The sequence below is a fragment of the Microcaecilia unicolor genome, chromosome 11 (assembly GCF_901765095.1).
Source record: "Microcaecilia unicolor chromosome 11, aMicUni1.1, whole genome shotgun sequence".
NCBI lineage: Eukaryota > Metazoa > Chordata > Amphibia > Gymnophiona > Siphonopidae > Microcaecilia > Microcaecilia unicolor.
Genome location: NC_044041.1, coordinates 31202026 through 31346204, shown reverse-complemented (window position 1 = coordinate 31346204; position 144179 = coordinate 31202026). Strand labels below are relative to the sequence as shown.

At 41.8% G+C, this 144179-nt stretch overlaps 2 protein-coding genes, 1 long non-coding RNA gene and 2 pseudogenes across 3 annotated transcripts in view; 2 read left to right on the top strand and 3 right to left on the bottom strand.

Moving 5' to 3' along the window:
• Positions 1–2428, top strand: part of LOC115479555 (60S ribosomal protein L6-like) — a 15723-nt gene extending 13295 nt beyond the window's left edge. The window contains exon 6 of the mRNA XM_030217525.1: positions 2226–2428. Within this exon, the coding sequence (XP_030073385.1) occupies positions 2226–2378 (153 nt within the window). The 3' untranslated portion in view covers positions 2379–2428. The remainder of the gene's footprint in view (positions 1–2225) is intronic.
• Positions 2429–23970: 21542 nt separating this feature from the next.
• On the top strand, positions 23971–106276 carry PTPN11 (protein tyrosine phosphatase non-receptor type 11). Its single transcript, XM_030217524.1, is given in 18 exon segments — positions 23971–24065; positions 24504–24605; positions 29852–29974; positions 33850–34044; positions 39120–39312; positions 44732–44797; positions 44799–44849; positions 45310–45423; positions 60208–60304; positions 61506–61585; positions 61811–61969; positions 70212–70343; positions 86578–86732; positions 88147–88214; positions 97967–98118; positions 98516–98628; positions 102227–102327; positions 104351–106276. Coding segments are annotated over 16 exon segments (1782 nt in total). The 5' UTR covers positions 23971–24065; positions 24504–24591; the 3' UTR covers positions 102297–102327; positions 104351–106276.
• LOC115479557 lies at positions 106033–121044 on the bottom strand. Its single transcript, XR_003943714.1, has 2 exons — positions 120986–121044; positions 106033–107743 (listed from the first exon to the last, which is right to left on the bottom strand). It is a non-coding gene; the product is annotated as an uncharacterized LOC115479557 (long non-coding RNA).
• A 1846-nt stretch (positions 121045–122890) lies between these two features.
• LOC115481259 lies at positions 122891–123006 on the bottom strand (annotated as a pseudogene).
• Positions 123007–124098: 1092 nt separating this feature from the next.
• Positions 124099–124198, bottom strand: LOC115481256 (annotated as a pseudogene).
• Positions 124199–144179: the final 19981 nt, after the last annotated feature.

Genomic DNA, 144179 nt, shown 5'->3' with positions numbered 1-144179 from the left:
CATTTTCTTTCCATTAGTCCCAACAGATCAATCCAGAGGCCCCCCCCCCCCCCCGGGTTTACTGTCTGCGGTTTTGTTGCAGTTGGTTAATTTTTTTTTGGGGGGGGGGGGTTCAGTTCTGAATGTTCCTTCGTTTGATAAAATAAATATAGAAGTGGTGGAATTATGTTGGGCAATTGGTCTGATAGTCTGCAGGGGGGCAATTGGTCTGATAGTCTGCAGGGGGGCGCCAGAGACCCCAGGCACAGCCCTGGCCAGCATACTAAATATTGTGTGCTAACTGCATTGCTCGCTAGGGGATGGGTAATAGGCAGAAAAGTTAGTACACAGTACTTGCTGTGTTCTGTCATTTGTGCAGTTTGCATTGATACACGTGTTTCTCCTTACGCTAACTGTGAATAAATTTAATGCACACTGAAGAACATTTCTGTGTGGTAGCTCCAGTGGGCATAATGGAAATGCCCCTAACAGTTAAGAGTATAGCATTTGCACTTTCTACACAGTGGTTTGTGTTAAGGTGTTAACCACACTTTAATAAGACCCCTTGGTTGACCATCCAGCTTATAATCGAAAGTAATCGCCGGCTATTTCCCGACACAAATCGGGATATGGCCGGCAATTTCGCAAAAGCGGCAAAAAGTGTATAATCGAAAGCTACATTTGTGATAGCTTCGCTGCTTTCCCTTTGCCTCGCCGGCGAAAGTTCAAAGGGGCGTGTTGGCGGCGAAGCGAAGGCGGGACATGGGCAGGCTTGGGCGTGGCTACCAGATGGCCGGCTTTCGCGGATAATGGAAAAATAAAACCCGGCGATAAGCAGTATTTTGCCAGGTTTACTTGGTCCTTTTATTTTCACGACCAAGCCTCAAAAAGGTGCCCCAACTGACCAGATGACAACCGGAGGGAATGGGGGATGACCTCCCCTTACTGCCCCAGTGGTCGCCAACCCCCTCCCACACTAAAATTATTAAAATACAAACCTTTTTTGCCAGCCTGTATGCCAGCCTCAAATGTCATGCCCAGCACCCTGACAGCAGTATGCAGGTCCCTGGAACAGTTTTTGTTGGTTGCAGTGGACTGCAGAAAGGCAGAGCCAGGCCCATCCCCCCCCTACTTGTTCCACTTGTGGTGGGTAATGTTGAGCCCTCCCAAAACCCACTGTACCCACATGTAGGTGCCCCCCTTCAGCCCTTAGGGCTAGGGTAATGGTGCACACTTGTGGGCAGTGGGTTTTGGGGGGAATTTGGGGGACTCAGCACACAAGGGAAGGGTGCTATGCACTTGGAAGCTAATTTGGTTGTTTATAAAAGATGTTTGAAGTGCCCCCTAGGGTGCCCGGTTGGTGTCCTGGCATGTGAGGGGGACCATTGCACTACAAATGCTGGCTCCTTCCACAGCCAAATGCCTTGGATTTCGCCGGGTTTGAGATCGCTGGCAGTTTTTTCCATTATCGCGGAGAAACAAAAGTGGCGATCTGAAACCCGGCGAAATCCAAGGCATTTCGCCGGCCCACACCGTATTATCGAAAAAAAATGGCCGGCCATCTTTTTTGAAAATACGGTTCCGGCCAGCTGTTGTGCCGCCGCCAAAATAGATCACCGGCGACGTTCGATTATTCCCCTCTATGTTGAATTTTGAGTTGGATGCTACAAATCAGTGGTACTTAACCCAGTCCTTGGATCCTGCTCAGGCACTCTGTATTAAATTTGGCATTTTTAGTCCACTTTTTACCTGGTCCGAACTACAGAAATAAGTGTAATCCAAAGTAGAAAAAAAAAAAAAAAGATGTATATACAACATATCCAACCAAAACACGTACCCCCCTCCCCCCACCACAATATTATACCACTCCATAAAACATCATCCGTTCCCAAAGTCCAGATAAGAGGGTCTTTGGGAGCATAAGAAATTACATCATCGCAGACTTCCTTAAATGGTACATAGACTTGCCATTTGAACCAAGTTGCCTGGTTTGCAGACATAAATTTTAAATATGGCTATCAGATTTTATAAGTTACATTTAGCTTAATGGATAAAGCTGTTCCATTATGAAACACTTTACCTTCAGGTGAAGGACACAAGTCTTATGGACAGGTTTTCTATTAACAAGTGAGCTATGCCTTGGGCTTTTGATCCATAGTATTATCAATAACTACTGATCAAAGTATGTTACTGATGTTGGGTACACTTTGTTAATATTGGACTGCTCCCATTTTTCTTTTCCTCAGAAATATGAGGTAACTGCGCAGCGCAAGGCAGACCAGAAGGCCGTGGACTCTCAACTCCTGCCTCTCATCAAGAAAGTGGGCCAGCTTCGTGGTTACCTCCGTTCTTCATTCTCCCTTTCCAATGGAGTTTATCCTCATAAACTAGTGTTCTAAAAGTTTAAAACAAACTTATTAAAAATGTGTGGAAATGGTATTTCCTTATATCTAGTGACACTTATTTAATCTGCTACTGTGGAGGGTTAATTAATTTTTCTCACATGCCTTGAGTGATGCTGATAGTGCAGTATGGCATAGCACATGTACAAAAATTGAGGCCATAATCTGCCCTTTAGTTCAGGGAAAAAAAAAAAAGAGGAGACTGGTGTATTTTGATTGAATTAACATAGGAATTATCTGCTTTAGGCACCACCTTTTTCAGTTTACTAGCCACTATCAAAAAAATTATTTGAAATAAAATGACCCAGGTTTCTAGCTCTTGGCTGCTGTGCCCTGTTGTCAGGAGGACCTGCATTTTAATTAGTTTATTTGGATTTTAGATTTAAATATTTGCCATTTCTAGGTTGAGCATGAAGCTTTTGTGTGAATCAGTGTGTGAATGTTGAGGACTGAAGCATATCTTAAGGGACCAGTGGTAGGAAACAAATCAACTCTTTCCCCCATCCCCCTTGCTTACTGTAATGGATACCTGGTGGTAAGGTGGGCAGGAGCGAGCCCCATACCACTCCGGATTCAAAATGGTGGCCACAACCTCTAGTGGTGGTTTCACCAGGGTTCTTGAGGGGGAGGACCCACTCCATTGGACTAGTGCCATGGTGGAACAGATCAATGATTTATCAGTGCATCATAGTAGAAAGGCAGTGGAGGAGGTCTGAGGGATGGAAGAGCACCTGAGGAAGTAAACTGATGGTTGAATCATTTGGACTTAAGAAAGGAGTGATGGGTAAGGGAGGTAGAAAAGAGAGGGAACGATCGAATAGATTCTGTTAATCAGATAAGAGGAGGGGAGGGGGTTATAGTTTGTGGGGGTCTGCCATTGTTTCTGGGGGTTTCCTTTTGAACTTTCATTATGTATATACTTTAGAAATTTTAAGCACCAGTTGAGAAAAGCTCAGAGTGTCTGGCTTGGAAAATTTGAACCCTCCCCCCTCAAAATTGTTGGACATCACTCAGATGTAAGAAGAAATTGGGGGGGGGGGGGGGGAGATGGAGTCTGGGAACGGAGGGGAAATGAGCACTAACTGCAGGGCAGGCTGGGGATGGGAGGGGAAGCATCTGGTGCACAGGTTAGCCACAGTGGTCCTCAAAGGCCACAACCCAGTAGCGTTTTCAAGATTTCCACAATTAATATGTGTGTGAGATCTATTTGCATACGTTGCAAATCAGTCTCTTAAATATTCATTGTAGAAATATTGGAAGTACAACTAGGTTCTGGCCCTTGAGGACCATGGTGGGTCATGGAATATTAATGGCCTACATTAAGGATTCTCATCTCAGTCCTTGGGACACACAATATCAGTCAGGTTTTCAAGACATCCACATATAAAAAAGCATAAAACTAAATAACTGAGTACTTCAATTCCAATATAGTTGCATGAATTGTATCTTTAGCAACTATGACCATATACAAAAACTTTTACATATCATGAATCTAATATATTTTTTAAAACACGTTCATCTGGTACTATTGCTCATCCATATTGCACATTCCTTTTAAATTTTCAAACATCTCTTGCCTCTTAATTTTTGCTCTTTTTTTTTTTTAACATAGCCTGCACCCAGTCTAATACCAAAAGTTCAAAAGACTCTGTACTTATTTTGGCAGGCCTTGAACAAATAAATCCAAGGTCAGCTATATGGTTCCCCACTTTCCTCTGGCGAACAGCCTGTAGATAAAATCCACAGCCAACTGCACAGTTCATCTAATCCTCAAGGTGAATCGCTGTCCCTTGTGATCAGCTGAAACAATCCCATAGAACTGTCCACAGAATCATCACACACTCATGGTCTCTCAAAATTGTATCCAACCAGGTGCAATAGCATTTTATATCTAAGTAATCCATAGAGCTCTGATGCTGTCATCAAGCCGTGACCCTACACAATCCGTGTTTCACTACAAAAGCGTCATCGGGTCAGTACTCTGCAAAACTGGCAGTGGGAAACTATCAGGCTCCACGTGATGCAACGGGTAAGCCAAAAAGACGCAATTTGAGAGGAAAGTGCAATATGGATGAGCAGTAGTACCAGATGAATGTTATGTGTTAAAAAAAAATGTATTAGATGATTCATGATATGTAATAAAGTTTTTGTATATGGTCATAGTTGCTGATGAATGGTGTTTGATACAATAAAGCATGAGATAATTTGCATGTACTGCCTCCCTTGTATACAAATCTATGTCATTCACATTCTTTGTGGGTATCCTGAAAACCTGACTGGCTTGATGTGTCCCGAGGACTTGGCTGAGAGCCCTTGTCCTACATGCAAAAAGATGAGCCTAGTGTTTAAGGTAGTGGTTCCTAAACCTGTCCTGGGACAATCCCAGTAAGTCAGGTTTTCTGGATATCTGTACCAAGTATTCATGAGATGATTTGCATGCAGATTTCTCTCATGCATATATTCAGCATGGATGTCCAGAAAACCTGACTTTCTCCAGGATGGGTTTAGGAGCCACTGCTTTAAATGATGAAATGGCATGTAATTAACTTCAGGCGAGGAGACTTCCGGTGGAGCCGAGCAGCGGGATGGACGTTGCACTGTGAGCTCCGTCCCGCCCGAATGAAGCCCCGATTTTAGAGGCGCTGAACCCGCTCCCGAAAGGAAAAATGAACATCGGGGAGTAGCAGGGACCGAGAAAAGCTTCAGTGAGACCACAGTATCGCCGCTCCCGCCAATTAAAAGAACAAAAAAACAGCACTTAAAAGAAATGCGTGCTTATACAAGATGGCGGCGGTGACCGGAGCGTGAGGCCCATAACGGACATCATTGGAGTGAACGAGAGGCGAATGACCAGACAGGAGGGGAAAAATCTACGCTAGCTGTGGAAAACAGCGATAGAGAGCATCCTCACTGAGGTAGGGCTGGGGAGCCGGCAGGCCCAATATCAATATCGGGCTGGACAGAGAGCTTAAGGGACCCGGGGGGGCAGAAGCGCCATAAATCACAGGAGAGATTGAGGAATTACAGTTAATCTCCCAGTTAGTCTCCCAGGCCTAAGGGCAGAAGGGGGGGGAAAAAGGACAATACAGTGGAGTGGCATTCAAATAACTTACCTGCCTACCCCTGGCCCGGCGGTGAATCAGAAATTGTACATCTGATACGAAGGACTATAAATTGAGGCGAGTGTGCCTTCATAGAGGAGTTTGTGGACCCAGCGCTAAGTAATAGCCGAGTGGGGCATTGAGGCGCGTGGAGGCCGCATGCGAATTATTTATTTCGTGTATGGAGCAATACTTGAAGCCCATGCCATCAGGGACCACTCGCAGAGGAACAAAATTTGATAAAGATAAAGCTTCACCCCCTAAATCTGGCCAAAGAATGGCGGATTCGAAAAGTGTAATTGCGGGAGAATTTACTGATAAACAACTGGCGCAAATAACGGCGGCGGTGAGTGCTGCCTTAAACCCGCGTTTTGACTTACTGGCCGGGCAGTTAAAAAACTTGGAATCTTCTGGGGCAGAAACAGAGAAGAGAGTGGGAGAAGCCGAGAATCGGATTGTAGCAATGGAGGACTCCTGTTCTCAGAACGTACAGGAGATTGCCAGACTTAGGGCACAGCTTAAATTGCAACAAGAAAAAATAGAAGATATGGAAAACCGTGCCAGGAGATGTAATTTGAGAATTGTGGGTTTGCCAGAAAAGATCCCAGAAAAATCACTTGGACAACTGCTAGAACAGTGGCTGAAAAGAGAACTGGCTCTTTCTGATAGCCGAGGAGAATTGTGCATTGAGCGAGCCCACAGGTTAGGGCGCTGGCAACACAACATGCAAAGACCAAGAATAGTTATCATTAAAGTGCTCAACTATTTGCATAAGGAAGAGATCCTAAGGGGTTTTCGTTTGAAGCGAGATTCTCTCACATATGAGGGGTCCCCGATCAAGATTTTTCAGGATTACTCGGCAGGGGTACAGGAACAAAGACGCCGGTTCCATCCAATATGCTCAGCACTAGTCACCAAGAACACCAGATTTATGTTGCTTTATCCAGCCATCCTAAAGATTCAACATGGAAACCAATGGCGCTCCTTCCAAGATGCTCAGGAGGCGCAAAAGTTCTTGGAAGTGGAAATGAAAGAACCAGACACGTGACTTTTGAGAAGGATGTGAGTGGAGTAGGACATTTAGAGATATCCCCCTAGGTTTTCTAAACTTGGGGAGAGGGGGTACTGGACCTAAATATGTTGGATGTGATAAGAGATATATTGAAAGTTCTAATGGTGGATTTAAACCACTGATGTTTAACAATTACAAGCGACATGGTATAAATTTAAGGTGGCTCTGGCATTCGCCCGAACCTGGGCCTGTCTGGGATCCTGGCTTCTAAGACAAAAGGTTCCCTTGAGGGGCGAGGGGCTAAGGAATAAGATGTCTGTAAAATTTAGGGGCTTCACAGGGCGAGAGAAGTCTAGGGTATGAAGGGGACCGGGAAGAGTGATAAGTGGGGGAAACGGGGAAGGGGAGAGAAGGGAGGGGTGGGAAGGATATAAGATGTTTGTGTGTATGCAGTGAGGCTGAGCGGGATGTCTGGAGCGGTAATAGAGTGTGGATGACCTGGAAGAAAGTGCTGGGGAGGTGGTGGCTGGGACACCTCACTGGCGTGATTTTTGGAAGATTGTATGGAAGCACTGACAAACAGGTAGGGATTACATGACTTCATTACAAGTTATAACCTGGAACGTAGGGGGCATTCATTCGCCCATTAAAAGACAAAAAATTCTAAAAATACTCAATGATCAAAAGGCATCAATTGCATTCCTGCAAGAGACGCATTTAACAGGAGCAGAGCATGCCAAACTGAAGCGCTGGTGGGTTGGAGAAATTTTTGAATCCCCGGCAGTGGGGGGAAAAGGAGGAGTGATCACGTTGGTGCGTAAAGGCACGCATGTGAAGGTTCTCAAGGTTGTAAGTGATAACCGAGGCAGATATGTGCTGGCATCCATAATATTGGACAGAAAGCCGGTCTTACTATGTAACATTTATGCCCCCAATACATATGAAAAGCAATTTTATATACAACTTATTCGAGCAATGCAGGGGCTCGGAGCGGTCCCGATCATAATGGGGGGAGATTTTAATGAGGCAGCGGACCCGGCAATGGACAGGTCTAACCCATCGAGGAGGGAGCTGGCCAGGCCTGGGAGGGGTATAGCAGGGTTGGAAGAGGTGTTTGCTGTGGTAGATGTGTGGAGAACTTTGAACCCTCTAGAGAGGGACTACACCCATTTATCAAGGGCTCATGCTTCTTTATCTCGCATTGATTATATATTTGTCACTGGAGACCTGTTTACACAGGTGGAAACAGCAAAAATTGGACCAATAGTGATATCCGACCATGCCTGGGTAATGGTGAGGCTGCAGCTAGAGGGGAGGGAGAGAGAGGATTATGTATGGAGATTCCCAACATGGCTATACCGGGACAGTCAATTCTTCTCCCACTTGATAAAATGTTGGAAGGGTTTTAGTAACGATAATGAGAATCATAGGGCAGACCCAGTGCTCTTTTGGGAGACCGCTAAAGCGGTACTAAGGGGGGAGATCATAGCTTACACAAGTTTCAAACGGAAAGCGAGAAAGCGGGAAATCCTTAGGTTGGAGAAGAGGGTGACTAAATTACGGAGGCAATATAGTGAGGACCATTCACAGAGACTTAGGGTACAATTATTAGAGGTGCAGCAGAGTCTTAATGAGTTGTTGCATCGTACAGTTCGAAAGTCTATGGCCTATTATAAATACCAACTTTATAAGTTCGCCAATAAAGGAGGGGGTTTCTTGGCGCGGGTTATGGGTAGGAAAGCGGGCTATCACAAGATACTCACATTACAAGATCAACACGGGTCACTGGCACATAAAGATAGTGAAATCTCCGGAATCTTTAAAGAGTTTTTCGCTCAGCTTTATAAACCACAAGAGGATTTGGTCACACCTAGCGAGGCATATTTAACTAGTGTTGAGCTACCCCAATTAGATGCTGAGGAATTGAGGGTGCTGAATGCAGACATTACGGTAGATGAAGTGATGTGGGTTATTAAACAGAGTTCATTAGGGCAGGCACCGGGTCCTGATGGATTGAGGAATGAGTTCTACAAGTTACTGCAAACCGAAATTAGTCCAATATTGACTGAGGTCTTTAACATAACGGTCCAAAAGGGATCAATGCCTCTGCATATGAATCAGGCCCATATAACAGTACTACTAAAACCAGGCAAATTAGCTCAACACCCTGAGTCCTATCGGCCTATTTCACTCATAAATTCAGAGGCCAAATTTTTGGCCAAAGTGCTAGCAAATAGGCTAGCCAGATACCTTCCATCGTTGGTAGAAGACCCGCAGGTGGGATTTGTAAGGGGCAGGAAAATAGCAAAGAATATAAGGAGAATAATCCTAGCGTTAGAAAAAACGCGGAGGGAAGGGCTGCCAATAATGTTAATTAGCTTTGATGCCGAAAAGGCTTTTGATAGGGTGAATTGGGTATTCCTTTTTGAAACACTTAAAGCATATGGTATGGGTGGATTCTTCTTACAAGCGGTTAGAACTTTGTATACTGATCCCAGAGCGAGAATCCTTGTTAATGGTATTGTCTCGGATTGGTTCCCTATTAGTCGAGGAACGCGCCAGGGATGCCCTCTTTCACCGCTTCTTTTTATTTTAACACTTGACCCACTGATACGGGAAATAAGCAATAACACTGATATAACGGGAGTCCATATACGAGATAGGGAATTTAAAGTAGCAGCATTTGCAGATGATTTGCTAGTCTTACTGACGAATCCTAAGATTTCTTTGGGGCACCTAATGGAAAGCATAAAAGAATATGGGGATTTTTCCGGATTTCGCTTAAATTTAACGAAATCGGAGGCATTGGCGAGTCAAGAGGTTAGGAGGGAAGAATGGGTATAGTTCCCATTACGGTGGGCGACAGGGTCATTCAGATATTTGGGCATTCAATTAACATTAGATCCCATACAGATTTATGCTTTCAATATCCCTCAATTACTACGAGAGACGAAGGCACAACTGGCTAAATGGAGCTCCCTACCACTGTCATTTCTCGGTAGGATTCATTTGTATCGGATGTTGGTATTTCCAAAATGGTTATACACATTGCAGGTATTGCCAATAAGACTATGGAAAAAGGATTTGAAGGCGCATCAGAGACAGGTAGCCCGATTTTGTTGGGCGGGAAGGAAGGCGAAGCTCAAATGGGAATACATTAGGGGAACCCAGGCGAACGGAGGATTGGGGATGCCTGACATGCGAATATATAATCAAGCATGTCTCCTAAGGCATTTGAGAGACTGGATTATGGGAACGAATACATATACAGATTTACAGTTAGAAAATAAATATTTTAGTCCTTGGCACCTAAATTACTTAATACATGCAAAAACTGGAAATCTACCACAGCAAATTAGACATAGTGTGCTTTTACAGCCCTTAAGATATTTGTGGAAAGAGATGGCAAAGCTTTGGGGGCATAGCTCAGAGAGTAGTGTAATGTTACCCATCGTAGGTAATGTGGAGTTTCCACCTGGGAGAGACAATAAAATTTTCAGGGATCTAGGGAAGCAGGGAGTGACACTCTTGGGAAATTTTGTAACAAAGGATGGAAAGATTGTGCCTTATTTAGAGTTTGAGAGGCATTGTGCGGGGGGACTGTTAGCAAAATTAGCTTATCATCAACTTTCTCATTACATATATGGTCTCCCCACTGCAAGCCTACTACCAGGATTTGAGAAGGAAATTCAGGACTTTTTGACTGGGGATGCAGCAGGACAGATTTCAGTGTCTTGGTTTCACAAGGCATTGGAGGGGAAACAACCCAAAAGAGATGTTAAGCTGGTTGCTGAAAAATGGAGCCAGGAAATGGGAAGGCAAATAGTAGAAGGGAAGATCTTAGCAGCGCTCCAGGGAGGTGTGAGGGTGGTACATAGTGCCGAATTGCAGGAATGTCACTTTCGAACTGTGCACAGGGCATATTTCTCAGTGAAGCAGGCCTGGTATGCAGGTGTGGTGGAAACAAGTGCGTGCCCTAAATGTGCAGAAGTAAATGCATCATTTTGCCATGGTATGTGGCAATGTAGAGAGATACAAGGGTTTTGGTCAGCTCTCTCCCGATTTCTAGGCTGGGTCATGGGATATCAAGTGGTCCTGTCCTTTGAGGGGATGATACTGAGTTCTATGAGGACATGGAATAAGGGAACGCTCGAAGAAAAGATGTTCCTTAGTAAACTCTGTATTTTAGGGAAAAAATGCATTCTTAATTGTTGGACAGTGGATAAAGGCCCATCGTTTTGGTATTGGAGAAATAAGTTGCACGAGCTCATGTTATGGGAAATGCAGGATGCCCGTAGCTCACCGAAAAGACGGCAGCGATTTATAAAAATTTGGGGGGCATATATACAAAAAATATCCCCAAGAGCGCGGAGTCAAGTTTTGAATATCTTAGGTTAGTTGGTGCGCATGGAATATGTGTGGAAAAAGAACATGACGTAGAATAGTCAATGTCAGGCCTCATTGCTAGGTGGTTGAGTGCATGAGAGGGGGGGAGGGGGAAGGTAATTAAAATGTTTAGAGACCTTTGTTAATACAGTTTTGTTGGTGACGGACTTGATATCAGGCGAAGACTGATAGGAATGTTATAGCTATATAGTAGGTGTGATTTTCAATAACTATACTGGGAGGGAAGGGGGGAGGGGGGAACGGGTGGAGATCTAAGGGAAGGGGAGGGGGATAAAATGATCAAAATGATATAATAGACAATGCACAGTTACAAATTGGAAAAGTTATGATCCGGTGTGTTGTCTTGGAAGTTGGATGTGTCAGTTTACAATGCAGCTAAATGTGTTTACTTAATAAGAAAATGTATAAAGTTAAGAAGGTTGGGGTAGGGGATGTACAGGCTATAAAAATGGTGACTGTCTACATGGGTATACTCCCCTCTAATGTATAATGGGATGTGGAAACAGTTTGTTTACTGGTTAACAATTTGTGTGCACTGACTTGTTATCAATAAAAACTGTTAAATATAAAAAAAAAACTTCAGGCGAGACATTTGAGGGCTTGGGACAAGAAACTTTTGACATATAGTGAAGATGGGTGAATATATTGTGATTGGAGTAGGAGGGGGGGGGGGGGTACCTAAGCAGGGATGTAGCTAGCTCTTTTTTTGTGTGGTGGGGGTGATGTTCTTCCTCTCTTCCCCCTCCCCAAACATACCTTTGCTGGTGGAGATGCTGAAGCCTTGCCAGCCGAGGACTCCCCAAGTATGCTCATTTCTTGCATGAAGTCCCTACATCAGTGGCAGGAGGAACACTGTGGACTTCTGCATTACAGAACCAGCGCAGGGAGGAGGGGAGTAGGTCTGGCACCACATTTCTTTGGCGCGTTTTCAGCATCGCTGCCAGCCATTTTAAGGGGGTGCTGCAAGCTTAGCGGCCTGAGTCCAAAGTGGGGGTGGGGTGGAGGTTTCAGGCCCTCAAGTGGCTATGTCCATGGGGCTAAGGATGCCAGGGTGCCTATGTTGTTTAGAATGGATTTTATGTTTCAGTTGGAGGGGGGCAGAGAAGGATGGAAAAGGGAGTGTTTAATGATTAAATGGAACTGCCAGGGGGAGTGGGTGACTTTTATTAATGTATATGTTCTCAACATTGGCCAAGAGGAATTCATTTGTTTGATTTTTCTTTTATTTAATATTTATGACTCAAGGAAAAAAAGAAAACCCTGAAATTTCATTATCATCCTGTCATTCTTTGTTTTAAAAACTACAGGAAATGATATGAAAAATGTCCTTGATGTTTCCTATCTCATTTCAAACGAGTACACATCTATAGTGGGAGAGTGAGGGAGATCACAACAAAACAGCAGGCAGGTGCAAAGAGGCAGACTGTGGGCCAAACAAGCGGTTGACATTTTCTATGTTTTTATCACTTCTAGCATTAAAACTTGGAAATATTAAAAACAATTGCAGGGCTGGTGGTTGGGAGGTGGGTATAGTGCTGGGCAGACTTATACAGTCTGTGCCCTGAAAACGACAGGTACAAATCAAGGTAAGGTATACACAAAAAATGGCACATGTGAGTTTATCTTGTTGGGCAGACTGGGTGGACCGTGCAGGTCTTTTTCTGCCGTCATCTACTAGGTTAATTGCCAGCTTCATATTGAATGCCAGTACCCTGACACAACTCACTGCAAATTATTACTTAGCTTCTAAGAAAAGTGAGGGGGCAAGAAGTAGGTGCCAAGACACAGCCCTACTGCACATCGGTTCTCATGGTAAAGAGCTCAGAAGCACTATGTTATTACATAGATCAGCGGTGATTTGAACATTATTAAATGTATCCATCTAGCATTTGTTCTCAATTCCTCCTTTGAACCTTGGCTTTTAAATCAGCAACATGCACTAACTTTTTGATCCCGAAGTGCAATAACTTCAGTGCTGTTATTGCTAAACCAGTTAACAAGAGGTGAAGCCAATACCCTCCTCACTATCCACATGGATGGAACATTTTAGGGCTTCCCAGTCTTCTTCCCTTCTCGATATATAATTTCGTGCTGAAATGTGTTATTTTCCAATTGAAACGGAAGGCTTTGAAGGTTATCTTGACGCACCTCAAAGTACTGTACAAAGCTGGAGCTAAAATACCAGTTATCTAAATTCCTAGTTTTTGACTCATTCATAAGACAGATAACACAATGTCCTAATATACAAAATGCTGGATTTCTGGCCTACTATACAAATGACTATTAAACACCAAATTCAGCTTCCTTCTTAAATGTTTGGCTTTCAAATTGAATCTGGTCATTTTAGATTGTTTCTAGCAAGGCTAAAAAGCATTTCTTACTGCTGGATGCTGTTTATTCCTATTATATGTTTATTATGGTTTTTTTTTTTTTCATATTTTTATTAAGGTTTTACAAGTATAACACAAAACAACCAAAAAGAAACAGTAACAATAATCCATGGCAAAGTTAATAACCAAAAATAAAAAATATGTTTATTATGTTTTGATATATGTTGAAGAAAACATGTTTGTTGTATAAAAAGGATTAATTAGCCAATGTGCTGCTCTAGGCTTTTCCAATTTTCATTAGTTTAACATTCTGTTTTGGGTTTAGTTCATGAGCATGTTTGCAAGTGAAGTGGTGTAATGGGTCCCCATAACCTGATTGCACAGATGGGAAACTCTATTTTGAAATCTCCCATAACCTTTGTTTAAAATCCTGTCAAGTTCATCCAATGATACTCTCAGATAAGTACACTCAAAGTCACAATTTGAGTCTTGTGTTTCCACTTCTAACGGAATAGGTTCCTTCCTTATTGCAGTGGAATTTCCCAGTATTCTGATGGAGGATGGTGTAAAAGGAAAGCAAGCATTGTTTCTTCAATCTGGTGTTCTCCACTGACACTTTGTCTAGCTAGTTGTAGGAAACAACTCACTCGGGGAACCTTCCCTCTTGACAAACCTGTTCTGAACATTAAAAAGAGTAAGAAATGCAAAGTATTAAAATGAAGCAGAATGCTGTTTTTTTTTAATGAGCAAGGATGAAAAACTGGCACCTAGAAAGACAACTACGATGCACAAAAAGCTCTTTAAGAATTGCCTAAGAATGTTACTGACACTGGTCCAACATCAAATTTAAAAATACAACAAGGCAAACCAGCCAAGAAAAGGTTTAAGGCCTGACCATCCTCACAAAATAAGAAATAAAGAACTTTGGTAAACCAAACCCTTAAAACAAGAATACAATGATTGGGGGCTATATGCACCTAAGAAAAAAAAACTTTTACAAAACAAAAATTTTAGGTTTATTAAAAAGTAGCAATAGATATAGATCATGTGGCTTATCCAGTCTGGCCATCCATACCAGCTACAGTCCCTTCCTCTTCCTTAGAAATTCTATGTGCTTGTCCCAAGCTTTCTTGAATTCAGTCTTCAACTCCACCAGGAAACCATTCCATGCATCTACCACCCTTTCTGTAAAGAAGTATGTTCTTATATTATTCCTGAGTCTATCCCCTTTCACCTTCATTCTATGCCCTCTCATTCCAGAGCTTCCTTTCAATATATTTATTGGGATTTATTAAGCACCTTTATGAACCGATATACCCAACATATCTTTCAGCTAATCACCATCATCAGTAAGTCAAATAAACTCCATACCCAAGGAGGTTGGATAAAACAGGAGATGAAGTGATGTCAACATGTTGAAACCAATTAGGGTAATTTCTGTTTCCAATGCCTGTGCAGCTATCGTCCCCATACACTCAAAACAAAGCAAACAAACCTATGAGCTGCTGCATTCATGTTTTTGTTTTTTTATTGTTGATAGCATTTTAATTTAATCTCATATTTTCAAACATTTCAGCTTGTGCAGCATACGGATGTACACAGAGGAAGTAAGATGGAATTACTTTGTTTTATCTATATGTTCCATTTTTGCTTACTCCTTATGCTACTACTACTATTTAGCATTTCTATAGCGCTACAAAGCTTACGCAGCGTTGCACAAATATAGAAGAAATACAGTCCCTGCTCAAAGAGCTTACAATCTAGTAGACAAAAATAAAGCAAACAAATCAATGTGTAGAGGAAAGAGGAGAGGAGGGTAGGTGGAGGCGAGTGGTTACAAGTGGTTACGAGTCAAAAGCAATGTTAAAGAGGTGGGCTTTCAATCTAGATTTAAAGATGGTCAAGGATGGGGCAAGACGTAGGGGCTCAGGAAGTCTATTCCAGGCGTAGGGCGCAGCAAGACAGAAGGAGCGAAGTCTAGAGTTGGCAGTAGCGGAGAAGGGAACAGATAAGTATTTTTCCAGGGAACGGAGTGCACGGGAAGGGGTGTAGGGAAGGATGAGTGTGGAGAGATACTGGGGAGTAGCAGAGTGAGTACATTTATAGGTTAGTAGAAGAAGTTTGAACAGGATGCGAAAATGGATAGGGAGCCAGTGAAGCGACTTGAGGAGAGGGGTAGTATGAGTAAAGCGACCCTGGCGGAAGACGAGACGGGCAGCAGAGTTTTGAACCGACTGGAGAGGGGAGAGGTGACTAAGTGGGAGGCCAGCAAGACGCAGATTGCAGTAGTCCAAATGAGAGGTGACGGGTGTGGATGAGGGTTTTGGTAGAGTGCTCAGAAAGAAAGGGGCGGATTTTACGGATGTTGTAAAGAAAGAAACGGCAGGTCTTGGCGATCTGCTGGATATGAGCAGAGAAGGAGAGAGAAGAGTCAAAGATAACCCAAGGTTTCGAGCTGAGGAGACAGGGAGAATGAGAGAGCCATCAACAGAAATAGAAAACGGGGGGAGCAGGGAGGTGGGCTTGGGGGGGGGGGGGGGAATGAGAAGCTCAGTTTTGGTCATATTTAATTTCAGGTGCCGTTGAGACATCCAGACAGCAATGTCAGACAAGCACGCTGAAACTTTGGTTTGGATGCAAGGTGAGATATCAGGGGTAGAAAGGTAGATTTGGGAGTCATCAGCATAGAGATGATAGGAAAAGCCATGGGATGAGATTAATGAACCAAGGGAAGAAGTGTAGATAGAAAAGAGGAGGGGACCAAGAACAGAACCCTGAGGTATGCTGTCTATTAAAATGTTTTATTGTGTATTGTGTTGGCATTATAATGTAGCATACTATGCCATACTTTGTATTTGAATTTGAATATTTTTACTGCTGTAATTATTGCTTCTGTTTGATTTATTCTTGCTTTATACCGCATTGAGTGAATTCCTTCAAAAAGGCGGTAAATAAATCCAAATAAATAAATATAGGTAGAGTAGTAAGTTATAAATTGTAATCAGTGTGTCATTTGGAGGGGCTGATTATAGGGACATCCTAGCATGTGAAGGGCCACTAAACCAGACATGTTATGAGAATCAGTAGTTCCTTAGCATCCCTCCGGACCGGCCCAGGATTGGACTGATGGGTTGTGCTGCCTTCCAGCTTGTTGGAGACTGGGCCGGTCCGGACGGATTAAAGGAAAGCAAATTAGCAGGTAAGGTCTAATTTCTCCTTTCTATCCATTAATTTACTTATTTATGGCAGTTATGTCCCACATTAGACATGAATTAGGTTGAAACTTGGGAGCATTGAAATTCTTTTTCCTGTGCCTACATCAAAAGAAAAAGATGGCATGTGGGAACTTGCTCCTTTTGTTTTGTGGATTGCAGTGGTATATTATAAAAATGCACTTTATATTTTTATTATTATTATTATTTAAAATACATATCTATATAAATAATTCTCACCTCCAACATTCTGAAGCTCACTCTGTGGCAGGGAAACACTGAAGCTCTGCAGTCTAGGCTGTCAACACCACTCACTGTCACTCATGCACCACTCATTGTCACTCATAGACCAGCCCTCAGCCATGCCCCTTCCTCACATAATTCGCAACCCCAACATTCTAAATGAAGCCTCAACCGGAAGTGTGAGGCGTCGAGATATCCTTTTTGCCCATGACTGTGTGCCCCACCCTCACGTCACTACGTGATGACGAGGGCGGAGCACTGACACTCCACGACGCACGATCTCCCCCTGCCGCCCATTTCATATATGGAACCCGCATCCCACACTCCCTCACAGTTCACAGAACCCCGGCAACTGCAACCCCTCCTGCCCACCCAAACACAGGGTCAATGCACAGTCGCTCCCACACCCCCCCCCCCCAGGGTCGTCGCTCACTTGCCCCCCCTCCCCCCCAGAGGCCGGCACTCACCCCCCGAGGTCAACGGAGGCACCGCTTTAAAGTAATGTCAGCTGAGAGGAAGTGAAGCAGGCTCGCGTTCAGCTTTCCCCTTCTCTCTGTGCGAAACAGGAAATGAGGGCGGGATGCAGAGAGAGAAGGGGAAAGGTGAACGCGAGCCTGCTGTACTCTGCTTCTCTTCCTCTCAGCTGCCATTACTTTAAAGCGGTGCGTCCGTCGACCTTGGGGGGTGAGTGGCAGCCTCCGGGGGGGGGAGGGGGGCAAGTGAGCGACGGCCCTGGTGGGGGGTGTGGGAGCTACTGCGCATTGACCCTGTGTGTGTTTGGGTGGGTGTGAGGGGTTGCAGTTGGCGCCAGGCTGCTGTACTGTGCTTCTCTTCCTCTCAGCTGGTATTACTTTAAAGCGCTGCCTCCGTCAACCTCCGGGGGGTGGGGCACTGAGCAACGGCCCTGGGGGGGGGGGGGGACAAAATTACCATTACAGAACCTTGCTAGCGCCCGTTTCATTGCGCTCAGAAACGGGCCTTTTTTCCTAGTATTGAATAATGAGAGCAGAGCTACCTTCATGCAAAGTCCAGAGTCAGTCTAAATACTACTACTACTTAACATTTCTAAAGCGCTACCAGGGTTACGCAGCGCTGTACAATTTCACAAAGAGACAGGCCCTGCTCAAAGAGCTTACAATCTAATAGACACGTGAACGGTCGGACCGATAGGGGCAGTCAAATAGGGGCAGTCTGCATTCACTGAATGGTAAGGGTTAGGTGCCGAATGCAGCATTGAAGAGGTGGGTTTTAAGCAAAGACTTGAAGATGGGCAGGGAGGGGGCTTGGCGTAGGGGCTCATGAAGGTTGTTCCAAGCATAGGGTGAGGCGAGGCAGAATGAGCGGAGCCTGGAGTTGGCGGTGGTGGAGAAGGGTACTGAGAGGAGGGATTTGTCCTGTGAACGGAGGTTACGGGCGGGAACGTAAGGGGAGATGAGGGTAGAAAGCTAGTGAGGGGCAGCAGACTGAGTGCATTTGTAGGTAAGAAGGAGAAGCTTGAATTGAATGTGGTATCTGATTGGAAGCCAGTGAGGTGACCTGAGCAGAGGGGTGATATGAGTATATCGGTTCTGGCGAAATATGAGACGTGCAGCAGCAGTGAATAAGGGTTAGGAGTTAAACGTTTTAGTGATCAGACTGTTATGACTGTTGGAAGGGGTTGGAGGAACGGGCAGGGGATAGGGAAGCCTTGTGGGGCCCTTATCCAGGTATGGGCAAGCTCCTTGAAGTCACCTAGGTGCGCCAAAATTCAGTGGCAGTATCCAAATACCTAAGCAGACATAGTTAAAACCACATTTTATGTGGTCCTTCTTGGCCAGCTGGTTATCTGGGTACCAGCATTAAAATGTGCCAACATTGTCCAGTTCAGCACACTATTAGCAGCCAAGTTCATACAAAGTTAATTATGTCAATGGAGAATAAAACTGTTGGCTCAGACTGCTTGCTATGTGAGTATTCCATCACAGTTTTGCTTTTTAAACTCAAAGGTGAATCCTAAGGGTGGTGGAACAATTTGGTATAAACTGTGTTGTTTCTGACTTTACTTGTCTTGGACTGCTTTGGGTCTTATTGATCTGTACATCTGCTCTCTGGAATTTTTGGAATATGGAAATGAGAAAATAAAAAATTAAGGGTCCTGTTTACTAAGATGCGCTAGCATTTTTAGCACGTGCCTAAAATTAGCGCATGTTAAACGCTAGAGACACCCATATATTCCTATGGGTGTCTGGTGTTTAGCATGCGCTAAAACTACAAGTGTACCCTCAGTACTGCTTAGTAAACAGGACCCTAAGTTTTGGATGTACTCTGTAGAAGTTGTTTACATTTTGTAATATGTGTATGGATGCCTGTTCTGGTGTATGCATGTGATCATATTTGAATAAGTCTATACATATGGGTATGATTTCTGAACATGTGGCATCATTAAAGGACAGACTTTTAAATGCCCAGTTGGGTATATATGCTAATCTGCACTTTGTTAAATGTTTCAGACAACCATCTATTTGCTTCTATGATATAACTGAATTCTATTTTTCTGTCACACTATATTTTCAAATGTAAGCCACATTGAATCTGACTTTGCTTGGGATAATGTGTGACAAAAAACTTCTCCACCATAAACACACCATACTGTGCTCTTCCTGTTTCACAAAACTTTAAAATTCTTGGAGTTACCATTGACCGAAACCTTACTCTCGATGCTCATGTGAAGAACATGACGAAAAAGATGTTCCACTCTATGTGGAAACTCAAAAGAGTAAAACTTTTTTTCCCCGAGACACGTCTTCCGAACCCTGGTACAGTCAATAGTAATAAGCCACCTGGACTACTGCAATGCACTGTATTCTGGCTGCAAAGAACAGACTATCAAAAAACGCCAAACAGCCCAGAACACTGCTGCCAGACTCATATGGAAAAACTAAATATGAAAGTGCAAAACCCCTAAGAGAGAAACTTCACTGGCTCCCACTTAAGGAATGCATTGCGTTCAAGATCTGCACGATTGTACACAAAATCATTCACGCAGACTCCCCAATCTACATGCTAAACCCTGTGGATCTACCTCCCAGAAACGACAAAATCGTCCTGCAAATTTCTCAATCTACACTTCCCCAGCTGTAAATGACTAAAATACAAGCTGGTGTATGCCACTACCTTCTCTTACAGGAGTATGCAGTTATGGAATGCATTACCCACAGACCTGAAAACAATTGAAGAAATAACTAACTTTCGCAAATCTCTGAAGACATATTTCTTCAACAAGGCTTACAAAGAGAATCCATAACCCTAACAAACCACCTCACCGATCCTTCCAGCTATGACAATCTACCTTCTAAACTTACCCACCCTATCACTTCCTTCTTCCTCCCTTACTTATTCTTTACACATCAATAATTGTATCTGATATCCTGGAACGACAGCATCAAAACCAAACTATGTAAGCCACACTGAGCCTGCAAATAGGTGGGAAAATTGTGGGATACAAATGCAATACTTCTTCTACTACTACTTATCATTTCTATAGCGCTACAAGGAATACGCAGCGCTATACATCATACACAAAAGACAATCCCTGCTCAAAGAGCTTACAATCTAGATAAGACAGGTAAACAGACAGAACAATTAAGGGTAAGGGAATGAAGAGGTGAGGATAAAGGACAGGGTAAACAATAAATAATAATATACATGTTAAAACAAATAAATCCTTTATCCTCCACCTTTTAAGGCACTGCCTATGGTAATGGCACAAGGAAAGCAAGTTGATCCAGTGAACAGTAACTCAAAGTAACCTGTTCCTTACCTGGACCCTACTATTACCATATTGAAAATGTGACCTCTGTGGTTATGTTCCACTAATAAATTAAACTATTAACTGGCTTTTTTGAAAGATGTGAAGATGAAGCTCCCACCTCAGGATCCCAGGTCCCTCTTTCACTCAGGGTGAGCTGGTTCACAGTATGCAGATTTTATGCAAATTATTCTACTACCCCTTTCTGCTCAGGGTGACCTGCTTCTCAAAAGGGAAACACAGTCAGGTCTCACCAACAGGATATTTCTCATACAAATCTTTTATTCCCCCTTCCTGGGGCACACTTCTTCCAGTTTAAAACACTTTTACAAGCTTAAACAGTCCTTCCAGCTTAAACCTTTTCTTCTTACTCAGTTCAATCTTCCAGCTTAAGCACCTGGACACTCAGTCCTTCCTTGTAACATGGACACCCCAGTCCTTCCTTGTAACCCGGACACCCAGTCCGTCCTTGTAACACACAGTTCTTATACCTGGCACTCTAGGGCCTTCTTACCCCAGCCAACTTCCTTGTTTTGCACCCAGTTCACCACCAGTCCAAAGGGCACAGCCAGTACTTCACATGGGGACCTCCTGCTTCAGCTACCAGCTCTCTTCTGCCGCTGCTAGCTCTCCTCTCCCCGTCACCACTCAGGTGGGGTATTAAGTGTTTAATGGTCAAACAGGACCCAGCCCATAACCTGCTGCACCTGTTTCCACCTCCAGGACTCTCCCCGGTCCTAGCGACCTCCCGCTATACATCCCCTTACTGACTCACCCAGCCCTTCTCCCTGGACATTTTAGGGGACCAGCGCCCTCTAGGGGCCTAACCAGGGTAGGACAGCCTCTCCCTTCTCACAAAGGATTATATAAACTTTGGATGCATGACTAGGGACAGAAGCATACATTTATTTATTCAATATCACAGTTCCTCATGTACAGATACAAAACAACCTTTTAGGGTGGATAGTGTTCACAATGAGCTCCTGTTATTATAGACCAGATAGAGATAAAAGTTTGTAGTTTTAGCACAGTATAAGTAGTCTCAATAACAAAATACAAGAAAACCAATGGACTGCATTAGGGGCTTCTAGCCCATTTAGTTATGTTTAAACAAAAGAGATCTGCATGAAACAAAATATTTATTATTATTTTGACTTAACTTGCCTCTGAAACATGTTAAAAACATAATAATCCATTTGTGCATCTAGAATGTCAAATTCTACAAAACAGATTAAGATGTGATTCCATGTGCCCCAATGAAAGGTAGGTTTAATTTTACTTCCATTTAATTTCAATATATTCCATCTTTACCAGGCTTCCCAAGGCAGATTACTACCTGTTCCTCTGATCCCATTCCTACCCACCTTCTTAACACCATCTCTCCTACTCTCACCCCTTTTATCTGTCATATCCTCAATCTCTCTCTTTCCACTGCAACCGTTCCTGATGCCTTCAAATATGCTGTGGTCACACCACTCCTGAAGAAGCCTTCACTTGACCCTACCTGTCCTTCCAACTATCGACCCATCTCCCTCCTCCCCTTCCTTTCCAAGTTACTTGAACGTGCCGTTCACCGCTGCTGTCTTGACTTTCTCTCATCTCAAGCTGTTCTTGACCCACTCCAATCTGGCTTTCACCCTCTTCATTCAACTGAAATCGCACTTACAAAAGTTTCCAACGACCTGTTATTGGCCAAATCCAAAGGTCTCTATTCTATCCTCATCCTTCTCGATCTATTTGCCGCTTTTAACATTGTTGATCACAGTTTACTCCTTGATATGCTGTCTTCATTTGGATTCCAGGGCTCTGTTCTTTCATGGTTCTCCTCCTACCTCTCGCTTCGCACCTTTAGTGTACACTCTGGTGGATCCTCTTCCACTTCTATCCCTCTACCAATCGGTGTACCTCAGGGTTCTGTTCTCGGTCCTCTCCTGTTCTCCATCTACACTTCTTCCCTTGGCTCTCTGATATCACCCCATGGCTTTCAATACCATCTCTATGCTGATGACTCTCAAATCTACCTCTCCACCTCCGAAATCTCATCCAGCATCCAGACAAGTGTTTCAGCCTGCCTATCTGAAATCGCTACCTGGATGTCTCAACGTCATCTGAAACTTAACATGGCTAAAACCGAGCTTCTCATCTTTCCCCTAAACCTACCTCTCCTCTCCCCTCTTTCTCTATTTCTGTGGATGGCACTCTCATTCTCCCTGTCTCATCAGCTCGTAACCTTGGGGTCATCTTTGACTCCTCTCTCTCCTTCTCTACTCACATTCAGCAGATTGCCAAAACCTGTCGTTTCTTTCTATATAACATCAGCAAAATCCGTCCCTTCATCTCTGAGCACTCTACCAGAACCTTTATCCACACTCTTATCACCTCTCGTCTTGATTATTGTAACCTGCCTCCCTCTTAGCAATCTCTCTCCTCTTCAATCAGTCCAAAACTCTGCTGCGTGACTAATTTTCCGCCAAAGTTGCTATGCTCATATTAGCCATCTTCTTAAGTCACTTCACTGGCTTCCTATCCGTTTACGCATTCAATTCAAACTTCTCTTATTAACCTATAAGTGCATTCACTCTGCCGCTCCCCAGTGCCTCTCCACTCTTGTCTCTCCCTACGCCCCCCCTCGAGTATTCCGTTCTGTAGATAAACCTCTCTTATCTGTCCCCTTCTCTACTGCTAATTCCAGACTTCGTTCCTTTTATCTTGCTGCACCTCACGCCTGGAATAGACTTCCCGAGCATGTACATCTAGCCCCGTCTTTGGCCGTTTTCAAGCCCAAACTTAAAGCCCACCTCTTTACCATTGCTTTTGACTCCTAACCACTACTCGCTTGCCCTGTCCTTTTATCCTCACCTCTTTATTCCCTTACCCTTAATTGTTCTGTTTGTTTACCTGTCTTATGTAGATTGTAAGCTCTTTTTTGTGTATGACGTACAGCGCTGCGTATGCCTTGTAGCGCTATAGAAATGATAAGTAGTAGTAGAAAAATGAGCACAAAATACAGAATTTATAACTGCTTTTGCTACCAGCTACAATATTTTTTAAGCTGATATTAAATTTGCATTTAATGATATTTATATCTAGATATGGGAAGCTTTCAAATAAATTGAAACGCTGTCCAGTAAGTAAAAACAAACAAACAAAAAATTCTCCTCCACCTTTTAAGGCACTGCCTATCCAGCTGAAAGAGCTTTAGACTTGAGAGACCACGCATATGCATATGCATATGCAGTCCCTTATTTCTAATCAATAGCGTTTGCTTTTGTTTTGGGTGTACTAAACCCGCGGCAAGCTCCGCCTACTGGGTACTGGCTTCAGCTCTTACAGTGGCCTACATAGGTTCACTTCGTCTCCTGTTTTATCCAACCTCTTTGCGCACGCCCGTAGACTAGACTTCCCTATGGCGCATCCCGCCTCCTCTGACGCAATTTCTTGCCCAGCCGCGTCCCGCCCCCATTTGACACAACTTCCTGTTTCCGGCAGGGCCGGAGCGGGCGGGACGCGGCAATAGGGATGCTTGGTGGTTGCTGCAGGTAGTTTGTATGAATTGCTGCCGCTGTCTGCAACTTCGAAGGCAAGTTTGAAGGTAGGGTAAGACGGAGGAGAGGTTAAGAATGAGAAAGAGAACCCAGGCCGGCGGGAAGAGAATAGAAGTAGAGATGTTGGGCCGGGAAAGGAGAGTGGAGGGAGAGATGCCGTACCGCGGGCAGAGGTGGGAGGGAAGAAGCGGGCCCGCAGATGAGGGAGAACAGAACAAGAGATGCTGGACCGGGGAGATTGGAAGAGAGAGAAGTAGAGGACTCCCTGCTCCCTCCATGTGTATGAAGAGGGGTGCTCGTCATGTGAGGGCAGTTAAATGGGTATGACTTGGAGGCATATTTTCAAAGCACTTAGCCTTTCAAAGGTTTCATAGGTTTCTATGGAACTTTGGAAGGCTAAGTGCTTTGAAAATATGCCTCTTGGTTACTATCTTTGCATACTTGGTGGAGTGAAACCATTCTGTGTGTCTGTCCGATCGGTTTAGGGTTCGATGTGGTTCCAGTCAAGAGGAAAAGGATCTGGAAAATATAAAGTGTAAGCGGATTGAGCGACTGGACAGATAGAGGAAAAAAATGACGTCGAGGAGGTGAGGCTGATGAATTGGACTTAAAAGTTGCTTTTGATCTGAAAGGATGGTGCTCTTACTAAAATGGGACTTGGAAATGATAACCATCATTTCATGAGGATGTAGGAGGTCACCCTATCCTTATTTGTACATATATAGGGATTCCCACTTCAGGCACAGGCAGCTCCTTGTGACTCTGGGCAAGTCACTTAACCCTCCAGTGCCCCATGTAAGCCACATTGAGCCTGCCATGAGTGGGAAAGTGCGGGGTACAAATGTAATAAAAATTACAGAATAGACACCCCCATCAGTGCCCAATTTAGTTGCAGTCATTTACACCTGCGTTTAGCAGACATAATTGCTAGTGCCTTAAGTTAGTCACCATTTATGCGCTTAGTGCTATTCAATAAAGGGTGCAGATCCTTTATACAATAGCACTCAGCGTTTACATTTTTCAGTTCAGTTTATAGCATCCAGTCCATAGGCTATAATGAGCACTTATCAGTGCTTGTATGTAATCAAAATACAAAATTGAGGGTTATTGTTTAAATGATGAGCTAGGGACTCAAAAACTTTGATTTTAATAGGTTTTAATGAGACTGGTAGTGTAGATAGTGTTCTAATTGCAGCTAATTATTTGGAGTGTTGCTAGTTTTCTTTCAATCCCTGGCCTGTGCTTTTCATGATGCTATTTTAAACAGATATTTAGCCTTACTGCATAATCAGATAAAAGTTTAAGACCAGCTAGGCTTTTCTCTGTATTCTGTATTGTGGCTGGAAATACCAGCAGTGATTAGCCAGTGAAACTAATGGTTATGTTGCCACTGTTAAAATTGACTTTCCTGGCTGGTTTGACCATAGTATATTTTGTAAATAAAGTAATTGGCAGCTCAATTTGTTCTGTAACTTCTTGACTAGCCTAGTTAATCCTGTTATTTGTCCAGACAATAACATTGCACAAAACATTAACATAGGAGGCTATTTGTTAAGTATATTGCTGTAGTTCTCACAAGTTTTAAGTGCAAGTTGAAAATTTAGTAATTTCACAAATTATAATTTTCATGAACAACTTTTAAGACATGAGTAGAATTGTATTGCTCCTTTCATAAAACATTTATATTTTAATAATTTGTTAGCCAATATTAATGGAATAATTATGGATGAAGGGTTTACTGCTGCATTAATGATGTGGCAGAGATAAAATGCCAAGGTGAAGCTGACAGAATTTTTATTATCTTTCTGAGCTTGAATTGATGACTTTTATGTGATGAAACACCCTTGTATGCCCAAAGTATGCAGGCTATTAACTGATTACTTGCATTCACATTGAATATTGAGTTGTTTAATTGGTCACAATTTTTGATGCATGGGTTCCTCTCTTAATCCTTTAAGATTCTTGTAAGAATCACTTTTTAGTGAATCAATTGGCTCTTTAGGAAATATGAAAAACCTGAAATAAGGAACAGTACAGCCAAAGCAATAGTTTGATAGGTAGACTTGATTTAAAATGTATGAAATGAAGTGAGTTGGAAGATCCCCTGACAGATGAGCTAGTCCAAAAGGAAAATTAGATTTCCTTAGCTAGTTTGCCACCAGCACTGTTCACTGCAAGACAATTTGGTATTATGGATATTTTAGTAGTGAGTGCCATAAAAATAATCAGAACTGGAAACATTTCAGGTATCAGGTTGTCAGGATGCCTAGAATTTGAGGCCTGGCACCTGATGCTATCTCAAGTCTGACAGGAGCTGTTGCTACTGGGTTATGGAGTGAGACATTGATGTTCCCACCACTTCGGGTTTATTTTTTTTTAGATTGTTAAAATATTCCACCTCTCCCCCCACAATTAAGTGATATGATTTTGTAGTACATTTAGGATTATGATGTAAAGTCACTTTTATATTGAAGCAAAATATTGTGTTTTTACCTGGATAAGAGTATCTTTGTGGTGCTAGACGTGTGCAAAAACAAAGCACTGAATTTGCAACTACTTTTAGCATACTGGAATAGCGGTGCAGTCTGAATTTTTTTTGTATTTTGATGTTAATTTGGGAACAGGCATAACTGATGAAGGTTATTAGCTGGAGCTGTATGATCTGCCTATTAACATGTTTCAGTGTATTGTACTGACATGATGAGCATTATATCTGTTGTTCTAATGCGTTTTCATTTGTATTGTGCTGACATTATATCATATCTATGTTATATGAATGTTCTTTCCATGCTGCCTGTTATGATCTATCATTTTTTTCTCTTCTGACATTTATTATATTTCTATTATATAAATGTTCTAATGTATTATACCATGATTCATCCATATCAAGGATTCAATTTGTCATCTCCAACTTTACCTCATTGATTGTATTTTTGCTTATGTTTGATCATTTCACTGTTATGCTGTTTAATCAAAATTGTAAGTTTTATGTCAAACTGTACACTGTCTTGGGTGAATCTCTTCATAAACGTGATTAATGAATCCCAATAAATCAATAAACTAACTTGTGCTTCCATATTAGCATGAGCTTTATTAGTAATTAGAGCCTCTTTAATAAAAGCACAGATGCTCATGTGTCTTAATAAAACACTGCAAATCCTGCAGGAATCGCATCTAGATTAGAAGCATGGACATTATCCCCTGGATTCGATATATGGCATCTAGAATCCACACAGAAATCAAAGCGTATTCTATAACAATGTGTATAACTTAATTGGTTAAGTGGCCTAGTGGTTAGGGTGGTGGACTTCGGTCCTGGGGAACTGAGGAACTGAGTTCAATTCCCACTTCAGGCATAGGCAGCTCCTTGTGACTCTGGGCAAGTCACTTAACCCTCCATTGCCCCATGTAAGCTGCATTGAGCCTGCCATGAGTGGGAAAGCGCGGGGTACAAATGTAACAAAAAAAAAAAAAATTCAGTGCTGTTAATTGGATGCTAACAAGCAATTAGCACTAATTGGTATTGAGATTTACGTGTACAACTCACGTGTATTCTATAAAGTGGTGCACAGTTGAAAAGGGGCCTGAGCATTTCTAAAATCCATGTGCATTATTATAGAATACACACAATCTGCATCTAATTTAGGCATCAGGATTTACACCAAGTAAAACATGGTGTAAATGGCCGTGACTAAATTTAGTTGCATGGAGAGACGCTCGGTTTATTCTATATACTACATGGAAATGTAAGTCTATTCTATAAAATATAGGCTTGCTTTAGGGAATATGCCTAGGTGGAGTTTTTTTCGCGTAGATTTTTCAGGCACTATGTATAGAATCTAGCCCTATAGCTGCTCAAAAGCAGATGGAAATGGGTGTACCTACAATACGATATGCATGTAGATTGCTCTGCCCCTGAGCACACCTGTATCAAGTATGTGCCACCGTATGGACAAGAGTTCATTTATGAGCATAAATCACCAAAATTACGTTTAATGCATACCTTTATTTTTTTTACACGTTAGAGGCATTAAAGTTCCCTCTTCATGTTCTCCCTATAATGAATAGATACTCTTTTCCTGACAAATTTTCTATAATTAAATTTTTTTTTTCGTATTATAAATCATCATTGTGAAAAAATCCTTAAATGGACTAACTCCTTAGCTGTTTTTATGGGATAATTATTTATTTAAAGTCAGTAAGTCATATTTGAATGGGCAAGCTGCAGGCATCTTCAACTCTTCTATAATGAGGGAACTTGACACCATTGATGATTTGCATTCTACATACAGCTTAAACCTCTCACATCAATCATCTTTAAATTTGAAATTGTGTTATACAGTCACTTAAAGACATCATCTATCTACCAAGCCAGACATAGCTCAATTAAGTAAAAAATGACTAGAGAATCTAAAACTGTATCTAAGATTTACAAGTTACTATAGCTCTCTGGCAAAATTACTACTTTATTAATGGATAAAAACCTGGGAAAGTGATCTTGGCATTGAGGCTGAATGGATTAACTGAAATCTGCTTTGGACCAAATCTATCCATCCATCACTCTCGGTATCATTGGTTCAATCCTCTTTATACCCAGAGCCTAATTGCTGAATTACCTGGCAGCATTTCTAACAAATGTTGGTCTCGCTCTTCGGTTATTAGTTCACTCTCGCACATGATTTTCTGCTGCCCTAATTTGCAGACTTAATGGTCATTGGTATGGAATAAAACACATGATATTCTACAGCTGCAAATACATCTTTCTTATAAAATCATAATGGAAGACAGAAAAGCAGATCAATAATGGATATATATGAACTTTTTTATTGATGTTTCATACACAAGTATTGCCCGACACAGGCCGTGTTTTGCCCAGCAGGGCTGCGTCAGGGGCTATTTAGTTGTGGAATGCTTGTGTAAGGATTGTAGTTTATTCCAACAATTTGATGTTGAATAACTTCACCAAAATCATAAAAAACCAGCATTGATTGTAATCCTACTAATAAGGAGCGACCTTAATTTCAGCAAACGGCACAAGACAGTCCACAGTTCAATAGCCCCTGACGCATCCCTGCTGGGCGAAACTACTACTACTTAACATTTCAAGAGCGCTACAAGGATTACGCCGCGCTGTACAGCTTAACAAAGAAGGACAGTCCCTGCTCAAAGGAGCTTACAATCTAAAGGACAAAATGTCAAGTTGGGGCAGTCCAGATTTCCTGAATAGAGGTATGGTGGTTAGGTGCTGAAGGCAACATTGAGGAGGTGGGCTTTGAGCAAGGATTTGAAGATGGGCAGGGAGGGGGCCTGGCGAATGGGCTCAGGGAGTTTATTCCAAGCATGGGGTGAGGCCTGTGTCGGGCAATACTTGTGTATGAAACATCAATAATAAAGTTCATATATATCTACTATTGATCTGCTTTTCTGTCTTCCATCTTGGAGTTTGCGGATCGCTTGCCTTGCTGTTATAAAATCATCATACTACTTTCAGCAACTCCAGGCTTATAGATCTCAATAGGCTCACCTAAACTTTAATTGATGCTGCCCTTAAACTAAATTTCTAGAGTTTTTGCACTAAAAGCATTCATAAATCTATGTTTTTAAATTTTGCATTCTTTTGGCATTTTTATTCAGTGCACTTTAGTAAATGGGCACAAGAATGTTTTATTGCACAAAAAAAGTATTTTTAATACCAGGCTTTGCTTGGCAGTTACTTGAGGTCCAGTTCCTAGTTCTCAGCTTTGTTATATGAAGCGCAGCAGAAGCTGAAGTTACCCTTGCAGAGGTTCATAATGCTTCTGTTGTGTTTTTTTTTTTTTCTAAATGTGTGTAGGTGGTTTCATCCGAATATCACTGGAGTGGAGGCAGAAAACCTGCTCCTGACCAGAGGTGTTGATGGAAGTTTTTTGGCTCGACCAAGTAAAAGTAATCCAGGGGATTTCACACTTTCTGTTCGGTAAGTTTGTTATTAGAAGAAACGATGTGTATTTTTAAATATTTTCCCAACTCATGTTCAGTACAGTAACTAAATTCTTGAGCTATGCCATATTTATTGTTTAACAATGCTCTTCTTTTACTGGGCTGTTGGATATAAAGCTCTCTTTGTTTCAAGGCTATTGCATTGTTGATGTTTAATGAAAATACAAAGAATACTCCTTTCACTCTGTTTTCATCTCAAGATTGTCATACAATGTCTGTATACATATAGCTTCAAAAGCTAATGCTGTAGTATTTAACTTCGTTGACCTGTTTGCCAGAAAAGGTGGTTTAAGTTCTCCAAATAATCATAAAATGTATGTTGTTTTAATATTTTTATTGTTAACTATGCTGTAAATTGCATTGTAGCTTTTGTAGGCATAAACGGTCTATCAAGTTTGATAAATAAAATTGTTAATCTTGGCTAATAAACCAGTTTTTATTACTAATGATTTCTGTAGTGGTACAAGACACACAGACACATAAGAGACGATCTAGGCTTGACATAACTTTAGAGTCTATTCAAGTTTCCTAAAGTTGAGATGGTCTGAAATGTTTATTTATATGCAAAGCACAAAGAAATACAATGTCTGAGCACTTACACAGATTTCAGAAAGAGTTTCTCCAAAATTTTGCCTTAAAAACTTTTTTGTAAAAAAGGTTCATGTCAAAACGTATTTAGCATTCCTGAAAGGTGCTAGATTGGTGACTGCCTTGGCAACTGAAGAGTTTATCCACAATACAAAACAAATGGAGAAAGCATACAGATCATGGCTCATGGAATTCTTTCCAATGCCCTCTGCCTATAATTGCATATATATGTATGTGTGTGTGTATGTTGGTAGTGGGGAGAAGGATTGGTGGGTGCGTGTGTCTGTAGGTTGGTATGCGTCTCTGATCAGGAGAGGAGATGAAAGGGAAAAGCAATTTGAAGGGTCAGTTCTTGAATTGCTGTGTTAAAGTGAATCAGTGTAGTATAAATCCTTCTTCTCTGTTTCCCTTCTCCACTACTGCCAACTCCAGACTTTGCGCCTTCTGTCTCGCTGCACCCTACGCCTGGAATAAACTTCCTGAGCCCCTACGTCTTTCCCCTTCCTTGGCCACCTTTAAATCTAGACTGAAAGCCCACCTCTTTAACGTTGCTTTTGACTCGTAACCACTTGTAACCACCTGCCTCCACCTACCCTCCTCCTTCCTGTACACAATAATTGATTTGATTTGCCTACTTTATTTTTTGTCTATTAGATTGTAAGCTCTTTGAGCAGGGACTGTCTTTCTTCTATGTTTGTGCAGCGCTGCGTATGCCTTGTAGCGCTATAGAAATGCTAAATAGTAGTAGTAGTAGTAGTAGTATGCTGCAACTGTTGGAACTGCTTTTCCTATATAAATATGTTGGGAGACATAAGACATTAACCCCCTCCAAAAAAAAAAAAAAACCTTGCCACATACAGAAATTCCTCCAGATCACATCCTCGCTTCTGTGACTATAGCTGCATTCCCATTACCTGGATTCTAGCTACGCCTCAGCTGCTATTTGTAGTAGAATAAGGCGGAGAAGGTTCACTCACTGGGGGTGGGGTGGGAGGGCGAGGACTAGAGAACTGCAGATAGAGGTTTTAACCTCAGCAACATTTTCAGACATATTACTCATCCTTCTACTTTCTGGAAGTTCAAGTAAAATTTGGTTATTTTATTTTATGTTTTTTTTCAAAGCTGACCGTTGGCAAACCATCTCTCAGAGCTCTCCCTACACATGTGGATACAGAAAGTATGTGCAAAGTTTGCCAATGGCTTCATCTGCTCAGGGCAGTGGATGTTTGGTAATACATATAGCAACCAATAAAACTAATAGTCAAGAGTTTCCAAGGGTATGTCTTGATATTCTGCACCACCTTCTGGGCGGTTTACAACAAATTTAAACAAAAAAGAAAAGAAAGTAACGACAAATAGGACAGACAAGGATTAGCAAAGAAATAGCAGCAAACACAATATTCAACAAAAAACCCATACTCTATACTAAAAAAAGTCATACGCCCCCTCCCCACATGCACAGTCATACCCTGTGCAGCGAGCAGACAGTCAATGCTGAAAAACTGAAGTAAATAAGTTTTGAATCCTTCCTTACATTTTGTTAAAGAGGATTCTTTTTTGTTTTTAATCAGTTTTTATTGATGACACATGCACACAATACATCAAACAATATCTCACATCACATTGTGACATGCCAGTAGGTGAACATCACATAATAAATGTCATCAGTTTTACATCGTTTTCACCCTCTTTCCCCTACCCTCCCCCCCGCCCATTCCGTTTAACAGTTCAAAATCCTGCTTCTCGCTACGGGTGTCAAGGTGTCCCAAAAAGGCAACCAAGTTTTGCAAAACTGGAGTCCTCTCCTTGAGGCCAGGTCTCCCACTTTCTTCTTTTCCAGCATACAACATTGCGTCATGGCTCCTCGCCATTGTGACACTCCAGGTTGTTCTGGTTGTAGCCACAACTGTAGTATGATCTTTTTACCCATCAATACTGCTGTTTTCAAAAAAGCTTTTAGTCCTTCCGGCGATTTGCCACAGACATTGTAAACATCAAAGAACTGCCCCAGTGTTGGGTGCCATTGCACTTTCCACATTTGTGAGACTTGTTGTCCTAATCTTGTCCAAAAAGAGGTTACTACCGCACAAAACCAGAACATGTGTCCTAAAGAAGCTCCCACTTGTCCGCATTTTGGGCAATCATCTTGTTAAAGAGGATTCTAAGCAAAGAGCCAGTTGAAGTTCATTCCAAAGTTGAGGCCCAACAACTCGGGGGGGGGGGGGGGGGGGGAGTTTATGTAAATGCATTGCACAGATAGTTAGAATCATGAGTAGGTGCTACCAATAAACAAGATTGCCATGATCTAAGAGAATGACTAGGTTCATAAGGAATCAAATATTGGGCCAAATTGGAATATTATGGACTTGAATTTTAAAAATCAGAAGCAGTACTTTGTAAACGAGTCTAGAAGGAAGTGGAAGCCAGTGTTCTGCTCTGTAACTAGGAGTCATATGTTCATATTTAGAGTTGCCCGTAAGCAAACTGAAGTCTTCAAAGTTCCACTATCCGAGTGCCAACTAGAAGAGAATTGCAGTAATCTAGCCGAGATATAACTAAAGAATGAATGACTACCCAGAGAGCAGACAGGGTCAAAATTTGGCGAACAGGATAAATCAGTTGCAATTTATAAAAACAAAATCTAACAACTACAGTAATATGATCATGAAATGAAAGTGTTGAATCAAAGATCACCCCCAGAGGAGTAGTCCAGTGGTTAGTGCAGTGGACTTTGATCTTGGGGAACTGGGTTTGATTCCCACTGTAGCTCCTTGTGACTCTGGGCAAGTCACTTAACCCTCCATTGCCCCAGTACAAATAAGTACATGTATATACTATGTAAACTGCCTTGAATATAGTTGCAAAAACCACAGAAAGGTGGTATGTGAAGTTCCCTTTCCCCTTTAGATTGTACCAGAGGAAAGGCAGTACCAGAAATAGAAAGGCATGGTTAGCGGGCAGTGCCCTGTACAATGAAATAAGAGCACCTTGCACTTAGGGTTCAATTTAAGCTGACGAGAAGCAAGCCAGTGCACCATATGTGATAATTTAGTGTTAAGTGATTGTAATTCTATGATGGAAGTATCCAAGAGAGTAAGTAATATTTGAACATCATCCACATAAGCATATGGAATTAACTGCATTAAGAAAATATTAAAGATAGGCGCTAACACAACCCCCAAGAGATGTGTAGTATTTTCAGAGGGTAAAAGTTATAATATTTGACCTATATAATTTTTTTTTAAATTTCTATATTAAATTTAGGCGAAATGGAGCTGTCACACACATAAAGATACAGAACACTGGGGATTATTATGACTTGTATGGAGGTGAAAAGTTTGCTACATTGGCTGAGTTAGTCCAGTATTACATGGAACACCATGGACAACTGAAAGAGAAGAATGGAGACGTCATTGAGCTAAAGTATCCGCTGAACTGTGCAGACCCGACCTCGGAGAGGTTAGTGAAATATTTCTAAATGCCACTAAATAGCTCAACGTTGTAATGACATCTGCAAATGATAGGAGGAAATAATTTGGCTGTAGGGCTTCCTCAGTTTTTCTTTTTATAGTGAGTAGGGTAGATTGGATTTAAATCATGCTTTTCTACAAAACTTTTGTTTTAATGTAATATCTATAACTAAGATAAAAGGTTTGATTTTTTTTTTTTTTTAGTATGTACACAGCATATATTTCAAAGCACTGATGTAGTTCGACTTTTTTCCATAGGTTTTTGCAGCCCTATCAAGAAAACATAATAGATTTGGTTTACTGCAAAACAGATGGCTCGCACATCCTGAGCGATATATCTGTTCACTTCAGAGAATTAAGTGTCAGAGCCTAGATTAAGCATAGATAATCAGGAATATATATTCTCCATAGTTGGAACTTAGAAGGAGATAAAGGTTTTACTGCGGCTCCCTGCAAATGTGAGTAAACAATGGGGCTTATGATTAGGTCATCAAGCTTATTATTTCTAAGTGCCACATCCTACCTTAATAGCAGTCCATAGCTGGAGAAGTGAGAGTAAGACTCCCTGAGAGCTGTGGAATGAACTCTTTTACATTGTGTACTGAAAGCAAAATAATCGTTTGTTCTGATATTGGAGTTTTTTCCTCCCCTTTCGAAGTGCTTGAAGGATTGCCACTTTATGTGGATAATTCAATATTTTCAGTATGACTACCCGGGGTCTAACAGAGTCTGGTTTGCGTGGGTCCAGTCTGTGGGCGCGTTCCACCTACAGTGGTCCCAGGTGTTCTGGAAGGCCCAACTCTTTAGTAAACAGCGCCCCAAAAACGCCCATGAGCTCAGCACTCGTTACAGATTCAGGGATACACAGCAGCTGGAGGTTGCTTCTTTGGGAATTTTGTCTTGACAAGTAGTGAGCTCTTGTCGTAGCTGGGCATTAATAGTTTCACCAGCTTCCATGTGCTCCTCGAATTCACCAACCCACTGCTAGTATTGGCCGTGGCTTTACCAAGCTCTGTTATTACCGCATGAATTTGGCTAATTTTCCCCTCCAGTGAGGCCAGACGTTTATCTAAAAGCGTTTCCATTAATGTTGCCACTTGGCCGCCACTTCCAAGACCCAAAGCGAATTTTGTGCAGAGTCTGCCAGGCTTGCTGCCATTTTGTCTTCTGCAGACGGGTCCTCTCAAGCCCTTTCCTTGCCGGTTTCGCTGACATAGTAACTGCTCGCTGCTGAAATCTGCTCCGCCCGGATTACAGAAGTATGATTATGGTGAGGTTGAACGTGAGGACTAATAGGTTAGGGAAATATTAGGGTTTTTGGGGTGGGAGAGTAGGAGAGCTGCAAATCAGCGTCTTCTCATAGCGTCATGTGACTCTCCCCGGGTTGGAATCGTGGAAGTTACTAGAAATCTTTCTCTGTTAGATTTTCCTACTGTTCGTAAAGTAAAGGCTTTGAGTCCTCTACAGTCCTCATTGAAACACTTTGAGCTCCTGTGCTCTTCTAAGTTTGCCTTTAGGAGCCCTTTTAGTACAAAGAATTGATGACCACTTTACTATCTAATACTCTTTGCTGGATTTTATACAAAAGCCATGAGACCCTGGTAAGGCAAGTAGATTTGTCAGCTGTATTTTATCTTATTGGTCATTAGCTCATGTTTTAAAAATTGAACTAGTTGGGGATCTTGGGGAGGGTACTTAATTTTTTCTGGTTTTTGTTTTTTTTTCAGTATAAAATTCTGGTTAAGTTAAAATTTGCTCAAGATCAATCCTGGGAAAGCCAAGTTGTTCTGGGTTGGGGTGGGGGTAGGTAAAGCTTTGCCAACCCAGTCCATTGTTTGGAAGGTTATCCCAGTCTCACTTTGCATGACTTCTCTTTTTCAGAGTCTCTTAGTGGACTTTTCCCTTATGTTAGAGAGCCATGAGTATGTATCAGATAAGATCTAGGTTGCAAAGCATCAGATCAGGTGCATTTGCATTTGTAAATCCGTTGTTTTGGAATAAAATATCTTTTGAACTGAGCAAGGAGATGGATTGCATTGGAAAATTAAGGGATGTTTATTTATCTAGGCCTTTTCTATGGGTTATTTAGCAGCAATGAGTCATAGATGGGTGGTTGGGTGGAAGGTTTGTAGAGAAGTCATATATTCTGCATGGCAATTTATTATAGTTCTATTATGAGGTCAGTTTTCAAAAGCTGCTTACCTGAGTAGAAGGGCTGTTTGAACATTTTTATCTATCTGGATTGTAATATAAGATGCTCTTTTCTTGCTCTCTTGCTTGTTGGATTTTGGTAGGAAAGGGGACCATCTCAGCAATGGATATCTTCATTCAGCCAGTATCTAATAGGCACATTGATGGCAGCCTCTGACTGGCTGAGGCCTCAATTATGATGTTTAATTACCTTTATACTTCAGTTGCTGTAGTTAGCTAAGATGCATTTCAGTGTAAGGCAATATGTTCAGCTTGAAGCTAAGGAAACATCAGAATCTGTAATAAATCCCAAGGAGATGAATAGAGAGAACTCTGGAGTCTGGTGAGGCCTAGTAGGGCAAAGGAGCAGGAACAACATCTGGGAGGAGAGAATGTAGAGGGGGTGGTTAGAATTGGGGTAAAGAGAATGACTTGCTGGGGTAATTTTATAACAATTTCTATAAAAATCCTTATGTGTACCTGTTTTATACCCGTTTTACAAAAGCAACATAGGTGCCTGTGTGCTTTTATAAGACAATAATCTCAAATAGTGCACAATTCTCTTCCAAGAATTTACATCTACATGTATTCTATTTACATGATTAAAGCATGCATTTGCATCACTCAATGCAGACTACGCTCAGGAACGCGTCAGTACATTCCATATAAAAGCAGGCATGCTCTTGTTGGTATATGTACTTCTATGCATACATATTGGAAAAACCAAAAGCACTTTCAAAAGATCAGCTCAGGATAAACCCTTGGTGGAACACTCCCTCTTCATGGGGCATTGTTTTGAGGATTTTTTTGTTGTTGTTCTGGCTATGTGGACATGCTTTATAAAATGATCCTTAAAGTGTTCAGCTCCTGAGACTGTATACCAGAGGAAATAGTATAACCAGACGATGTGTATGTACCCATGGGGACTGAGCAAACTTCTGTAAGTGGCTCTAAAAGATAATGAAAGTTAAGTTCAGTCAGTGTCTGGTTGGCAGTTCGGTTTCTAAATACATGTCTTGAAATCCTTTGTACGTGTGACAGAGATCCAAAGTCAAGGAAAGGATTTGAGAATAAGTTCCCACTCCCATACCCAAACCACAGACTGGACTATGTTATGAGAGAAGGAAGAACAGGGTGGATCATGTCCATAAATTTATTTTTGTGCGTATTGCTGTTCCAGTATAACAAAGGTCATCTCAGTAAAAATGAGAGTGCGCCAAGGTAAACAAAAATCAAATTGATATAACTCCCCTTTCAGGTGTACGACCTCCATGCTAATAGATGTCAGTTTAACCTTAGAGTGAAGAAATAATGAATTTGGCCAGATATGGAATGTTTTTGAATTTTCAGATGTAAGCTTGAGTCAACCAAAGGCATAAGAAATAGCAAACAGCAAAAAAAAGGTGTTTGGAGCTATTTATTGAATGGAAGATACTCCAGTAACTTGTGCCCCCACTGTGCCTGAAATATTAAGTAGTTACTATTTTATTCACAATGATTAATAAAACCCAAAAGAAATCAGATAAAAATAGTCTTTACTACAATCATACTACCAAAAATAATTTTTAATTTACTAATATATTTCATGCCCAAACCCTAGTACCATCAACTGGAAACCATCTACCATACTGTAATGACATAATTAGTATAAACCAGCCTGTAACGTGTTTTGCAGTTAGTTTGCTCTTAGGATGTGGACAATATTTATTGATGCTACAAACTGATTTACACAAATGATGCAATTACAGTATAGTAGATGGTTTCCAGTTGATGGTACTAGAGTTTGGGCATGAAATATATTAGTAAATTAAAAATTAATTTTGGTAGTATGATTGTAGTAGACTTTTTATCTGATTTCTTTTGGGTTTTATTAATCAGCTTACCTGTAGAAATTTGTTCCCACTTTGTTTGCAACAATTCTTGCCGGGTAATTTGCCCTCCATTGGGGATGGGCAGTAATGAATATACCCCTTTTTTCACTGTGTCACAAGGGCAATTTCTCCATGTGGATTATTTTGCGCATACCATGACATCTGTGTAATTCCTTTGATTATCATCCTGCCTGTGACTTAAAAATGCAGATGATCATAAAAATAGCTTTGTTCTGTTTATAAAATAACAGGTTGCTTATAACTAGCGCTATTTATGGCTACGGTTACATGAGCTTTTGAGGCATTACAAGCTGCTTCTTTTGGTGTGCTGTGCTGAGACATAGAACTTAAAGTGGTAATTATTATTTTCTCCTCAAAATTTCAAATTACAGGATGCAGAGTGCTACTAAACAGCTTTGCGTCCACATTAGAGTACAGTGGTTTGGCCAGGTACTTTTTCCTTTTCTCTTTTACTCACTCAACACTAATGATAGAGTTCTACAGCCATGAGCTTTCATTCAGAACTGTTTGTGGATTTCTTCCTATTTTAATAGATGCATTCCCCCTCTGTTCTTAGTCTGATCATTGTGGCAATAGTCCTGAGGCTGCAAGCCATGCACCAGGGCTCCTCACTCAGCCCAATATCAGGCATTCTGAACCTGGCTACCAGGTGTTGCCAACAGCATTCTCAGTTAACCCAGTATATGAAAGACTTGATCTGGGAATCAAACTCAAGTCCCTCCATGTGGTAGGCCAGCCCTGGAGCACAGTGGTAATATTCATAGCGGTAATATTCACAGCAGAGTTTTTCTTGAAGCTTTCTATGCTTAACAATGAGAGGTACTAATTTAGGGTATTATTCTTTGACTTCTTGTCTCTAGTTTGTGCTAATTCTCCTTTGGTTATCTCTCAGGATTACAGACGTGGCAAATGGGCAAACAGTAAGATACTATGAATGAGAAGGGACATTGATAGAAAACTGTATTTGTCTTTCACGTTGAAGGTGGTTCCATGGGCACCTCTCAGGAAAAGAGGCTGAAAAACTGTTGACAGAAAAGGGAAAACATGGAAGCTTCCTTGTACGGGAGAGTCAGAGCCAACCAGGGGACTTTGTTCTTTCAGTTCGCACAGGGGATGATAAGGGAGAAATCAACGAAGGGAAATCAAAAGTGACACACGTGATGATACGGTGCCAGGTAAAGCCAACAAACCAAGTTCTTTGTTGTGTTAGATGGCAAGTAAGTGTTCTTAAAGAACCACAAAGCACAGAATGCAATGTTTTCTGACCCAGTAGTTCCTTCCTCCTACTTTAAAAAAAAATAAAATAAATATATATATATATATATATATATAAATATTTTTTACAGATCAGAGCAAGGTCTGGTAACTCTCACACCATAAAGCTTCATTTTCAGCTATATGAAAATTTTCCTTATTTTTATATCCTTTTCTTCTCCCCCCCCCCCCCCCACAAAAAAAAAAAACCAAAAAAACATACCTAACCTGGTCATGACAGTGGGTGTTAGAGTCCTGAATCCAGCCACCAGTTATTACCTTGTTCTTCCATGAATGACAACATCCACAGCTGTTTGAGGGAGTGGAAACCCCAACTTTGGGGACCTTCCATGTGGCAGTGCCCAGCACTTGCCACCTGAGTCACTGAGTTGAATCAGGTTCCTTCCAATTCACATATAAGAGCATTTTTTCCCTTAACTGGCAGACATCAGTTTTATATACTTTTATGCAAAGTGTATGAAGCTGTGATAATTGCACAACATTTAACAGGAATCAATTAATTTGAGAGGACATGTCCAATTTATAGTGATTCAGAATGACTAGAGGGAAATTTAGTTAAAATAGGCTGTTCATTCCATATAATCATTATGTGCTAAATAAGTTACTTCCTTGTTGTTTAGACGTATGGGTATATGCTCTCCTTCCAGCAGTTGGAGACTGACACCACCCTATAAGTATCTTGTGCAGCCCTCTGCCAGCCAGTATTTTTTCAGTCTCTAGCAGGTGGTAGGTGAGCTCTCCTGTGCAGCCTGGATGTGGGGTGAGAAGGACAAATGAAGGGATGTTTGAGTAAGAAGAATTCTGTGGAACCCATGAGCAAAAGAGACTAGAAACTGCAGTGTTGTTTCAGTAGTTCTGGGGGTGCAACCCCTGGGTGGCCTCCCCCCCCCCCCCCCACACTCTCCTAGCATCTGCAGGAGGCTGGGTGCCTGTACCTTGGTCTCTCTCCCCCAATGCTTGAGCACCCATCTATCAGACAAGCATTTTTTTTAAAAATTGCAAATCCAGTTCCTTAAGTTGCGTACAGCTACACTAAGGATACTTGACCGGTGAAGGCCTAGTCAGCAGCAGGAGAGGTCCTCAGAAGAGGATCAAGTGCGGAGGGGTAAGGGGCTACAGTTGTCTGAGGTGCACAGTTCACATCTAGTAGGAAGTCAGTTCCCTGATTATGACAGCCCCAGCAGAGTGAAGTTGACTATATGTTCAGTGTGGCAGCCATCCATCCAGCATAGCTGTGGGTAGGCGTTGCTGCAGCTGCGAGGAAGGCTGTGCCAGGTTGGTTCCAGCAGGGCCGGTGTTAGGTGTGACAGTATGCATGTGGCACATGTGAACCATGGTCCTAGAGATTATTTAGATGTGGTAGAAGTAGAGGATTTGCGACAGTTTTCACCAAAATCCATTTTGCTTCCAGCAGCAGTACCAGCAGCTGGTAGAAGGGCCTCACTGAGTTGTATCTCATGGAGGTGCAGTTTTCTGCAGGGGTGGATGACTGAGAAGCTCTGGCGGCAGGATTCTTGAAAGACTTTTCCCCCAAATTTGTGTTTTTATTGCTTTAATAATTTTTTATGAAGAGAGGCTTGGTAGCAGGTGGCCGGAATGCAGGGGATCCAGGGGTTTCCTCTAAGGCCAGTCAGATGCCAGAAAAGAAGCCTAGGACCGCAAAGGAGGAGCATAATGTCTGTGGTGTCCGAAGGGTCTCTGGATCAAGCCAGAGGCTCTTCAGAGGACCAGGTGGTCTGGCAAGAGGGAGCTCCTTGCTGAGGAAGAGGTTTCTTTGGGGGATGTCTTAGTGGTGAAGATTTTTCACTGGGATCAACTACCCAATTTGATATGTTGCTCATGGCCCCCAAGATTTTGGAAGAGTGTGTGAAAGGATAGCAAAGAATCAAAGGATCCTTTTTTAAAGGGAATTAAGAAGTCTTCTAGGGAATTCCATATACATAGGGCTGTCAAGGAGATGATTGTGGCCAAATGGGACATCACAGATGCAAGGTTTAAGATGGGACTTTCCATGACTAGGTTTTATCCTATCTACTTGGAAGAAAAGAAGAGCTGCACTTGCCAAAGGTGGATGCACTTATGTTGGCCATTACTAAGAAACCAGACTCCTGGAGTGTCCTAGTGTATTTAGTTGGGCACTGGCCACTAGGAGACCCATGAAGGAGTCTATCAGGTACTTTATAGGCTGGGGAAAGTGAGTGACATGCAAAAGTTCTGTTTCTTAGCTAGGGGGTCACAGAGGAGGCCAGAAGTTGGGTCCAGTGTTTGCCTGGCTCCTCGAAGTGCACAGTGACTTACAATGCAGTTGATTATATTTAGCTTTAAAGAAATAGCTTCATTCTCTTATAAGGCAACTATTCTTAAGTTGATTATGGCTAGGTTTATTTATGGTTAGGGATCACTTGTGTCCCTGTAGGTTGTGAGACTAGAATAAAGATGATGTTACATGAGCTTTGAAACATCATAGGTGCTGCATCTTTGGTTATTCTGTGTTGAGATGCAGACGAACCTTTTATAAAGTGTTTATATTATATTATTGGTGAGATTTTGGAGGACCACGCTCTCAAGTGTTTTTGGGTAACGTCATAGCAATGGCATATGTAAATTGACAGGGAGGCACTCTTAGTTGGCAAGTATTGGAGGAAGTGAGCAGACTGCCTGGGTGGAGCATCATTTTCTGGATCTGTCTGAAGTGCATGTGGCAGGAGTGGAGAACATCTTGGTGGACTTCCTAAGCAGAAATACCTAGACCCTGAGGAATGGAGTTTGTCAGAGGTGGTCTTCACGTGCATTGTGAGGTGGTGTGGAAGTCCATCTATGAATCTCATGGCCACGGCCAAGAGCTCAGTTCTTCAGTCACAGGCGAGAGTGGCAGTTGGTGGGTATAGATGCACTGAATCAGCGATGGTTGCAGGACAGTCTTCTATACATGTTTCCACCTTGGCCGTTGCTGGACAGCTCTTCTAAGGATTAAGAGCAACCCCGGGAGGGAGGGTCAAGTAGCTCTGGATTGGTATTGGAAACCTTTGTACAAGTATCTGATGAGGTTGAACGTCAGGGACTTCCTAGACCTATGCAGCGAGGAGGCTGTGTTGGCTGGTTCAGATGCAAGACCTGTCTCTGTTTTGTCTTAATGGCCTTGCTATTGAGAGGAAGAGGTTTCGCAAATGAGGATATTCCTTTTGGATCATTGCCACCCTTTTGCATTCCAGAAAGACTTCAACTTACTTAGTGTAGATCTGTGTATGGTGGATTTTACAGGCATAGTGTTAATTCTGGCAGATGGTCCCTTTGCAGTTGTCCATTCTAGAGAATCTGTTTTTTCTTTCTTTTTTTTTTGTTGTTGCAGGATGGCATGGATAAGGGGTTGGTCCTAGCCTCCCAGAAGATGCAGGTGTTGGGGCTTGGTGCAGAGGAGATCCTTGGGGTCGTATCCAGATGTGGTACAATTTTTTTATGAGGGGCTTGAAGCTGTCGTGGCTCTTGAGGCATCCGGTTGTACCCCCATGGAACTTGAACTTGGTTATTTTGGCTCTAGCGTGAGCACCCTTTGAGTGCGTTAAGGAGAATGTGAAGAATGTCACATTGAAGGCGGTATTTCTGGTGGCTATATGTTCAGCTAGGAGAATTTCAGTGTTGCAGGTGTTGTCAGGAACCATTTTTTGGTCCTCTCACAGGAAAAATGTAGTTCCATTCCCTTCCTGCCCAACACTGATTGATGGGAGATGAAGATAGAATTGATCTTCTTGACAGTTTTTTGAAAATCAGGAGGTGAGATTATGCAAGAAAGCATAATGGGATGGTGAAGACCCATGGAAAGCTATACTGCATTGGAGGAACACACAAACAAAAGGGCAAGGATAGAAGCCCAGCACAGTGTCTGAGGTCAAGGAGACCGAAGACATCTCTGTCAATAACCAGTAAGTTACTTGCCTGTTGTGTTGGTTTTCTTATTACACCTTGTATCACACAGGGTTCAAGAGATTTGCATGATTTGAATATTAGGGACTTCCTGTAGTCCGCATGAACCATTGGCATTTGGATACCTGCGTGCAAAAGGTCACACCATTCTTATGTCTAGTAGACATTAAAAGAACTCCATCATCATAATCATGTGGACCTGCGAGTGGCTAAGCAACCAATTTCACAAGGGCCGCACACACATCAGTTAATAGATTGGTTAAGCATGCCCCCATGCTTCAGTACGTTCCCAAGTACAGAGAGCACAGGACCTGCAGGAAGGGCAGTGATGAGAATCCTGAGCCAGTGGGCACACCTGTCAGAAGTACCAAGTTTGCCTGCCATGCTTATCAGCAGCACAGTGATACCAGGCAGGAACCAGCATTTGCATGTGCAGAAGAGCCCTGCACTCAAAGCCACCTCAACTTGATCTGTAAGACATATATCATAGAAAGTTGTGTATAGCTCAAAGATTAAAAAAAAAAAAAAAGGGAGATGTTACAGATTTGAATTTTATGCTGATGCCACCTAGTGGCTCATTGTTTTCCTGTTTCCTGTTTGTTGTCGCCTTTAACCTTTAGCTGTAATACAGCATGGTTTTATTTATTTATTTAATACATTTATACCTCCACATTTTCCCACTAGTTGTAGGCTCAGTGTGGCTTACACATAACCGTAGGGTAGGCTACAGTTCAGAAAGTATAAATGAACAATGTAATAGTAGGTTATTAAGCGTATAGGTATCATATAAAACAACAGAGATAACAAAAGGTATTTCAGGGTAATACAAGATAATAAGGTCCATGGATTTTACTGAAAACAGAAAAAATTAAGATTAGGTTGAGTCTGGATGGTATGCTTTTTTGAGCATGGTGGTCTTCAATAATTAAGATTAGGTTGAGTCTGGAAGGTATGCCTTTTTGAGCATGGTGGTCTTCAATAATTAAGATTAGGTTGAGTCTGGAAGGTATGCCTTTTTGAGCATGGTGGTCTTCAATACAGCCAGGAAACAACCTCACGAAACTCCATATATATATATATATACTTTTTTTTTTAACTCTGAAACAAAGGGCTGTGCACCAGGGTTCCTTCTGGGACCTAAATCCAACCTCTATGATGTCACCCTTGAATAATGACTAAATCCTGTACCAAGGGGGGTTGTGATTACAGAAGGTAGTGCTTCATTGATCAGTACAAATATGAATACATTGTACTTGTTGGAATGTAGAAGTGAACAAATTTATAGTATTGATTATTAACATATCCGTTTTGGATGTTGAATATTCTACAGAATTGCTCTCTGAGACTCATGTGTCACTTGGGGTTCTCACTTTTTTTCCCTCTCTTTTTCTTTGCAAGGATCTGAAATATGATGTTGGTGGAGGGGAGAAATTTGATTCTCTAACAGATCTTGTGGAACATTATAAAAAAAAACCCAATGGTGGAAACATTGGGCACAGTACTTCAGTTGAAACAGGTAAGGGGAAGCAGTGTCTCAGCATAAGAATTGACTTGTTAAACATATTATTGTTGAGAATTAGTACTACTTTATGTCTTCCATGTGCTTCAAAGGTGGTGTCCTTTGCATTTTAGAGATGATTTCCTCTCCAGCTACAACGGAATTGTGATTTTTGAGGAAAGTCTGTTCTAAAAAGTCTAGCATACTTTTTTCCTTGTACGTAGTTCTGATGTTCAGAAAAGCACTTTAGCAGCATTGATTTCTGATGCATAATCATTGAATTGAAATTTATACAAGTAAAGGGATCTGTAGTTTTCAAGCATTTTTAATAAGTGATAATATATAATTTTTGGCAAAATAATAGGTTAGGATTTTGAATAACAGAAAACTTGTTTATCTGTTGGATATACATTAACTCCCTTTTTTACACTTTCTGCTGACTTGATATTTAAAATGGTTTGCTGTTTGCCCTGTCTAGCCTCTGAATACAACCCGTATTAATGCAGCAGAGATTGAGAGCCGGGTGAGAGAACTCAGCAAATTGGCTGAGACCACAGACAAAGTAAAACAAGGCTTTTGGGAAGAATTTGAGGTAAGTTGGTCTAGTTAATATTTGTTGACATTTGAAAGGCAGCTGAAGCATCTCATGTTCTGTGTGAAAATATATGAATGAGGCTTTGTGAGACCCTTTTACTATTAAAAGAGTGGCCTTTTAGAAGAGGGTGGATTGGGGGTTGTAGAGTAGGATGCAGAATTGATGTACAACTTCACTTGTGTTGGTATCACTGTTTGGGTAGAGATGTGTACAAGTGAGGAATAAGAGTTGGGGTAGTAGGGGGGGGGAGGGTTGGGGAAGGGGGGGGGGGGTTATAAAATTGTTTATGGCAAAAACTGTTTTTTTTGATTCAGCTGATCGTTCAGAGCCACTGTTATAGCAGCGTTGTTTACATTATGTATGTTTCTGGTTCTTGTCGCTGTGACTGCTCAATAAAAAAGATTTAAACATAAAAGAGTGGCCTTGTGTTTTTATGATTATCCAATTGTCACTCTTACTATGTGGTACAACTTTTGTCATAATTTCTAATCCCCTACTCTTTTTTTGCATGTACCAGATTCTCTCAGTAGAACGTTTTGGTAATCCCTACCTTTCTTCACATTAGGTTGGATGTAATTGGAATAAAGATGGGATGGAAAATTTGATAGACATTTAAATACCTCTATGGTATAAATGCATAGAGTCATCTGAAAGGAAGCTCTGGAATAAGGGGGCATAGGTTGAAGATGAAGGGGGATGGATTCAGTAGTAATCTAAGGAAATACTTCTTTACGTAAAGAACAGTCTTCCAGTAGAGATGAAGAATGTATCTGCGTTTAAGAAGACTGGGGACAAGCGCAAAGGATCTCTAAGGGAGAAGAAAAGATAGTATGGATAAGCCATATAAGCTGTCAGTTCCTATGTCGCTCCATCTTTAGTGTTACTGGTCCCACTCTCTCCTATTACATTTAAGATTAGAAACTTATTTCCAGAAGTTTAAAAAATTGTCTCAAAGCATACTTTTTTTTTTTTTACTTTATTTTGTAGGCTTTCCATTTTGAGTCACTTCTTAGGATTTGAGTTAGTGGCGACCCTGGGCTTTAAAATCTACAGTAGGAAAGCATTATTGCTGATCTTCCTAAGTTGTATTTCTCCTTTATCTTTTTTTTTTCTGTCTGTACTAGTATCTGTTGTACCAATAATTAGACACCTTTGTAAACTGCCTAGATGGGTTTACCTTTGGACGGTATATCAAATAAATGTTAAACTTGAAACTAGAAGTTAACATAGTAGACGATGGCTGCAAAAGGCCAGTTGGCCTACCTAGTCAACCCAAATAGGATTCACTCTTGAATATTTCCCATGCGTCAGTTTATGCCAGCTTCTCTTCTTCTATAGGCTTTTGTCATATTCTTTGATTCCCATAAGTCCAACATTTAGCCCCCTGCCCCCCCCCCCCACATTCTCCAATAATCCAAACATCCATCAAGACCTTTGAGGCTGCTGTCCTAACACCTGGCGCCCCCACTCGTTGGTGATTGTCTGCTAACCACAGTTGCTCTACGCAGCCTTCTTAGTCATCTTGAAAGCCTGATGTGGCCATACCACTGCAGCTAGGGTTGTAACAGAAGCGGTACAGCTTCTTTCTCATGTCTAGACCAAAATAGGAGAGTCAAATGAGTCAAAATTGTTAAATGAAAAATAACTGGCAAGAACAACTTTAATCCCATGTAATAATTTTCTTATTTTGTAAAGAAAAATATGCCCTGATTGGTGTGTGTGTTTTGAGCTCCTGAAAGGTGCATTGGGGAGCCAGCACATAAAGCATTTTTTTTTTTAAATTTTGCAACGTGGTCTCTCCTCTTTCCTTTCCTTGCTCTTCCCATTTGCTGTGAATATAGAGCCTCTTCCTCTTCTGCCCTCAGCCTTCACCCCCTCCCTCCAATGAGTCCAGTGCCTCTATTTCACCAGCCCCCTCCCCTGGTCATCAAACCTTATATCTTCACTAGCAGCGGCAGCCATAATGAACTGCCTGGGCCGACCTCGATCCTTTCCTCTGCCGTGTCCTGCCCTCTGCTGCAACTTCATGTTTATGTGCAGGTGGGATGCTGTAGAGGAAAAGTTACATATTGGCCCAGGAAATTCATTATGGCTGTTGCAGCTGGCGAAGACAGCTTGATGACAGGATGATGGGGCTGGTGAAGAAGAGGCAGTGGAGTTGCGGGGGAGTGGGGGAGCCTGAGGGCAGAAGAGGGTGAGGTGCTGGAGTCGTTATGGGGTGGGGGGGTGCTAAGGGAAGGAGAGGGAGAGGTGCAGCAGTTGCAGGGGGTCTAAGACCAGAAGAGGGCAGAGATGCTGGAATTGCGAGTGTGGGATGGTGGCGGCTCAGGGCAGAAGAGGTGGTGGTGGGGCTGAGGGAAGATAAGGGAGAGAGAAGCTGCCTCGTGTGGGAGCTGAGGGGAGAGATGCTGGCACTGGACCCCCCTAACGGAAGTAGGGAGGGAGAGGTTCTGGACATGTAGGGAAGAGGTACAGGAGAGATGCTGGACTTGGGGGGGGGGGAGGATTAAGGGGACAAGGTAACTTCCATGTAAAAAATGTGCTAGTTATGATTTGTGCCTGTTGCTGGGGGGGGGGGGGGGGGGGGGGAAGATAGGGTATTTGTGAATGCAGAGCCTCTCCTCTCTTTACCAGCATGTGATGAGAGGAGAAAGAGTGCCGGTAGAGGAAGACAGGTGAAGAAAAGGATATGAAAGGAGGTGGAGACGTGATGAGAGAAGGAGTGCCGATAAAGGAAGGGAAGCGTTCAGTGTGCTCTTGGAACCCAATGTGAGCAACCTATGAAAATTTCAGGTGTTTTCAACACAGATTTTCTTAGAGTCCCTCCGGACCAGCCCAGAATGTGACTGGCACGCCTTCCAGCAGGTGCAGACTGAGAACTTAGACTCTAGAGAGAGCCAATAAGAGCCCTGCCAGCTAGAGACAGATTCAGTATTCTCAGTCTCCAGCAGATGGAAGATGGTGAGCCCGTCAGTCTCCTTATTTAATGCTTTCTCTTTCTTTTTTTCTTGATTGATTTAGCTGATATCAAAAAAATATATATAGTTGTGTTTTATGGTTCTTCTTCTGTGCATCTGGTGTTTTCCTGGTTGTGGAGGCTGAGGCCCGTGGGTCTCTTTCAGCCTTGGGGGGTGTCATACTTGGGTGGCCGGCTCCCTCTCCCCAAGTCCTCCCTAGTGTCAGCGAGATGCGCTGGTTATTCTTTTAATTATAATTGCCTCAGTTTCTTCTGGGGAAGAGCTGTTCAAGGCAGGGAGAGGCAGCCACGTAAAAAAAAAAAAAAATCGAACAGCTGTTTATGTGAGGTGCAAGCGAGCAAGGCAGCTTCCTTTCCTCTGTTTGTGGCAGCTAGCCTCGGTTGTTACATTGACAGATTCAGCGTTTCAGGAGTTACCGTTTTTAAAAGAAACATAACTGACTTAAAAGAGGAACAAAACAAAAGAGGTCGTGCTGGTGCCTCTTAATGTCATGTCGGAAAAACTCTGCCACTGCGGATTGTCAGCAGTGAGATTTAGGAGTGAGTGAGTGCTGTAAATATTGCACTGCTTCAGAAATTTTACTGGAGACAGGTCCCGCTGTTTCAGTCTCGGCGGTGGTCGTGGGAGGTATGGATTTGGGCTTTTATAAAGATAAGCCGACGGCTCCGGTTTTGGCGGGAAATGCCGCCATTTTCTCTGCTCCGTCAGGGTTAGCAGAGCAGTCTGTTTCTCTGCCCATTCTTTTGGCACAGCAGCCTGTTCTACCTGCAGGGTCAAAAGGGGGTTTCCCTCCTGAATTCGTCCTGCAAATGTTCAAGGCTTTTCTCCTATAAAAATTAGACCCTCCTTCAACTTCTTTGAGAAGGTCTATAGCAGGTCCGATGGTCTCTGCTAAGCATCCTGGGATATGGATGAGGATGTGGGTTCTGAGCCAGACCAGAACATGCTCTCTCTCGAGGGACAAGATTTTTTTAAGTGAAGAACATGTAGCTGATGACTCTAGTCAGGTAGACTTAGGTCCTGACTTTCTCCTCCTGGGGGAGTATCTTTTGGTGGTTAGAATTTTCCACAAAGAGGATTTACAGGAGCTAATCTCTTTCGTTTCCACTACTTTACGTTTTGAGGAAGAGGAGTCTCCTGTTGTAGAAGGACGGAAGGTGGATCTTCTAGTGAAGAGCATTTAAAGGCCAGGTAAGACCTTTCCTATGCACCAGGATATCAGAGACATCATTCAGGATCAGTGGAATGTGCCATATTCCTCTTTTAGATCCACTAAGTCTATGATTCGTCTCTATCCGGTGCCGGATTCATTCAAATCCCTTCTGAAACCTCCGGTGTTGGAAGACTGGAGGAGAAAAACTGAGGGAAGGACTCTGTTTAAAATATGACAGGTACACTTGCCTCTGAAACTAGAAAGAAAGACCGCCCGGTTTAAGTATCAGAATTGAGGGGGGATGTGAGGAAAACTGTTTTTTGTTTGCTGTGTTGAACTGTGACCATTTGAGAACATCCCCAGCAAGGGAAAGGGGAGGGAAATGAAAGAGGCTGTATGAACTGCTCTGGGGCCTGAAGAGTGTTTCATTAGAAGACACAAAGTAAATGCTTCCGGTTGTGCTTGAATTAAAGGGAAGAGTATTATGTTGAATTGAGAAAAGAAAGACAAAATAAAAACTTTTTATAAGAGCACTGGCTTTTGGGTGAGCATTTGTGAAAGGAACAAGAAGGAAATTGGACAAACAGAGGACTCCCTGGGGCTTGAGGCCAGATCGGAGAGACGTCCATTGAGGTGTGGGACCGAACAGTCGCTGTGCTTGGAAGGAAGCTAAGCAGGGTCAGCCCCAGCCGGGTCCTGGAAGGGTGACCCGGCTACAGTGGCAACATCATTAACTGGATAAAAAGCTTCATCACTACAAGATCCTACCAAGTCAAAGGGCCTACAAACATGCCATCTCCATGGCTATCGGAATGTGGAGTGCCACAGGGGTCTCCACTTTCTCCGATACCCTTCTGGCTAGGTTACACACTTTGTCACATTGGCAAAAGCATATTTATCATGACTTTTTGCAAAATGTGGTGATTGATTTCACTTTCATAGGCTGTCTTCGTGGTGGCCCATCCTTTGGGAATGTTGAAGGAAGAAATCGAATGGAAAATGATTTTGGTGTTTCTATGCATTTCCTACAGGGCCATGCCCTGCATAAACTGTGGATCACTACGATGAGTTTGTCCTCTCTGCAGATTACAGTATGCATGTTGTATCTGTTATAGTAACATATTAACATATCAGATGTCGGCAGATGAAGACCTGCACAGTCCATGCAGTCTACCCACCAAGGTGTCTAGAGTTGTGTCAGACACACTGCACAGGTTCTACTTCTTCATGGTTAAACATTGGTACTTTATCTCTCCCTGCCAATTATAGGGCACAGACCATAGAAGTCTGCCCGGCGCTGGTCCTAATTTCCAAGTATGGGAGTTACTGCGTGGGATAAGCATAAAGGAATCCTGTGCTGAAGGAATGGATCCTCAGGAGCTTAGTCAAGATCGGGAGGCGGGGCTGGTGGTTGGGAGGCGGGGATAGTGCTGGGCAGACTTATACGGTCTGTGCCAGAGCCGGTGGTGGGAAGCAGGACTGGTGGTTGGGAGGCGGGGATAGTGCTGGACAGACTTGTACGGTCTGTGCCAGAGCCGGTGGTTGGGAGGCAGGGCTAGTGGTTGGGAGGTGAGAATAGTACTGGGCAGACTTATACGGTCTGTGGCAGAGCCGGTGGTTGGGAGGCGGGGCTGGTGGTTGGGAGGCGGGGATAGTGCTGGGCAGACTTATACGGTCTGTGCCCTGAAGAGCACAGGTACAAATCAAAGTAGGGTATACACAAAAAGCAGCAAATATGAGTTATCTTGTTGGGCAGAGTGGATGGACCATGCAGGTCTTTTTCTGCCGCCACCTACTATGTTATTGTTGAAGCCCACCTCAGCCTTGATCCTGATCCGTCTTTACCATTTACAGGACCCAGACTGTAGAAGTCTGTCTGGTATTGTCTTCCCAACCTTTGAAGCTGCCGTCAAAATTCACTCTAGCTATGAGGCCAGGTCTGACAGGGAAACGGTGAGGAAGGACGCGCCATGTATGACAGCCCTCTGTCCACTATCAGGGAGTTGGGCTACTTATTCTGCATATTTAAATGTTTTTTTTTCCTCTGTCATTTTTGCTCTTTTGTTACATGCATAGTGTCTAGGATTATCTCTTATGTGTATCTGGCCAGTTCTGTGCATATATCGTCATGCTATAAAAATAACAATTTGTCGTACTGGCAGAAATGAATGTGTGTCACCGTTTCTTGGTGCTGCACTGCTGTGTATGCTCCAGCCCCACGGTAGCCATCAACACTTCAGTGTAATGATGGAAAATATTCATTCTACTTATGTATACTTTCACTGCAGAAGTACTTAATAAAGAACTGTCTTTGTTCACCATTAATTCATTCTACAGTTGCACCTCATTTACAGAGCTGACTGCTGAATTTTGTGGTTGGTGGCTTTTTAAAGGTTTGTTTTAATATTGCTGTAATGGTGAAAAAAATGCAGTTAAATAACTATAAAATTTAGTATTGCATATATTAAATTAGTCTAAGAAAGATATCGCCTACGACTTCCTTAGTGTGCAATTCGTTTGTTTGTTTTATGAAACCTAATGTCTGAGGTAGGGACAAGCTGGGTGTACTGACAATAGTGATGATATTGATGGCAGCCATGACAATTGTTGTATGTCCCATGGGCACTGGCAGCAACACGATATCCATTCTCATCCTGATTGTGTAAGGGATGAAGGTGGGTCATCTGCTGGAAGTAAGCAGATTTGAAAAGCAAAGTGCCCCAATCGTCTAATTGGGATGGGAGGGAGGAGAGGAAGCAAACAGCTAGAGGAGTGTAGTGTTGTCAATGGGTGTGATTGGAGTATAGAAGAGAGGGCTGGCAAATGATGGCCCTTGATGGAAGTATAGTTCTCTGTCACTGAGCTAAGGGTTGAAGGCAGAGACTGCTGTCCTGAGGCTGCTAGAAGCTGATATTACTGTGCCTGGAAATGCTAGTGACAACTGGGATTCCTTCTGAGAAGGATTGGGGACAGTATTTGTCATCTGTCAATGTGAATACAGATGGGAACACAGAAGGAGGGGAAGCATGACCTATGATCCAGCATGCTACTGTTTTTTGTGGGTGTAGTATGAAATGATGTTCATGCAACCAGCTGGCAACCTTACGTAGACAGACTTGCAGAGGTCCAAGATCAAGGTTTGTATTAGCGGTGTATTGAATAATAAAAATGCTGTCTGCATAAAAGTATGCACCAAAGCCTAAAGATTGAATTAGAACAGCGAGGGGACTGAGCAAAAGATTTTAAAAATTGGTGATAATCCCTTATGTGGGACCCCACATGAGGGATGATAATCCTGCTGATAATTTATCCTTCATGGCTACCTTAAACCAATGGTTTTGAAAAAAAGATGCAAAACAATTATAGAGACTGTGTTGTTTATACCAACAGAGGTGAGCCTTTGAAAGAGAAAAATGCTGTTAATGACATCAAAGGCAGAAAATAGGTTGAGTGATACTGTCTGTGATGAAGCCTTCCAGTTTACTGTAGATCTCACTTAGAAGAGCTGCCAAGACAGTTTCCGTACTGCAGCCCATTCTGAAACCCAGAATGTCAAGGGTGTAAGGCTAATACAGATTCAAGATGTGATCGTAACTGCTGGAAAACAGTATTTTCAATGATCTTTGCCAAAATTGGAATATTTGACATAAGGTGATAGTTGGGTGGAACAGAGGGATCTGCAGATTGTTTTTTTTTTTTTTTTTGAAGGTTGGACATATTATCGCAGTCTTAAGAGAATCTGGGACAATTCCTTCAGCCAAACTTAGGAATCCAAGATGAAGGAATTGGATATAAAATGGTTGATGTAATATTTAAAACAGAGATAGATTTGGTCACAGCCTCCTCAGAGGGTATGTTGAAGGAAAACCACTGAGAACTTGGAGTTGGTGTTAGCCGAATAGGGTCACAGCTATCTACAATAGGAAACGATGATTGTAGGAAACTGAGCTTTGAAAGAAAAAATTGAGCTAGTGAATCAGCAGTAGGAACAGCAAATGAATCTGGTTCTAAATGTGGCTGTGTAAGGTCATTGAAAACTGAGAACAGTTTCTTATTAGAGTCCAATATATTCTGGATCAAGTTAGTGTAAAAATTCCTTCTGACATTTTGCAGTTGTGCTGTGTAATAATGCTGTTGGTTTTTGCAGGCAAGATAAGTGTCTGTTATTTTGTGTTTATGCCAGTCTTTCTGCTCTCCTCACTTGGCGCTTGAGGAGAATGAGGCCTTGGTGAAACCAAGGTTTATGGTTAGGATTGGGGAAGTTTTACAGAATGTAATGGGGCTACCTTGTCAATTTAAAATTAACATGGAGATGAGAATTCTATAATTGCAGTTATTGGTTAAGGGATAGGTTTGCAAAGTCACAGAAAAGAGGTCCAAGAAAGTTGGAAAGGAACTCTGATCAATAGAATGCAATTTCCTTCTCCACTGGCCTGGTCGGGGGGGGGGGGGGGGTGAAGATGACAGATGTGCCAAGAGAGAGAGAGAAAAAAGGAGGAGATGATGGTCAGTCCATGAGATTGGGACTGTTCGAAACTTTCCAAGAGATGGAAGTGTAATGAGATTGGAGATACTCTAGATTTAGTTATGTCCTGCAGAGTGCATTGGTTCACTAACAAACTGAAATAAGCTGAAGTCAGTGAGAAAGTTAAGAAAATGTAAAGATTGCAGGTCAGTTGAAAAATCAACATGAACATTGAAATCTGCCAATATAATCAAGTTACAAAACTTAACAATAGCATCTGCCAGAGTTTGATACACAAGATCCCATTCTGCCAAATTTAGAGAAGGGCAGTAGAGTAGAAGAACATGTATTTTAGGCCAGCCTTGTATATCTACTAATACTTATCAGGGCATGAAATGTTGGAACTCCTTGCCGAAGTCAATTAGGGGAAGGGGTCAGTGTGATTACATGATATTCCGTAAAATGTTAAAAACTTTCCTCTGGGAGCGTTTTAGATGCAGATGTTGATCTCCTTGCCTAGTCAGTTTTTCCTTACTGAATCTTTGTTTTCATTCTCTGTTGGATTTTTTAAAACTTTCTTTTTCTATTGCAATCTACTATGTATTATAGTCTGGTAGTATGTTTACTTTGCGTTCTTTATGATGTGATGTCACTGTTTTGTTAGTCACATTGAACTCAGGTTGCTGGGATAAAGTGGGATATAAATGTTATAAATAAACAATCCTAACCAGGGCTGGATTAAAACTGTGATGGCTTTTCCTGTATTAGTTTCTTCCCTACCTCCAATTCCACTTCCACTTCAAATTAATTTTCTTTGCCCTCCTTCTAATGGCTCCCCCCCCCCCCCCCACACACATCATACACATTTCACCTCTCCGGAAATATAAGGGACAATGCAAGGGCACTAGGTAGATACAAGCTTCAAATGGAGTGACTTAATGGTTAGAACTGGAGAGCTGCTGAGTGCTCCAGTTCTAGCAGGGAAATTTTAGACTAGTCCTGGATTTCTGACAGCCCTATCCTGGTATATTATGGGACTTGAAGCACTGATTCAGTGAGTAGAATCAGGGACAACAAATAGCACACTGAATTGGGATGTCAGTTTAAAAACAGGGCTCCCCAAAAAGTCTTCCAGAAAAAAAACAGACACTGTGGTTATACTAACAACTGGAAAACAAAAAAAAAAATATTGTGAATGAACCATACAAGCATATAATGGTGTCATAAAACTTTAAAGAATGGAAGGAAAAGCCTCAGACCCCAGTCCGGAACCTTGGATGTTCTCACAGACTCCAAGCGGGAAAACCTCATAGAATCTGGGTGAAGGCTTGGGGGGGGGGGGGGGGGCATGAGAGAGAGAAAGAGGGTGAAAGAAATAGAGAGAAATGATTGTGTTCTATTGAGCCAGTAGGAAAGGGTGAGAGAAATGCCCAAAATGCATGCCATGATTAATCGCAATTAATTGCATGATTGATTATGATTGAAATTTGTAATTATTGCCCATCCCTAGTAATGAGCCATGAAGCCATTGTTCTTAAGACTAGGGTGATGGGGTTAACCTTTTTGATGAATTACATACAATTCAGCAGGTATAAAGTAGGAGATGCAGCATTTAGCGCATTCTAATTCCTTTAGTGCGTGCTAGGCTTTAGTTAAAAGGGCTCCTTAGGCCCTGATGCTTAGAACTCCTGCTGTAGGCCAACAGCGCTGAAACTATACCACCAGAACAGCGCAGAAAATAGCTTGCCAATGTGTAAACGAAATGGTATGCAAATTATATGCACACTGTTAAAGCGAAAGCAAGGAGGGGGGACATGCACGGGCTTCCTTCTGCTTCAAAATTAAAGAAAAAACGGCAGTTTTAAAAGAGAGAATCATGAGAAATCCTCTCTCTAAACACCATAACGCCTGCTCTGAGCTGGTGTTATTCTTTCAGTGGTAAGGGTCGCCTTGTTTAGTGTGCTGTTCTCTGAAGAGAATAGGAAACAACCTCATTTAAAATCTGTTTGACTAAATTAGCATGCTATTTGCGCTAATCTTTGGTGCGCTCGTTCTTTCCTGTGCTAGAGCCTCTGAGGATTCTGCACTCACTAATGCGTGCGCTACTCTGGTGCTAATGGCCTCTAGTGCCTGCGTTTGCTTCTGAGTATTGGGGCCTTAACGACTAAGAAAACGGTAGCACAAACAATCAACCCTAGAGGTAATTTGCACAGGTCCACCCGGGACAAGTGGACTGATATCACGCCTTTATCAAATTGTAAATAGGCAGTCCCCGAAATACACACTTCATAGGAAGAGCTGGCAGAGAGAGCTGGGCATGGAACTGGAAGACGCGACTTGGGAGAGATTGGAGCGGGCTGTGGTGGGAGTGTCGTCTCATGTACCCTTTAAGGAGAATGCGGTGAAGGTGCTGTACCGATGGTACTTGACGCCTGAGCGTCTTCGCCGCATCTACCCCACAATGACGGGGTTGTGCTGGAGGGGTTGTGGCGTAAAGGGCACAGTGGGTCACATATGGTGGGCATGCAGGAAGGTTGGTGCCTATTGGAGGTCTGTGCGTAGCAGGCTGCAGAGATGGACGGGTAGCCAGATACCATGGAGCCCGGCCTTTTTTCTATTCTCTGGGGGTGCTGCGGGTAGGCCTCATACCCAGCAAATCTTCTTGAAGCAGGCTATTAGTGCCGCTAGAATTGTAATTGCAGCCCACTGGAAGCAGCCCACAACCCCTCCGATAAATCGGTGGATACAAAAATTGAGGCATGTTTGTGAGATGGAAAGATTGCTAGCGGAAAGGCGCAACCAGTTGTGTAGATGGCACCTGATCTGGGACCCTTTTATTCTTCATGTATAATCTGATTGACACCATAGATTAAGCTGCTGTTCGATTGGGGGGGGAGGGAGGGAGGGCTAGGAGGGGTGGGACGGGGGGGGGGGTCTCGAGAGGTCTGAGGGGGTGTAATGGGGGACACAATTAAAAAATGATAAAGACTGAAGTATTCGTTTGGCTACTCTGAACAGTTTAATAGGTGTGTTAGTGTAGGAAGAGGCGTTCATTTGGTTTATAACTAGAGCGCCATTATGTTATTAATATTTGTTTGATGAAGCATTGGAATTGTGTGCTATTTCATTGATTATATCATGAATCGAATGATATGTTCTGTTTCACAATTTGTGTATTATTTACCAATAAAGACTTCATAAAAATTAAAAAAGAAAACGGTAGCACAAACTGATTAATTCTAAATGCTTATGGAAAGCTAAATGGAGTCCATTTAGCTTTTCATAAACATTTAGATTTAATCAGACAGTTGTTGCTTATTGCCAAAGTTTGCATTGCACAGAAATGGAAAAATACAGCATTGCCCTCCAAACGTTTCTGGTTAGATAAAGTTTGAAGAGTTTCCGCATTGGAAAGAGTAGTCTGGCTACAGAAGCGCAAACCCTGGGATCCTATTTTCTTTGGGCCCCTCTTTTTCAGGCTCTTACACTCCTTTAACTTAGCCCATTGATGGCATCAACTGATAGGATTTGTGTATAAATTTTTCTTTTACTGCACATTATATGTTTTATAACATACCTGTATTGTTTTGTGGATTATGCTTCCCTTCCTGACCTCCTGGTTCTCTTACCGAGTATATTTCTTCTATCTGCTCTTTCTTTTGTCCGTTACTGTTTGTTCCTATATATATATATGGAATTGGTTATTGATTATATTTTGCAGCCTTCCTGAAAATGCTTGTACATTTTACAATGATCATTATTTGATATAGTTTTTGATCTGCTGCATTGCTGCTATTCTGGTTATTATTATTATTTTTTTTTTTTTGTGTTACATTTGTACCCCGCGCTTTCCCACTCATGGCAGGCATTATGATAATAAATACAATTATTTGAAATAAAAAAGGCAGCACAAACTGGAAAAAGAACAAAAAAATCCTGCTCTAACTTCAGTCACCACATTTCCTCATTTAAATACTTATATTATTCAGGCTCTGTTGGATACCCCAGAGGAGAAGGCAGCAACCAGCCACATGTAGAAAATTCCTTGTTAAGAGTCCTCAGAAATTTTCCACAATCACTTAATGAGATTTAGAGCAAGATCAATTGCTGCTGTTCCGAAACATTAGGGAAGTGCTTCTTTCTTCTGAAGCTTTTCTCCTTCAAAGAAAGACAGTTCTGTCTGTTAAGACTCAGTGTTGGCACTTTGGTTGATAAAACTATAGCTTCTTCATACAGACTGTTCCTGGTCACTTCTTGCAGTTCACTTATGGCCTCACATAAGCCATGAATGCAGCAGTGAGGATCGGGTTGGTGGGCAGTGGAGAATTTCTGCATTACATAAAGGCTCTGGTTGTGCACCACCTACCGTAGAGAACTCCAAAGGGAAAATCCCTCAGAGTCATTTACCTATACAGGGACTTGGACCTCATAGATGGTACTTTTAAAAAGGTTCCTGTAAAGGGAAGACGGATGGATGGAAAGTCCTGCTTCTGCTCTCTTTCTTACTGCATTTATGGATGACTGGCCATATCTAGAGTCAGAAGACTGAACGTAGACTCTCACGTCACATGTCCCTTATTTTAAAGGTTGCTCGCTCTTGTTAGAAAAGAGCACAGGGTGTAGTGGAGCTGTGCCAAGGGACTGAAAGCAGACCTGGTCCTTTTGAACAGCTCAGAGATGCCAGTGTAGCAGTGGACACTATAAAAGAATCAGCCATCCTATGCTTCAATTCATCTGACAGAGACCAGCGGTAGCCACCAGTATAAGTATGTGTGTGTAAATCTTAATCCTTACTCATGAATTATTATAATTATTTTTTTTAATAGCAATTCTTTGGTTGTGTCTAAGTGAGACCCTTGGTAGAAAATAATCTACAGGTCATATATATTACTGCTTGTTCTTTCATTGTAAATACAGTTTGTGCTTGTGAGCCTTTGGTTAGAAACATATTGAAAGTAATTTTGATATCTCAAGTATATATATGTGTGTGTGTGTGGGGGGGGGGGGGGGTGGAATTTCAAGTATATGTTCAGGAAAACTCCCTGTGGATTTCTCCCTGCAGATATTGTACTTGATTTGTAACCAGAACAAAGTCTGTAGCTGAAATTGCCTGTCTTCCACCCACTCTTGGATCTGCTCCTTTTTCTCATGGATAAGTGTCCACAACCGTGAAACAGTGCAGAGAGTTTTGAGTGGGGTGTTGGGTAAATGGCTTTGAAAATTATTCTAATAGTTATTTAATTTTTGTCATTCTGTAGCTTTAACACTTTTATCCCATAAGACCATTGAAATTATTTTAAAATGATGATATGCATTTTGGGCTGGCTAAATGTCATGTACTGCCTGGGTTACATTTCCAAGCTGTGTCATTATTTCATGGGCCTGGGGATACTACAGAAGCAGTGCCTACAGCCCCCTTCATTGCAAAGTAGTGACATCTGGTGGCCAGACTTGGGGACCACAGTTTCAGGGACTCAGAGGTTGCTCTGGTGCACTATACCTCATTTCAGAGAAGATCACTTCAATGACTGGCATGGAGGAGTGGCCTAGTGGTTAGGGTGGTGGACTTTGGTCCTGGGCAAGTCACCTAACCCTCCATTGCCCCTGGTACAAAATAAGTACCTGTATATATGTAAACCGCTTTGAATGTAGTTGCAAAAACCTCAGAAAGGCGGTATATCAAGTCCTGTTTCCCTTTGTCTGTTTTCACTTTCTACATGATACAAAATTATCTGCCTTAAGAATTTTAAATTATCACATTGGACTATTTATTTATTTATTTATTAGGATTTATTTACCACCTTTTTGAAGGAATTCACTCAAGGCGGTGTACAGTAAGAATAGATCAAACATGAGCAATAGGCAATTACAGCAGTAAAAATATTCAAGTAACAATACAAAATATGGCATGGTATACTACTTGCAATGACAACACAATACGTAATAGAACATTATAATTGGTAGTGAAGGGTAAAGCAAAGTTGTAACATATAGATGAGTAAGAAAGTAGGAAGATTTTGACAAGATGGTGACTGATTTGAAGATAGTTTCACATGAGGTCAGAGAGATGGTTAAATGTCATCTCAGCCAGGCCAGGAGTGGATAAACATGTTTAATGAACTGTTTGTGATGTTGTTACAAGTTCCATTGAATCTTTTTCTTGATCAATTTTTTTCCCCACTTAGACTTTACAGCAGCAAGAATGTAAACTCCTGTATAGTCGTAAAGAAGGACAGCGACAAGAGAACAAAAACAAAAACCGATACAAAAATATATTGCCCTGTAAGTATTAGACTTTTTCTTGTGCCTCTGTCCTTCTTGCTGACATGAGATGTTCACTAGAGTCTGTGTCAGTGCCCATGCTATTCTAGTGGAGCAGTCTTACCCCCCCCCCCCCCCCAGGTTTTTCCTCCCCCTTTTTAGTGGTTTCCATTCAGGTCTGCTTCTCTGCTCAGTATAGGAAAATGAGCTGAGCTGAGATTTCTGTTGTGGGTGTTAAGTGATAACGTAGGTGTGATCTGAGACTTCTGTGTAGTTTGCTTTGGTAATGGTTTTTCTATTTCTTATGTGCTCAGTTCACAAGTATGCTGAGGATCTGATCTGCTAGATTTTGTCATTCTATCTGAATTCCACTGTATACTGAATACCCCAGAACTGCAAAAGCAAAGTAGCAAAGGTTATTTGGAAACCATATCATAGTTTGCTGGATAATTTAGACAGGGATAAGGCATACCAGATATTATTGGAAATGTAAAACAAAGGGATTTTACAGTGTAAGGAGAGTGATATCAGTCCCTGTAAGAAGCTTAGTGCACGTGAACAGACATTGGAATGCCCTAAATTCCACTTGGCCCATTGGTATAAAATAGAAGATGCAAGATATAGATTCAGAATGGCAATAGAGGGGGGTCACGGGCTGGGGGGGGGGGGAGAGGGGAGAAGAAGGGCTAGGGAGGAGGGATGGGAAGTTGGGGTTGGGGAGTAAAGGGGAGGGGGAAAAATGAATGTTGACAATGATTGAATGTTGATGTTTTAGATATCTATAGGAGATTTATTCTCCATGATCTTGTTCTTTTGAAGCATAAATAAAAAAAAAAAAAGGAGATGCAGAATTAGCGAGTGTTAATGTCCGTTAGCATGCGCTAAGCTTTAGTTAAAGGCCACATAGAGGCATATTTTCAAAGCACTTTGGGAGGCTAAGTTCCATAGGTTTCTATGGAACTTTGGGAGGCTAAGTGCTTTGAAAATGAGCCCGATAGTATCATAGTAAATGATGATCCATCTAGTCTGCCCGGTAAGGTGGCTAGAGTTGTACTTGCTGTGCCTTTATTTGGAGTTGTATGTGCTGTTCTATACAGGTAACCACCCCTCTGTACTTGTCCCTGCGACTCCGTGCAGGCTACACTCTTGTCCTTTACTGAGGATTTAATTGGATGGTTACCAAGTGTACAGGATATTAACATCATATTTGTCTTTTTTTTAGTTGATCATACTCGGGTTGTTTTACATGATGGTGATCCAAATGAACCCGTTTCAGATTATATTAATGCAAATACAATTATGGTAAGTGAGCTGCTAATATGTGTTCTTAGCTTTAAAAATAAAATCTGCTGCAGAGTATTGCATTCATACCATGTCAAAAATAGAAATCTGAGCAGTAATGGAGTTAAGTAGTTACAGTGCAATAAAGGAAGTCTTATAGAGAGAAAGGACACACCTCAAAATGAGAGTCTGTGTGGCAAAGAAAAGGATGTCTACTGATACCACCTTTTTACTTCTGTATTTCAGCCTGAATTTGAAAGTAAATGCAACAATTCAAAGCCAAAAAAACGTTATATTGCTACTCAGGGCTGCCTGCAGACCACAGTAAATGACTTCTGGAGAATGGTTTTTCAGGAGAATTCTCGAGTTATTGTAATGACCACAAAAGAAGTGGAAAGGGGAAAGGTACTGCATGTTTTATTCCTTATCTTTCTGATGCGCTTTTTGCTAAAATTAATTACTTATGTTTTTGCTTTGTGCACACATTATCTCCTGACCCATTTAGGGAGTAATTCTCCAAAGGTCACCTAAAGTTAGGCACCTGAAGTGTGTGCGCTAAGCGCAAATTCTGTAATGGTAATTAGGCGCCTAATTGCTGTTATAAAATACTTGTGCAAGTCCGCAGTTACACACACAACATTAGACATGAGCACCTTATGCTGGCTCAATGGCTGGTTAGACATGTAACTGACAGTATTCTATAACTTTGTAGTGTTAGTATTGGGCAGACCCCTGACCTGCCCATGCCCCTCCCACATCCACACTTCCCCCATCAGTTGTGCTCTTAAAGATTTACCTGCTATGGTTATAGAATACTGACTAAGTTCCATGTGTAACTAAATTAGTGCCAATTGACATCTAATTTAACAATTAAGTTATGTGTAACTGGCAGTATTCTATAAAGTGAGTATGCAGTAACATGGGGAGGAGAAATTGCATTACCAGCTGTAGCCAGATGTGGCACTGTTCTACTATTATAATAGATGGTATTGACATGTTGTGTCCACTGTGAACGCTGCATTCTACACAGGCAATTGGATAGCAGGGGTTCCCAAGAAATTTGTGTTGAGAAAAAGGAAAGCACCTTTTAAAGAATTGTTCTGTGATTCTTTTGTTTTTTACTTCGAGATTAAGATTGATCCAGTGAGAGAGAAAATATTATTCCAAGAGAAGTGAAAATTGGGTTGACAGCCATAGTTTTAATCAGGCGGAAAGGCAGATCTGTGCTGGAAGTGGTTAAAAAAAAAAAAGACATTTTGCAGCATTCATGATCAGGCTTGTTTTATGTTCTGTAGTTGAAGCTCTACAATATGAGACATTGGGGCTGATGATGAAACTTTTTATTTTAGGTGAATAACACATTGTAAAGACAGTGAGAATGAAAGCAGGGCCTAGTCATTAACTTCTGATGTCTATTTTTAACAGTGAAATAGCACCTCGATGCCACTGTGTACTTTGCTTCCTTGTTCTCTTTTTGCTGTACTTAGTGGAGGTTTCTCAAAGGAGCAAATCGGCAAACCAAGATGTCTTGGCAGTGTGGGTTTATAGCTGTACTACAGAACAGCGGGAAGTGGGAGAGGGGTTGTTTTTTAAAATAATAAACTGTTAGGAACATAATGAAGTTCAACTGAAATAGGTGACAAATGTTCAATATTGTGTTAACAGTTTTAAGGTTTGCAAAGGAAAGTGAAATATTCAGTTCTAACCTTCATATGATCTCATTCAAAGGGAGAGTCTAATGTTGATATGGTATAGAGCTGACTGCATACACTAAGAGGCCCCTTTTACTGCCGCTTTGCCTCGTGTCATTTCAGCACTGTGGTAGCCCGGCGATAGTGCCTACCCCAGCGTGCTCCGTTTCTGGTGCTTAAAAATATTTTTTTATCTTTTAGCGCTGTGGGGGCTTACCCGTTGGTAATCGGGCAGCCCCACACTCTGTCTATTTACTGCTGGGTTAGTGCTGGAGCCCTTACCACCTCCTAAATAGGTGGCAATAAGGGTTCCTCTGGAAAATGGCCGTGCAGCAAGCGGGTCACTTACCACACGATCATTTCCTTAAAAAAAAAAAAAAAAAGTCTGTTACCCACTGCGGTAAAAGGGGGCCTCGGCACGTGGCAGATCCACGAACTGATGCTACCACAGGGCCCCTTTTACTGCAGCTTTGTAAAAGAGGCCTGAAGACTTTTTTCTTCGTATAGTTCACAGTGTGTGTTTTAAAATAACTATATTAAGAGTTTTTATTCATATAAGTGTAGTGAGGTCAAATAAAACAGTTAAAGAGCCTAAGAGAGAAAATTTGTGACCTCAATCGGGTCACAGATTTTATCTCTTGGACTCTTTGACTGTTTTATTTGACCTTGTTACATTTTTGTTTATACTTACCTGTGATCCTTTTTCTTCATTTTTGGACATCCCTACAGTAAAAACTCTTATAAAGCGTCAATAAACATGGTTGCAAATACATACCTTTCTCTGGCTCTGATTCTTCTTCTGGCCACAGAGAGGCTGTCTATATTGCCATCCTTATAATGATGATGCAGGCAACAGCTGTTAAGCGCTTGGCAATGTAAAACCTTTATTGAGCAGCTGTGGAGTAAGTGTCCTATGCAATGACATCTTCAGAAGGTATCATGTGGCCTCTGGTCAATTATGCCTGGTCAATTAGATTGTTTTTTTAAATATCCCCAAACCATTCAATTTACAGTGCAACTGTTTGTTTAAAATGAAGGTCAACAAACAAGTTTCAGGTGATGCCATTTAACTAGCCTAACAATCTATTTGTGACAGCTTAACTGGTGAAGTAACTAGGGGGCTTATTTTCAAAGCACTTAGACTTACAAAGTTCCATAGGCTACTATGGGACTTTGTAACTAAGAGCTTTGAAAATACACCTCAAGGTGTACATTAGACTGAGAAACGATAGTGAAAAGTAGGGGGAAAAAATAAAATGCAGGTGCATTTGAATGATTATCAATTCAGGTTGAGCATTCTTGAAATTTTGCTTGATAGAGCTGTCTTGTGATCCATATTCTGCATGTAATTTCTCTTTTGGCCCTGAAGAACTCAGTTCATGTTATAAGTTGCTTTTCTTACACAAGGTGAGCTGTAAAATCCTTATGAGATATTCCTGTGCTGTATTTATGGCAGAAGTGGTGATTCTAAAGCCCCTTTTTCTCCAAATGTGTTATGGGTCCTTTCTGCTTTCTACATTGTTTCTGTCATCTAGTTGTATGAATAAAATTTCTCTGCTTTCTGTGGTTTTAAATGAACAGCCTATTATTTGCTTTAACAAAACATTTGATGAACCTTTGCCCATGCTCTTGGTGGTAATTGTACATGTGATCATTGTATTTACCTACCAGGCTGCCATGTAATACAGCATGACTTAATACATCTCTTACTGTGCTGAGAAAAGAATGCCTGAATGTATGCTGTAGGCAGCATTTAAAAGCTTAAAGATGACAAACCGAGTGGGAGATTTTTTTGATGTGCTGAGTGGAGGAGGATGCATATTCTGTCTGCTCCAGGGTGCCCTGGTGCTGTAATTATTTTGTTTTGAATATACTTGGTTGAATTGGTGAAAGTGGCAGAATATGGAAAGCTATATAGTGAAACCTTCCCTGGATACATCACCTAAGTCATCTAAGAAGAAAGAAGAGAACACACAAGTTCCCGAGGTAAAGATGGCAGCAGGTGAGAGCATGCCAGCAGATGCCATGGTAAGCTGGATAAAATTTCAGAACAGCCACAGTGTCTAACGTGGTACTGGGCATTGGTAGCCTTATGAGCAAGGTTAAGTGATGGCATGTAAACACAAGGAGACCTTTATCAGAACTGGCAGCCCTAAAGTAATCAGTATGAAGAGAACAATCTAGAAAATAGATCCTGTCGCAACAATTTGCGCTGTATAGCATTTCCTGAATCCTTATTGGAGGCAGAGCTGATGGGTTTTGTAGCACACTGGCTGACAGATGAGCTTATTTTGGACAAACAGGATGAACTATGAATAGAAAGGGCCAGTCGCATTGGCAAGCATGTGGAAGGCTCCACGAGTCCTCATGTGGTAATAGCCCACTTACTGAACTTCTCCCATAAAATGGCGGTGTTGTAGCAGTATCTTACAACCAGGAACTGAATACCAGAATCGGAGATTATTCTGCCAGGTTGGCCACGTGATGAAGAGAATTTTCAAGCATGTGCAAGTGACAGGTGGTTAACAAAGTAAAATTCTCATCACAAGTGACATGAACGGAAAACTCAAGTCTTCGCTGATCACAAGGCTGTGACCATATTGACTGCATAACCGGAACAGTGACCTCGGGCTAATATCGTTTGGAGGAGGCCTTTCATCTGTTCTCAAAGTACTGTGCACCTGGCAGCAGTCCTTCTCTCCCATCTTCTAAAATCTGGGACCTTCTTGTGTTGTAAATGACATAAGGGCCATAGGATTAAGAGAGTGGATGACTGAATGCTATTCTTTTCTCTTTCTATTTAAGAATTTCAAGTATTTTTGCTCACACTTATATTGTGGCGTTGATGTGATGCAAAGGCCTTTTTATAAGTGTTTAGGAGGGGGCATTTGGGAGACTGGGGGAGGGGGAGGAACCAGGTGGGAGGAAGCTACTGCACATCTTAAGTGTGATCATTTGCCCATGGGGGAGGTGTGGTTAGGTGGGGAAAAGAGAGTACTTGATATGGGAAGGAAGGGTAGGAAAGGAGGGGTGGCCAGATGAGTGGGTGGGATGCTGGGTGGGGGCGAGTCATGAAGTTGCATTCAGGGTTATTGGTACAGAAAGGATATTAGGAGCTTTAGGACCAGTGTTTGCAATCTAGTCAAGACAGAGGCTAGGCTAATGCTATAAGATATTTATTGGAGCAGGATGTTTTCAGGATCTATAAAGGTGGATGACAAATTGGTGTCATGGAATGTTTCAGTTATAGGCATGCCTGTGAAATGGTATAAAACATTGCAGGCCCTAAAATGTTCTAAAGCACAGATGGCATGCTTACAGGAAACCAAGTTAAATGAGGTGGAACACTTAAAGTTGAAATGTATCTAGGTTAAAGAGGTTTATTATGTACCAGCACATGACTGGAAGGCAGGGGTCGCTGTTCTAGTTAAGACATGGCAACAATGCACTAGATGATGAAAGATCTTTTAGGAAGATTCATGTTTGTTAGGGCTATGATTCAGGGGAGAGAATGTGTATTAGCATCGGTGTATGCCCTGAATGGCTGTTAGCATTTTTAGAAACATTGGTGCATAATTGTGGAGCGGGTGGGACCCTCATTATGGTAGGAGGTACAGTCATAAACCTGTCAGTGGACTGATCTTGCAGTGCACTTATAGTGAGAGTCGCTTAAAGGAGTCTCATACCTGTGTAAGTATCTAGATTTGGTGAGTATCTAACGAGTGTTATACCCCATTGAGAGGGTCTATACCCGTGTAACCCGGACACATGACACTGTGTCCCACATTGAGTATAGGCATAAACAGGGGATTTTTTTTGCACAGGTGGTTAATACCCAGTTTGGTCCGCTAGAGATCTTGGATCACACTTCTTTCTGTTTGGACCTTGAGGGGTTTCAGAGATTGGGGAAAATTCATTGTTGGCGCTTCCCTGAATATTTATACTTAGATGAAGATTTCCAAGTCCAATTAATAAATAAATGGAACGATTATTGTCACACTAACAGGGAACATGTAGATGCCTCAGTTTTACTCTGGGAGGCCACAGAAGTGGTGTAAAGAGGGGAGATCACAGCTTCTATTAGCAGGAGGAAAAAAAAACTGGGTGCTAGCATCCTAAAACTGGAGGCTTAGCCACAGAGGGACAAGTGACAGTTTGCACGCAGCCTTCCCGAGTGAACAGAGCTCACAACATGGAAACAGAGTGCATTAAATGTGCACAAAGTAAAATTACAGCAATAAGGCTGGGTGTATGTTAGCCAACTTGATGAGGCAATGGTTCTAGGTATATCCCAGTTTTACAAGATCCAGAGGAGCGAGGTGTCAACTGTAAAAGAAATTTACTGATGATTTTTAGGAATTATTACACTGGCATCTATTTGCCAAAGCACAGACCTGAGGTTGAAATTAATAAGTTCTTAGATGATATACTTCTGCCTAGGCTCTTAAGTGAAGGGGTGGAAGATCTGAATACCCCTGTTACCCCAACTGAAATTCAAGCTGCTATTAAGGGCTTAAAAACCATATAAAGCCCCTGGCCCAGATGGCCTGAGTGCAGGTTTTTAATAATACAGTTCTGCATCTCAAGGTCACTAGAATCCTATTTGTAGAAGTGATGAGGTGGTCCCTGTTAAGAGCCACCAGGCTGTCATCACTATCTTATTGAAGCCAAGTAAGAGTCCTTTATTCCCCGAGTCATATCAACCTATTTATTTGTTGAGACTCCGTGTGAAGCTGTTGGCAAAGATAATGGATGTCCATCTCGCTAAATAGCTGCCAGGTTGGTAGAAGAGGAGCAAATGTGGTTTCTCAGAGGGAAGGGAGGCAGGCTGTGGTAAATTTAAGAAAGCTACAGGTTTCTCTGGAATATTGTCAGCTATCAGAAACCCCTACACTTATTGTGGGTTTTGAGGCTGAGAAAGAGTGGCATTGTCATTTTTGTCTGTAGTGCGGTATGACTTGAGTAAAAAAATTTTTTTTTTTTTGAGACCCAATGGCAGCAATTAGGATAAATGGGAAACTCTTGGATCCTTTTTCTCTGGTGAGGGACTCCAGTCAAGCTTGTGGTTTTCCAGCTGCTGTTTAAATTCCACTAGAGAATTAAGCAACCAAGCAAACTATGCCATTTTATTGTTTTTTTTTTTTTACATCATTTTACCTCTAGTGCCTCTTCTTTCCTTTTTTGGAAACGTGTGGTCCATTTCTACTTTGTTCGACTTTGGCGTTGACTTCAGTTCGGGTAGTTTGTCTCTTTATTTTGGGTTTGTCTGTCTTGTTGTAGGAAATCCAATCTCGCAGCTCCAAGGCTGCAATTGTACTACTGCTTGCAATACACCTGATGTGACTCCAACCCACAGACACCACCCAGAAAGTGGAGAAAAAAAGCCTCAGTGATACCACTCAGCCAGCCTGAATACTCCAGCTATAAGGCATGGGCCCGGTAAACCATCATACAGCTCAAAAACCCCCCAAAACTCCACAAATGCTTATGCTGAAGCGTTTACTGAAGAGTCTGAGTAACAAACCTGTGTACATGTACAGAACACAGAATATAGATAGTCAATTCAATTTAATTCAGTTCAACGCTCTGTTCATTTCAATGTAAATATACAACTCAGGTGAGACAGCCCTATAGCACTTATCTGAAGATCTGAAGGTTTTCAACTCAGTAGAACTGACACAGGAGTAGAACCCCTGATGCAGCTTTTTGTGAGATGGGGACACCCTTTTGGGTTATTTGGATGAATCAACCGGATGGTGAAGTGGCACCGAAGCGCTGGATGAATAGCAGATACGGAACTGATCTTCAGATAAGTGCTATAGGGTTGTCTCACCTGAGTTGTATATTTACATTGAAATGAACAGAGCGTTGAACTGAATTAAATTGAATTGAATTGACTATCTACACATGTACACATGTTTGTTACTCGGACTCTTCAGTAAACGCTTCAGCATAAGAATTTGTGGAGTTGTTTTTGGAGCTGTATGATGGTTTACCGGGCCCATGCCTTATAGCTGGAGTATTCAGGTTGGCTGGGTGGTATCACTGAGGCTTTTTTCTCCACTTTCTAATAGCTGGGTGGTGTCTGTGGAGTCACATCAGGTGTATTGCAAGCAGTAGTACAATTGCAGCCTTGGAGCTGTGAGATTGGAGTTTCTCATTTAAATTGGAAGCTTGTATATACGATTGTTGTAGGAAATACCATATAAGTTTTTACTAGGAGCTTATATATCGCTGCAGGGAGTTTTCAATGCTGAATTCACATGAGTTGCAGGTTGCTTGAAGTGTGTGCAAGGTTGTGTATTCTTGGGGCTTATTTTTTTTGGTTTTGCCCTACTGTTGTGCAATTCTGAACGTGGGCAGGTCCCTAGCGAATGAAGTGGAAGTCCAGTTTGATGATTTTTCTGAGGTTAATTGTCTTGAGAAAGGGAATATGCTATTCTCTGGTAGGCCTTTCACTTAGTCTGCAAATTCATTCTGGATAACTGATGATCTGCGAGCCTGTCAAGTGTTGATCAATGGCGGGCAATTCTTTTTAACCTAGCTATGATGGAAAGGAGGATTGCAAGATTACCACAGCAACTGCAATGGACTATGTTCCAGTTCACATGGGAAGTTTATTGGAATTTTTTGCCACACAAGGTGAATAGTCTCTTGCTGACCCAATGATATTGTTTTGCTTAAATTTGAACTTTGTTTTTGATGTTCAGTTATTTGTCAAATTGTACTGGCTGTGACCCAAGGTAGGGGGAGGAGGAAGGGAAAGGGTGGGTATTTTGGATGGGAAGGTGAGGTGAAAAACAGATGTACAGAGTTTGCTCTTTAATTAGAATAAACCGAGATGAAAAGAACAAATGACTGTCGGTGGCATTTGTATGTTAATTTTCACTTAAGAAAGAGAGCTTAGAAAAAGATACAAACTGTTAGAATTAATTCATTTTTGTTTTGTTTCCCAGAGTAAGTGTGTTAAATACTGGCCTGATGAATTAGCACTAAAGGAATATGGAGTGATGCGGGTCAGGAACGTTAAAGAGACGCCAACTCATGACTATATACTAAGAGAACTTAAGCTATCAAAAGTTGGACAAGTAAGTACTTTAGTGCCTTTTTTGTCTTTCTAGAACCTGGTGATAGTTTTTTAAGTAGCGGAGTTTAGAGGCTGGAAGAATAGGGTATAAAAACTCCCCAAAAACCCACACACATTTATATCTACTTTTCTAGCTTTAGCCCAGTAAAATTTGTGGAAACCCCCAAGAATTCCCAAACAGTGTCAACAATAGGAGAAATCATCTTTCTTGGTTTCGAGGGGCTCCCCTTGATGATATCTGGTCATGTTTTCTTGCTTAAGAGTCCTTGAGATCCTTGTCACTTCAATCGGGTGAAGTTTTCCTCTCCTGTGTAGATATCTTTGTTTTAATTCCTTCTTCAAGAACCTTAGATCAAACCTATAACGTGCATAAACAACTTCATAGGAAAGGTAAGCAGGTGGGCTTCTTCCTATTCATTGAAATTGAACAATAAGAAGACTTTAGGTTTTGTGGTTTAGCAGCTCTCCTAACAGTATACCTGTGTCTATTCCAATGGGACATGCTGAGTCAGTGGCGTAGCAAGGGGGGGGGGGAGGGGCGGTCCGCCCCGGGTGTCAGCTCTTGGGGGTGCTCCCTGCCAGCTCCCCCCCCTCGGCGAATCGACACCTCCCCCCCCCGACCAGCTCCTGCACCCTACCTTTAAAAATAATATTGGGAGGCGCTGCGCCCTGCACATAAAAAAAATGTGGACTGTCGGGTCTTCCCTCGCTGTCTGTCCCGCCCTTCGCTGACGCAACTTCCTATTTCCGCAAGGGTGGGACAGACAGCAAGGGAAGACCCGACAGTCCACATTTCTTTTATGTGCAGGGCGCAGCGCCTCCCAATATTCTTTTTAAAGGTAGGGTGCGGGAGCTGGTCGGGGGAGAGGGATGTCATCGTGCTGCACCCGGGGGGGGGGGGGGTGTGCAATGGCGAACTGCCCCGCCCTGGGTGGCAGCCCCCCCCCCCTGCTACGCCACTGTGCTGAGTAATGCCAGTGGAAAAGTGTTCTAAAGTTTTGGGGATAGTGTTGGACTCCTCCTTTTCAGTGGAACATCAGGTTAATAACCTTTTAAAGAAGGTGTTTTTCAGCCTTTAAACAGTTAAGATTAATTTGCTTCCACTTTTCTAGTGATTGTTTTGCTTTAATTACAGCTGCTAATCCTCCCTCATTTGGTTTATTTTACTGTAACATGTTATATATTACGGAATCTGCACAGGCTATTTAAACAGATCCAGCTTTTACAGAATATAGCTCTTAGGATGATATTTGGTTTTAAAAAAAAGTATGATAGTGTTACCCTTGCATTGGCTGCCAGTGAGAGCTTGTGTTGATTTTGAAAACTGTGTTTGATTTATTAAAACCCTGCAAGGCAATACTGCTGATTATTTATCTAGTACTATAGAAATACTAAAGTTGAATTGTACGTGTTGTATATCAGACCTTGTTCTATTTTAAATACTCTTCTGCTAAGGGTATGAGATATAAGCAAGCGTTGGAAAAATCCTTCTCGTACTAGGCCTTCTTTTATTTGGAATTCTATACCTTTGAGTATTAGACAGTTATACTTTTATAGACTTCCTTGTAGGCAGCTTGACTTTCTTATTTCACAAATATCTTATTCAAGACTTACGATTTTTTAAAATATTTTAAATATTTTAAGTGTTTTAAATAACTGGGTTTTCTTCTGAGTGACTGGTTTTATTCTTTTATGATCCACTTTGGACCTTTGATTGGGTGAAGGTGGACTAGAAGTATACAAGATAAGGCAGCACTCTCGGTGTAAGTGGAAATTTGTTGTCTGCCTCAAAAGTGTGTAGTGTTTAGTACTTTTGGGAGAATGAGGATAGTACTACATACTTCATTTTTAAAAAATTATTGATGGTGGTTACAATAATGAAGACACACACTAAGGCAGAGGAAATAGCTTAGTGGTTAGGATGAGAACCAGGGAAGTCAGGGTTTAAATCCTGCTTCTGCCACTAGCACTCTTTGACCTTGCCAAGGTCAACAATCTCCCATTGCCTCAGGTACTCATTTAGATTGTAAACTCTTTGGGGCAGGGACAATATTGTATTTGAATATTTATCATTGTGCTGCGCTGCATATGTCTGGTAGCACTGTAAAATAGATAGTAGTAGTATAACCGGGCAAGTGTGAGTAGTGTGTGTTTCCACTATACATGGGCACTTTTAGCCTTCACACATTGAAGTCAGATCTCAGAGGGTAACAACAAGTGCTATTAACCTTTGAAAATAAGTAAGTGCAAAGAATATGCTTTATTTTATTTATTTAATAGAGGAAGAAAGAAACACTAAACACAATATTAACTCCAAAACCATAGCCTGCAATACTTTCAAATACCAAACTGCTGCCTCAGAACCCTCCTTCCACTTCTGTATGTCAGAAAAAATGTAGTAGGACTAACGAGGGTAAGTTTAACTTCACAGACATAAAAATCCCCTTGAAAAACAATTTGCTGAGGGAGGAAGTGACGTCATCTAACAGCATGGCCGCATAAGAGCTAAGCTCCCACAGCCTCACAGAGGAATTAAGCTAAAACAGAAGAAATAGCGCTGTTTGAGACACGAGACAGAGCCAGAGAATTAAAGAGAAATCATAGCGGCGAATATATCTGGGATCAGAACCCAAAGTGGCGGATCTCTCCCGTTTTGCTTTTAAAGCAAAAACAGCGGCGTCCCGAAACAAAATGGCGGAGATGCGGAAGGCATCGGAGCTAGCGAATGGAGGGAAAACAAAGTCGGCGGGAAACGTATCAGAGCTCCAAAACGAGCGAGCAATAGACGACAAGGTCCCACAAAAATTAGAAACGTGGTTACAGGACATTAGCGCTGATCTGAAGGCACTTCGGGCGGAGATGGTGACGCTCAAAGAGGATCTGAGAGGGGAGATACGAGAGCTGGGCTCACGCCTAGAGGACATCGAAGCGCAGATGGAAACTCACAGTGAAGCCATGGGAAGCATGGACCAGCAACTTGGTGAGGTTCAGGGGACCCAGCAACAACTTTTGGACAAAATAGAAGATCTAGAAAATCGGGGCCGACGCAACAATTTAAGGTTTCGAGGCCTGCCAGAAGTACCCGCGTACCAAGACTGCGAACATGTGGTACAACAATTGGTTAGTGCACTGCTCTCAGACAACGGAGAAACGGTAGAAGCCGCTACCATACAATTAGAAAGAGCACATAGAGCACTGGGTGCCAATCGGAGCAATAAATCAAAGGACATAATCGCCTGCTTTTCTAGCTTTAAACTAAAAGAGCGGGTGCTGAAAAGAGCCCGCCAGGTGCCAGACTTTCACTGGGACTCTTATGCTATCGAAATTTATCAGGACCTGGCTGCAGCAACTTTAAAAAGAAGGGGTGACCTGAAACCATTTACCAGGCACTTAAGAGAACTCAAAATTCAATATAGATGGAGGCACCCCTTTGCACTAGCTTTTTATAAAGATGGAAACATGCATCAAATAAAATCTATTGAAGAGGCGAGGGCTATTTGCCCTGAAACACCAGAACCGGAAGAGAGAAGAGCAGGGGGTCAAGAGAAAAAGAATATCACTAGACCCTTACCACCAAGATGGCAAAGAGTGGGGAAAGGGCCCAGAAGACTACAACGCCAACAATCGGCTACAAGAGTCACCTGAAATTAAACAAGACTCAAATGGACTCAAGTTCACTGTTAATGCATAAGCTGCAGATAATCTGTTAATGTAAGGTATGGAATCATGAGAACTCTGTGGGGTAAACGGGAAGCGGGGCGGCTACTTCCTCCATAGGTAGACACTCGCGGATATACCACGGGGTATTACACAATTGTTAGGGACATTGGGGGGGAAGGGAAGGGGGTTAATCAAAAGAGGGAGGGGGAGGGGGATTTGTGTTGTGTGATAGCAAGGGAGACTCAGATATATATAACAAAGATCACGGAGCAATTGGGCAGTAATGGCCAGCAAGCAAATAGGGGAAATAAGAGAAGTATAGTAACACTTTATGAGAATGGGGGAATTTAAATGTATGTCTCTGAATGTCAAAGGGCTAAATATTCCCAGAAAAAGGCAGCTGTTGTTTCGGGAAATGGTGAGACTACAAATAGACGTGGGCTTGATTCAGGAAACTCACCTGAAAACAAAATATGAAAAACTATGCAAACATAGGCAATACCCGATTATCTACTTTGCGTCCAGCAGGGATAACACGAAAAGCAAAGGGGTGCTAGTGATGTTTCGAGGGAATAAAACTTGGGGGATAAAAAAAGTGATAAAAGATAAACAAGGGCGATATTTACTGATAATTTTTGAATTAGCAGGCCAGACTTATACACTAGTAAACATATATGGGCCCAATACGCAACATTCGGAATTTTTTGCAGAGCTTGACCTCATGTTGTGTGGGAATATAGAAGGAGCCTTACTAATGGGAGGTGATTTTAATCTAACACTGAACCCGAATTTAGATAACTCAGCGACTACTACACACTATGCTAAGCAGGATAGACGAAATTTTCAGGATTTCCTTACACGCTGGCAATTAATAGACTATTGGCGTAAAGATAATCCTACTGCACGTACATACACCTTCTATTCAACAGTACACCATACGTCCTCTAGGATAGATATGTGGTTAGGGGATGCCTCCCTACTAGGGCGAGCTGAAACTCCACAGATCATTCCACATACCTGGTCAGACCACTCGCCGGTCATTCTACACATTAGGGGAGTAGGACCCAGAAAATCGAGACCTCCCTGGCGAATGGATGATGCACTACTATCGGACGCAAATAATGTAACACAAATAGAACAATCTCTTAAAGAATATATATCTATTAATGATAATGGAGAAGTTTCCCCAATCACCCTATGGGAAAGCCTTAAGGCTGTGACTAGGGGCTACCTTATAGCATTAAAATCACGGGTATGGAAAGCTCGCTGTACACAGGAGAATAATATCCGCCAGCAATTGGCAGAGGTTGAGGCACTATTGCAAAAGGGAGAACCCACAGATCTCACAGCCCTTAAGATGCAAGCACATGACCTGCGTTCGCAGTTGCATGATTTGGAATTAGCGGATATAAATGAGCAATTACAGCGAGTGCACCAGATACACTTTGAATTTGGTAACAAGCCAAGCAAATTGCTAGCCCATAAATTAAAACAACAGATAACAAGAACTGGAGTAGAAGGGTTACGAGATGAAGGGGGAAATATACATTCTGATCAAAATTTTTTGGAAGAGGCCTTTAGGGGATTTTATAAAAAATTATACAAACCAGAAAAAACACAGAGCCCAGAGGAGGTAGACAACTACTTAGAGGAAATAGAACTTCCAGTGCTTCCAACAGAAGCGGACCAAGCTCTAGGCAGTCCTATCACATTGGAAGAGATAGAGCAGACGATTAAAGGATTGGTGCCTAATAAAGCACCAGGGCCCGATGGGTTCACTAACAAATTTTATAGGTGCTTTGGACAGATATTAGCACCCATCTTAACAAGAGTTTTCAACTCCATAAATGAGGTCACTGGCTTACCACCAACCTGGAACTTGGCGACTATAACAGTAATTCCAAAACCGGGCAAAGATCCTCTTGCATGTAGTTCGTACAGGCCTATCTCATTACTAGGGGTAGATTATAAGATATTTACTAAGATTTTAGCCACTAGACTGCAGAAATATCTCCCCACACTAATACATGAAGACCAAGCAGGCTTTGTGCAGAACCGCCAAACCTTTGATAACATAAGGAGAACTCTGCAGGTAATTCAAGGGGCACAGCTTACAAACTCCCCAATGTGTATACTTTCCCTGGATGCCGAAAAGGCCTTTGATCGTGTTAGCTGGCCCTTTCTTTTTGCAGCACTAAAGAAGGCGGGTATTGAAGGGAGGTTTGCGGAATGGCTAAAAACTATATATAGACACCCGAGGGCAGGGGTACGCGTTAATGGGATTATATCTCGACCATTCTCTCTCCACAGGGGCACCAGACAGGGCTGTGCACTGTCACCATTGCTGTTTGCTCTGGTTATGGAGCCCTTAGCAGCCAGAATCAGGGCAAACGACGGAATACGAGGTCTACGAGGAGGGGGGATTGAAACTAAAATACTTCTGTTTGCGGATGACATTTTACTGCTCCTCAAGGATCCCATATTAGCTTTTCCATTGATTGGCGAGGAAATACAAAATTACGGAGATGTATCAGGCTTTAAAATAAACTTTGACAAATCAGAGGCACTGGACATAAACATAAAAGATACACAATTAGATCAACTGAAGGCCCAATTTCCATACAGATGGGCACAGAAACAGGTCAAATATTTGGGGGTGAATATACCTCGAAATATAGAGGAAATTTACAAAAGTAATTTCCCGCCAAAAGCAATAGAACTGTTTCGGGAGTTGGAAAAATGGGAGGGCCTAACATTATCTTGGGTAGGAAGGATTAGCGCTATCAAAATGATGATTCTACCAAAACTTCTGTATCTATTTATGGCCTTACCAATTGATATTCCTGAAGATTTCTTTCGGGGTCTGCAAAGAAAAATATTTTCCTTTATCTGGAGGAAGAGACCACCCCGGGTTAGAAGGGAGGTGTTATGCCAATTAAAAGATAAGGGGGGGATGGGAGTTCCAGCATTCCGTGAATATTATCAGGCGGCCCATTTAAGAATCTTAGCGATCTGGATGCAAAATAAGGGAAAGATATGGGAACGCATTGAACAGAGTTGGCTGGAACCATTTCCACTTAGGGCTATACCTTGGCTACAAAAGCAACAACTGAAAAGGGTACTAAAAGACAGTCCTCCCCTGATTCGATGGCCACTGAATACATGGTACAAGATTAGGGAGAAATTCTTCTCGGAGAGGAAGTACTTTAAACATGCATTCCTTAGATTCACACCTCAGTTTGGACCGGGAGCAATTGATAAAACGTACGAGGAGTGGGAGGTCATGGGATTATGTACACTGGGTCAAATGTCCGAAGAGGGGCAGATTCCTTCTTTCCGGGTACTGCACCGGGAACATGGGCTCTCACCTCTCCAAGTGTTTCAATACTATCAGGTACGAGATTTTATCTGCCGGGACGCAGGGGAGGAGTTGAGCTTAGCTGAAACAATGCTAGAAAAGGGGATGGTGGGCGGAGGGGAACGAGGTTGTATCTCAAGGATATATAAGGCCCTGCTTGCCTGGTCCCAGCCAGTAGAATACTACACAAGAAAATGGGAATTGGCAATGGGTGCACCCCTTGAACCTAAACAATGGGCACAGGCCTTTAAATCTCTCCTGAGAGTATCAATTTCCAGTTCATTAATCGAAAACGGACATAAGATTCTATATAGTTGGTACTACACTCCCAGCCGCTTGGCAACCATATATCGTTCAGGTTCAGCTTTGTGTTGGCGGCAATGCGGAGAGGTAGGAGATATGTACCACATATGGTGGGCGTGTAATCAGGCACAAAAATATTGGGGAAAGATAGGGGATTTTATTAACCAGGTAACAGGGACACAATACCCAATGACACCATATACATGTCTACTACACCTCAAGCCGCCAGGATTCAAAAACCACATTCACAGATTTGCTACACAGGTGTTTGCATCCGGAAAAATGGTCCTGGCGGCCTGGTGGAAACAATCACACTTACCAGATCTGTCCGTGGTTATAAATAAATTAAGGTCCATTCAATTGATGTCTAAGCTTACAGCAATACGTACTGGGCAAATCGCCCAATATCATAAGATATGGGACTCGTATATCACATGGGCCTCCAAGCATATAGCGACAGTTCCGATACACACACAGACATAGGGTTGGGGGGGAAGGGGAGGGAAGGGGGGAAATAAGTTTATGGTTTATTAAGAGACAATAGCTGACGCTGTTAGATACTCTTTATTTTCAATGTTTCTGTACAATATGCAAAGTTATTACAACACAAAATGGTTCTGTATGTTATGAACATTGAAGTTGGTTGATATTGAAAAATGTATAAATAAACAATATAAAAAAAAAAAAAAAGAAAAACAATTTGCTAAAGCTCCAGTGAAATCAGCTTTCATGGGTCAAGAAAACGTGACGTTAATATAAAAAATCAAATTTTAACGTTTGCACTTGTATGACTGTCCTTCCACTTGTAACTCACACCGACTGTGGCCAAAGTTTTTGCCAAACAGGCTATGTCAAGGTGTAATCTAAGAATACTATCTATCGAAAGTCAATTCAACACTTAATGAACTAGTAGTTCACTATTAAATATACATAGATGGATGGGGGAGAAAGTCTCATGTGTCACCGAGTCAAAACCCTCCAGTCTCTCCAGGTCGGTTTATTAATAACATTGTAACATTAAAATACCCCTGTATAAATTTAAACCAGTTTGCCTCCCATTTATGCTGTCAGAGATTCCAATTGTCTCCCAATTGTCAGTTCCCCACATCCCTTCCCATCGTACTTACTGTTCCTTGTTTTTCCAGCATCATGTTACTATTACTTCTCAAAAAATTAAATTAGCACATTTTTAGACTATGCATTCACCCAGGTTCTAGGTGGTTTACAATGAGCATATATAATCAACCTCCATAACAAATACACCTTACAATAAATAAAAATGAGAAAATGTTTTCTTGCATATAACATGCGCATTATATGCGTTTTTACAAACCGTGACAGCTCCCTGAGCGTTACCCGCCAAATTCTATGTAGTACAACCTAAGTTGCACATAGAAATCTGGTCATATTTGTTTTGCGTGTGCAACTTAATTGGCTTAACAAGCCAATCAGTGCCGATAATTGCCACTTAAGCAATTATTGCCACTAATTGGCTTAGAATTTACGTGGACAACTTTCTAAGTGTATTCTATAATGTGATGAGCATAAATTTTAAGATGCAGATCTGAGAAGGAGGTGTGGCCAAGGGAGGGGCATGGGTGGGTGGTGGGCATTCCTAGAATTTATGTGCAGTGTTATAGAATATTCCTGTTCTGCACGTAGCTCCTCCTCGCAGTCCTCCTTTCTTGGTTTAGTAATCTGCTCCCGCGTGGACTCTCACAGGCAGCCTTCCATGTCATTGGGGCCTTTGCTCTTCTGACACAACCGGCTGGTTAACTCACTTTGAATATTAGCCAGACTATTTTCCTCTCCTGACCTAAACATGCTTCCAGGAATGCTTCTTCTTAACCCAGCTTAAAAGTACATGTGTTATGGAAGCCAAACAGAGAAGATCAACCTCCTATTAAGGTGTTCTGCCTGGATGAATGGCTTTGAGAATAGCCTTTCCTTGACCTGTGAGTCAGCTGTTCAGAAAGCAACTGTAGACTGAAACAGGCAGAAAGCCACTTGTTTAAGCAATTTTCTTTCAGTTGATTGCTTTATATGTAATGAAGAGGAAGTAACCACAAAATGACATTTTTGTGCTTTTTCATTAACTGTTACTCAGTTTGAAAGCCACCAGCCAAACAAAAATAAAATATGTAACTGTCTCTGTGTGTGTGTCTTTCTCTAGATATAGATACATTATTTGTGTGTGTGAAGGTGGGAGAGATGTCTTTATACATAATGTATATCCTTGACACCTCCCTAGACATATTTTCTAACTTCTGTTACTCTCTTACCTAGCTGAATGCTTCTTCTTTGCTTATACCCTAAGCTATCTATTAAAATGTTCTATTATGTTCTGTGTTGACATTGTAAGTAGTGTACTATGCCATACTTTGTATTGTTATTTGGATATTTTTACTGCTGTAATTGATTATTGTTTGATTTATTCTTACTGTACACTGCCTTGAGTGAATTCTTTCAAAAAGGCGGTAAATAAATCCTAATAAACTATCACAGATCTACTCGTACATAAATATTTTTGTGGGACTATCAAGCGGCATAGCCACCATATAATAGATTTAGGTAAGGCTTTGATCATCTCTAGGAGGCAGCCATTCTAAAAGATAGGTGAACCTGAAGTAAATGTTTTGAAAAATTCACATTTATGCAACCTGCCACAAATGTTTTGCAGATTACAGCTAATATAATGGGGTAACTTTATACATATATAGATGAGAAACCGCCGAAGTGGAAGAACAAACACTATGAGATAAGATAAGAAGCAGAGGAGTAATGTATACAACAGGACAGTTCTCAACTCAACGATGGGCGACGGTGCAGTGAGAATACATGCAAACAAGAAATCTTTATTCTAAAATTTGAACATTCAAGACTCGACATGGTTTTGTGTTTCAGCTAAAGAGCCTGCTTCAGGAGGCTATGTCTAATATCGCAAAGGACATACCACCAGTGGTTTGTTCACTCTAGTCTGATCACCCATGTGGTTCCAGCGGCCACAGATCCTGCAAGTAGGTTCAGGCTGTGGTTCCAATCCATTTGGCCAGAAGATTCAGACTCCTTGGTGGTGTAGCACCCACATGAGTCTCTACATGGAGCAAACAATTGTGACGACACCATCAGACTGTTCAGATCGACAGAGGAGGGAGGAAGGCAGGCAGAAAGCAGCGACAATAGGACAGAGACTGACTGAGAAACACTGGTGGGAAAGAATGCTGGGACTGGACAGAGTAGGACATGCAAATCCTCATGCCTCCACAAATATTTGATGCCGTGTCTGCTAGTTTTCAGACAATTCAACTGGAAGATAAAATAAACATTTTATGTAGGTATCAGTTACTTGATGGGCCAACGTTTGAAATAATCTACCTTGAAAGTGAACATATCATGAAAGTACTGTAAGGGTAGATCAAACAGTATCTCAACAATAGGAAGACCAGGTAGATGCACTGGACAACATAATATCGCAAAGAAAGAAGATTTTGTTTTTAAATGAAAATTTCCTCGTGATTTCTAGTCTTTGAAAGACCTTTAACCTTCATAATTGTGAATCTAAGCAAACACAGTAGTGTGCGCACCTCATGCTGCCTGAGGTGATGAATGCGATGGTTCCTCCCCCTCCCCCATGTGGGGAGGCCCCTTCACTAGTAACACTGGTCAGACAGTATCCCAAAGGAAAAAAGAATGTAACTTATATTGCCAAACTATATATTAGCAAAAATTAAAACTTTTTGTAAATGTTGCTTATACTCAGCCCAAAACTACAGACCCAACCCTGCACACTAGACTGTCTTGGTGTTAAATGCAAACATATATTCTACATCCAAAGAAGTGTCCGTTACCCAACAATGGATGTAGAGCAAAGGACGTTTCCCCATAGAACTCACAAAAAAAAAAAAAAATCTGATTCTGCTTTCGTCTCAACATGAACCTTCTCCAGTACCAGGCATGTTGTGAAGTAATGCAAAGCCCTACAGAAGTCACTCAGGATTGAACAAATGTACTATTCCATGACATCACCAAGAAGGATCTACCTAGGAGAAGGTGGCAGCATAATTACTGCATTGAGCCCTAGAACATCAGTACACCTATTGCCTTGGTCTTCACTCCCAATCCTCGAGGGCCACCAACAGGTCAGATTGCTCAGGATATCCGTAATGAATGTGCATGATAGAGCTCTATGTATATTTATTAGGGATATCCTGAAAACCTGACTTATTGGCATTCCTCAGACTGGGCTTGACTATCACAGTCATAAGAACAGACATACCAGGTCAGAGCAGTGGTCCATCTAGCCCAGTATCCTGCTTCCAAACAGTGGCCAATCTAGACCACAGGTACCTTGCAGAAACCCAGTTAGTAGCTGTGACAGAACAGCGAGTTTTAAGCCTATAAACTGCCTAAATTAATTCTGAAGTGCATTTCTCTAGTTGGCAGGTGGTGCATGTTTATGCCTAAAGTTATTACAGATGTGAATGATTCCTTCTTTAGTTAACACAGATAATAGGAAGTGCCTTGCAGGGATGTAACCAGCTTTTTTCAAATGTTGTTGTTCTGGGCTCTGATTGACCTGGAGTTTGAAATTACTGCTGGCTGTTGCTTCAGTTTCAGCCTGGGGGAAAAGAGAGAAAAACTCTTTGCTGAAGTGCTGTAAAAACAGTTATATTTGATAACTAGTGAGCAGCTATATGTCCTGATCTCCCCAGGTACTTTTTAGGAAGTAAATAAATGTTTAGTGTTATAATTGATCCATATTTCAGTTAGCTCACACACTCGTACATAAACCGCTGGCCTGTTGTATGAGTGTGTGAAGAACACCATTAAGAGAGTTCACACTGCCCAAGCCTAGTAATAGTGGATGCCTTGACACAGCCTTTGTGGCAAAACAAGGTCCATGTCAGGATCCAAAAGAGCTATTCAGGTTAAATGTGTCTTACACTATTATGATGATTTAAATGTTGTGATCACTTTGGGTGATAGATATATACAATGAAAATGTGCGATGATTATAACTATGAGGATCTGTTTTTTAGACCTGTTGGGTCTGTGAATGTCCCTTGAAAAATTATGAGCACATACAAATTATAAACATTATTTGTGAACAGTTTTTTATGGTTTGGTTTGGTTTAAACTCTGGTGATTTTATTAGTATATGTGGTATATCAGCATTTATCCCAGAGACTATTAATTTTCCTCTCATTTTTGATATTGGTTTTGTCATTGCACTAATAATCTAGAAATCCCAGTGGAAATGCAAATGCAGCCATAGCCAAGTCTATCTGGCAGGTTACCTATGTCCCCTAGGTTGGTGTGCTGGGATTAGTGATGCTGGGATACAGCCCAGAAAGCCCGCAGAGACTCTGGGGGCTGCATGTGAGTAACAGCTGTGTTGGTGGCTGTTTGGATTATTGTGGACCTGCTGGTTTGATATGAGATGAGATGGGAGGGGTGCTGGATTTGAATGAAACAGATCTTTATTTTATTTCTGCATTCTTACCCCACATTTTCCAACCTAGTGATAAGTTCAATGTGGCTTACAATTAACTTAGGTAGACCGGTATCAAGTTATGAGGGTCAACGCAAGCCTGATTCAGTTATGTCTGTGATCGTGTGCTGTGTTGTGGTGGCCGGGATCTCCTTGGCTATGTGATTTCGTCAGAAAGGAATTTCCTGAAGATATGAGCTTTCATTTGTTTTTAGAATGTGAGATGGTTATTTATGCCTTTTAAGTGTTTCAGTATAGAGTTCCAGATTTTGGTGCAGACGTATGTGAAACTGGTTGTAAGTGTAGATTTGTATCTTAGGCCTCGACATTTGGGATAATGAAGAGTTAGATATGATCTTGTGTTCTTGTTTGTTGCATATTGGTAGATCTATCAAGCCAGTCATGTATACTAGAGTGAGACCGAAGATTATTCTGCGGACTAGGGTGCATATCTTGAAGGATATGCGTGCTTTGATAGGTAGCCAATGTAAATTTTTGGAGTAGAGGACTCGCTCTTTCAAATTGTTTCTGAATATGTCTAGCTGCTTTGTTTTGTGCCATTTGTAGTCTCGTCAGTGTGTGTTCTGTGCATCCTGTGTAGATTCTGTTGCAGTAGTCTACGTGGGAGAGGACCATGGTTTGGACAAGTGTGTAGCATATGTCTCTGGGTAGGTAGTTTTTTTTTTTCTGTGCTTGAGTTTCCACATGGTGTGGAACATTTTCTTAGTGGTGTTTGTAACCAGGTCATCGAAGGATAGATTGCTGTCGATGGTAACTCCTTGAATTTTTAGTTTGTCTACTGTTGGGATGGGCGTTCCCATGATGTTGATGTTTGTGAAGCATTGCCACCACACAATACTGAAGCGTTCAGTATTGTGTGGTGATGTTAGTATTAGGCAATATGTTTTTTTCCTCGTTTAAATTTTAGTTTGAACACTTGAGGCCCAGGTTTCCATGGTATTTATGCTATCTGAGATCTTGGTAGTGATTTCTGATCCTTCTTAAAAGGGATGAATATTGTCACATCATCAGCATAGATGAAAGGGTTGTAGTCTTGGTTGGACAGTGATCGGGCAAGGGGTGCCATCATTAGATTAAATAGTATTGGTGAGAATGGTGAGCCCTGGGGGATCCCACAATCAGCTTTCCACGGAGAGGAGATTGTGGAATTCATCTTTACTTGGTAGGACCTGGTATTCAGAAATCCATTGAACCATTCAAGCACCTTTCCTCTGATGCCAATTTTATCGAGTATTCTTTGTAAGATATGGTGATCAACCATGTCCCCTGGTTTACAGTCCACTGCACTGACCGCTTGGCTACCCTTCAGACCTGTGTGCTGCTGTGTCCAGAATGCCTATAATACCTGATGTTGTCAGGGAGCCTAGTTTCCCTTTCTGGTGTTACTTTCAGTGGTGAGGGAGGGGGGTAGTAACCACTGGAGGATAAAGAAGAGGTCATACCGTTATCCCTCCAGTGTCAGAGCAACATTTTATACCTTAGGCGCGATTGAAACAGGTCTAACTTAGGATGCCTTCTTTTTTGACTTGGACGTTTCTTCCCATTCGATTTTCACTGTCAGACATTTTAAATTTGAGCCCTCCCTAATCCCACCCTAAACATACCTCCTTGCTATTTGGATGAATGCAGTGTAGGATGTCAAAATTCTGCCTTTCGAATATCGAGGTTTGGATGTTTTTGGCAGATGAATTGGTTTTTTGGGGCATTCTGAAAAGTCCGTCTTCTTTGAAAATGAGCACTGTAGTGTACCTGAATGTAGCTGATCTTGAGCTAATACTGAAAAAAAAAGGTGTAATCTAAATCCAAAAAAACTAAATGTAAATAATGCATGGATATTTGAATATAATTGTTTAGAGGCTCATTTTCAGAGCACATAGACTTACAAAGTTGCTATGTACCTTTAAGTCTGTGTGCTTTGAAAATGAGCACCTTAGTGTTTTTATTTTTTTGTTTTGATGTTTATCATTTGTATGCATACAAATAATTGATCTTCAAATACTGCTTGTTACAGTAGCAACTGAAATGGAGAGGAGGAGTGGCCTAGTGGTTAGGGTGATGGACTCTGGTCCTGGGGAACCGAGTTCGATTCCCACTTCAGGCACAGGCAGCTCCTTGTGACTCTGGGCAAGTCACTTAACCCTCCATTGCCCCATGTAAGCCGCATTGAGCCTGCCATGAGTGGGAAAGCGCAGGGTACAAATGTAACAAAAATAAAATAGATACTATTGGAGATTCTACATGGAATGTTGCTACTATTGGAGATTCTACATGGAATGTTGCTACTATTGGAGATTCTACATGGAATGTTGCTATTCCACTAGCAACATTCCATGTAGAAGGCTGTGCAGGCTTCTGTTTCTGTGAGTCTGATGTCCTGCACGTACGTGCAGGACGTCAGACTCACAGAAGCAGAAGCCTGCGCGGCCACATTGGTGATCTGCAAGGGCCGACTTCGACATGGAATGTTGCTAGTGGAATAGCAACATTCCATGTAGAATCTCAAATAGTAGCAACAGTGGAGGAGTGGCCTAGTGGTTAGGGTGGTGGACTTTGATCCTGGGGAACCGAGTTCGATTCCCACTTCAGGCACAGGCAGCTCCTTGTGACTCTGGGCAAGTCACTTAACCCTCCATTGCCCCATGTAAGCCGCATTGAGCCTGCCATGAGTGGGAAAGCGCAGGGTATAAATGTAACAAAAATAAAATAGATACTATTGGAGATTCTACATGGAATGTTGCTACTATTGGAGATTCTACATGGAATGTTGCTATTCCACTAGCAACATTCCATGTAGAAGGCTGTTTCTGTGAGTCTGATGTCCTGCACGTACGTGCAGGACGTCAGACTCACAGAAGCAGAAGCCTGCGCGGCCACATTGGTGATCTGCAAGGGCCGACTTCGACATGGAATGTTGCTAGTGGAATAACAACATTCTATGTAGAATCTCAAATAATAGCAACAGTGGAGGAGTGGCCTAGTGGTTAGGGTGATGGACTCTGGTCCTGGGGAACTGGGTTTGATTTCCCACTGCAGGCACAGGCAACTCCTTGTGACTCTGGGCAAGTCACTTAACCCTCCATTGCCCCATGTAAGCTGCATTGAGCCTGCCATGAGTGGGAAAGCGCGGGGTACAAATGTAACAAAAAAATAAAAAAGAAATATGGGGTGCCCTGTGTTTTATTTCTGATCCTGGGTTTTCCCTCAACAACTCAATGGTACACTCCTGAAAAATACTATGCAGATTGTTAATCGGTTTTGTATAATCAAGGGTAGATAGATAGTTATTCTTCCTGTTTATGCCATTGTCTTCAAATAGCTCATATTCTGAGTAAGATGCTCGGAGATGCTTATTCTAAGTGGGAGAATTTGAGTATTGATTTAATGCTATTTGCCTTTTATTAGGGCAACACTGAAAGAACAGTATGGCAATACCACTTTAAAACCTGGCCAGATCATGGTGTACCTACCGACCCTGGTGGCGTTCTGGATTTTTTGGAAGAGGTTCATCATAAGCAGGACAGCATCAATGAACCGGGACCTGTTGTGGTACACTGCAGGTAATTCCATTTCATTGGCAGTTGCAACATATGTGCCATTTTAAAGAACAGACCGGGGCTAGAAAATCTAGAAAATGAACAGTCTTATTTAATGTTTTATGATATTTTACTTTTGTAGAATCATGTGTATGGGGCTTAGAAATCTAAGAGAACAGTAATTAATGGGGTTAAGTGTTCAGGACTTAATTTCTTTGTAGAGTGACCTGGAACGCAGTTCTGCTATTTCTTTCCAAACTCCAGAGCTAGAGCAGCAGGGGTAGTGTATGCCAATTAGCCTGCAGGGATGAAAAGGGGAGGGGGTTAGCCTGGACCAGAGTAGTGAACAGTCACTCTCCTCCCTTTCTCCTTTTTTTTTTCCATTTGTAAAATACTTTTATTAGCAACTCAAGATAACAAATTCAGAGAGTCTTAGCCTCTTGTAATATACAAAAGATGTAACATCAACATATAAACTCCCCCTTGATCTGATTTTTCCTTTTATTTCCCCCCTTCCCCCTCCCCTCACTTTATCCCCCCCCCTGTCATTCCCAACCTCCCCCTCCTCCCTCCCACAGTGTTCCTCATGTAGCTGCATCCTTAGTCCCTTGTCCATCCCCTCCCAAAACCCTTCCCTTTCTCCTTTTGATCCTGCACCAGGCCCACCTGTCCCATCCCTGACTTCAGCTCCACTTCATTTTGTCTACAGATAAAAGCCCTGTAGGTACTAATGTAAATCCAACAACAGTGGGATCTCAGGCTCATCTTTTCTGAGAATGGAAAGGTTGCAGATTGGTATAAGAAAGCCGTAGCCAGAGCCAGATGAACTTTAGGGTGTACGGTGGGGAGAGATCACCAGAAGAAATTCTGAGGCACTGCATGTTCAGTGAAGGGCTACCAAAATAGCAGGGATATGTTAGAAACATTAAATACCTCAAAGGTATAAATAAACAAAAATGGAGCTATTTTCAGTGGGAAGGAAGTTCTGAATCAAGGGGTTATGATATTTAGTAACGTTTTATATTTGATGATTCATAAAGCACACATACATGTCAGCTTTGCCCAAACTATCCCCCCAGGAATGTCTATGTGCATATTCTGTGAAAGGAGGCACTTCTTTCTGTGCACTTATGTCTTCTAGGAGTATAACCCCCACATGCAATTTTCAAGAGCTATTTTCTGCAAAATGATTTATAGCATTACACCCTTAAGGTATAATAAAGCTTTATATCAGTGGTGGAGAATTTTAGCCTTGTCAGCTTTTGATGAGTGACATTGAAATATTGCTTTAGTACAATAAGTTATTCCTTTTTCAATCAAGACTTGGAAGTTACTGCAGTATTTTGCTGTTAAATATTAATTTCTTTTGCTTATTCTGCTGTCATGTTTACTATATTCTGTCCACCAAGGAATAGATCTTTCAAATTTTTTTTAATAGTGCTGGAATCGGACGAACGGGAACTTTCATTGTCATCGATATCCTAATAGACATCATTAGAGAGAAAGGTGAGTTCCTCAGGCTGTGTTCGTAACCATTAATGAAATGTACAAACCTAAGCAGCTCATGGGTAGCTCACTGTGTGCTTCTTGCTCTTAGGAAGAACTGTTCTGTTTCTCAGGTCTACTCTGCCAGTATCATAAATCTTATAAGAGTTATCGTGTTCAGAATATTAAAAATACCGAGGCCAGTACCACAGGTTAGGGAATCCTGCAGTAAATTTTTTGCATCACTGTGGCCAAGAACACCATGCTTTCCTGGCCACAGCAACACAAAGATAGTGGACTTCAATGAAGGTGTTGCATTTATCATTAACGCCTTTCCCTGTTTGCTCAGTTGCTAGATCACTCTTATGGAATTCCCCTTCAGTTGAGGTTATTAGGCTTGAGGGTAATATGATGAAATTCAGAAAGACAGTCGAAGGTCACTTATTTGCACTGGCATTCATCGCATGATATTTATTTATTAGGATTTATTTACCGCCTTTTTGAAGGAATTCACTCAAGGCGGTGTACAGTAAGAATAGATCAAACATGAGCAATAGGCAATTACAGCAGTAAAAATATTCAAGTAACAATACAAAATATGGCATGGTATACTACTTGCAATGACAACACAATACGACATAATTGGTAATGAAGGGTAAGGCAAAGTTGTAACATATAGATGAGTAAGAAGGTAGGAAGAATTTGAAAGTAAGGTGACTGATTTGAAGTTGCACATGAGGTCAGAGACATGGTTAAATATTATCTCAGTCTAGGAGTGGATAAACATGTCCCGCTGCAGTATGTGCAGCCCGAGTCAATCCTTGTGTGTGTGAGTGAGACTAACAGGTTAGTTACTTCTTCCATTAAAGGCTTGGTTGAAGAGCCATATTTCACCTGCTTCCTGAAGTAGAGATAGTCTTGTGTTAAGCGGAGCCTTTCAGGCAATGCATTCCAGAGTGTGGGGGCTACTCCGGAGAAGGCTCGCTTGCGGGTATCACATCGTGTAATGTCTTTTGGAGAGAGTGTAGTTAGTGAAAGTTCTTGGGAGGACTTTAGTGTCCTTGGCGGTGTGTGGAGGATCATTCTATTCTTCAGATACTCGGGGCCATTTCCTTTCAGGGCCTTGAAGATCAGACATAGAGTTTTAAATTTAGCCCTGTATTGTACTGGTAGGTAATGAAGTTTTTGCAAAAATGGTGTGATGTGGTCACGTCACTTGCAACCTTCTGTGAGTCTTGCTGCTGCATTCTGAATCAACTGGAGCTGGTGCAGGCCCTTTGTAGTCAGACCATTGTATAGTGCATTGCAGTAATCCAGTCTTATTGTTACCATGGCATGCACAACTGGGATAAGTTTTACCTTCTCTATGTAAGGAGAGAGGCATCGTAGTTCTGATTGTGTCTACCTGTAGTGGTGGTTTTTTTTTTCGCTTTTGCTTTTGTTTTATTATTATTATTTTTTAATATATATATTCCTTAGCGTCCCTCCGGACCGGACCAGGATTGGACTGATGGGTTGTGCTCGCCTACCAGCAGGTGGAGACTGAGAAAAAACTCTGACTCTAGAGAGCCAATAGGAGCCCTGGCCATGTGACCTTAGCCTCAGTATTTTCTCAGTCTCCCAGCAGGTAGGAAGTGAGCCCATTAGTCTCTCTCCTTTTCTCTTTAGATATTACAGATATTTCTGATAATTCTTCTGTGCCTGGAATCTTATTTAGAGGTTTGACAGGGTTTCCTTTCTCTTCTTTCTTTGACAGCCTCGGGGGTGTTAAACTCGGGTGTCTCGAGTCCACCCCCCTTCCTCCCCATCTCCCTGGCTTAGCAGGGAAGGGCCGTCCCTTTCTCTGGAAAGGTGTACCGTCTTTGGGAGAGGCAGCCACTTTTAACAGGCAGCTGCTTTAAAAGAAATAAATCAAATAAAAGGAAATTCAAAGAAGCAGCCTTTCTTTCCCCAGACTTCTAACGAGCAGGCAGCTCCAGTGTTTTATTATGATTGAGGGGTTATAAAAAAAAAAAAAAAAAACAGAAGAAAATAATTCAGTGTCTGTGACTTTAAACAGCGATTTTTCTCGTCAGATTTAATTTCCTCCATTTTCTTGCGTTTTGGCGGCGGCAGTTTAAACAAATGAAAAAAAAAAAAAAAAGAAAGGTGCGAACCGCGTAAGCGCGGCCACCTGTTTTTTCCGATATGGCTTAAAAGTTCAAACAGCTGCTGTCGGTCAGCGTCGCGCAGTTCACGCAGCCGGAACGTGTAAATTTTGCTCTCCCTTCAAGGTTTCTTCGGGTCCGGTGCTGCCTCCGTTTTTTTCGGGGCCTTTTTCGCCGGCTGTTGTTTCTTCGCCGTTCCACTGGGTTCCGCTTGTTCGGAGGTGTCTGGTGCGCTGTCGACGATCGCCACGGGGCCAGTGGCGCGAACGGCGGCCATTTTGTTTCTCCCTCCATCTTATCAGTCAGGGATCTCTCTGCTGAAGGTAAGGCTGCAGTTCATAGAGCAGTTCGGCTCCAAGATGTGTACACTTTTGTATGTGCTGAACGGCGTATTCTAAAATGCTCTTCACATCAGCAGGCAATATTTGGTTGAAAGGGGGGCTCCTTTCATATATGGATATATAACAAGCTTTTCTTCTTTTAAATTTCTATGTATCACGGGGCTGTTAACATTAGTTTTTTCTGGTGCTCAGTCATTTTTCATTGCCTGGTGGAAAATCTACATCTTATCATAATATCATAATTCATTTCAAGCATTTTCCTCAATAGCTGTAGTATTATACAGTGTTTTAAGAACTTTAGAAACTTTCTCTATAGGCATAGAGTAAATTTCTGTCTTTCTCATTCCCTGGTGAATAGGACTACATTGTCTAAGAGTCAATTGATTGATACTTTGCAATTCTGACCATAATATCTTAGTTCCTTTCAAGCATTTTACTCCATGCCTATGATGTTATATAGTGTTTTAAGAACTTAACAGACAATCACTCTCAATGGCTGTAGTGTTATACAGTGTTTTCTTTTTCCGACTTTAAGAAGCCTTCTCTAGAGGCATACAGTATATTGTTCAGATGCCATGGGGATATATCAGCTCTTTCATATTCTCTGAGGGACAGTCCTGTCTACCAAGCTCCCAATCACTCAGCTGCCTTAGCAGGCATGCTTTATTCATGTCTTCCCTTCTTTTCCAACTGCCTTGAAGCCTCTCATATTTCATTTTAGCTTTCTTCTGGTTTTTACAGGACATATGGTCACTTGGAGAATAAAGTCATCCTTTCACTTAAAGATAGTGGACGGTCCTCAAACCATCTACTCGTGTTTGTCTTTACTCTTATCAGTTCAGCATTGGCAGATTATAAACATCCTGGTTTGGTCCAGTATGCCTATACATACCATCTGCTATCTCTTCCTCTTCCTTAGAGACCTGATGTTATATCAAGCTTTCTTGAATTCAGATACAGTCTTGTCTACACTGCCTTCACCAAGTGGCTGTGGCACAACTTCACTTTTTTCGTTACAGGTAATTTCCAAGTTTGTCCTTTTTTCATTTTCATTCTATGCGCCTTCACTCCAGAGTGTTCTTTCAATTGGAAGGGGATTCACTCACTTCCTGTGTATTTATGCCATAGGTACATAAGTATGGTTATGCTGGGTAAGACCTAAAGTCCATCAAGTCCAGCATTCTTATCTAATGGGCATAGGTACATAAGTTTTGCCATTCTGGGGAAGCTCAAATGTCCACCTTTCTACAGCCAGAACAGCATTAAAGAAAAAAAAAAAAAAAAAAACCTCTCACGAGAGTATCGAACAGAAATATCTGCTCCAAAAGCAAGGCTTTGCAGTAATTCTGCAAACTAACGCATACAATATTTGCCATGGCTGTTCACCACTAGGAACACTGGGGACCCTGGGCCTAGGTTCGGTGTTTTAACCTGAAACAAGCTCAACATTCATATATCTATTGGGTGTGAATCTGGTACTACTACTACTACTACTTAACATTTCTAGAGCGCTACTAGGGTTACGCAGCGCTGTACAAATTAACAAAGAAGGACGTTCCCTGCTCAAAGGAGCTTACAATCTACATCTTAGTGAGGGAGGACGCATGACCGTGGTACGTGGATTAGTGGTATGTGGATTAGGGAGATCCAAGAAATTACAGGCCGGTGAATCAGACGTTCATACTGGGACAATTTTTTTTTTTCTGTCCGGAGCGTACTACCATAGCTGGTGGACTCCTATATTCAGAACTTTCTATATTCAGAACTTACCCAACTATGGAACGCCATAGAGATAGGGTTGGAGTTTGTAGCCCTATTTAACTGGTGTCCTTGATCACCCTTCCTCTTCTCCTCAGGATCCAGAGAATGGCTAGTTTTTTGCTTATGCATTAACCGGTCATTTTCAGCAGTACTCTCTCTTCCGTTCTTTTATAGATCTAAGAGGATGTTCATTGCGCTCTTAGGGTCATTTCATTCTTACCTAGACGACTGCCTAATTGGAGAAAGTCTTATCAGCAGAGTTCTCAGGTCACGCACCGGGTGTTGCATTTCTTACAGTCTCTAGGTTGGGTGGTGATTGTAGCCAGGCCTCTCATTTGATCTCTCATTTGATCTCTCATCAGATATCTCTGATTTTCTCTTTGTTTAGTCAGGTTGGCGCACAGTCTTTTGTCTCCTCTGCAAACATCCCAGTTTATATTTTTCTTGGTGACCTTGGGCCTTCGGCCATTTCCTCGCTCTATTCTGCAGAATGCAATTTTACTTTCTAATGCCCAAGAAGGAATTTTCCTTCATCCTATTGCGAATCTCAGGGTCATCAATCGCGCTATTTAAGTGTCATCTAGTTATCTCAAGAACCTTAGTTCTGTCATTGGGATGCTTCGTGCAGTACACTTTTTGGCAGAAGCTTGTTTGTATATATTTTTTTTTTTTTCTGGGGGACCTCAGCAATTCGTTTTACCTTCGGGTGAATTTTGTTTTCCCTACTGACAAACAAGGCGGAGAGAGCTATGTTGGTCCTTGCCATGGCAATGGGTTATGTCATCCGCCAAGGAGGAGTTAAGAGTATACTCTTGAGTTTGTACTCATTTTTTCTTAGTTGTGTCACCCTGCATTTAGGTGAATGGACTCTCATTTTTTCAGCCTTACTTCCTCACTGCGACACTTCAGGGCTATCTCTTTTTGCCTTCAGGCTCACGAACATTTCTTGCTTCTTCCGTTCAGCAACAGTCTTGACGGAGACAGGGACAGATGCCAACGTCCAGCAGGAGTTTTTCAACCTTCTTTATGCGTTTCTTCCGTCATCTCACTAGGTGTTTACGCAGAACCAAGGCACCCTTCTACATCCGGACCCCCAGTCACTCAAACTTATGGCGTGGTTACTGGGTCCGCAACATCTTTGATATTTTCGCAGGAAGTACTTCAAGTTTTAATTGCTTCCAGACAGAAATCTACATTAAAGTCCTATGAATCAAAGTGGTGACAGTTCACTCTGTGGTGCTCCTCTCGCCACTTCATTCCACAAACAGTATCCATTTTGCATGTTTTGGAATGTCTTCTGCATCTTGCGAAATCTTGTCTGTCTTACTCATCCATTAGAGTTCATTTGGCAGCTCTATCAGTGATGCATGATACTGTTGACAACCGCACGCTTATGCAGCATCCACTGTCAAAGCGGTTTCTTAAAGGAGTCCTGCACCCCCCGCTTCGTCCACCAGCTAGGTGAACTAGGTGAACAGACTCTTAAAGTTCTGTTTTCTAGTAGCCATAACTTTTTCTATAAAGTTTTCCTCTTCAAGCAGTGTTTCCTAGTAACCATTGCAGCAAGTAGATCTATGTGTGGAATACTTCTACGGTTGGTAACTTCTTTTCGGTCTGCTGTAGTTTAAAGTTTTCACCTTTCCCAATCGGTTTTTTCTTATTGGTTTTGTCCTTCTAGCCAGTAGGCGTAAAAGTTTTTCATTGTTTCTAACCCGCTATATCGCGAAGGATCAAGGAAATGAGAATGTCTATTTCTCTTCTTGCTGAGAGGGCAGTTCCACAGCGTATTACAACATATTCCACAACTTCAGAAGCGGGCTCTATTCTTACTACGGCGATTTTTGGTGCTCTCGGTGCACATTGGTAAGTTGGCAACTTAGTCCTAGTTTCATTTTATTTTGCTCATTGGGACACACTACATGTTAGTTGTCGCCAGGTGGCCTATGCAGCATGAACATTTCTCTGCAGTTTTCATAGGGTCCCTCCCTTCAGATTACTGCTTTGGTACTTCCCATCAGTCCAATCCTGGTCCGGTCCGGAGGGACGCTAAGGAAGGAGAAATTAGATCTTACCTGCTAATTTGCTTTCCTTTAGTCCCTCCGGACCGGACCAGGCCCCTCCCATGTTCTCTCTACTCTTTAGCTTCTTTTATTAAGTAGGAAGTGTATTCAGTAGGAAGTGTATTCATTCCTTTACGATTCGTGGAACAATACTATATATATACAGAACTTTACGTGGTCTATATCATTTCTCTGGTGGTTGCTGGTGAGCTCAATTGCTGGAATCTATCTATAAAACCTTAAATACGCCATACCACTTCTCTGGTGAGAGTTGTGGCTGAGCTCAGTTGCTGGAATATCTATAAAACCTTAAATATGATTTACCACTTTTCTGGTGAGAGTTGCTGGTAAGCTCAGTTGATGGAATATATATAAAATCTTAAGTGGGCCATACCACTTCTCTGGTGAGAGTTGCTGGTGAGCTATAAGACAAGTGAGCCATACCACTTCTCTGGTGAGAGTTGCGAGTGAGCTATATTATACGTGAGCCATACCACTTCTCTGGGGAGAGTTGCTGGTGAGCTATATTACATGTGAGCCATATCGCTTCTCTGGTGAGAGTTGCTGGTGAGCTATAGTACAAGTGAGCCATACCACTTCTCTGGTGAGAGTTGCTGGTGAGCTGTAATACATATCGGGCCATACCACTTCTCTGGTGAGAGTTGCTGGTGAGCTCTGATACTTGGCATTGCCGAGTGCTTTGTGGCTGCTAGGATTCCATACGGCACAGAAGGTCTTTCTTTCTTTCCTGCTTTGTTATTCAAATACTGAGGCTAAGGTCACATGGCCAGGGCTCCTATTGGCTCTCTAGAGTCAGAGTTTTTTCTCAGTCTCCACCTGCTGGTAGGCGAGCACAACCCATCAGTCCAATCCTGGTCCGGTCCGGAGGGACTAAAGGAAAGCAAATTAGCAGGTAAGATCTAATTTCTCCTTTGTGTGTGTGTGTGTATTTGCATGAACAAAGGTTTTAGATTTAGCAGGGTACAAGTGTAATGAAATAAAACATATGTAGGTTCCCATGGTGGCCACATTCCAACCCCACATCCTTTTGAATAAAGTGGACTTTCACATCACTGTTATTTATTTATTTAAAGTATTTTTAGACCGCGCCATCTACAATTCTGGGTGGAGAACAGAAAGGAACATACATACTATTCTTCCCCACCCTTGCGATCCTCAGGCCTTTGAATTAATGCAAAATCCCATCCCTGTCACTGTGGGGGGGGGGGGGGGGGGGGGGGGGGGAGGGTTGGGCATACTCTCCTGCCCTTGGTGGCTCCATGTTCACAGCTAGGTGTCCAGGCAGCACAATGTGTAATATTATGGTACTACACTAGAGTCAGACTGCCATGAGATTATCACTAGAGGTGTAGGTGACATCAAGAGGGGAGCATTCCGCTCTCATCATCTCTCCCTACACTCCTCCCTGTGAACTCCGTTCGCTGGGTAAATGTCTCCTGTCGTCCCCCTTCTCCCCCACTGCTAACTCCCGGCTCCGTTCCTTCTATCTCGCTGCTCCCTATGCCTGGAATAGACTCCCTGAGCCAGTACGTCAGGCTCAGTCTCTGGCTGTCTTCAAGTCTAGGCTTAAAGCCCACCTCCTTTCTACTGCTTTCGACTCCTAACCATGACTCTCTTACTCAACACCCTCACTTATCACCCCTACCACTGCAATTTCCCCACCCCTAGCTGTCTGTTCGTCTGTCCAATTTAGATTGTAAGCTCTGTTGAGCAGGGAATGTCTTTTTCATGTTGATTTGTACAGCACTGCGTAAGTCTAGTAGCGCTATAGAAATGTTTAATAGTAGTAGTAGTAATAGTAGCATTCAGGGTAGGGGTGGAGGGTCGGACTTCCAATTTATTTAAAGAACTAGTTATCAGAGGTAGGTCTGGTGGGGGAGAACCTCCATTTGTTTTGAAGTATCGGGGTGGGAAGTTTTTTTTTTTTTGGAAGTACGTGGGATGGCCCTTTGAGTGCATCCCTGGGAACATTAGCTTACATGTTAGTGGGCCAGTGCTGAGGCAGAGGTAACTTTCAATGAATAATGCAGGCTGAGGTTCACTGCAAACTGCGTTGCTCTTTTTGCATAATAATGAGCTTCTCTGCATGATTTGCGGCTTATTAATTATTTAATGCATGTTTATAGAGGGACATTTTTCTGTTAAACTACATCAGTGGCAAGTAACACAGCTTATTAACTGGCAAATAATATGTGCTGTTGCCCTAATGCAGCTTTCTTTCTTTCTTTCTTTATCTATCCACAAAATGTTATATTCCGCACTGTATTAGACTCTAGACAGGGAACAGAGAGACATACATCATTGCTTAGTAAGTAGACCCCTTAGACTGTAAGCCCTTTGGGGACAGGTAAAGACCCTGTTGTCCCTGTTGTAATAAACACAGAGCCTGCCCTTACATGAGGAGGCCGCCAGAGGGCGCTCTCCCATGGAAAACCTAAAAATGCCCATTCTGGCCACTAGAGGGAGCCCAAGGGTATAGTCCATGGTAGTGACCAGAAGGAACAGAAAGGGGGTGCTCGTGGCATAGGACCTGTACTTCCCTGGGGAGGCCACCAGGGGGACTCTCTGAGTGGAAGCTGGAAAGGTGGAGAGAGTTCTGGGTGCAGACCTTTCTGGAAGCAGGGGGAGAGGCCTAAAGAGAGGTGGGATGGATTATTGGGCACCCTATAAAAGCCTCCTCTAAGCCTAGGGAGGAGAGAACCCCTAGTACCCAGTGCCTGGTCCCCACCAGGTAAGTACCTCATTGGGTTTGGAGGGAACCTTCTCCTAACCTTTCTCTTGAGCTCTACTTCAGCAGGCCTCTTTTCTCAGTCTTCCTGCGAGTAATCCTCAGGCTCTGGGTGTTGCAGGTTCCCCCATCTTCTCTCTCCTCCCTAGGCTTAGAGGAGGCTTTTATAGGGTGCCCAATAATCCATCCCACCTCTCTTTAGGCCTCTCCCCCTGCTTCCAGAAAGGTCTGCACCCAGAACTCTCTCCACCTTTCCAGCTTCCACTCAGAGAGTCCCCCTGGTGGCCTCCCCAGGGAAGTACAGGTCCTATGCCACGAGCACCCCCTTTCTGTTCCTTCTGGTCACTACCATGGACTATACCCTTGGGCTCCCTCTAGTGGCCAGAATGGGCATTTTTAGGTTTTCCATGGGAGAGCACCCTCTGGCGGCCTCCTCATGTAAGGGCAGACTCTGTGTTTATTACACTGTTTATAACTCACTTTGCTTTACCAATGAAAAGGCCCGAGCTTAATATAAAAATACATTTTTCCTCCCTTTCTTCTTCCCATTAGTTATTACTTATCCCTCTGCCTGAGGAATGGCTATGGCTTCTTTTTATGGTCACAGAAATATTAGTTGGTGTCACAAGGCAGAACAGAAATGTTTAACCTTCTATACCTTTAATAGCAATATTTATCTTTGGCTAAATTATTTCAACAATTTTTGTATTTTCAGGTGTAGACTGTGATATTGATGTTCCCAAGACCATCCAGATGGTGAGATCCCAGCGGTCAGGAATGGTTCAGACAGAAGCACAGTATAGGTTTATTTATATGGCAGTACAGCACTACATCGAAACACTGCAACGGAGAATTGAAGAAGAGCAGGTATAGTTTGTCCTGTTAAAACTCAAACTTTGAGTTGGTATATTCCTTGCTGAATTATTTGAAGTCAATTTTTGGACGCAGATGGTCTGGAAACCTTGGAATATTTGCTGATGTTTTAATATGTTGAACTTAGTATACACTTACAACTGGAAATCCGTGTTTAAACATAATTATGTAGCAGGTTAGTCACTGGCTGTTTGTTTTTTTTTTTTTCCTGGGAGTTTCAGTATTTTTTTCTCTTTTCATTTTGAGCCAGTGGTGCATATAGTTATGTCCCAGACCCTTCAGAAAAGTGTAACATTTAAAAAATCTTTAATTGTATTTTATTAAATGATTATTTTAAATGTATCTTTCTAAAATGTTTACAGTCTTTTAAATTTTTTCTTTGGATTTTCAGAAAAGCAAGAGAAAAGGGCACGAATATACCAATATTAAATATTCTTTATCAGACCAGACAGCTGGGGATCAGAGTCCCCTTCCACCATGTACTCCAACCCCAACCTGTTCAGAGTAAGTGGGCTTCACAGTAATTTTATATTACCATTCTTATATTATTTGTGTGACATGACTACGTCGTATCTTGGTGCACTGCAGGCAGATCCTTGGAAGTATAAATAGGATGACCTTAGAGTATCTGCTGTGCAGACTCCTTCACTGTGCCCTGGAAGGGTAATTTGTGTTGTGTAAAGCACTGTCCCAGGGCTCCGCACACATAAAACCCCTTCACACATAAAACCCATATATGTCCTTCGGATATGTTCTGCATGGGTTTGACTACCAGGGCTAATTTATATAACTTTTGTCTGTGAGGACCAAAAGAACATAATTTTATTACCACAATGGTCTCTGCTATTTGATCCCAACATTGCCCCTTGTGTCTCCCTCCCTCCCTTACCACAAGCTTCGCAAGCAGATCTCCCCTCTCCATTCCAGTCCTGTGGGGCCACAGAAAAGAACCTTTCTCAACTCAGCCACAGTTCCTCTTTCTATCTCCCCTGATTCCAACATTGCCCTTGCAGCGCTTTTCCTCACTCAATGTAAGGTTCGCAAGCAGATCTTCCCTCTCCGTTCAGGATCCGGGTGAAAGTTCCTTCAGAGCTTTGATGCCACATACGTGAAGGTCTGGCTGGTTAGGCCCTCCCCCCCGATGCATAAGCATCATATACGGAATGCATCAGAGGGGGTGGGACCAGCACAATTCATCGTTGAACATTGGCTTCCTGTTTCCTGTACAATTCACTACTAAATCCTTATTATGTGTCATCAGATTAAATCCTCTGGTCTTTCTTCTTTTTTTTGGCCAGTCTTTTCCATATCTTACCACTAGAGTACTTCGCTTTCCCCAACAGCATCTTTTATGCATATCTTCTTTTGGTCAGTTGTTTATAATGTTACCATATCAACCTGCTTTCAGTGTAGTCACCCCCAGTGGCGTAGCAGGGGGGGGGCTGCCACCCGGGGCTGGGCGGTTCGCCGTTGCACCCCCCCACCCCCCGGGTGCAGCACGATGACACCCCCTTCCCCCCCTCCCCGACCAGCTCCCGCACCCTACCTTTAAAAAGAATATCGGGAGGCGAGGCGCAGTGCCTGCCCTGCACGTAAATGAAATGTGGACCGTCGGGCCTTCTCTCGCTCTGTCTGTCCCGCCCTTGCAGAAATAGGAAGTTGCGTCAGCGGAGGGCAGGACAGATAGAGGGAGGGAAGACCCGACAGTCCACATTTCTTTTACGTGCAGGGCAGGCGCGAGGCGCTGCGCCTCGCCTCCCCATATTCTTTTTAAAGGTAGGGTGCAGGAGCTGGTCGGGGGGGGGTGTTGATTTGCCGACGGGGGGGAGCTGGCAGGGAGCACCCCCCCTGAGCTGACACCCGGGGCGGACCACCCCTCCCGCCCCCCCCCCCCCCTTGCTACGCCACTGGTCACCCCCTCCTTTTGGAATGGTTTTCCTTTTTACCTTAGATTGCAAAGTTCCTTCTAGAATTTTAAATCCCAGTTAAAAGCTTAATTACTTTTCCTTGATTCTAGTAACCGTTATTTAATTTTCTGGCTCTATTATGATCCAGTTAATACCTTAGGGCAAAAGTCACTGCCTCAGCCAGTAGGTTTGTTTACCCTATCCTTTAGTTCTTTCCTTCCTTGTTTACCTACATTTTGTTTTCAGAATTTGTACTTCTTTCCTAAATGTTTCTTCCTTTTGTTCCTGCCTAGTCATAGGTTTACTGTACATTTGATAAATTTTGTATTTTTTCCCCTCCCCCCCCCCTTTTTTTTTTTAAAAGATGTATTGTTAACTGCTTAGATTTTCATTGTATTAGCGGTATATCAAATAAAATGAATCTGAACCTTCATGCATGTGGCGGCAAAGCTCCTCTGCACTGAAGCTAATCCCTGGTACTGGGCTGAGACAGGAACTTTTCTCGAGCCTTTCGATGAGTGAGGGAGAGAGAGACCAGGGGCGATGTTTGGAACCAAGGGGAGGAAGGGAAATAGAGGAATTGCAGCTGGGCTGAGACAAGTATGTTTCTTCGGTCCTGTGGGACCAGAACGGAAAGGGAAGATCTGCTTGCAGGGTCCGGGTTGCCCACCCCTACCTAAGACTGTAATCCCCCCTGGGGATAAGGAAATTCTTACAGTACCTAAAATCTCAAGTTACCAGTGAAAAGTATAAGCTAAATCCAACAAATCTGTGAGTGTATTTTTAACTTTAATTTCATTTTGAAATTTGGCATAGTCTTGTTTCCACTTTTTCTGCACGTTCTTTTTTTCAGGGGAAGTAATGCACATATATTTGGAAATGCAATCTGTGTATGTTTTGTCTTCCCTGAACTAAAGACATCTCCAGTAACACCCACCCCTTGAGGCAGTAAAAGTACATATATTTTAGAACCGTGGTTTTCATCCCAGTCTTCAGGGACCACCTAGCCAGTTGGGTTTTCAGGATTTCCACAATGAATATGCATGAGACATTTGCATACCAAATCTATCTCATGCATATTCATTGTGGATAGCCTGAAACCCAGTCAGGTAGGCCCAGAGGATTGGGTTGAAAACCACTGTTTTAGAACACTATGCAAACATTTAGCAATATTGAAGGAGAGCAATTTTCAGAGTGGTAAGTTTGCACATAGAAATTGCTTTATACCTGCATAAATGTCCTTTTGAAAATTGCTGTCTTTTTGGACGTTTGTAGCCTAAGAGAAACCAAGTGAATGAATAACAAAAAAAATCATGTTAGTTGCTGTAATCAGTTATATTTGAAAAGATTTTCCAAGCATTTCTGGTACATTTGAAGAAGAGCTGTGAAGTATCTAAAATGTAAACCTTTTCTTTTGCTTTTTTTTTCTTCCTTGTGCTGTACTGGTTCTGTACACTGATCTCTGCAGTGACACGCATTGCAGGTGAAACTGCAAGCTTCCTTAGTGCAGAGTCTTTCCAATACTTCACTTTGAGAGATGGAGAGAATATTTTCTGTTCAGTCCTTTGAGAATCCTACGCAATATTGTCCAACAGTCTACTCTGAAAATTTTCTTTTCTGCATGGGCATAAGATTTCCATATATTGGAATCTGAATACTCTGCCCTATTTTGAAACACAGAAAATATGCATCTTATTATAATGAACTATTTTATACTATACTTTTTTTCTTTCTGTTGACTAGTTTACGATCTTAGGGCTCCTTTTACAAAGCTATGCTACAGATTAGCAGTGCACTGAATGCGAAGAAGCCCATTCTATTCTCATGAGCTGGTAGCGCAGCTTTGTAAAAGGAGCCCTTAGAGAGCAATTTTCAAAGGGATTCCTGTTGAAAATGCCCTTTGAAAATTGTCCTTTCACCTCTTTAGGGCAGAGGCAAAGCAGGCTTGGGAAAAACCATATGGGTTAAACCATACTCTTAGAATTTGCAAAGTATGTTGCTTTAAGAAAAAAAGAATCCCAGTGGTCATTTGGATTTTCCAAGAGTCACTTTGCAGATTGTTTCTCTTTCAAAATTGACTTTCAGGCCCTGCAAGCTTCCTGCATGTTCTGAAAATTACCTAGAAATGTATGACGTTTCTGTGATCTACATATAAGTAGTACATTCATAATGGGGACCAACTTGTCTCTTTTCAGAATGAGAGAAGATAATGCTAGAGTATATGAAAATGTGGGATTGATGCAACAGCAGAAAAGTTTTAGATGAGAAGAGATAAAAGACCTTTATTAAAAAGCAGGTACAGTATTACCATTTCTGAAGTAAAGCACAATTCTCTCTGAAAAAGACAGATACAAATCAAGGGCCTGGTGGTTGGGAGGCGGGGCTAGTGCTGGGCAGACTTATACAGTCTGTGCCCTGAAAATGACAGATACAAATCAAGGGGCTGGTGGTTGGGAGGCGGGGCTAGTGCTGGGCAGACTTATACAGTCTGTGCCCTGAAAATGACAGATACAAATCATGGGGCTGGTGGTTGGGAGGCGGGGCTAGTGCTGGGCAGACTTTATACAGTCTGTGCCCTGAAAATGACAGATACAAATCAAGGGGCTGGTGGTTGGGAGGCGGGGCTAGTGCTGGGCAGACTTATACAGTCTGTGCCCTGAAAATGACAGATACAAATCAAGGGGCTGGTGGTTGGGAGGCGGGGCTAGTGTTGGGCAGACTTATACAGTCTGTGCCCTGAAAATGACAGATACAAATCAAGGAGCTGGGGCTAGTGCTGGGCAGACTTATATGGTCTGTGCCCTGAAAAAGACAGATACAAATCAAGGTAGAATAAGACAGATACAAATCAAGGGGCTGGTGGTTGGGAGGCGGGTCTAGTGCTGGGCAGACTTATACAGTCTGTGCCCTGAAAATGACAGATATAAATCAAGGAGCTGGGGCTAGTGCTGGGCAGACTTATATGGTCTGTGCCCTGAAAAAGACAGATACAAATCAAGGTAGAATAAGACAGATACAAATCAAGGGGCTGGTGGTTGGGAGGCGGGGCTAGTGCTGGGCAGACTTATACAGTCTGTGCCCTGAAAATGACAGATACAAATCAAGGGGCTGGTGGTTGGGAGGCGGGACTAGTGCTGGGCAGACTTATATGGGCTGTGCCCTGAAAATGACAGTTACAAATCAAGGTAGAAAAAGACAGATACAAATCAAGGGGCTGGTGGTTGGGAGCTGGGGCTAGTGCTGGGCAGACTTATACAGTCTGTGCCTTGAAAATGACAGATACAAATCAAGGTAGAAAAAGACAGATATAAATCAAGGAGCTGGTGGTTGGGAGCTGGGGCTAGTGCTGGGCAGACTTATATGGTCTGTGCCCTGAAAAAGACAGATACAAATCAAGGTAAGGTATACACAAAAAGTAGCACATATGAGTTATCTTGCTGGGCAGACTGGATGGACCGTGCAGGTCTTTTTCTGCCGTCATCTACTATGTTACTCTTCACTCCTCACTAGAGGAGACATGTAAAGTGAGATCCTTGTATAAATACAAAGTAGTTGTACTTCAGTTTAGGGGGCAGTACATCTTTCGTCTTATGCTTACACCATTCTTTTTTTTTTTTTATTTAAGATTTATTACTTTATCTACCAACTTGCGTTCATAAATCTTTGTAATTACAATATTTTTAAAAATCAATTATGACATATTTTAGGCAGTCATTGTAAGACTGTTGGAGTAGAATGTACTGCATGTATTGAACCTTTTAGGATTTTTTTTTTCAATTTGAACCTTTAGGCAAATAGGCAGGGTGTTTTAAATGTAGTTTTTGTAAATTTTATGCTGTTTAGTAAAACTATTGTACCTTAACTGGCTCTCGTTACTCGTGAGAGTAGGTAATGGGATTTCAGTTTTTTGTTTTTATTTCACAAATTGTTTTTTGATTTGCTTTGAATTTTGTTCATGAATTGTATTTTGATATTTGAATTGTATTAATGTGCTGTAGTTTGAAATTCATTCACACCTTAGATTTTAATTACATTTTATCAGTTTCATTGTAGGGCCATTTTGAGGGATTTCATCAGTATTGATAAGGCAGGATCAAATGTATAAAAACAATAGAATAGAAAACGTATTTGATGCGGATCTCTTAAAAATTCTGGCATTCTGCTTTGCACTTTTCATTTGATGCTTAGCTCTGGGTATCTCAGGGTAGCTCTAGTCTTTCTGTTCTGAACTTTAAACTTTGCCATGGAAGCAGAATACACAAGCAAGCATTCTAAAGTGTCTTGTGTACGTGTCTGAAAATTAAACTTTTTTGTTTCAGAAATGAATATTATAAAAAGGTCAAGGAGAAGATGTGAAGTTTCACAGGAAGAGTGAATGTTGAAGACTTGGCACCTTTTTTGTGTATGGCGTTTAACTGATCCATCATAAACAGAATTTGAGACCGTATAAAAATCACTATAATCTCTCTCTATAAAGCCTGATTTACAATTGCTTATTTCATTTTGCAGATAAAGTCAGATTCATTTCTACAATGTAGACAAATATTTTGTAGAAATTAATTTTAAACCCAAAGTCTTGGCAGTACGGCTTGTCTATTTTTGCAGATAATGCATCTCATGTTCTAGTGTTCAGAACATTCTCTTTTCTGAGATGATTTTTCTTTTCTTTTGCTCTCTTTGAGCATAGGGGTAGTTATATTTCGGAGTATGTTCTAGTGATTCACAGAACAAATGGGAACAATTTTAAAATCTGTTATGCGGACAGGTGGGACATTGACCACATTTTTCACATGTGGTGATTTTAAATAAAATTCAAGGAAAGCCAAGAAGACAGGATAGGATCTGCTTGGTTGACCAGTTTGAAATAGTGGTGGTAGATATATCCACTTGGGACGGGGGAGCTGGACATGTTCTTTTGGTATCAACCAAGAGATTTGTTTTTTTTTACACAAGGATGCTAAAAAGGATATAGAAGAAATATAAAAAAACATTCTAATTAAGAATCTGTAGTAAAGAAACCAATAATAGCCCTTTACAGAAGTAGCAGGTACTGCTGCCTCTAGAGATTGTCTATTTTTATGTGTCGATATTAATCCATTGAGTAGGGAATTAGACATACATAAGCAAAAGAGAGCATTTCAGCAAGCTGTTGGCTTAATAGTACTATCTTTACTGGCAACAAACTAATATAGTCCCCTTAGTTACCCGTTATTTTAGTGCGATCCGCATTTGCCAATAGCTATAGCAGCTGTTTGGTTCACAATAAGGCCTTATATTAACCTAGGTGATCTTCTGCTGCTTATGGACATGCGATCCTTTCTTTTCTGCTAGCACTTAGCAATGCCTTGTTGCAAAGGACTATGTTTACAAGACAGCAGCTCTGCACTTTTGTGCCGGTAAGCAAAATATTGTCTGTTTCATAGGGCAGAACCTTTGCTGATGTTCTACTTTGAAGTGCCTTTTTAGAGCCACAGTTTACCTGCAATCTATATTCAGTCACTATAGCTATTGAGGCATGCAGTATCTGCTTAATTACATACAATTTTGAGCCACGTATTGATACTGAAGACCAAGAATAGGGTCATTGCAAAAGCATTAGAGAGTCCTGTCTACACACTGAACAGTACAATTCCAGCAATTTTCTTGTGGGTGCTTGATTACATCAACTTTTTCTTTTTTTTTTATTGTTTGCTCCTGACTTTTTACAGGTCATTGTCACAATGCCGTTTTTACTTATTAACACTACTTTTAATTCTGGACATGTGGTTTAAGGATGAACTCTTTGCCACCCATATACCATGTTTTTTTTTTCTTTTACCTAAGTCAATTCATCTAACCTCACTGTAGCATACAATCAATATGACCTGCCTATTCTTTCTACCTGAAACGCCTGGGCTACTTAGAAGATATACAGGTGTGAGTTGGACAGCTCTATTTAGTTATGAGTGTTACATCAAAATGGTTGACTATTAGCTGCCACTGTTTGATTTACATTTTTTTGTCTTTTTGTTAGATGTCTTGATCATGTCTTTTTGCCAGTGTCAATTGGCAATATCAGTAAAGGCGGATATTTAGGCCTAATTGTTATATGATATGCAAAACATGTTAATGATATATTTTCATAGTTTATAAAATGCAGACAGTTTTTAAGCCATACATATTTGGATCAAGTATTAATGATTAGAAAAGTAAGGTACATCAATTGAAATTGATCTACCTTTTAGAGGGGGTGATGTCTTCTAAGAGAAAAGGTAGCAGTCCCTGGGAGGGAATAGGGAAACGCTCATTTATAAAGTTTGTCATGAATGCCTTGATGTGTGAAGATTAATAGATTCAGTATTTACTAATGTCAATTTCATAAATTTATGAGAATCATGTTAAAAAATATTTTAATTTCCAACAGAGAAGGGCTTTATGTACATTCTTATTGCAGATCCCACTGGTAGTTAGGAAGAAAATGTCCTGTGTTTCCTGTACCAGTACGGTGAATAATGGACAAGTATTTTGAGGCTCAGTTGCTTCTGGATGCCAGTAGAATGTGATTGGTAGTGTCCACAGACATCCTGTAAAAGTGGACACTACAAATCATTTTACAGGATGTCTGTTTTGCCTCAGTGGTCAACCCTAATGACCAGTGAGGTTGCTATTTACCTCCCTGTTTGGAGGTGGCCTTTTTTTTTATTTTTTATATTTCTTGTTGAAAACTCTGAGGGACTCACTCACCTTGCTTCTGGCAGCAGAGCAGTCTAGTATGTTTGGCTTATCCACTGGTTTTATTGAGGGTATTAACACCTGGCTGGATGCTAGGGCTCAAGAAGGAAGAGAAACTATAATGGTACTGTCATTTATTACACCTTTAATTTATTTTCTAGGGTTCCTACTGATTCCAGAGGTCCAATTCAAGCCTTCATTGAGCCTTTTTCTAAAACGCTGAATCACCAACACTTTTCTTACCATTAACAAAACTGTCACAGGCTCAGTTTTCAATAAGAACTCATTGGGGGTCTTTTACTAAAGCTTAACTCCGTTATCTACAGCAGGGCCTATAGGAATAAAATGGGCCCTGCTGCGGATAACTCAAGCTAAGCTTAAAGACCCCCTCCCAGTACGTTATTTAGTGGCATTGAGAGAGAAAATTTTCCTCCCAAACAGTAGGATTTTATGGAAGATCTAGTCACTAAACTGTGCATTTGACTTATTCTTGAGTATTGGATGCTGTGAGCTTTATTTGTCACATATGAAAAAGGGAACAAAAGAAACTGTGATGTGAATAAAAAGGAGGAAAAAAGGAACCGGAGGCATCAGATATAAACCAGTGGCCAGGCTGTTAGATCTCCTATAGCGCTCAGCTATTTCAAACCCTTGAGCCTACTGCGTAACATCAATCACTTGCTAATCCGGAACCAAACCTCCACGAAAGTGAAATATCACTTTATTTAAAGACCATGTATTAACATGTATTACACACTGACTTTTGAAAAAAGAAAAGAAAAACTATAGCATTTTCTCAGTATGAAATGCTACCAAACCCTTGAGCAAGAAAAACATGATGAGACAAGTGAATTGCAACTACGTATCTGCATCTGCAGTTTCAGCGCTGATTGAAAAATTCTACTGCCTGACTCGTGCCCATATTAAAGACAGCGTTCGGCACTGTAGAACGTCGCATGAGGGCCGGCTTTTCGACTCAAATGAAATGAAGGCTGTTACTACTACTACTACTACTTATCATTTCTAAAGCACTACTAGACGTACACAGCGCTGTACACTTTGAACACGAAGAGACAGTCCCTGCTCGACAGAGCTTACAATCTAATTAGGACAGACAAACAGAACAAATAAGGGATAAGGACAAAGAGTAGCAAGATTCCGTTCAGAATCCCAAAGAGCAGCAACATTCTGGAATCCCAAATAGTAGCAAGATTCCGGAATCCCGAAGACTGCTACTACTACTTATCATTTCTGTAGCGCTACTAGACGTACGCAGCGCTGTACACTTGAACATGAAGAGACAGTCCCCGCTCGACAGAGCTTACAATCTAATTAGGACAGACAAACAGGGCAAACAAGAGGTAAGGGAATATTAAAGTGAGGATGATAAAATAAGGGTTCTGAACAAGTGAAGAAGGGTTAGGAGTTAAAAGCAGAGTGAAAAAGGTGGGCTTTTAGCTTAGATTTGAAGACAGCCAGAAATGGAGCGTGACGTACCGGCTCAAGAAGTCTATTCCAGGCATATGTTACACAGTAGGCTCAAGGGTTTGAAATAGCTGAGTCCTGGATGGGACTGTGCAGGTCTTTTTCTGCCGTCATCTACTATGTTACTATTGGAGACCTAATAGCCTGGCCATTGGTTTATATCTGATGCCTCCGGTTCCTTTTCCCTTCACATCACAGTTTCTTTTGTTTCGTTTTTCATATATGATGATTCTTTTAGGAGCATTAGTATATTTATCACATTTTACGATTGTTTCCCCTCATTTTGATTGATGGTGAGCTTTATTTGTGGCAAGATGGGTGCTGCAGTTGTTTTACTGGATACTAGGACTGCTCATTTAGGTAGGATGAAAACTGTACTTTAAAGAATATGTCTTCTTAGGGCTGTCCAAGAGTGCTGGAATATCTTATGAACTCACAAATGAAAATCTCTTGTCATTTTCTGTGCTATTCTCTTTGAATTGAGAGCATTTTATTATTTCAGCTGGTATTTTTCTTATTTAAAACAATACTAATGCCCTAAAAATTCAAGGCAAATCAAATGAGCCAATGCATGTAAAACTGAAAGCAGATTATAACATAATTTCACTACCTATTGTATCTTGTTGCATATTCATAATTCAGAGCTTAACGTAAAGCTTAGATAATAATCTTTTGGGAATGAGTGGCTGTATGACCACACAATGGAGTTTTTACATTAAAAGAGAAGCCAAAAAGATTGTAAGAGCTAATAGCTCACTCACTCTCCCTAACCTCGGTTTTGGAACAGGTTCTTTTTAAAAATCATGAGGTCTTAAAAGTTTTTAAAAATATTGTCTTTCAATATACAAATAATCTAAGGGCATCTTTAATGTAAAAACAATTTGTGTTTTTTTTTTTTTTTTTTTTTTGTCAAGTGATTATATATTACAAATCCTGCAAGAGACTTGAAAGCATATACTTTTGGTAGAGGCCAAAGAGCATCATGTGGTTATATTTTGTGCACTATTATTTGTAAAGTATTCATTACATACAGATAATTTCTACTGTTATGGAACAGAAAAGTGATGTGGTTCTTTGAACCTTAAGAAGAGCTCCCAAGCTTGAAGCAGGTTTTATGTCGGTGCCATTTTCATTGACGGAGCAGTATCTTTAGGGAGGATTCTGTGCCATGCGTTTTCCAGTTTTACATAGCATTATTGATACGTTAGCCTTGCAGATAATATCGACTGGCCTGTCTCTTAAGGTATATGTGTTGAGAAAATCTGGCTACTATTTGTAGCTATAAAATATGGTTCCTTTTTCATTACGGACAGTTTGCGCATCATCTGTGCAAGGACTATGGTTTTCATTGCTGTATTGTCTCCAAACTCATTTTTATATTCCTTCTGCTTAAATGAATTGAAAATATTAATTATGGAAGTTCTTGATGGTTTGTGTGACACAACTGTTACCTGTTAAATGCTAATGAAAAAGGATCCTTTTATGAGAACTGATGACCAGACCTGTATTTGATTTTTTTTTCTTTAAACATGAAGTATTGTACCAGAGTATTAGATGAAATGTAATATTTTATTGAAAAATTCTGTCCTTTAAAAGGAATACATTTAGGATGCCATCAATTTGATGTGAATCATGTAAATGTGGATGATAAGCGCTGTTATATACATTTGATGTTTCAAGAAGACGGCATCACTGCTTTTTTTCCCCACTTACAGTACATTGTGTAGTTCACAATTGTCAAAAATGTGACATTAAAAGATTAGTTTATGTATAGAAATGAGTATGTGCTTTATTCCCCCTCCTTCCCAAATGCCTGGTTACTTGGTTTTTGGTTCCTTCATATTCCTAGTGACTCAGTAATTTTGTTTGATAAGAAGTTTTGTTACCTGTGTGAAAATATTCACAGTCTTAGGGCTAAACCTTAGGACTAAAAGTGTTATTTGATTTTCAACTCCTACACTTTTAGAAAGGGAAATCTGCATTTTTAAATCGGGGTATCCTAATCAAGGAACGTATTGAGTTCAAGATCTGTACAACCGTGCACAAGATCATTCACGCAGACGCCCCACTCTATATGCTAAACCTAGTGGACCTACCGCCCAGAAACACCAAAAGATCGGCCCGCAAATTCCTCAATCTGAATTTCCCCAGCTGCAAAGGAGTGAAATACAAACAGGCTACAACCTTTGCATACAAAAGCACACAGTCTTGGAATGCGTTACCCAAGGCCCTGAAAACCATGAACAATCTAACCAGCTTCCACAAAGCTTACAAAAGTCACCCTCAATGATACAAATCATCCCCAAACCACCCAAACACTCCTAAAACACTTCTCACACAACCAATCCAACATCCGCCCATCTAAATTCCTCTTTCACCTCAGCTTATGATAAACTGTATTTAAATCATGTACCGACTTTATCATAACCTTACTCTGTAAGCCACATTGAGCCTGCAAAAAGGTGGGATAATGTGGGGTACAAATGCAATAAATAAATAATAATAGAGGGGAGCATTTTCAATATGACATCCAAGTCGGACTTTGAACATTTTGTGCTAAACGTCCTAAATCCGAATAGAAAACATGACCATTGTTGAAACCACCATTTGTAACAAGTTTTTGTGCTCTGTATGTTTGTCTTTTCAGGCCATTTTTTGGGAAAAAAAATGCACAAGTGAAAAAACTAGAAAATCAAACCATTGGGAAGTAGGAGGGGGGGGGCAACATTTTTAGTAGACTGGTCCCCTAGACATCCCAGGTGAGCAATGGGGCACCCTAAAGGACACTGCTGTGTACTTCATATAAATGCTCCAATGTACACTTCTCACCGTTGCTCCCTTATCTTGTCTACTGAGTCCTCCAAAACCCACTACCTCCAACTGTACACCACTACAATAGACCTGATGGGTGAAGGGGGCACCTATATGTGGGTACAGTGGGTTTATAGTGAGTTTTGGAGGGCTCACAGTTTCCACCACAAGTGAAACAGGTAGGAGGCAGTATGGGCCTGGGTCCACCTGTCTGCAGTGCACTGCATCGACCATTAGACTACTCCAGGGACCTGCATGCTACTGTAATGGACCTGAGTATAACATCTGAGGCTGTCACAGAGGCTGGCAAGTACTATTTTTATTCACATTTTGTGGGAGGGGGTCGGTGACCACTGGGAGAGTGAGGGGAGTCATCCCTTATTCCCTCCAGTGGTCATCAGTTTATTTAGGGCACCTTTTTGTGCCTTATTCGTTCTAAAAACAGATCTAGACTCAAGCGTTTAGATTTTCGCCCTAGACGTTTTCGTTTTGTTCTGTTGTGGCTGTAAAAACTGCCAAGTGTTAGGAATGCCTAAAGACTGCCCTCATCTTGCCTTGGAAATGCCCTCAACACACCCCCTTGTAATTTGGATACAGTGCAGACGAATTGCGTAGATAGACGTTTGCCAAACAGGTTTTGAAAATACCGATTTGGATGTTTTGAGAAGTTTTTCATCCAAATACTGTTATGACCCTTTTGAAACATTTTTCTCTTTTGAAAATGAGCTCCAGAGTGACTCTGAATTGGTGAATCTCCTTTGAAGTAAACTGACACTTTTGGACTCTAGAGCTTGTACAATAATATCCTTGCTGCTTGAAAGTTAAGGGGCCCTTTTACTAAATCGCATTAGACACTAATGTGTGCCTAGTGCAGCAAAAATGACCAAACGCTGAATGTGCTAAAACGTTCTGTGTTTTGCCCCCTGTGTACTCGAAGTATGTAGCATTTATTTATTTAAATTTTTAAGGGAGCAGGGGTGTTAGGTGGCAGAGATTGGGTGTGGATGCGCTAATTAGTTAGTACTGTGGCCGTTTTCAAGTCCAGACTCAAAACCCACCTCTTTACCACTGCTTTTGACTCCTAACTCACTTGCCCTATTCTTTATCCTCACCTCTTTATCCCCTTACCCTTAATTGTTCTGTCTGTTTACTTGTCTTTCTAGATTGTAAGCTCTTTGAGCAGCGACTGTCTTTTGTGTATGGTGTACAGCGCTGCGTATGCCTTGTAGCGCTATAGAAATGATTAGTAGTAGTAGTACCCTGACATTACTGCCATGCTAACTGGGTTAGCCTGTTCATAACACGGAGGCCTTTAGTGCTTCCAAAATAGGAGGCAGTAAGGACTAGATTCTATATATCGTGCGGAAATCGAAGCGTAGTCTATAAAGTACGCTTTAATTTAGGTTTACTTTATAGAGTACGCCGAGCGCTGGTTCACGTGACTAAATTACACCAATGAAAACTTGGTGTAAATCCCGACGCCTAAATTAGGCACAGAGCAAGTGCATTCTATAACAATACGCATAGATTTTAGCAACACCCAAGACCCATCCATTCTATGCCCATAACCACGCCCACTTTTCAACTATGCAACTTAGAATTTACACACACCACGTTACAGAATACGCTTAGCAAGTAGTGCGCATAAATTCTAATTAATGCCAGTTATTGTTGATAATTGCTTGTTAACATCCAATTATCAGCGCTGATTAGCTTTTTAACTAAGTTATTCACATTATTATGGAATGTGCTTCGATTTCCATGTGGAAATCGGCACGATATGTAGAATCCCGGGATAAGTGCTTTTGAGGAAATTTTCTTAATGGTCATGTGCCAATGCTAAGTTTAGTGATGTAATAGAAAAAGGCTGAATTTATGGCCATGCTAGAAATAGGCTTAGCACCCGGGAATCCATGTGAGGATGTGCTAAGCCCATTTCTTAGCTCCGTGCCCATTCGTGTTCGGTATTTGTATTTGGCTGAATAATAATTTTCATTTCTCGTATTCAGCCGAATAGTAAGATATGCTATTTGGTACAGGTGTATTCCTAACATTTGAATATTTCTAGTATGAGCAAAACATATGGTCCCTCTTACTAAACCGCAGTACATTTTTTTGCACTTAATGCAACTTAACATCAAAACTGAATGTGCAGTACCTACAAAGCATGTGTGGTAAATGCAGGGGATGTGCCCTGCATTTATGGCACAGGGCAGATAGTGCATGACCACCGTGATACATGCAGTAGCAGATGGTGCAGGAACACCCATGATTGCAGTGGAGACCCCAATCCATACATTAAGTAAATAGAGGCAAGCTGCAACAGCAGATCCCACCCCTTAAACACATTCCCCGCTTCCGATCCATCTCTCCTGACCTAATTTCCCCCCTCCCCCTTGATAGAAAACCCTGTCTCCTCAGCCCAGCCCCCCCCCCCCCCCCCCCAAAAGCATTGGAAGTTCAGCATCCCAGGTAGCAGTGTTCTGCCGCCTCCACTGCTGCCGGGGTCAGCACTGGTATCTAAAATGGTGCCTCTGCTCTCTAGTGGTAGCTGAAGGTATTACTGCTAGGGGATCATCCTATAACACAACGCAACAATGATTTTGCTACTGAGAGAAAAACATGTGATTTATACTAAATTGAACCCGCCGATTCCAAATATGAACTCTAAATTTGCCTGACACGTCTAGATTTTAAGTTATACATGCAAAGCCTATTCGCTTATAATATTAATGCTTGGGATGCATTTGTGCTAGTAGTGCAGAACTTCCTTGGGAACAGACGAGCTGAAAACTATGCTGAACTAGTAGACAACATGCTTAAAGCATATGAACAACTTGGCTGCCGAATGTCATTGAAAATGCATTTCTTACATTCCCATCTTTTTTTTTTTTCTTTTTTTTCTTACATTTGTACCCCGCGCTTTCCCACTCATAGCAGATTCAATGCGGCTTACATATTATATACAGGTACTTATTTGTACCTGGGGCAATGGAGGGTTAAGTGACTTGCCCAGAGTCACAAGGAGCTGCCTGTGCCTGCAGTGGGAAATCAAACCCAGTTCCCCAGGACCAAAGTCCACCACTCTAACCACTAGGCCACTCCTCCACTCCTCTTGACTTTTTCCCACCCAATTTGGGACACGTAAGTGACGAACATGGAGAGAGGTTCCATAAAGACATTTCTACAATGGAGAACAGATATCAAGGCCGCTGGAATCCCAACATGATGGGGGACTACTGCTGATTTTTGCAACGAGAAAATATGACCGGTCACAAACGCAAGAGTAGATGCCTGAAGCACTTTTAACAGTACTGGACCTTGCTGAAGTAGACTTCTTTGAAATTTTGTTATTCCATTACATTTTCATATATTGTTTACTACGAAAACTTTGATGTAGATCAGGTAATTGTTGGATTAAAACTCGTTCTGTAAAAAATTATTCAATGCTTTCCAAGTGCTTAATTCATTTGGGCAAACTTATGCATAACAAAATTTCCTGACGTGTTACAACGATTCTGACCGGATTTGGAATACGCACACAATTTAGTATAGAACAAATGTTTTTTGCCCAGTAGCACATGAAAAATTTTTTTTTGTTGTGCTGTGTAATTAAATGCTGACTGCTATAACACAAAACGTGCATCGTTCTCAAACAATACATCTTTTGTATAATGAGATGTCATTGTAGGACAAAAGAAATACTTCTGTCATTTCCAGTATAATTACATGAGACCAATGACAAACTGAGGAGAGATCATACAAAATTGTCTTTGTTTTTATAATCTAAGAACAAACAGAAACATGAAGGAAAAGATCAAATAAAAAAACTCAAGACAGACTGAACAGAAAATGCATAGATTCCAGCTGGTAGCCCTCACATACAGATAAAAACTGTGTACAGACAGCAAGAAAGAACCTTTACCTCTAGGCCTCCTGTTGAAATGGATCTCAAATTGGAAGTGACCAAAAGTCATCGTCCAGTAGCCTATGTGAAATGATTTGTCTTCCTATAGTTCCCACTGGATATATCTCCACCTCACTGGAAGCTTCCCTTCTCCCATCCCTACACTCTCATAATGAGAGTGGATTGGAATTCTTGGTGGCTGTCTCAAAAGAGAGACCGAGGTTTAAATGGATCTGCAATCTTTGTTTATTGGTTCTTGATCTAGCCTTTCAGGGCCTACCAATCAAAGCTTTTTAGATAAAAACAAACGGGAAAGGAATGCAAGGTTATTGACAGGAAAGAGAAAAGTGGAGTGAGGCCAGACAAAAAGACAGAATGGAATGTCATAGTTCAATAAGATGGGCAAGAACTCAACCTTACTGTGTGTTCACAGCACTAGCGCAGTGCTAAAGGCCTGTGTGAAAAGGTGGATATTCAGGCTGGTATGGAATTTCTTATAGGAAGGACTCTGTACAAAGAGAGAAGAGTAGGGTATTTCAGAGGGTCAGAGCAGTAAAGAAAAAGGCACTTTGGCAAATGGATTCTAAACAGAAGATAGAGGGAACATTGCTTTTAACTCCTAACCCTTACAGCACCCACTTTTATCATTCCCACCTTTGTAACTCCCTTATCCCTTATTTGTCCTGTTTGTCCTAGTTAGATTGTAAGCTGTTTCAAGCAGGGACTATCTCTTTATGTCCAGTGTACGGCGCTGTGTACATCTAGTAGCACTATAGAAATAAGTAGTAGTAGTATCTTGGGCAGACCTCAGGGCTTTTTACTTCTATGAGCGCTGTCTCCAGAGTGTGGTTTAGATCAGTGATTCCTAACCCTGTTCTAGAGCAGGGGTTCTTGATTAGAGAATGACATGGGGACAAAGTTGGTCCCTGGCCCCTTGGGCTCTGGCCCCGCCCCTGCCCCGTCCCTTCAGGCTCTGTCCTCATCTGCAGAAGCCTTGAACACTTACGATTGTATATTTAAATCTTTTTATTAGTTTAAAAAGGAACAATATTCTGTGCAGCTGTTTATAAATCACAAATAGAAAACTATAATAACTACGAGCAACTATAATAGCCCAACCACCACCCTCTACCCTTTCAACCCATCAATAGTTGACTTCTGCTATCCCAAGGAACCCTAATCCACCCTGTTAAAATGTCCAGGGGTATAAATTACAACCTGCTCTGTATGCCCTATGAAGCACTGTTATGATTTTTTAATAAGTCATCAAAATCTCAGGATTCAGTCTAGTTCTCCTGTCTTTCACAGTCCTTCCTGCAATAGAAAATGTCTTCTCAGAAGATGTGCAGCAAGAATGCACAGGATCCTCCGTGCAAATTTTGCTAGTTATGGCCATCACTTTTTTGCTTGTTTTTCCAAAAAATGAAAATGTCGGCTGCATCACTTGAACATAAAATAACTGTCGAATTCATTAACAGCCTTCAAAGTTGAGAATGACACTGGGACAAAGTTTGTTCCTGTCCCTGTGAGCTCTGTCCTCGGGTCATTCTGTATTCTCAACCCAGTCCTCAAGACATACCTAGACAGTTAGCTTTTCAGAATATCCACAGTGAATATGCAGGAGACTCATTTGCGTGCCCTACTTCCATTCTTGCAAATCTATCTCGCACATATTCATTGTGGATATCCTGAAATCCTGACTGGCTAGGTGTGTCCCAAGGACTGGTTTGAAAACCCCTGCTCTAGAGGCACACTTACTCCCAAATTCTATACATCACGCCTTAATTTCCTCACGTAAATTGTAGAATATTCTATAACAATGTGTGAAATTTAATTGGTAAACTAGCTGATCTGCGCTGTTAATTGGATGTTAAACAATTATCAGCATTAATTGGCATTACGATTTACACGCGCAACCCACTAAGTGTATTCTGCAATGTGGTGCTTGTAAATTCAAAGTGGCACAGTTGAAAGGGGGCGTAGTTATGGTGTGGAATGGGAGTTTCTAAAATCTGTGTGCATTGTTATAGAATATACCCACTCTGTACCTAATATAGGCGTTGAGTTTTACACCAAGTAAAATTTGGTCTAAATGGATGCGACCAAATTGATCGCATGAGGTCCTCGGCATTCTATATACTGCACGGAAATTTAAGCCTATTCTATAAAATGTAGGCATACTTTAGAGAATATATCTAGGTGTATTTTTTTACCGCTTGGATTTTTCAGACACTATAGAATGTAATGATTGTAATTGTAATGAATATACTTGACAGACATTTGCGTACACTGGGCCTCCAGTTGGCTATTTGTATTCATTGTGGCAAGCCTGAAAACCAGACTGGACTTGGTATGTCTCTAGGATTGGGAGATATTGGTTTTAGTCACAATACTGAGGTAAAGTAGGTGTACTGGTACTACCACTCGCATCTGCTGTTGCTAATGATATCCTAATTGGGGAGTCCAGTGACCTGAGAATGAAGGGAGCTGGGTTCAATTCCCACTGCAGCTCCTTGTGGCAAGTCACTTATCCCTGCAAAAAAACAGAGGAAACCAGTCTTCGCAAAACCGTATACAGAAAACAAAAAACAGCGAAGATGACCAAAAAATGTATAAAATAGATGACGCTTCAGTTAAAAATCCAATGAAACAATTTAATAAAAATGAAGTTAAAATGAAATACAATAACATGGTCGGTGAGCAAGACTTGACACAGCTGTGTTTCGGCCTATCTGGCCTGCATCAGGAGTCTTTTTGCCATCCAAAAGGTCACTTTTTTGATCTTTCACCGTATAATGTGATAAATTTTTCTTTGTCGTCTTAAGGTTGAGCTTGTAGTTGTGCTCTAGCGTCGCTAAGAGCAACTTCTTGAATTTGTCTTATCTGGCGTCTAACAGCGATTGTTAGCCTGGATTTGAGAACGTAAACTTCATTTTTGTTTATTAAATTGTTTCATAATTCACTTATCCCTCCATTGCCCCAGGTACAAATCAGTACCTGCATATAATATTTAAACTGATTTGATTGTAATGGCAGACAGGCAGTATATCAAATCCCATCCCTTTTCCCTTTCCTTTTCCCCCTTTATCTGCTAGTGAAGGGCTTCAGTTTCCAGTGTCATTTGTTCAGCACGTTTCATAGGCACTAAACAAAATTTTAACTACGAAGAAAAAGAAAATCTCGGGGGTTTGTATGTTTTGCATATGCAGTACTAACTAACCTCTTATGAGGTTTAAGTAAAGCAATCACAGTCTCAAAATTTAGTGACAATCTCCATGGATACCAATCACTGCAATCCTTTGTTGCTATGGCAACGGTTTTCCCAGCTTGCCTATTTACACTAGAACTGACACATTGGTTAGCATTGCAGAAAGATGCAGAAGAATTTTAAAACAGGTCTTTCCATGTGCAAGGAAATGTGAAAAAGGGGGGGGGGGGGGTGTTCTACTTTTCAAATCAAAAACAACCAAGATTTAAGGGGCTAAAGGTAGCTATGAGGGAAATTAATCTGTGTGGAAAATCAGAATTTTATTACTCAATAGCTAACGAGGAGTAAGTGGATTCCCTGTGTCAGTTGTTCAGCGCTGCGTGCGTCTGGTAGCGCTATACAAATACTAATAATATTTTTCTGCACTAGTGTACAATTCTATATAGCACTCGTATAAACTGATGATTCTGTGTTTAGAGGGTTAAGCGCTGTCAAAAGTTTCAACATCTCAGTTGATTTAGTTTAGTTTTTTTTTTTTTTTAATTACAGACCAGGATTGTCTTCAGTCGGTAGTACTTAAGCTCAACTTAAAAAAAAAACCCCAAAACAAAAAAACAACCCACCAAGAAACTAGAGTTGCTTTCTAACAATTACAATTCTAGCACCGAATCATTGCTATTTTCCTGCAAGGTAGATGTACTGGTTTAAGCATTGCTTGACTCTCTCAGCCTATACAAATGGGAATGTGTTTATTATAAAGTGTATGTCTAAGCCAATAGTAAATATTCCATTCGCAAACGATTTATAAATTGTTCTGTGGGATGTGATTCTTTTGCCTGCAAGTAAGAATTGTACATTTGTCTAACGGCTGTCACACACTGAAGATACCATAGTTTGCAATATTCCCATGAAAGAAAACAATTGAAGCAAGTCGAAGCAGTTTACAATCATTTAAAAACAATATAGTAAACGAGAGAGAGAGAGAAAGAGACTCCATAATTGATAGGAAAGAGCAACCAGTAGAGACACTCAAAACAGTACAATACCATTTGCACACTACATACACTGCAAAGAAAACATCCAGCATCTATTTGTTCAAGGCCATCCCAACAGTTGCAGGCAAGTGAAAAAGGTAGGTTTTTAGGGAAGCCTGAAAAAAGGAATAATATTTCTCCATCCGAAGAGTTTGTGGCTGACTACGTTCTACGTGAGATTTCTTTCGGTTCTTCCTTTTTCCTCCAAAACGTTCCACAAAGCAGGAGCGAGAAAATATTTTTCTATACAGCGTCTACAGTGCATCTTGTCAGAAGAGTATTGCGATCATAAAGGTCTTTCTAAAGACCAGTCTCATATTCACTAAAGTGAGTTGAGGACTCATGATGAAAATAAAAAGCGGTATTTTGGGTGGACTCCCATCTTGCTTTGGAAGAGGGCGGTAAAACTAGTCTATTATCGTTAAAAGAGTGGAGGGTACGTGTAGGGGTGATTGTAATAGTTTTAAGTTCAATGTGTCAGTTTTAACCCATTTTTATTCAGTGTTCCAAAATTGTTTTAGAAATCTAGGGTGAAAATAAGAATTTGAGCAAAAACAGGTTAAGACACTGCCAGAGCTACCAAGTGACCCAGTTTCTGGTGATCCGTTAGGCCTCTCCTGGCTTTTTACAACAGCATTTAATGCACTTGAGTGCCGATTTGAAAAGGAAGTTACAATGCAGGCTAAACAGAGAGAAGTTCTAGCTTCCCTTCAGAAACTGGGTCACCTAGCAGTTCACCGTTATCGATGTTGTCTAACAGCACAAGAGAGAATACTAATAAGACATCTCATGTTTTAAAACGAATTTTGTGTTTATTGGAAGGGAGGATGGTATGACATTAATTTTTGCAGGTATGATGTACCCATGAAGCAAATCCAAATCAACGTTTACAACATTGTTTTTTCACAAGTCCCTTGCGGCAGTAGGACTGGCTTTGATACTATGAAATCAGCCTGCAACTTCCTCAATTTGAACTTCCCCAGTTGTAAAGGACTTAAATATAAGCAGGCATACGCCACTACCTTCTCCTACAGAAGTACACAGCTATGGAATGCGCTACCACCAACCCTAAAAACTATGGACAATCTAAGTTACTTTCGCAAATCTTTGAAGACACATCTCTTCAATAAAGCCTACAAAAAGAACCCTTAAAGACACAAATCACCACACAACCCCACCCAATCATATAAATACACCTCCTACACCACCTTATCTAACACCCCCTACTCTATTTTCTAATATCTTCGGCTTACCACCGAATTGTACCTAAGATCTCCTCATGACTATGTCATAACACTCATTAAGCCACATTGAGCCTGCAAATAGGTGGGAAAATGTGGGGTACAAGTGCAATAAATAAATAATCATTGAAACAAAAGGGGTCCTTTTACAAAAACGTGCTTAAAAAGTGAGCTTGCTACTGTTAGCATGTGGTTTTCCTGTGAACTCAGGCCACCTCTTAGCGCGTCTGCCAAAAAACCAAATTTCTATTTGCAGCAATAATGGCCAGGTGCTAAGTTCAGCGCTGAGACTTCAAATGCAGATAAGTAGTCGCTATTCATGTGTTCTATTATGTGTTGCCAGTTTCACGGTTTGATATCGATCCAAACCTAGTAAATGTTTTTTTTTTTTAATTTTTAAATCTTCTTTTGTTTTTCAATAGTTAATTTAGAGCACATTTGAACACAGGGGTCTTTGAATATAAAAATCGTCTTAATAAAATTACAATAAATAATAAAAAAAATGTGTACATCTATAGAGGTTTTGGTTCCAGTTTGGCAAGTGATTGATATCACACAGTAGGCTCAAGGGTTTGAAATGGCTGAGCGCTATAGAGACCTGATAGCCTGGCCACTGGTTAATATCTGATTCCACCAGTCCCTTTTTTTCTTCTTAATAAAAGATCAAAAAATTTAGAAAGAATAAAAGTCCACATCACAGTTTCTTTTGTTCCCTTTTTTTGATAGCAGATGATTTCTGAGGAACACTAGCATATTTTCCATTATTCTCCCTTCTTTAATTGAAGTTCAAAATTAGTGCCTGGTCATTTACTGTGTGTGCACTTTACTGCCTCCTATTTACTTGGTGGTAAGGGCTCAAGTACTAACCCCACAGTAATTGGGCAATTTGTCCGCACTGCTGATTACTGCCGGGAACGCTTCCCATAGTAGAAAATTATTTTCTACCTTGGGAAACTGCATACACCAACTTCAGAACTACTGCTGGGCTCTGCTACCCTGATGGCAGGGCCAATTTGGCGCTTGCTACCCGTGTGGTATCTCTACTGTGCCTTTGTAAAAGGGCCTCAAAGTTAGGTTGGGGCTGGGTAGTATTTAGACAAGAGACCTTTCAAGAAACCTGGAATAGGTTAATGGTTAGTGCAGTGGGCTAAGAACCTGGGGAGCTGAGCTCAGTTCCCACCGACTCTGGACAAGTTACTTAACCCTCCATTGTCCCAGGTAGAAAAAATTAGATTGTGAACCCACTAGGGACAGAGAACATACCTGCATGTAATATATGTAAACCCTTTACATTTACCAGAAGGAACCAGTACTGAATGTAATACTCGAGTAGAGTGCTTGAGAACATCATATTTCTTCCAATGACAGTCTTTTGTATAATTTGTGGACATAAAAAATGTAATGATTTCTCTTGTAAGGGTAGGTATTGTTAATTCTTTTTGGTGCCTATGTACTAAATTGTAGTAAGATTTTACCATGTGGTAATAGTCGCAATTAATATATTGTTACTACAGAAGTTCTGTGTTAACTCTGGAGGATGTTCTCAGCATCTTGCCATACAGGTAGCACAGAGTAAAGTTATTAACTGCATTGTAGATAACTCAACAGATATACACTTATTGAAATAATGCTGCAGATAATATGGCATTTATTAACAACACTACCCTTCTTCACTTTGTAATGCATTAATTAGCTGTAATTTCCATGTTAATAGCTAACTGTTAAGGCGCCACATTAATTGTCAGCATGCATTCATTTCTGTATTAATAGTTAACAGCTTTGAAAGTAGACCCCCTTTTTTTTGTTCAGGACCCATTTACTAAGCTATTATGGTCTCCTGCGTTAAAAAGGCAGCTGCTGTGGTAAAATCCCTGTGTTGCTTAATGTGGGATCTTGGTGTGACATGGGCGGTGGAGGTGTGGCTGGCTGTGACAGCTAGCAAGGGGTTGTTACCGTGTGTTAACTGTCAGGGATGCTGATAGTGCAGCCAAACTTACCATCACCTGAAGAGGAGGTGGTAAGTGCATAAGTACATAAGTAGTGCCATACTGGGACAGACCAAAAGTCCATCAAAACCAGCATCCTGTTTCCAACAGTGGCCAATCCAGGTCACAAGTACCTGGCAAGGTCCCAAAAAAGTACAAAATATTTTATGCTGCTTATCCCAGAAATAAGCAGTGGATTTTCCCCAAGTCCATTTTAATAATGGTCTATGGACTGTTCCTTTAGGAAGCTGTCCAAACCTTTTTTAAACCCCTCTAAGCTAACCGCCTTTACCACATTCTCTGACGAATTCCAGAGTTTAATTACATGTTGAGTGACAAAAAATGTTCTCTGATTTGTTTTAAATTTACTACATTGTAGCTTCATCGCATGCCCCCTAGTCCTAGTATTTCTGGAATGCGTAAACAGATGCTTCACATCTACCCGTTCCACTCCACTCGTTATTATATATATATATTTTTTGGTGCACCATTCCTGGAGATACTGCAATACCAGGTTGATGCATGGAGTGGATGAAGCAAGCTCCTATTCCATCTCCCTGTTCCAAAAATCAATCAAGATAGGAAGCAGAGAGTAGGATTGCGTGGCCAGTATTCTCAGTGGAGGAGGGTAGTTAGTGGGGTCCCGCAGGGGTCTGTGCTGGGTCCGTTGCTTTTTAATGTATTTATAAATGACCTAGAGATGGGAATAACTAGTGAGGTAATTAAATTCGCCGATGACACAAAATTATTCAGGGTCGTCAAGTCGCAGGAGGAATGTGAACGATTACAGGAGGACCTTGCGAGACTGGGAGAATGGGCGTGCAAGTGGCAGATGAAGTTCAATGTTGACAAGTGCAAAGTGATGCATGTGGGTAAGAGGAACCCGAATTATAGCTACGTCTTGCAAGGTTCCGCGTTAGGAGTTACGGATCAAGAAAGGGATCTGGGTGTCGTCGTCGATGATACGCTGAAACCTTCTGCTCAGTGTGCTGCTGCAGCTAGGAAAGCGAATAGAATGTTGGGTGTTATTAAGAAGGGTATGGAGTCCAGGTGTGCGGATGTTATAATGCCGTTGTATCGCTCCATGGTGCGACCGCACCTGGAGTATTGTGTTCAGTACTGGTCTCCGTATCTCAAAAAAGATATAGTAGAATTGGAAAAGGTACAGCGAAGGGCGACGAAAATGATAGTGGGGATGGGACGACTTTCCTATGAAGAGAGGCTGAGAAGGCTAGGGCTTTTCAGCTTGGAGAAGAGACGGCTGAGGGGAGATATGATAGAAGTGTATAAAATAATGAGTGGAATGGATCGGGTGGATGTGAAGCGACTGTTCACGCTATCCAAAAATACTAGGACTAGAGGGCATGAGTTGAAGCTACAGTGTGGTAAATTTAAAACGAATCGGAGAAAATTTTTCTTCACCCAACGTGTAATTAGACTCTGGAATTCATTGCCGGAGAACGTGGTACGGGCGGTTAGCTTGACGGAGTTTAAAAAGGGGTTAGATAGATTCCTAAAGGACAAGTCCATAGACCGCTATTAAATGGACTGGAAAAATTCCTCATTTTTAGGTATAACTTGTCTGGAATGTTTTTACGTTTGGGGAGCGTGCCAGGTGCCCTTGACCTGGATTGGCCACTGTCGGTGACAGGATGCTGGGCTAGATGGACCTTTGGTCTTTCCCAGTATGGCACTACTTATGTACTTATGTCCCTAGATAAGGGACGCATCAGATATTAAACTGATAAGAACAGATACTACACTTGATCTTGGCCGAGAGCTTATAGACCTCTATCATATCTCTCCTCAGCCGTCTTTTCTCCAAGCTGAAGAGCCCTAGCCGCTTTAGCCTTTCCCCATAGGGAAGTCGTCCCATCCCCTTTATCATTTTCATAGCTGTGCTGCTGGCAGTCTGGTAGCTTGGCTGCTGTCAACCCAAGGTTCGGGATGGTGCTCCAACCTGTACCGCCGATCCCTCTCCCTGGCAGTCCCTGACTCCCCAAACAGCAGTGTTTGGGGAGTTGGGGACTGTCTGGGCAAAGGACTTGCTGCTCTTCGGGGTGTTGGGTGTGTGGTTGGATGCACCAGAGTGGTGGCTTTGTCACTTCTTTATGCTGGGCCACCACTGCATTACTTTCATGGCAGATAGTGCTCTTCTTCCAGTGCTGTCTGCCCCTGCAGTTGACGCAGTGTAGTGCAGTAACTCTCGGCCTTGTCCGGTAAATGCAGAGCAGATGCGGGGCACTTCCTACTTGGCGTTTACTACAAAGGCCTTGTTTCTACCACATGTTAATTTTGTATTAGCTGTGCAGTAAGTGCAAAATTTACTGCATGTTACTAAAAGAGCCCCCTAAATGTGAAGACTTCTTTGATTGTTGATGTTGTTTGTATTTATGATTAATGTATGCTTTGCTTGTTCTCTGTTCTGGATAAGGGTGGATTATAAATAATAAATCTAAATGTCATCTAAGACTGTGCAGTGCGATTTGTCAAAATTTCTCCTGCAAAAGGAAGCAAATTCCAAGAAACTATATTAGCATTTACTAACTCTGCAGTACTTTCAATAAAAGTCCTACAGAAAAAAAAATAAAACAGAAAAATACAGGTACATTTGGGATGAAGTTCAATGATGTGCATGCTTGGAATGCCCTCCCGCAGGAGGTGGTGGAGATGAAAACGGTAACGGAATTCAAACATGCGTGGAATAAATATAAAGGAATCCTGTACAGAAGAAAGGGATCCTCAGGAGCTTAGCCTAGAATGGGTGGCAGAGCTGGTGGTTGGGAGGCGGGACTAGTGCTGGGCAGACTTATACGGTCTGTGCCGGGGCTGGTGGTTGGGCGGTGGGGATAGTGCTGGGCAGACATACGGTCTGTGCCAGAGCCGGTGGTGGGTGGCAGGGATAGTGCTGGGCAGACTTATACAGTCTGTGCCAGAGCTGGTGGTTGGGAGGCGGGGTTGGTGGTTGGGAGGCAGGGATAGTGCTGGGCAGACTTATACGGTCTGTGCCAGAGCTGGTGGTTGGGAGGTGGGGTTGGTGGTTGGGAGGCGGGGATAGTGCTGGGCAGACTTATACGGTCTGTGCCAGAGCCGGTGGTGGGTGGCAGGGATAGTGCTGGGCAGACTTATATGGTCTGTGCCAGAGCTGGTGGTTGGGAGGTGGGGTTGGTGGTTGGGAGGCGGGGATAGGGCTGGCCAGACTTATACGGTCTGTGCACTGAAGAGGACAGTACAAATAAAAAAAAGTAGCACATATGAATTTATCTTCTTGGGCAGACTGGATGGACCATGCAGGTCTTTTTCTGCCGTCATCTACTATGTTACTATGTTACTATGTCACTAAGGTAAATACCATCTACAAATGAGGTGACTTAGTTGACTTGCAATTACCAAGACGAAAAGAGTATCCCTCCTCTTTTTTTTTTTTTATAATAAGTTTATTAAATCATAACAATACACCACAGAAAATGCAACAGAACAGAACAAAACACACAATATGGTACAGAGTGCTGAGTTCTAACCCTAAAATTAGTCCTTATTGGATAGAAAAAGGTCTAAAGACTTCCATTTGCGGATAGCTGATTTGCGTCCAGACAGGGAGAGTACTGCAGATTGCTCATATTTTTTATAAAGCAGAATCCAATTCCACCACACCACCACATTCACATTGGAATTATCCTTCCAGTGCGAAATGACCAGTTTCAGTGCAACTGAAACCAAAAAGTCATACAATAACTTATCATTGTCCGTGTAGAGAAATGATATACAAACAGATTTCCATATCACATATTTAGGTAAAAAAGATTCTTGGAAACCAAAAATCTTTTCCAATTTTTCCCAAACATCTGACCAAAATGTTACAAGAGGTGGACATTCTAACAGTATCCCTCCTCTTGTTATCTGTAGGGGTCATAATCCTTCAACATTCTATAGATTACTAGATCAGTAGTGTTTTCCCCCTTCCTTCCAGTGCTGCTGTGAACTTAATTGCTATTGAAAGGATCAAAACACATGAAGTCCACACTCACTGTTCAGTAATGCATCAATACACTCTCCTCTGAATTCTCATCCCCCGTAACGTCACCACATTTACACCTTTACTCACAGAAAAATGTTACACCGAATGTTCTCTTGTTATTGTCTTGTTGCTCTATCAGTTTCCCGTTGTTTCTTTCCAATGTTCCATTGCTCTTTCCCATTGTTCTGTTCCCTTTAATGATACTTTGACTCTGTCTTCGCATAACTCATCACAATGTAATCCATAACCGAATTGTAACAAATTGTACTCCCATCATTTACAATGTACTGTAAGCCACACTGAGCCCGCAAATAGGTGGGGAAATGTGGGATACAAATGCAATAAATAAATAAATAAATTGGCTCAGGCCTTTACTGAAAAGGTTCAAACCATATATTCTAAGTTGTCCTCGATATACTTCATCCTCCTTTCCCGCTGAATCTGATGCTACTGATATGTCAGCACTAGGTCTCGGTAGTCATAATAACTTTCACATTGCTTTCTTGCTTGAGGTCACAAACGTTTCTTGCTTAAATTCTGCAACTTCTCACTTGATTCTTTGCCCTCCAAGCTTCTCAAAGAACTGTTTGTTCATTTGCTTTCATACCTTCTTGGTTTTTTTTTTTCTCGACTCCAAACTGGTGTTTTTCCTGAGGAGTGGAATCATTTTCTTAGTCCTTCTCTCTTTAAAGATCTTGAATCTGATGTGTCAAGGCCCGCTAATTACCGTCCTGCGCCTAACCTCCCATTTGTATCTAAAGTTACTGAAAAATTAGTTGCTAATCAATTGAATTCTTATTTTGAGAAGATAAATGCTGTTCACTGTAGGCAAATAGATTTTCACTGTCACCACAGCACTGATCACAAACTACCGGCTCTTGTTGACTATATCGGAGTTCATTTAGACAGGTAGTCAAAATTATTAGAAGACGAAAGCTTTTTCATGTAAACTTGTAGATGATTCTACGCTTGATATGAATACAGGAAAATTTCTATTGTAGTCGTCCTCAGTTCCACAATCTGCAGATGCTCGTGCAAGTACCTCACAAATAGCCCCAAATAGCTCCTCTCAAATTTTTAAGACAGTGTGTGGCCAGAGGGTTGCCCCTGCTGTAATAGTAGCCAGCCTGCAGCCAGTTGGGTTTCTATGCCATCAACAGTGAATATGCATAAGGTAATGGCTGTGTGCATTGGAGATTCTAGGGCTGTGCATACATTCGAACAGGCTTGTCTACCTTTTTCTGTCTGAGGCATATTCTATAAAGTATGCCTAAATTTATAGAATACACTTAAATTTACACACGGTTTATAGAATATACCGAGGGCCTGTCTGCATGACTAAATTTAGTCATGGGCACTTACACTAAGTAACACTTGGTGAAAATGCATAGATTTAAGAAATGCCCATTCCATGCTTATGGCCATGCCCTCTTTTTAATTATGCCACTTAGAATTTACATGCATCACATTACAGAATACACTGAAACAGTTGTGCGCCTAAATTTCAATTAATGTCAATTGCTTCTTAGTTGGTCATTATTGGCCTGTTAACTAAGTTGCATGCCTGCATTAGAGCAAGTTTAGGGGCTCTTTTACTAAGCTGTGCAGGTCTTCTTTCCTGTGTGCTAAGCCCATTTCTAGCACGGCCATAAAAGAGGCTTTTACAGCCAAAAGAATGTCCTTCAAACAGTGGAAAAAGGACCCCAATGAAGAAAATAAGAAGCAACATAAGCACTGGCAAGTCAGATGCAAAGCATTCATAAAGAAAGCAAAAGAGAATATGAAGAGAAACTTGCCGCAGGTACATCAGAAGCAGAAAGCCTGTGAGGGAAACCATGGGACCATTAGATCACGAAGGAGCAAAAGGAGCACTTGGGGAGGACAAGGTCATAGCGGAGGAACTGAATGAATTATTTGCTTCGGTCTTTACGCAAGAAGATGAGAGATCTATCTGTAACGGAAATGGTTTTCAAGGGTGATAATGCAGAGGAACTGAAAGAAATCTTGGTGAACCGGGAAGACATACTGAGCCAAATCAACAGAGAGTAGTAAATCACCTGGACTGGATGGCACACATCCAAAGGCACTCAAAGAACTCAAGCATGAAATTGAGGATCTGCTATTAGTAATATGTAACCTGTCATTAAAATCATCTGTAGTACCTCAAGATTGGAGGGTAGTCAATGTGATGCCAATTTTTAAAAAGGGTGCTGGGGTGATCCAGGAAATTCCAGACTGGTAAGCCTGTCGGTGCCGGGTAAAATAGTAGAAACTAAACAACAAAATATGGAACACACAAACCTGGTTTAATGGGACAGAGTTAGCATGGTTTCAGCTAAGGGAAGCCTTTCCCTCACTAATTTGCTTCATTTATTTGAAGGTGTGAATACACATGTGGCTAAAGATGGGATAGGAGGAAATGTTCTGGTGGAGATTAGGAATTGGTTATTGGACAGAAAACAGAGGGTAGGGTTAATTGGTCATTTCTCTTAATGGAGGCAGGTGAATAGTGGAGTGGTGCAGGGATCAGTACTGGGACAGGTGCTATTTAACATATTTATCAATGAGATGGAAATTGGAACGATGAGTAAGGTGGTTAAATTTGCAGATGACAAAACTATTCAAGGTTGTTAAAACACATGCAGACTGAAAAATTGCAGGAAAACCTTAGGAAATTGGAAGACTGGGCATCCAAATGGCAGATGATGAAATTTAATGTAGACAAATGCAAAGTGGTGCACATTGGAAAGAATAATCCAAATTATAGTTATCTGATGCTAGGGTCCATCTTTGGGGGTCAGCACCCAAGAAAAAGATGTAGGTGTCATTGTAGGTAATATTCTGAAATCCGCTCAGTGTGCGGTGGCGGTCAAGAAAGCAAACAGGATACTAGGAATTATTGATGGTAAATAAGACCAAAAATACTATAATGCCTGTGTTTTGCTCCATGGTTTGACCTCACCATGAATATTGTGTTAAGTTCTGGTTGCCATATCTCAAAAAAGAGCGGAATTATAAAAGTTTCAAAGAAGAGCGACCGAAATACTAAAGGGGATGGAACTCCTCTAATATGAGGAAGGGCTGGGGAGCTTGGGGCTCTTTGGCTTGGAGAGGAGATGGCTGAGGAGAGAGATGATTGAGGTCTGCAGGATCCTGAGTCATATGGATTGATATATATATATATTTTTTTTTTACTTATTCTAGGAGTGCAAAGACTAGGGGACACTCAAGGAAGCTGCATGGAAATACTTTTGGAACAAATAGGAGGAGGTATTTTTTCACTCAACGAATGGTTGGGCTCTGGAACTCTTGCCAGAGAATGTGGTAACATCGGTTAGTGTATCTGGGTTTAAAGAAGGTTTGGATGGGTTCCTGGAGAAAAAGTCCATAGTCTGCTATTGAGACAAAGATGGGGAATGCTACTACTTGCCCTTGGATTGGTAGCATGGAGTGTTGCCACTGTACTTGTGACCTGGCTTGGCCACTGTTGGAGAATGGGATGCTGGGCTGGCTGGACCATTGGTCTGACCCAATATAACTTCTTATGTTAAGTTAGTGCATCTACATTACCGTGTGCTCACTATTTAATGCACAGATACCGCACGAGCCCTTAACCTCCTACAAAATAGGTGGTGGTAATTGCGCTTGCTGTAATTTTACAAAACGCAGCACACTAATGGCAACATTAGTGCATGTACGCTTATTTTGCTAGCACACCATTAGGGAAAAACTGAAGATGTGTACCTTATAATAATTATATTTAAAGAATGGGATCCTCAACTGTCCAGGGGAAGTTGTAGCCTTTTAACAAACCCTTAAAAGGACTCATCACTGGCTTCTGTTGAGGGTGGAAAAACAGCAGTGAAAAAAAACTCCTGAGGGAGGAAAAACCACTACTTAAAAAACCTCTTTCAAACTATTAAATATTAACCAATGTGTACATGACTTCAGGAATCTCCCAACCGTAATCTAAAAAAAATCACTTATCTGAAAATCTCAACAGCCCACTTCAGATATGAGCAGTAAATTCCACCAAATCCAAGCTTCAAGGAGGGTTGGTGAGCGGTGTTTTCTCAGTTGCAGCTGGGGGTAGGCCAGCTTCTGAATGGGATCAAGCAGAGTGAGGGCATTAGTGGGGACATTATGGTTTAAAAGAGACCTAAAGTACATTGTGTGCTTATGTGTGACCACCATGAGTGTGTCTGTGGGGGGTGTGACCCTGTGACACTGCAGGTTGGGCATTTATTATGATTTGTGTAAGGTCTCTGGTTTTCCACAAGGGGCTAGTACATCTAGGTATACTTATGAAGTATCACATGCTGTATTCAGTGGTTCCCAAACCTGGTCCTGGAAGCACCCTGGCCAGTCAGATTTTCAGGACATCTGCAATAAATATTCACGAGAAAGATTTGCATGCAGTGGAGGCAATGCATGCAGATCTCTCTCATGAATATTCATTGTGGGTATCCTGAAAGCCTGACTGGCTAGAGTGCCTCCAGGACCAGGTTTGGGAACCACAGTAGTCAGTGCAACTGAATATCACCACAGACCACTAAACTATTTTGTGGACAGTCCATGGGCAGAGTTTGGAGCTGGTTGGCAACTCTACTTAGGCGTTATGTGTTGAATATTGCACTTAACTACGTAAGAGATACCTGCCATATAAACTGGATATTTAATGCTGGTGCTGAGACATGGCCTGGCATTGAATAGCTGGGAAAATGCTGGTGGTGGTTAGAAAATCTTTCACTGCTGCTGGCTGAATATAGACCGCTTAAACGCTTGCAAACTGGGGCCCTGTCTGGTTCTTACTGAAGGGGAAGGTTGGCAGAGGCAGCAGGTGAGAAGGGGGGGGGGCCCAGAAGTGGACTGGGAGGGGGGGGATGAGATGACAATGCATTACCTCCCCAGCATGCCAAAAATAATACCTTTCCTGGTGAGGATGCCAAATTCCCAGCAGCCAAACCTTGTCCTCGTACTATTTAAAGTACAGCATGCGAATTGAGTACTCGCGAGGAATTCCGAATTCGGTGGATGGAGGCGTGCGGCTGATTACTTCTGTACTGCAGCAGCATGAGGAGGAGGGGAGCAGCTCAGCAATGAATTTCTTTGGCTGGCGGAGTTTCGGCATCCCTGCCAGACATTTAACGGGAGCTGTACATTTGAAGGGGGCCCGAGCCCAAAGGAGGATGATGAATAGGGGGTGTACAGAATAGACAAAACAAAGCAGCTAGTTGTGGTTCTGCCCCCCCCCCCCCCCCATTCTTTCTGCCAGAAGCTGACTTAGCAGAGCAAAATCTGCCTTGGGAGTCATTCAATTTGCATATCGGGGAGGGCCCCCTCCAAAACATTTGGGCCCTAGACACATGCCTTATTTGTCTATGCCTTAATTTTGGCCTGACAGTGATGACAAAACATTGTAAAGATTGCCTGCTAAACAGGATCTCTGTTCCTTTTTTTTTCACTTTATGGAACCAGTGGCCTCGCAGTAAATACATGGTTGCAAGATGCTGAAGAGCAGTCTGCTGATTGAATAATAGCATGGTGTGCATGCAGAGATATCTTAAGAACAGTGGTAATCTCAGTGCTTTCACTTGTTTAATCATATAATAGAAGCTGTGCCCAGTGATGTCACAAAGTCCTCCCCATCCTGGAGAAAGACAGCATTGTGACATCATCGGCCACTGCTGCTAGCACAAAAAGATATTGCTAGCAGCAGGGGGCAGTCTGCCTTAGCATAAGCAAGCTTCAGCTCTGACTGGGTTTATACAATACAACTTTGATTTGTCATCCTCCTTTCCAAATAAGAAGCTCTAGGAGAACAAAGAACAATAATAATAAAAAACAATTCAAAACATATAAAATGAAAACAAGAACAGGTAATTAAAATAATCAATCATAAACATGAATTAATGAAAAGGTTAAAGATAAAAATATGAAGTTAAGGAAAAAAAAATACATTGAATCTGCAAAGGAAAATTAAGAATGAATAGTAAGTGATAAAGGATAATCTAAGGGAAAAGGAAGGGGGAAAGAGACTGCGACTTTCAGCATGTTGCAAGTCATCAATTCAGGAATGAAAGGAGAAAAATATTGTCGCATCAGTCTGTGTTAAATGTAAGTCGAAAAAAATGAGTTTGTAGCAAGACCCAGAAGGAAAGGTTTGATTTTTCCAAACAAATTTGTTGTGCTAGTGAATTCCACCATGCAGAGGCGAGGAAGTAGAAAGCTGAATTTCGTGTGGACTTCCATCTAGCTCTTGAAGGTGGAGGGAGTACCAATCTGTTATCGGTGAGTGATCTGAGAGTACGGGCTGGGGTGTGTAAGGAATAATTACTGTGGCTAAGTAATTTGGTGTCCTGTTATAGAATGCCTTATATGCCAAGGTTAAGATTTTGAATTTAATCTTAAACTCTATCGGGACCCGGTGAAGTCTCATCAGGACAGGAGTAGCTCTGTCATATTTTGAAGCTCTGCAGAGGATGCGTGCCATAGTATTTTGGATTGTTTGTAATCACTTCAACTTGTATGTTGTATTTTGTGATACTGCATAGACTATGTTACAGTAGTCATATCTGGATGTAATGTACACATATGAGAGAATACAGAGATATTCAAAATCTTTTGTGTTTCTAATGGCATGGAACTGTCTTAGAAAATAAAAGCATTTTTTTAATTACATCTGAGATCTGGGGACTGAAAGAAAGTGAGGGGTCAATAAAAATACCAAGATATTTAAATATGGAAACTAGTGTGGACCACCTATCAAACAAAACAGGATTTACCGAGGGCATGGGAACGGAGACAGTAATCCCAGCATACAGTAGTTTTTTCTGGATTTAGGACTAGGCGGCAAAGCTAATTTGCTACCGCCTGAAGACAGGTCTGTATTGTGGTAAGATCAATCTAATAAGGATCTGTGTAATGAATAAGTAAGAAATCATCTGCATAGAAGTAAGAGCTAATTTCAAAGGATTGACTGAACAATGCCAGAGGGCTAACATATAGGTTGAACAGTAATGGTGATAAAACGGATCCCTGTGGTACCCCACACAGCAAAGGGTAAGATGAAGAGGTGGAGTGTATCTGAGAAACTGTAAAAAAAAAAAAAAAAAAAATGGCCATTGAGAAAGGAAGAGAACCAGTTAAGAACTGTACATAAAATACCAAGTGACTGTAGAAAATGGAGGAGAAGATTATGATCAATTAAGTTGAAGGCTGCCAAGAGATCTAAAGATATTGTTAGCGCAATCTGGCCCCGTTCCAGATGCGAGTGGAGTTTGCTGAGAAGAGCTGTGATCACTGTTTCCATACTATGACTTGACCTAAAACTTGATTGGCATGGGTGTAAGGCATTAATGGATTCCGTATGGACCTTAGCTGTAAATGGAAGGTTTGAAACTGGGCAGGAGTTAGCTGGTTCAAGAGGGTCCAGAGATGTTTTCTTTAAAAGCGGTCTAATTTGGGCTGTTTTTAAAGCTTTAGGAACGATGCCCTCTCGCAAACTGTTGGTTACTATAGATAAGAGAGGAGATGCTAAACCTAGTGATGAGACTTTCAACCAGCTAGAGAGAATAGGGTCCATCGAGCAACTGGTAGTATGCAAGTGGGATAAACGTTTGTGAAATGATGCAAGAGAGGGAATGTCAAATGAATTCCAAGAAGCTGAATAAGGTTTGCAAAGATACTTTAGGCAGCTGAACTGGACGAGGATGAAATGTCGTCTGGAATTTGCAAATTTTAGAGTTAAAAAAAAAAAAGACGCCAAGGTATCAGATTCCAAACAAATTTTTTTGCAAGTCTAAGTTGTGCGAAATAAAAGTGCTAGCTCTGTTTGTATTTATTTAATAGGTCTTCAGTTTTTGATTTCTGTCATAGGCATTCAGCTTTGTGTGCCTGGTGTTGACATAGTTTAAGGCCAGGATGATACCAAGGCTCTTTGTAGGTCTCATCGTAGTGTTTTTTAGCGGAGCGGCTACATCTAAGGCTGCCCTAAGCAAAGTATTCCAAATCAATACCTGCTCCTCTACTGGCCTTTGTAGGAACATTTTGAAATAGTGAAGGAAGAGAAGTAGGATCAATCCATTTGAGCCTGTCTGTATAGTAGAGGGAATTTTGAAATTGGTAATTGTCTTACATGTTAATGTCAAGTGGGAAAAAAAAAGTAATCAGACCAAGAGACTGGCTAATGTTCTTTTTTTTTTGGATTTTGCTCACACCTTTTTTCAGTAGTTACATTGGATATTTCTCTGTCCTAGGAGGGCTCACAATCTATGTTTGTACCTGAGGCAACGAAGGGTTAAGTGACTTGCAGGGCAGCAGTGGGATTTGAACCAGCCACCTCTGGATTCCTAGGATGGTGCTCTAACCACTGGGCCATTCCTCCACTCTGTATGGGTAGCTCAAAAGCAGCTAGTAAGCTGGTCAAAACCAGATCTAAGGTATGACCAGCTGCATGAGTTGGGCCTGAAATGTGTTGTCAGTCCAATATCAGCAACAAATGTTGAAACACATATGGTGGCCAAACACACAAACAGTGGATCCAAAAAAGAGTCCTCTCACAGTTGGTGTCTTCCCAAACAAGGTCTTTATTCAAATCAATAAAAACAACCCGACACGTAACGTGTTACGGCTGTAAAGGCCTGTGTCAGGGGTCTATTGATCTTTGATGCAAAATAACTTGTAAAGCAGTTGACTCACAGTCAAATGTCTGCTAACAGAGATATGGTCTTTGAAACGTCTGGAACCTCAGCCTCCAAACTCCACCTCGGAGGTGGCTGCACAAGAAGCAAATGGTGAAACACATATGGAACATAGTTGCGACAAATTATTTAGATGACTATTAAAATCTCCCATAACCAATAGGTTTGGGAACCTCATTACTGCATCAGTTAGTGATTGATAGACGTGCTCCCAATCTTCAGTTTTCAGTGATGGAGCACAAGAAATTTCAAGCAGGAGAAGCTCAGAATACTGGAGATTTGGTGTTGGGAACTCCTTTATCTTAAGGGCAGAAGAATAAATAAATGCAAGACCGCCTCCGCGCTTACCTACTCATAATGAGTAACTAACTGAGTAGCCAGGGGGTAGGCATTAGAATAAATAGGCTTCCTCACCTGGTAAAAGCCAGGTTTCAGTTAAAGCGAGGAGGTCTAGTTGATGCGTTAGTATGAGATCATTGATCAGAGCATGTTTCCGCTTTAAGGATCTACAATTTAGCAAGGCTACGGAGATGGTGAGTTCATCTCTTATTAATGAAGTTAGACTTTTGCAAAGGGTCAATTGTTTTGGCCTAAAAGACCTAGTTGTCATACGGATAGGATGTCATCCCCATATCGCAGTGGTGTAGCCAGACCTGACATTTTGGGTGGGCCCAGAGCTAATATGGGTGGGCACTGTGTATATAGGTTTGAGTAGTGTTTCTTGGGATACTACAAAATAATGCCTTAGAATGCACTTGATGATGGATTTCTAAGTAGTCTGCCCAACAGCTGACCTGCATCAACATGAACCACATACATATTTAATGGAAAAACTGATATTTTAAACTGCAGTTACATTATCCCATATCTTAAACTTGACCAAGCATAAGTCTGCAATAATGGCAAACATCTCAACACAAATGGCAGGATCCTGCAATATAATTACAGCAATGGCAAACGTGGAATTCAACAACAGAGTATGTAGATAACCTGCAACAAGAGAAAGAAATATGGCAAAATATCACGCATTGAATTAACAGTGCAAACGCTGCTGGTAATCAGTGTTATATAGTAATTTGTTTGGTCACATGGTGCTGACGTGCTGGCCACATGACTCTACCCAAATGTGGAATTCAACGAGAAGGTACAGCAATATCACACATTGAAGCTTTCAAATTAAACAGAGGTTGATAAACAGAGAGATGATGGGTGAGAAACAGGGAGAGATGAATGGGCGACAAAGCAATATAATTTTATGGTTTGTAATGCGATAGGAAACCCAGATCTTTGTTTAGTCCTGTTTGGTGTGTGTCAAAATATTTCTTCATTTTAACTTCAGGTTTTATGTTCCTGAATTGTCTTCAATTTCCTTTTAGTATTCTCATCAGAAAATCTGGTCTTGCAAAGTGCTCTCCCACAGAGGTGTCACCCTGGTTAGCTTTGTAGTGTTTAATACCGTATCTGTGTAGGTTGATTCTTGTCTTAAGCAGTTTATATATTATAAAAGTCAATAATTTGCTGATCGAACCAATTAGAATAGGCAAAGCAAATTATGGGCAATGAACAACCATAAAATCAACATCAAGAAGTAAAACTCCCGTTTCCGGAGATACGAAGGCGGTAGAACGAGAGGACATGAAATGAGATTGAAGGGGGGCAGACTCAAGAAAAATGTCAGGAAGTATTTCTTCACGGAGAGAGTGGTGGATGCTTGGAATGCCCTCCCGCGGGAGGTGGTGGAGAGGAAAATGGTAACGGAATTCAAACATGTGTGGGATAAACATAAAGGAATCCTGTTCAGAAGGAAAGGATCCTCAGGAGCTTAACCGAGATTGGATAGCAGAGCCGGTAGTGGGAGGCGGGGCTGGAGGTTGGGAAGCGGGGATAGTGCGGGGCAGACTTATACGGTCTGTGCCAGAGCCAGTGGTGGGAGGCGGGACTGGAGGTTGGGAGGCAGGGATAGTGCTGGGCAGACTTATACGGTCTGTGCCAGAGCCGATGGTGGGAGGCGGGGATAGTGCTGGGCAGACTTATACGGTCTATGCCAGAGCCGGTGGTTGGGAGGCGGGACTGGAGGTTGGGAGGCAGGGATAGCGCTGGGCAGACTTATACGGTCTATGCCAGAGCCGGTGGTTAGGAGGCGGGGCTAGTGCTGGGCAGACATATACACAAAAGTAGCACACATGAGTTGTCTTGTTGGGCAGACTGGATGGACCGTGCAGGTCTTTTTCTGCCGTCATCTACTATGTTACTATGTAACTCCCGTTTTAAAGAACCATGTTTTACCAGTTTTCTAAGAGTCGAATAGTTATACATAGGTTTCTTTTATGATACACAGAAATGCCTTTTTTCATATTTTGTTGGGTCCTGCCCCAGACAATGCTGACACAACTAACAATGCATTGCTAGTTGAATGGAATGTATGGGCAGGAATATAAGGCAGTGGTGTAGCCACAGTGGGGGGGGGGGGGGGGGGGGGGGGGGGCTTGGAAGCCTGCCCTCCCCTTTGGGCTCAGTCCCCTTCTAAATGTGCAGCTCCTGTTAAATGGCTGGAGGCCCGTGCCCAGGGAATTTTGTCCTCCCTGCCCCCCTCTGGGTGGCCCTGAACTAAATGCATTAAGAAATAGACTTTCCTGCACGCTAAGCCCATTTTAATGCGGCCCAAAAAGAGAGGGTTTTTTTTTCTTTTTGCAGGGCCCGCGATAATTTTTCCATTAGCACACAAGACCTGCAAAATAATACTTTCATGCCCATTCCCTACCTCTTCTCTGCCCCTTCCTAAAAAAAAACAGCATCTGATTAGCATGCGCTGACAGGCAAGGCCCCTTTATGTTCACAAGGAATTTCAAGCACAAGAAAGAGGATAAAAATGTACAGTCTGCAGTATGCCACGGCTGGAATCTATAGTTAAGAGGATCATCATTAGCAATATGCATTCATTAGCATGCATTTGCTTGTCAGCATGCTTTAAAAAAAATTAGTGCAAACAAAATTAAATTAACACATATTAACCTATGAGTTAATATGAATAAAATCAATAAGGTGTGTTAATCTCTATATATAAAACTCACCCTCAACGTTCTATTGTCTGCTGACGTCACTGAAGCCAAGGTTCGTATTTTCAAAGCTCTGAAGCCACGAAAATCACAGTCTCTGGGCCCCGCCCTCACGTCAAACGTTATGGCGTTGAGGGCGGAGCAGATTCTCACCTCCAACGATCTACTCAGGCCACAAACTCCGGATTTCCACACTGTAGCTCTGCTCTGCCCTCGCATCAAAACGCGATGACGTTGAGGGCGGGGCACGAAATCCGCCACCCACACAGAGCTACAACGGAAACAGCAGTGGTGCACGCCACGAACCAGGTAAAACCGTGACGAGCCATGCAGCCATGAAACCCTTGCTAGCGCCCGTTTCATTGCGCTCAGAAACGGGCCTTTCTTTACTAGTTTTTAATAAAAAAAAGTTTAAATGTACCAAGAAAATGTCTGTAAAATCAGAGGAAAAGTCTGAAAACAAATTATTTTTTTCTGTGCACATCCTTAATTATTTCCCACTGGAAATATGTAAAGATCTAGATTAGTTACCTTAGCAAGGACTCAGTTTATTACACTCCTCATTTTCAACTAGTGTATTAATGCAAAGCAGATCAGGTTGCTCAAAAATAATTTTCTAGGTCAATAAGGAATTGATAAATTATAGTTTTCCAAGTCTAATTAAACTTAAAATTATTTGCAGAAAGCACATTTTCATTGAGAAAAGTAGCAGTGGGGAAATAGAGCCTTTCCTAATGACCCAGCAGCAGTGCTGCCATAAGGAAAACCAAGAGTTTCATAATTCAGGTTAATAGGGGTGTGCAAGGGAAAAATAAAATCTGGAAAAAAAGTGTTTTGTTTTTGCATTTTAGTATGTTCTAAATTGCAGAAATGAAAAATTTCTGTCATGTCACATTAGAAACAAATGTGAAATAGAGGGGGAGTGGCCAAGATGGCGACATGAACCTACATCGCGAGTGTCTTACCTGCTGGTTGAAGTGATTTCCTGAAGATATGCCGCACACAAAGAGGAAAGGAGTTGTTCGGGATGTTCTCTCAGCTGCCCGAACATCTTCTCCTATCCAGCTGTCAATTTCTCAATATGTAGTTTTGAAAACCAGAGAGCGGGGCCTGGCTGCAGTAGAGGGTGGAGGAGAGCCCTCTTCTCTTGGGCCAAATGTTTCTCTGTCACCTCCGGAACTTGCTTGACCGCTGCAACCTCCAGACCCGATGCATTGACGGTGGTGACCCCTGCAGAAGGCACTTGTGGGCAGCCCCGTGCTAAGGGCAATCTGGCTATCAGCTTTGAATTGGAGAAGAGTAATACAAGGACCAGTTAGCTTTGCAGAAGCTAACTGAGTCTGCGATGCTGCCGCTGGAGAACATATGGAGAGCTTTCCAGAAAATGGCCTTTCCATTGAGAAATTCTCAAAGGAAGTTACTGTTCTAATGAATAAAATTGATGAGCTCTCAAAGACTTTGGGCCCTGTTTACTAAGCAGCGTTACAGGTGCGTTATATTTTATTTATTTTTTTATTTTTTGTTACATTTGTACCCCGCGCTTTCCCACTCATGGCAGGCTCAATGCGGCTTACATGGGGCAATGGAGGGTTAAGTGACTTGCCCAGAGTCACTTAAACGTTAACGTTAACGTTTTAAATGCGCTTTAACCATGTATACACGTTAACTATGTACGTGCCTACAATATCCCTATAGGTGCCTACATGTTTAGTGTGCGCGCTAAGTGTAGTGGTGCTAAAAACACACACCTTAGTAAACAGGGCCCTTTGACTGATACAAGGCGAGATTTCTGAGTAGATTTCAACATTTAAGGCTGATGTAAAATCTTTACAGAAGTCTCCTCTGGTTTGATTAACGATAAGATGTTGCTTTATAAGAAGGTTGAGTAGATTGAAAGTTTCAATCAAAGACTGAATTTACGTTGTTTTGAACTTTCCTAAGGCTACCGGAATTTCACCTCTTGATTGCTTCAGAAAATATTTAGTGGAAGTTCTTAAATTTTCCTCTGAATTTGTTCCTCCATTGCATAGAATTTATTATATTCCCTCTAAATTTATGGGTGAACCTGGTGGACCTGTGTCGCAATTAGAAAAGGGCAATTAGAAAATCTGAATGTATCAGCTTTATTAGAGACTTCTCTAGATGAAAACATTCTACATTTCTCTAGATGAAAGCATTCTACATTGATTGCCTCATTTGTATTTGAGCAAGATCTACATGCTGTTTTGAGATTACTTTTTCGTAATTCTCAGATACCTTTTTGCAGAAGGAAAGTCTGGATTTTTCCAGATGTTACCAAACAAACCCAGGTTCGTAGGAAGGCTTTTGGGGGTTTTGGCAGGATCTATTATCTTTGAGTGCATCTTTCCTTTTGGCCTACTCTTGTAATTGTAAAGTATTTGGGGTGAAATATACTTTTTTTTTCAACCTGAGCAGTTAAAAGCCTACTTGGATGTTAAGAAGATCACTCACGGGACTCATTGAGCAAATGTTAAAGTTGTATTAATGGGGTGATACCCTGTTAATGGCCTTTCCTATTTTGTTTATTTTCTTTTTTGACCTCTGTCTTTATGCTACTCCCTTCAATTATTGTGGTCTAAGGATTGTTATTTTCTTGTATATGATTCTTGAATTATTCCTTTCCAATTTTCTGTATCAAGTGTTATACTTGTATTGATATACTAGTAAAAAAAACCCGTTTCTGATGCAAATGAAACGGGGGCTAGCAAGGTTTTCTTCAGAGTGTGCATGTGGGAGTGTGTGTGTCCCTGCCCTCTGCCCTCTCTCCCTCCCCCTCCCCCCTAGGAGTCCAGTCCTTCAGTGTTTCGTGCTGTTCTGTGTTTGTGTTACAGAGAGAGTGAGGGCATCTCTCTCCCCTCCCCCCTCTGAGTCCTTCACTGTTTCCTGGGATTTCGTGCTGTGCTGTTTTCCTTCACTCTTGGGGAAACCGGATATCTCTGGCGCTTCACACTTCCGGCTGGAGGCTTCAGTGGTGCCTTTTATATATATAGATGATAACCTGAAAAATATAAAAGAAACAAATGTGAAACTACACGTATCCGCATTTTCAATGTCATCTCATATGATCTTATGTTCCCACATGTTTCCAGGAGCTGACGATATCATGGGAACAATGTTCACAGCACCAAATAGGAAAGGAGCCCTAATCATCACGCAACAATGACCTACTGATTGGCTAAGAAAAGGTTCTCATACCCACCTTCTAAAGAAATCATGGGAGGCATTTACCCGCAGTGGAGGAAGTGCATGCAAATCTCTCATAAATATTCATTGTGGATATTCTGAAAACCTGACTGGCTGAGGTGCCTCCAGGTCAGGTTTGGGAACCACTGGGCTAGAAGCCTAGACGACAGGAGGGCAGTGGCGTACCAAAGGGGGGGCGGTCCGCCCCGGGTGCACGCCGCTGGGGGGTGCCACGGCGTGCGCCTGCTCCGAGTTCGCTGACTTCTTCGCGCACTCACTGCAGCTCCCTCTGCCCCGGAACAGGTTACTTCCTGTTCCGGGTCAGAGGGAGCTGCAGCGAACGCGCAAAGTCAGGGAACTCTGAGCAGGCGCGCGCCGTGGCACCCCCCCAGCGGCATGCACCCGGGGTGGGGGTCCGCGCTGCATCGGGGAGGGGGGGGTGCTGCACCCAGGGGGGCGGGGCGCCGCCCCGGGTGTCCGACCCCCTAGGAACGCCACTGCAGGAGGGGACTGCAGTAAAATAAAGAAAAGAAAAAAAAAAAGAATAACCCCCCTCTATTTTACACCATAAACCTTGATTATAAAGTTTGCCATTTGTTTTTGGTTTTTTTTGAAAAGATCTTTATTGTATCAAAGGTGTGTTTACATATCTCAACAAGTAACAACTTCACTGCATCACACTGTTCCCTCACTGACCACCAAAAGTTATAACCACAGATGTCTCTGCCTCTACTGGTCAGTGTAATATGCGCAACATGGTAATCAAAACACCCATGACTTTTTCAAAATACAACTAACAAACAAATCTCCCCCCCTCCCTCCCCCCTCTTTTCCTCCCCCCCCCTGCTGTCCACTGTCCGTAATGTCATTACGTTCTCTGCCCTTCCAAAGTTTCAAATAAAAGTCACCCCTTCCTTCTCCGGTACACTCACCAATCGGAAAATGCTGTTTTACCCTTCCGCTGCATCAAGCAAAGGGTCTGATAGCGCCATTGCATCTTCGGAAACTCTTCCCCCATATTTCCCTGTACTGCCCCATTCTTAAAGATGCCTGGAGTCTAAATGTCTCCCTCACCCAATTGGCCATTTCCCTCATCAAGCTCATCCACATTGTCAGCTGGGGGGGGGGGGGGGGCCCAAGTTTGACATTTGTAATGCTGCTGCAACATGCAGTGCGCATTTTAACTTCATTCAGCCATTTATTGCGTCTTTCCTCAATCGTTTTGGATACCACAATGATGAAATCTAGTGCAGTTAAATACGCTTCTTGCCACATTACTTTTACAATGAATAGTCTCAAAAACTGTGTCGCTAAGAAAGTGGAGAGACACCCCGGCCAATTCTAGAGTGCTCAGTCAGGCTTCTGCAACAATTAGCTGATTAGTTCAATTACTTAATGGTGCGCTGTTACACTTTATGGCCAATATTTAAATCTGCAAGTACTACCAAATACCTAGCTTTTTATACTCACACACTCTAACTCAATTAAAAAGAATTAATTGCACTTTTATGTTAGTTGAAACCATTCAAGACCCTGACTTGTGGCAATTTTCAACATTCTGAGCAGTGGGGTCACGGTAATGTCTTGTGCATTACAGTCAAACTGTAATCTGTACCATAAATGATGCACACACAGTAGCTTTAACAACATTTTACGAAAACCTCTCCCGACAACTCAGAGTTTGAATTTATTAATTCTTTCTGGTGGACTGACCACAAAAAGAACAGGAAGTATTCTGTGGTCCAAGAACGAAACAGCACAAACCACTTACTGCTTACTATAAAATGCTTTAACCTAGAGCAGTGATGGCGAACCTATGGCACGCGTGCCAGAGAGGGCACGCAGAGCCCTCTCTGTTAGCATGCACGCTGTCGCCTCAGCCAGTTCCAGCCCCCCGTCCCGTCCTCCGAGCACCAGGGTCCGCCTCCGAATAAAAGTCATACCTGGTCGGGGTTAAAGTGGCGTCGGCGGCAGCAGCAGTAGTGAAAAGCGTGCTGACTCGATGCGCCTTCAGCCTTCCCTTCTGTCTCTCAAGCTCTGGTCCTGCCCTCATTTCCTGTTTCCGTAAGGGCGGGACCACAGAGCTTGAGAGACAGAAGGGATGAATAAGTTATCCATCTCAGGATTCAGTCTAGCTCTCCTGTCTTCCACAGTTCTTTCTGCAATAGAAAATGTCTTCTCAGAAGATGTGCTGGTAGCAGGAATGCACAAGATCCCCCATGCAAACTTTGCCAGTTGTGGCCAGCACTTTTGCTTGTTTTTCTAAAAAATGAAAACATCATCGCTTGCATCACTCAAACATAAATAACTGTCCAATTCATAACAGCCTTCAAAGTAGAGAATGACACAGGATCAAAGTTTGTCCCTGTCCTCATGGGCTCTGTCCTCATCCCTGCCCCGTCCCTGTGGGATCTGTCATTGGGGACACCACCCCGTCCTCTCAGGCTCTGTCTCCATCCCATCCCCAAGGGCTCTGTCCCTGTCCCCATCCCAGTGTCATTCTCTAGCTGTAGAAGACATTCCATTATGCAGAAAAATTCTCATGATCAAAACACTGGTTGACTTCAAATGTTGGTTGACTTCAAACTCCCATTATCTGGAAATATTGGAATAGGAAGACTTCCATTATCTCAGTGGGACTTTGGCTATAAAACCCCAAATTCTATAAAAGTCACCAAAAATTGCATGCCCAATTTGCACACACAATGTAATTGAATAACAAGCCAATTATAATTCGCTTTTTAACAAGCAAGGTGTTAATTGCATTCAGTTAGGATATACATGTC